The following is a 121352-nucleotide window of genomic DNA, read 5'->3' as shown; positions in this document are numbered from 1 at the left end:
ATAAAACGTGGTAGATACAGTTAACACAGTGTACCACATTTCCACTGATTTGACTGGAAATGTGATTGTTTTACTCACATCTTTAAATTGCACCAGTCCTAGATGCTCAAATTCATTGATGCAGTTGTGAGCTGACTCAGTTTGGGAAAACAGCCCCGCAAGGCACATGTCACTCAGAAAAAAAGGAATCCATATTTTAGTCAAACTAGTCCTGATTTATATTCGGTGATCTCTTCGGTGATCCTGAAACCTCAGGTGTCTGGCAAAGGCTTGACTGTGATTTGCATTGTTATATGTGGTAATACTCATCAATGTGTCTTTTGAACAGCAGCCCAAACATGAAATGGAAAGAGTGGTTGTGTTATCAGGATCAATAATGCCACTGATGTTGTGGTCCCCAACACCACATGGCATGCTGCGCCACTGCAGTGCAAGGACTGAGAGAACCATAGAGACGCAATATGAGCCATGTAATAAGTCATGTAAAATGTAAGCCATGTAATCAACAAAATGTATTGTACCGAATATTTTACCGTGAAATGCTTGCTTGCAAACCCTTCCCAACATGTATAAGCGTGTAACATGGTTATGTAATAAGCCTCTAGTTAGGCTACTCATGAGGTCAACTGCTACTGACAGTGCCAGAACAATCAGTTTGAGTGTTTTGAACATAATTATTATTTAGAAATGGTATGATTCACAATTTGTGAAATTGTAATTTATACTAGTTGGTAAGTAACCTGGGAATAATCAATTTAACATGGATTGGTAAACTGTCAATCTGTATTTCTATCTGCCAGATAGGCCTATTCCTCTTATTTTTATATATATGTGAAAGAGCACATATGGCTTGCATTTTTATATTTGAATGAATGTAATTGTCTTACTCCTTGATTACGAAAAAAAGTTAGTAGGCTTAGGCTGTAGCCTTTGTACAGTTTTAGCAAATGTCGCTTTATAACGTATCCTACTAGGCTACAACCGGAATCCCCTCCCCACACATTTATGGTGTGATCTTGCCGCTCCACCGCAAAGCGTGCTTCAATGATTGGGGGTGGTCTCGCGTCATGTGATACCCAAGCGTCACCGAAGTCCTTTGTTGATGGTGATTCACAAAATCTCACACAAGACATTGTCTGGGTAAATTGCTGCAACAAAATCATTTCTTTTCGCCTTTGTGGGATTGTGTTGTGGAAGGATGCAGAGATATTCTCGGAGGGACATTTTAAACCGGCTGTTTGCCGCTGGGATAAAATAGAGGCAGACGCGTCAAAGGTAAATGCGACAGTCAAAACAGCTCATTATCGCACACCCTATCCCATACAACGGCCAGTCGAGCGATCAATAGAGTAAAGCCAACATTTCGTTTGTGCAATTTGTGAGCTAAAGTCCGATATAATGCCGTTTTTTTATATGGCTATGCTGGGAGATAATCCCATTTCTGCAATGGAGATTAAACCTTTTTTTTAGCCGTGGGTGAAACAGTTTGCCAACAACAACGCGTTTTGTTCTCCGTCTACCAATTCACATCTGGTGGATACGTTGATGTATTTCTGCCATTTGAATGAAAAAAGGCATATGTTGTGATTTGGAGAAAAGACGGTGTCCACTCTACACAGCATTGTAAGCATCATGTCCATAGGATATCCCCTCTCATCTCACGGACCCTCAGCAGGCCGTTTTTTATCTCTCCTCTGCCTTTTGGCCGTCTCTACACTGCCTAGAGCACAAGCCTCTTACCCCGAGAGCAGCGAATGTATCTTAGGAAAAGGCAAGGACTGCTTGGGTGAGTATCAATACATTTTCTTGATCAATTAACTTTTCCAAATGCAAGCACTTCTATGGGAATCATTTGTGTTTATCAGACACACATCCTGTGTTCTTGCAACACAGGCGCTCCTGAGGTGTTTATCGTTCTTGCTGAATGAACGCTGGTCGGTAATTGGGCAATCTCCTTGACCAGCAGACAAAGCACATCATGCTCAATTGGTCTGGATTAGACATACATAAGGCTGACAGTGTCACTGCTTCATAAGAGGAATCATTTTGAGTCTATGCATGTTTAAAAATAAAAATATATGTATACATTTGGGAAATGTGATTTCATAGGCTTATGTTTATTGGGGGGTGGCTCGATCTGTCCCCTCTTGTTGGTGAGGTGCATGCAGGGAAAAATGTCCATATTTGAACCCCACCCTGGATTGTCCTGCTGTTGTTTGGGTTTCATTATCATTATTTATTTATTATCATTTTTGTTTGGGTTTCATTATTTTAAATGGAAACAGTCATTTATCAGTTTCCTGGTGAGGAGTAATGCCTTTTGTTTATATACACCAGTTGTAGAAAAAGTACCCAATTGTCCTAATTGAGTAAAAGTAAAGATACCTTAATAGAAAATGACTCAAGTAAAAGTGAAAGTCACCTAGTAAAATACTACTTGAATTAACGTCTAAAAGTATTTGGTATTAAATATCCTTAAGTATCAAAATTAAATGTAATTGCTAAAATATACTTAATTAAGTATCAAAAGTAAAAGTATAAATTATTTCAAATTCCTTATGTTACCCGGATGGCACCACCTAGTTTTTTTAATTTACGGAAAGCCAGGGGCAAACTTCAACATCATTTACGGAAAGCCAGGGGCAACCTTCAACATCATTTACGGAAAGCCAGGGGCAACCTTCAACATCATTTACGGAAAGCCAGGGGCAACCTTCAACATCAGTTACGGAATGCCAGGGGCAATCTTCAACATCATTTACGGATAGCCAGGGGCAACCTTCAACATCATTTACAGATAGCCAGGGGCAATTTTCAACATCATTTACGGATAGCCAGGGGCAACCTTCAACATCATTTACGGATAGCCAGGGGCAACCTTCAACATCATTTACGGATAGCCAGGGGCAACCTTCAACATCATTTACGGAAAGCCAGGGGCAATTTTCAACATCATTTACGGAATGCCAGGGGCGACCTTCAACATCATTTACGGATAGCCAGGGGCAACCTTCAACATAATTTACGGAAAGCCAGGGGCAACCTTCAACATAATTTACGGAAAGCCAGGGGCAACCTTCAACAACATTTACAGATAGCCAGGGGCAACGTTCAACTTCATTTACGGAAAGCCAGGGGCAATCTTCAACATCATTTACGGAAAGCCAGGGGCAACCTTCAACATCATTTACGGATAGCCAGGGGCAATCTTCAACATCATTTATGGATAGCCAGGGGCAACCTTCAACATCATTTACGGATAGCCAGGGGCAACCTTCAACATCATTTATGGAAAGCCAGGGGCAACCTTCAGCATCATTTACGGAAAGCCAGGGGCAACCTTCAACATCATTTACGGAAAGCCAGGGGCAACCTTCAACATCATTTACAAACGAAGCATGTGTGTTTAGTGAGTCCGCCAGATCAGAGGCAGTAGGGATGACCGGGGAAGTTCTCTGCATAAGTGCGTGAAATGGAACATTTTCCTGTCCTGCTTAGCATTCAAAATTGAACGAGTACTTTTGGTTGTCAGGGAAAATGTATGGAGTAAAAAGTACATTATTTTCTTTAGGAATATAGTGAAGTAAAACTTATCAAAAATATAAATACCCCTCCAACCCCAAATGACTTAAGTATTACTTTAGTGTTACTCAAGTACTTTACAACACTGGTATACAGTGTCATCGTGGGTTAAATTGAGGGTAAATTCATTTGACTCTTTATATCCGGAATATATAATATGCTTGCTGAAAGTTCACATCTGCTATGTGGTTTCCTAAGGGGTTCCACCCAAAGCCAACATTCAGTGTGTCTTTGACAGATTGGCCTATGTTTGATGGTATTTAAGATGAATGGAAACGTAAACCCGTTGTGGATGTAGTTCCACCCTCTCCATAATCCCATAAACCATGAGTGATGTCCTCTCGTTTCCATAATAACTGTTTGTTATGAAGGTCTATGTATTGTGTTCATTCAGTAATCTTTTCTTTTTTCTTTTATTTAAAAGCAGTCCGATTTATAACGAAGAGTGAGCTGTCCTGATAAAGCCAATTGTTTTCCTCTTGTCAAGCTATTTGTTTACATTTGCTGCTTGCCTGATTAACTTCCGTCAATAAGCAGGCTATTCCTTTTCTCCATGGTCCTGGTTGCTCTTCAATGCTCCTAAAAACAACCTAGAATTGGGTGCTGATCACAAACCTCTTAGGAAACCTCATAGCAGATGTGACCTTAGCAACCATAATTATTCTGGATATAAAGATTCATTTCAGAAATGAATGGAAAATATAATCACTGTATCATTTCTTGCCTTTATTCGGCTTTTCTTTTCCATGGTTTTCAGGTTGAGGCATGTTGCTGGATCTACGATACCCAAATGATAATGTGGGATGTGGATTCAGCTTGACCTGACATTAGACTACTTCTGAAAATATCGGACAACATTTTAATTTGAGAGTGAACTGTCTCTTTAAATGCAGTGAAGTGTGGTGTTTCCCCACTGTTACTGAGAAATGCAGATTGTATTTCTCAAGGCATGCAGTGATTGGGTTGAATCAGTGGAAGCGTGGTTGTTACCCTGCACTGCTGTAAAGTACAAACATTGGTAAAACAGCCAGAATTATCATACTTATATTACTGCACCTATGCGCCTATTTTGCAGGTCAGGATCAATGCTATTTCATTAGGGTTTTATTTAATTAAAGCCCTGGTCCCACTATGACTTCTACTGCAGTGTTTTAAAGACTAGTGTTCCTATACAGTGGTGGTATTGATTGATTACAGAGGAGTTTTAGGTCATGGCCTGTATTTAATGGGCTAGCTTCGGGACACCCGGGGGACAGTGACTGTAATGAGGAAATGAACAGTTTGGTCAATAGTCCTTTAAGTACAGGGTGCCTAGGATCGGAGCTAGCCCCTTTATATCGAGACTGTGACCATTGGTTGAGTAACACACAGATCTATTTAGGAGAGGAGGGGATTGTTAGCAGAGGCTGATTATAATCTTTGGCCTGGAACTACTTTGCCTCCCATTTGTTGAAAGGTTGGGTTATTATTAGTCCCTGTGGTATGCTTACCTGTCTCAAGACAATGGATTAGTTGTATAGTGGTTTCCTCTTCTGAAACCTTCTCTAACAGTGGGGATAAGACAACATAAAGCTCCTACTGCATGTTGAGATATGTCTTCCCTCGTGCGGACTGGCGATGAGAGCAGGAGGGAACTTCAGTTCAAGCCTCAGTGGGGTAGGATTCTTCCATTCCCCTCACCTCTCCTATTCTCTATTTTTCTCTCTCTCTCTCCTTCGCTCCCTCTTTTAACTCTTCCTCTCCTTTTATGTCTTCATTTCTCTCTCATTCCCTCTCCTTCTCTCCCTCCCCCTGCCTGTAAATCTCACAGACCAGGGGTTTTCCAATGTTCTGCTAGTTGATAGGAGTGCTTGGTGGTAATGCTGTTGACCCCAGGAGGATGTAAATGGCTGCTGTCAAACCTGCCTGGAAGGCTGGGATGTTCTTCTCATTCCTCCATTAGAGCTCCGTGAGATTCAAACACTCCCTCAGGGTGTCCATGAACCTAGAGTTGTTCTAGCACAGTAGCACAACAGTCATTTTGCACACCTACTGTAGTTATCAAAGCTAGTGAAAAACAGATTATACTACAACTGATTGTCAGCAGGGGAAATAAAATCCTCTGTAAGTTCACTTCATCCGTAATGTTTTTGACAGTTTGGTTAAAGTTAATATTGAAGACTTGCAGCATGGAGGAGTTGTTTTGACCAAATTCATTGATCCTGATGATGTAATCCAATCGAATGATGTTATCCCTACATATGACCAGGCTAATGATGAACTTTTTCAAACAATATTGTGGTGGCATACTTTACTATAAGTGCCTTGTAAGCCCACTTTGACAACCTGAAATCCTATCATTACTATCAGGAATGCCTCTCACGCATAATGTGCTTGAGCTCCTGATCAACGGTTATCAGATCGGACTTGACCCTCTTCTCCAATCTTTTCAAGTCAGCTTTCTGGGTCCCTGTTGATGGTTCTTGGCTTTGCTTCCCCATGATCATGCAATGACAAGGCATTACTGTGTAAATGAGGACCAACTTGTCCGAATGACCAGTAGTGACTACATTTCTCAGTCCAGTTATGCTGGGCAGTGACTGTTGTACATTGCACATTCCACTGACTCTCAATAAAATTGTACAAATGATGCGTAGCTAAGCTCTCTCTGTACCGGATCTCTCATTAGTCCAACCATTGAAGAAATGAGGCGATGACTATTGATGTCTTGTGGCAAAGGAGTTGGATGGCTACTAATGACCCGGGTCTTCGCTACATTGACTCCTCTCTTCCATTGATTTGTCCTTCTCCTTCCTCTGATAAATTCCACCCAGTGTGAGAGAGTGAGAGATATTCAAGTCTATTTCTGGCTAAAGGGGAAGCTATGGGCTTTTGCATGTCCGATGGATGAAAGTCATTACTGGAAGATGTATTCAAGTGGCCGCGAACTCTTAAGTTGTCACGGCTTTGGTTCATCGTGCATTTTAGCCTGGAATTCAGTGTGATTTACTCTGTCTTGTGATGAAACAGAGCATATCATTTTGCATTCAAGGCTAACTGTATTTTAGGTAAAGAAGAGTGTTTCCAGCCAGGCTATACCAGAGGAGTTTTTTTCTCAAAGACTGTAGTTTGGGAAAGAATTGTGTTTCGAGTTGAACGTTTTCACACACCATTTGCTCCAATCTTCATGTTAGAAAGTTTTTCCCAGATAGAAAAGCAATGTCACGTAAATACTAGTACACAACATAGACTATACTAGATATTCACGTGGTTTTACAAATGGAGCACTAAAATAATGGTATTTCACACCTTGTTTTTACCCAGATTTGTCTGAGAAGAAAAGTGACCTGAGAGTGTGTGACACTGCAACTTGTCGTTACGGGGGGACATGTCAAGAGAATGGGGCTGACCTGAAATGTGTCTGCCAGTTCCATGTAAGTAACACAGTGGAATAAAGGCTATCATGTTCTCTGTTGTCAAGTAAGACTGTCATTACCATTGCCATGAGCAAGAAAGCAAGCAGGAAGGGCTTTGCCAAAGCAAATCAGCTCCAACTGATCTTAATCTCGGAACTTTGTTCCATAGTATTCCCACACATAATATAGAGATATACTGCATGTGATCATATACAAATGTAAACAAGGTGTTAGTCAAATGTTATATCTGTTTGGGCTTCTTGCTGTAAATTTGCAGTCTACAATTGATTTGTCATTTTGTTCTGGCCACCTGACTATCTGCTGGAGAAAACAAATGGTCCCGTGGCTGAATCTACTTGATGATCCCTGGTCTAGGCTGTGATGGTTCAGTACCATCCTTTCATTGCCCGTTGTGTCTGGTCTAGGCTGTGATGGTTCAGTACCATCCTTTCATTGCCCGTTGTGTCTGGTCTAGGCTGTGATGGTTCAGTACCATCCTTTCATTGCCCGTTGTGTCTGGTCTAGGCTGTGATGGTTCAGTACCATCCTTTCATTGCCCGTTGTGTCTGGTCTAGGCTGTGATGGTTCAGTACCATCCTTTCATTGCCCGTTGTGTCTGGTCTAGGCTGTGATGGTTCAGTACCATCCTTTCATTGCCCGTTGTGTCTGGTCTAGGCTGTGATGGTTCAGTACCATCCTTTCATTGCCCGTTGTCTGGTCTAGGCTGTGATGGTTCAGTAACATCCTTTCATTGCCCGTTGTGTCTTAGTGCTCTAAGAAGTACATCCCTGTTTGTGGTTCCAACGGAGACACCTATCAGAATGAGTGCTTCTTGAGGAGAGCAGCATGCAAGCAGCAGAAGTCCATATCACAGGTCTCTGACGTGGCCTGCCAAACAGGTGAGTCTTAGTCGCAGGCTGCACACTTTCACCTGAGAGTACAGAATCCCCTTTATGGAGTGCATTTTTCATCACTCGGGTTCATCACCTAGTCATTTTGTTATAAGTCATTTTAGACCAAGCTGAAGCTAACTCATTTTCTATGCTGTAACACACAGATGGCAGTTCTGGATCTGGCGACAGAGGTACAGTGTAGTAACTTGCTCTTGCTTCACTTTAATACGTTTGACTTGACAACCCATGTTACAATGTTACAATGAAAGCTGGTTAAACATAGCCTGCTTAAACAAAAGCTTTGCTGATCCAACCACTAATAGAACAATATTAACTCTGTTTGACAGCTAACATTTTTGAAAATCTCTCCTTTTCTACAGATGATGAAGGATCAGGCACAGGCAGAGGAAAAAAGCCCACAAAATGCGTCAACTGCAAGTTTGGAGCAGAATGCGATGTGGACTCTGAGGATATATTGTGAGTATTTTCCACTGCAGCTATTGTGCTCTCAGTAGTCTCTAAGGACTCGTCTTCATCAGCTATTGTGCTCTCAGTAGTCTCCGAGGACTCGTCTTCATCAGCTATTGTGCTCTCAGTAGTCTCCGAGGACTCGTCTTCATCAGCTATTGTGCTCTCAGTAGTCTCTAAGGACTCGTCTTCATCAGCTATTGTGCTCTCAGTAGTCTCTGAGGACTCGTCTTCATCAGCTATTGTGCTCTCAGTAGTCTCCGAGGACTCGTCTTCCTCAGCTATTGTGCTCTCAGTAGTCTCCGAGGACTCGTCTTCATCAGCTATTGTGCTCTCAGTAGTCTCCAAGGACTCGTCTTCATCAGCTATTGTGCTCTCAGTAGTCTCTAAGGACTCGTCTTCATCAGCTATTGTGCTCTCAGTAGTCTCTAAGGACTCGTCTTCATCAGCTGTTGTGCTCTCAGTAGTCTCTAAGGACTCGTCTTCATCAGCTATTGTGCTCTCAGTAGTCTCTAAGGACTCGTCTTCATCAGCTATTGTGCTCTCAGTAGTCTCTAAGGACTCGTCTTCATCAGCTATTGTGCTCTCAGTAGTCTCTAAGGACTCATCTTCATCAGCTATTGTGCTCTCAGTAGTCTCTAAGGACTCGTCTTCATCAGCTATTGTGCTCTCAGTAGTCTCTAAGGACTCGTCTTCATCAGCTATTGTGCTCTCAGTAGTCTCTAAGGACTCGTCTTCATCAGCTATTGTGCTCTCAGTAGTCTCTAAGGACTCGTCTTCATCAGCTATTGTGCTCTCAGTAGTCTCTAAGGACTCGTCTTCATCAGCTATTGTGCTCTCAGTAGTCTCTAAGGACTCATCTTCATCAGCTATTGTGCTCTCAGTAGTCTCTAAGGACTCGTCTTCATCAGCTGTTGTGCTCTCAGTAGTCTCTAAGGACTCGTCTTCATCAGCTATTGTGCTCTCAGTAGTCTCCGAGGACTCGTCTTCATCAGCTATTGTGCTCTCAGTAGTCTCCGAGGACTCGTCTTCATCAGCTATTGTGCTCTCAGTAGTCTCTAAGGACTCGTCTTCATCAGCTAGTCTCTGAGGTGCTTCATCAGTATTGTGCTCTCAGTAGGACTCGTCTTCCTCAGCTTCAGTCTCAGTCTTCTCAGCTATTGTGCTCTCAGTAGTCTCCAAGGACTCGTCTTCATCAGCTATTGTGCTCTCAGTAGTCTCTAAGGACTCGTCTTCATCAGCTATTGTGCTCTCAGTAGTCTCTAAGGACTCGTCTTCATCAGCTGTTGTGCTCTCAGTAGTCTCTAAGGACTCGTCTTCATCAGCTATTGTGCTCTCAGTAGTCTCTAAGGACTCGTCTTCATCAGCTATTGTGCTCTCAGTAGTCTCTAAGGACTCGTCTTCATCAGCTATTGTGCTCTCAGTAGTCTCTAAGGACTCATCTTCATCAGCTATTGTGCTCTCAGTAGTCTCTAAGGACTCGTCTTCATCAGCTGTTGTGCTCTCAGTAGTCTCTGAGGATTCTTCTTCATCAGCTATCGTGCTCTCAGTAGTCTCTGAGGACTCGTCTTCATCAGCTGTTGTGCTCTCAGTAGTCTCTGAAAAGAGGACTCGTCTTCATCAGATATTGTGCTCTCAGTAGTTTCTGAAAGGAGGACTCGTCTTCATGAGCTGTTGTGCTCCTAGTAGTCTCTGAGGATTCTTCTTCATCAGCTATTGTGCTCTCAGTAGTCTCTGAGGACTCGTCTTCATCAGCTATTGTTTTCTCAGTAGTTTCTGAAAGGAGGACTCGTCTTCATCAGCTGTTGTGCTCTCAGTAGTCGTCTTCATCAGCTATTGTGCTCTCAGTAATTCCTGAAAGAAGCACTCTTCATCAGCTGTTGTGCTCTCCGTAGTTTCTGAAAGGAGGTCTCGTCTTCATCAGCTGTTGTGCTCTCAGTAGTCTCTGAGGACTTGTCTTCATCAGCTATTGTGCTCTTAGTAGTTTCTGAAAGAAGCACTCGTCTTCATCAGCTATTGTGCTCTCAGTAGTTTCTGAAAGAAGCACTCGTCTTCATCAGCTATTGTGCTCTCAGTAGTCTCCGAGGACTCGTCTTCATCAGCTTTTGTGCTCTCAGTCTCTGAAAGGAGAACTCGTCTTCATCAGCTGTTGTGCTCTCAGTCACTGAAAGGAGGTCTCATCTTCATCTGGAAGACGACTAGTGACCACTAGCACCTCATAGATATCTTTGCTTATTTTCACCATATACTGGGGTCCTGGGTTGTCACATTAGATTCAAATTGGTTGATGATGTATGTTTATTTTTATTTTTTATATTTGACCTTTATTTAACCAGGCAAGTCAGTTAAGAACACATTCTTATTTTCAATGACGGCCTGGGAACAGTGGGTTAACTGCCTGTTCAGGGGCAGAACGACAGATTTGTACCTTGTCAGCTCTGGGTTTGAGCTCGCAACCTTCCGGTTTCTAGTCCAACGCTCTAACCACTAGGCTACCCTGCCGCCCCAGTGACCTATATGATGGCTAGTTTAGCTCTTTTAGTGAACGCAGTGTTAATACAGTGTTCATTAAACATATTTTTATATAAATGTTTTCTTCAACACCCAGGTGTATGTGCAACATTGACTGTAGTGGCCATAATGACAACCCGGTGTGTGGAACAAACGGAAAATCTTACATTACCCCCTGTCACGTAAGAGAGGCTTCGTGCTTGAAGCAGGTGAAGATTGATGTGAAGCATCTCGGGAGTTGTCCAGGTAATGCCATATTCTAACATTAAAACGTCATTTCGAAACATGTCATTTTATGCCCCATGTACTGTATTTACACTGCATTGTGGGGAAAAAACAATGGATTGTGGTTTTCGAATGATTTGATTTGATTTCAAGGAGAAGGAAAATAAATCACAATTTAATATTTGACTGAGATTTTTGGTGTAGAGGTGAGGGGATCCTGCTGTAATGAGACATCCTACTTAATAGTTGAATACAATGTCCTAGATATTCTCCCGTGCATGGTTCCTGGTGCCAGTCCTGATATTCCTGATATGTGCTGTGTTTATATAAGCGTCCCACCCACCAGTCTTGACGTTCCTCTAAATCTTTATCACTTCATACTGCCAGTGACCTATATGATGGCTAGTTCCTGTCAAACTCTGATGTTTATGATGCCCACCCCAATTGGTTGATTGATCCTCACTATGACAATGCCGTGTGCTGTGTGGTGATGACTGAGACTATTAGGTTTGTCCCGACATACGTCTTTCTACAGCGCATCAAAAGACTGAAGATTCTTCTTTCAAATGCAGACATGACCTCAATCTGGATGCACACAATTTGGATGTGGGCCACATTATTACGACCAAGGGGCATCGGGCAACCAGCTGTTCAGATAACTACAAAGATGTTTCTTACCAGAACATCTGTTTAAAGCCGTTTAAAAAATGTCATTCTCCATTTGAGGGCGAAGATTTACTACCCAAATATGGTCCTGTTTTTAAAAACGTCTCACAATCTAGTTCTAAAGTGTAGGGCTAAAATATCTATTTACATAAATAATCTATATATTTTTTGTTTCACAGAGCATACATTTGTGGCGGCAGTTTAGCCTAGTGGTTAGAGCGTTGGACTAGTAACCGAAAGGTTGCAAGTTCAAATCCCCGAGCTGACGAAGGTATAAATCTGTCATTCTGCCCCTGAACAGGCAGTTAACCCACTGTTCCTAGGCCATCATTGAAAATAAGAATTTGTTCTTAACTGACTTGCCTAGTTAAATAAAGGTAAAAAATTTTTTTAAATACATTGACCCTAAATATTACATGAACTTGCATACCTTATACAAAATGCAATAGAATACATCCCAACCTGGAAATCTAAGAACTAGTTATGGATGTTCCAATATTCCTACAATGGGATTCCTATCATTTCACATTACTAATGTCAGTCGCTCTGGATAAGAGCGTCTGCTAAATCACCATGGTGATATTATTTGTTACCATAGTGATATTACATTTGTTCTCAGAGAGTAATCTCCTGAGATGTTTCTTAACAACATTTGTCATGTGGCCCTATGTATGTGTCTATCTCTTAAATCAGTTTGGAGGCATTTCTGCTGATGGTGCAGTTGGCCAATTCTTGCAGGAGGGCCATTAACTGTAGTGAAGCATGCCTGTGTGTCACCCTACATCTCAACAGGCCAAATTGCCCTCAAGTTAAACCCAGTCACTCGCCACTTATCTGTCATTTATTTCATTTTGTAATGCAAATGAGCATTGCAAAGGCTTGCATGCATTACAGTAACTGTCTGTCAGAGTAATGTTACCAACAGCCTCATGCTTCGACTGGCCCAAATAGAAACCCGCCATACCTCTCACATTGTATATATGGTCATCTTATTGTTATATATCAGAAATGTGCATCCTAAACAGCACCATCGGTTATTAGTTTGTAATTAAAAAAATGGTAGGTATCTTGTACAAAATCTACATCATATATCTAACATTCAACTGGTTTGTTGATTAACCAAATGTATTTCAATGAGGCCATGTCAGAATGCTAGTTAACTGCTATTTTTAATTGGGATATTAACTATATTACGGCATACTTAGTATTTATAGTCCGTCCTTAATCAAGCCATGGTGCGCTCTCTGACTGACTATCAAGCCATGGTCCCCTCTCTGATAATCAAGTCACGGTGCGCTCTCTGATAATCAAGTCATGGTGCGCTCTCTGATAATCAAGCCATGCTGCGCTCTCTGATAATCAAGTCATGGTGCGCTCTCTGACTGACTATCAAGCCATGGTGCGCTCTCTGTTAATCAAGCCAAGCTGCGCTCTCTGATAATCAAGCCATGTTGCGCTCTCTGATAATCAAGTCACGGTGCGCTCTCTGATAATCAAGCCACGGTGCGCTCTCTGATAATCAAGCCATGTTGCGCTCTCTGTTAATCAAGCCAAGCTGCGCTCTCTGATAATCAAGCCATGTTGCGCTCTCTGTTAATCAAGCCAAGCTGCGCTCTCTGATAATCAAGTCATGGTGCGCTCTCTGATAATCAAGCCATGGTGCGCTCTCTGATAATCAAGCCAAGCTGCGCTCTCTGATAATCAAGCCATGGTGCACTCTCTGATACTCAAGCCAAGCTGCGCCGACAGAGATGGCCGCCTCGCTTCGCGTTCCTAGGAAACTATGCAGTTTTTTTGTTTTTTTACGTGTTATTTCTTACATTAGTACCCCAGGTCATCTTAGGTTTCATTACATACAGTCGAGAAGAACTACTGAATATAAGATCAGCGTCAACTCACCATCAGTACGACCAAGAATATGTTTTCCGCGACGCGGATCCTGTGTTCTGCCTTACAAACAGGACAACGGAATGGATCGCATGCAGCGACCCAAAAAAAACGACTCCGAAAAAGAGGGAAACGTAGCGGTCTTCTGGTCAGACTCCGGACAAGGGCACATCGCGCACCACTCCCCAGCATTCTTCTTGCCAATGTCCAGTCTCTTGACAACAAGGTTGATGAAATCCGAGCAAGGGTAGCATTCCAGAGGGACATTAGAGACTGCAACGTTCTCTGCTTCACGGAAACATGGCTTACTGGGAAGACGCTTTCCGATGCGGTGCAGCCAACGGGTTTCTCCACGCATCGCGCCGACAGAAACAAACATCTTTCTGGTAAGAAGAGTGGCGGGGGCGTATGCCTCATGACTAACGAGACATGGTGTGATGAAAGAAACATACAGGAACTCAAATCCTTCTGTTCACCTGATTTATATATGCCATTTAGCAGACACTTTTATCCAAAGCGACTTACAGTCATGTGTGCATACATTCTACGTATGGGTGGTCCCGGGAATCGAACCCACTACCCTGGCGTTACTAGCGCCATGCTCTACCAACTGAGCTACAGAGGACCACAATCAAATGTAGACCGCATTATCTTCCAAGAGAATTCTCTTCGATTATAATCACAGCCGTATATCTCCCCCAAGCAGACACATCGATGGCTCTGAACAAACTTTATTTAACTCTTTGCAAACTGGAAACCATTTATCCGGAGGCTGCATTCATTGTAGCTGGGGATTTTAACAAAGCTAATCTGAAAACAAGACTCCCTAAATTTTATCAGCATATCGATTGCGCAACCAGGTGTGGTAAAAACCTTGGATCATTGTTACTCTAACTTCCGTGACGCATATAAGGCCCTGCCCCGCCCCCCTTTCGGAAAAGCTGACCACGACTCCATTTTGTTGATCCCTGCCTACAGGCAGCAACTAAAACAAGAGGCTCCCACGCTGAGGTCTGTCCAACGCTGGTCCGACCAAGCGGACTCCACACTCCAAGACTGCTTCCATCACGTGGACTGGGACATGTTTCGTATTGCGTCAGATAAAAATATTGACGAATACGCTGATTCGGTGTGCGAGTTCATTAGAACGTGCGTTGAAGATGTCGTTCCCATAGCAACGATAAAAACATTCCCTAACCAGAAACCGTGGATTGATGGCAGCATTCGCGTGAAACTGAAAGCGCGAACCACTGCTTTTAATCAGGGCAAGGTGTCTGGCAACATGACCGAATACAAACAGTGCAGCTATTCCCTCCGCAAGGCTATTAAACAAGCTAAGCGTCAGTACAGAGACAAAGTAGAATCTCAATTCAACGGCTCAGACACAAGAGGCATGTGGCAGGGTCTACAGTCAATCACGGACTACAAGAAGAAACCCAGCCCAGTCACGGACCAGGATGTCTTGCTCCCAGGCAGACTAAATAACTTTTTTGCCCGCTTTGAGGACAATACAGTGCCACTGACAGGGCCTGCAATGAAAACATGCGGTCTCTCCTTCACTGCAGCTGAGGTGAGTAAGACATTTAAACGTGTTAACCCTCGCAAGGCTGCAGGCCCAGACGGCATCCCCAGCCGCGCCCTCAGAGCATGCGCAGACCAGCTGGCCAGTGTGTTTACGGACATATTCAATCAATCCCTATACCAGTCTGCTGTTCCCACATGCTTCAAGAGGGCCACCATTGTTCCTGTTCCCAAGAAAGCTAAGGTAACTGAGCTAAACGACTACTGCCCCGTAGCACTCACTTCCGTCATCATGAAGTGCTTTGAGAGACTAGTCAAGGACCATATCACCTCCACCCTACCTGACACCCTAGACCCACTCCAATTTGCTTACCGCCCAAATAGGTCCACAGACGATGCAATCTCAACCACACTGCACACTGCCCTAACCCACCTGGACAAGAGGAATACCTATGTGAGAATGCTGTTCATTGACTACAGCTCGGCATTTAACACCATAGTACCCTCCAAGCTCGTCATCAAGCTCGAGACCCTGGGTCTCGACCCCGCCCTGTGCAACTGGGTACTGGACTTCCTGACGGGCCGCCCCCAGGTGGTGAGGGCAGGCAACAACATCTCCTCCCCGCTGATCCTCAACACGGGGGCCCCACAAGGCTGCGTTCTGAGCCCTCTCCTGTACTCCCTGTTCACCCATGACTGCGTGGCCACGCACGCCTCCAACTCAATCATCAAGTTTGCGGACGACACAACAGTGGTAGGCTTGATTACCAACAACGACGAGACGGCCTACAGGGAGGAGGTGAGGGCCCTCGGATTGTGGTGTCAGGAAAATAACCTCACACTCAACGTCAACAAAACTAAGGAGATGATTGTGGACTTCAGGAAACAGCAGAGGGAACACCCCCTATCCACATCGATGGAACAGTAGTGGAGAGGGTAGCAAGTTTTAAGTTCCTCGGCATACACATCACAGACAAACTGAATTGGTCCACTCACACTGACAGCGTCGTGAAGAAGGCGCAGCAGCGCCTCTTCAACCTCAGGAGGCTGAAGAAATTTGGCTTGTCACCAAAAGCACTCACAAACTTCTACAGATGCACAATCGAGAGCATCTTGGCGGGCTGTATCACCGCCTGGTACGGCAACTGCTCCGCCCTCAACCGTAAGGCTCTCCAGAGGGTAGTGAGGTCTGCACAACGCATCACCGGGGGCAAACTACCTGCCCTCCAGGACACCTACACCACCCGATGTTACAGGAAGGCCATAAAGATCATCAAGGACATCAACCACCCGAGCCAGTGCCTGTTCACCCCGCTATCATCCAGAAGGCGAGGTCAGTACAGGTGCATCAAAGCTGGGACCGAGAGACTGAAAAACAGCTTCTATCTCAAGGCCATCAGACTGTTAAACAGCCACCACTAACATTGAGTGGCTGCTGCCAACACACTGTCATTGACACTGACCCAACTCCAGCCACTCTAATAATGGGAATTCATGGGAAATTATGTAAATATATCACTAGCCACTTTAAACAATGCTACCTTATATAATGTTACTTATCCTACATTATTCATCTCATATGCATACGTATATACTGTACTCTACATCATCGACTGCATCCTTATGTAATACATGTATCACTATCCACTTTAACTATGCCACATTGTTTACTTTGTCTACATACTCATCTCATATGTATATACTGTACTCGATACCATCTACTGTATGCTGCTCTGTACCATCACTCATTCATATATCCTTTTGTACATATTCTTTATCCCCTTACACTGTGTATAAGACAGTCGTTTTGGAATTGTTAGTTAGATTACTTGTTGGTTATCACTGCATTGTCGGAACTAGAAGCACAAGCATTTCGCTACACTCGCATTAACATCTGCTAACCATGTGTGACAAATTAACATCTGCACACCATGTGTGACAAATAAAATAGGATTTGACTTGATAATCAAGCCAAGCTGCGCTCCCTGATAATCAAGTCATGGTGCGCTCTCTGATAATCAAGCCATGGTGCGCTCTCTGATAATCAAGCCATGGTGCGCTCTCTGATAATCAAGTCATGGTGCACTCTCTGATAATCAAGTCATGGTGCGCTCTCTGATAATCAAGCCATGGTGCGCTCTCTGATAATCAAGCCATGGTGCGCTCTCTGATAATCAAGCCAAGCTGCGCTCCCTGATAATCAAGTCATGGTGCACTCTCTGATAATCAAGTCATGGTGCGCTCTCTGATAATCAAGCCATGGTGCGCTCTCTGATAATCAAGCCATGGTGCGCTCTCTGATAATCAAGCCAAGCTGCGCTCCCTGATAATCAAGTCATGGTGCACTCTCTGATACTCAAGCCATGTTGCGCTCTCTGATAATCAAGCGATGCTGCGCTCTCTGATAATCAAGCGATGGTGCACTCTCTGATAATCAAGCCATGTTGCGCTCTCTGATAATCAAGCCATGTTGCGCTCTCTGATAATCAAGCCATGGTGCACTTTCAGATAATCAAGCCATGGTGCGCTCTCTGATAATCAAGCCATGGTGCACTCTCTGATAATCAAGCCAAGCTGCACTCTCTGATAATCAAGCCATGGTGCGCTCTCTGACTGACTATCAAGCCATGGTGCGCTCTCTGGCTGACTATCAAGCCATGGTGCGCTCTCTGACTGACTATCAAGCCATGTTGCGCTCTCTGATAATCAAGCCATGGTGCGCTCTCTGATAATCAAGCCATGGTGCGCTCTCTGACTGACTATCAAGCCATGGTGCGCTCTCTGACTGACTATCAAGCCATGTTGCGCTCTCTGGTAATCAAGCCATGGTGCGCTCTCTGAAAATCAAGTCATGTTGCGCTCTCTGATAATCAAGTCATGCTGCGCTCTCTGATAATCAAGCCATGGTGCGCTCTCTGACTGACTATCAAGCCATGTTGCGCTCTCTGATAATCAAGCCATGTTGCGCTCTCTGATAATCAAGTCATGTTGCGCTCTCTGACTGACTATCAAGCCATGTTGCGCTCTCTGATAATCAAGCCATGGTGCGCTCTCTGACTGACTATCAAGCCATGTTGCGCTCTCTGATAATCAAGCCATGGTGCGCTCTCTGACTGACTATCAAGCCATGTTGCGCTCTCTGATAATCAAGCCATGTTGCGCTCTCTGATAATCAAGTCATGTTGCGCTCTCTGATAATCAAGTCATGCTGCGCTCTCTGATAATCAAGCCATGGTGCGCTCTCTGATAATCAAGCCATGGTGCGCTCTCTGATAATCAAGTCATGTTGCGCTCTCTGATAATCAAGCCATGTTGCGCTCTCTGATAATCAAGCCATGTTGCGCTCTCTGATAATCAAGCCATGGTGCGCTCTCTGATAATCAAGTCATGTTGCGCTCTCTGATAATCAAGCCATGGTGCGCTCTCTGATAATCAAGCCATGTTGCGCTCTCTGATAATCAAGTCATGGTGCGCTCTCTGACTGACTATCAAGCCATGGTGCGCTCTCTGACTGACTATCAAGCCATGGTGCGCTCTCTGACTGACTATCAAGCCATGGTGCGCTCTCTGATAATCAAGCCATGTTGCGCTCTCTGATAATCAAGTCATGTAGCGCTTTCTGATAATCAAGCCATGGTGCGCTCTCTGATAATCAAGCCATGTTGCGCTCTCTGATAATCAAGTCATGGTGCGCTCTCTGATAATCAAGCCATGGTGCGCTCTCTGACTGACTATCAAGCCATGGTGCGCTCTCTGACTGACTATCAAGCCATGTTGCGCTCTCTGGTAATCAAGCCATGGTGCGCTCTCTGATAATTGTATAATCCTTGTGATTAGGGCTCTCTGATAATCAAGCCATGGTGCGCTCTCTGATAATCAAGCCATGGTGCGCTCTCTGATAATCAAGCCATGTTGCGCTCTCAGATAATTGTATAATCCTTGTGATTAGGGCTCTCTTAGAACATGGAGCTTGAACACTATTTCCCTGAGTCCCTCCAATATGATTTATTTTCAACTTCTTACAGTTGGAAAAACTATTTTTAAGCAACCTCTAGTCTTATGAATTCTTTCACATTTAAAATGCTTCTGTCTATAGCTTTGAAAGGAAGGCTCGCTCAGAAATGTTTTTTTGATCCGATTTTCAACATTGGGACATTTCTGTCATGCACTCCAAAATATTTGTTTTGTTTTTTCAGAAAAAGGGAAGAAGAAAAACGAAGACGATGGTAGCAACAGCAAGACGGATCTTTTTGGTATGGCTGCTCCCTTTTACCACACTCTGTTATGATGTTGTTATGGTCGTCGATTTACCTCAGACCATGGTTCATGTTGTCTATATGGAAATAATACTGTTGTACTGCAACTGAGGACCAGGCCTAGCTCGCTCTTTAATATTTATATCATCCATATTAATATTAGTGATTTTCTGTATACCTTTAAAGACACGGCAGACATAGGGGAGGACAGAGCTTATGGAGGGATCCCCACCCTCTGCACAAAGGACTACGCCAACTTCTGTGAACACGGCCAATGTGAAATTAAGTATAGCATCCCCACCTGCCGGTAAGATAACATGGTGTCCTTTTGTCTTACATACCTGCGTATGCTATGTTACATCTCTTTATGACCTAATTCATAGATAATTATTGTGTCATTAAATGAAGTGTTAGTGGTTTGGTTGTCTCCCCAGGTGTGACTCGGGCTACACTGGCCAGCAGTGTGATGAAATCCAAGACTTCAACATCCTGTACGTGGTGCCCAGTGGACAGAAACTCCACTATGTTCTCATAGCAGCCGTCATCGGAGCCGTACAGATCGCCATCATTGTCGCTGTTGTCATGTGTTTCACAAGGTGGGTGTGCTCTCCAAAGTGACCTATCTGATCTTTATAGCACATTTCTGATTTTAATATTAATAATAATATTAAGCCATTTAGCAGACGCTTTTATCCAAAGCGACTTACAGTCATGTGTGCATACATTCTACGTATGGGTGGTCCCGGGAATCGAACCCACTACCCTGGCGTTACAAGCGCCATGCTCTACCAACTGAGCCGTGTTTTTTAAACAACATACAGTAGCATAAATGAGCAAGTCTTATGGAAGATTCTATTCCAAATGTGACAATGTGTGTCATTTGACAAAAGATTGTTACTCTGTAAAAGGTGTATACTTAGCAATACACATTTTTACAATCGTAATTGATTTAATATTTTTCAAACTCGTTTCTAAAGTGCTGAGTCTTTTGTGAGGCAGTCAAAAATGAGAGTTTGATGTTATTCCATTGTCTTTTGTTGAATAGGAGGTGTCCCAAAACCCAGAGGGGACGAAGACAACAGCAACACCTTGGACACTTTCCCTCTGGGACTTCATCCAGGATGATGTAGCAGTTTTTTGTGTGCATTTTTGCACCATATGGATCAATTTTTTTGATATCTGTTGTTTTGTCTCCTTTATTTTGAATGGATGTTTATTTATTTATTTTCTCTAATGGGGCCTTAGTTTTCTCTCCCTTCTGGACATATGCAGTTCTTGCTGCTTTTTTTTCAGACTGCTGCATTATTTATTTTTTCCTACGGGCAGAAAACGGACAGCCATTCTCCTCTGATCGTCCATTGTTTGCAAGGTGGAATTGGTATCTTTAGGCACACAAACCTTGGATACCTAGGGTCTGGACTCATGCTATTTATCAGCGTCTCTGACTTTCTCTCAGTACCTTTTTTTTAATGAAATACAACTATATACCAAATGCAGTTTTCTATAAAGGAGGTAAAAGCTGATGTGTACAGTTTGTTTTGGTTACTTTTCAAAATACCATTCCGGGGATGGAACAATTTTTTTGACTAGGTACTAATTTAAATGTTTTTATATATCATTTTTATTTTATTTTTTATGTTCTAATGTTATTTGTATTATTGCTAATGAAATAGTTGCATATAGCATGAGCTGTGAATGTGTTTAGTGATGTAGTTTTAGTAATATTAAATGATCTGTGTTTCAAACACTCGTGTTGCCTTCATATTATTATGACTAGATCAATGACGGAGCCGAAATCATTTTCAGAAAATAGTTTATCACAATGTTAAAATTGTTATGGAAGAGAAGGCGTATTGTAAAAATAAATGCACTGATTTTAATGCAGTTCTTGATTTACTTTGTTAAATCAAAAAATCTATAACATTTGGAATGTGGACAAATCACATGGTTGGGAAAGACTCTGAGCCCTAGTTATAAAACTGCATGTACAATGCCTATCAGAAAGTATTCACATCCCTTGACTTGTTGCACATTTTGTTGTGTTACATCCTGAATTTAAAATTGATTCAAATTGAGATTATTTGTCATGGGCCGACACACAATATCCCAGTAATGTCAAAGTGGGATTATGTTTTTAGACATTTTTACAAATTCATTAAAAATTAAAAACTGAAATGTCTTGAGTCAATAAGTATTCAACCCCTTTGTTATGGCAAGCCTAAATAAATTCAGGAGTAATGTGTTTAACATGTCAAATAATAAGTTTCATGGACTGATTCTTTGTGCAATAATAGTGTTTAACATGATTTTTGAATGACTACCTCATCTCTGTACGCCACACATACAATTATCTGTGAGGTCCCTCAGTTGAGTTGTACATGTCATACATAAATGCAACCACAAAGACCAGGGAGGTTTTCTAATGCCTCACAAAGAAGGGCACCTATTGGTAGATGGGTAAAAAAAGAAAAAGGCAGACATTGAATATCCCTTTGAGCATGATGGAGTTATTAATTTCACTTTGGATGGTGTATCAATTCACCCAGTCACTACAAAGATACAGACGTCCTTCCTAACTCAGTTTCCGAAGAGGAAGGAAACCGCTCAGGGATTTCACCATTAAACAGTTAGAGTTTAATGGCTGTGATTGGAGAAAACTGAAGATGGGTCAACAACATTGTAGTTACTCCACAATATTAACCTAAATGACAGAGTGAAAAGAAGGAAGCCTGTACATACTAAATATATTCTAAAACCTGTTTGCAAAAAGGCACAAATGTAATACCGCAAAAAAATGTTGCAAAGCAATTTACTTTCTTGTCCTCCATATTTTCAAGCATAGTGGTGGATAAATCATGTTATGGCAGTGGAGGCTCCTCAGAAAAAGGGGAGGACAATCTTAGCGAATTTCATAAAAATAGTGAAACATTTTGAAGTTATCCTTTTTAGATAAAACTATACTAAATATATTCACGTCACCAAATAATTTATTAAAACAGGGAGTGCAGGAGGGGACTGAGCATACACCCCTGAGGGTCCCCCGTGTTGAGGATCGGTGTGGCAGATGTGTTGTTACCACCCTTACCACCTGGTGGCAGCCCGTCAGGTAGTCCATGATCTAGTTGCAGAGGGAGGTGTTTCATCCCAAGGTCCTTAGCTTTGAGGGCACTATGGTGTTGAATGCTGAGTTATAGTCAATGAATAGCAATCTCACGTAGGTGTTTATTTTGTCCAGGTGGGAAAGGGCAGTGTGGAGTGAAATAGAGATTGCATCATCTGTGGATCTGTTGGGGCGGTATGCAAATTGGAGTGGGTCTAGGGTTTCTGGGATAATGATGTTGATGTGAGCCATGACCAGGCTTTCAAAGCACTTCATGGCTATAGACGTGAGTGCTACAGGTCAGTAGTCATTTAGGCAGGTTACTTTGGTGTTCTTCGGCACAGGGACTATGGTGGTCTGCTTGAAACATGTACTGTAGGTATTACATTATTATTGAAATTGTCAGTGAAGACACTTGCCAGTTGGTCAGCGCACGTTTGGAGTACACGTCCTGGTCATCCGTCTGGCCCTGCTGCCTTGTGAATGTTGACCTGTTTAAAGGTCTTACTCACATCGGCTACGGAGAGCGTGATCACGCATCTCTGTGTGTGGAGTAAAGGCCCTCAAATTTTTAAAAGCATGCAGACCTGATGGCATCCCAAATTATATGCTCAAAAAAAATTCTCTAGTGGAAAATTTAAATTGGTTATATTAAAACCGTTTAATTTCATCCTGAGTGTAGGTTATTTCCCTGACATCTGGAATCAAGGACTCATAACCCCAATCTTTAAGAACGGAAACAAATTTGAAAAAGCGGGAAGACTGAGGGACAAAGGGAGAAGTTGTGCTATCGTAAATACAGTATCTAATGCATTCTAAATTACCGCCTATTTGGAAAAGGAAAATGCAATAAATATTTACTCTGAGCTGCGCTTCAGTAGGTTGGTGGTAGATGGAAGGCCGTGTTGCCAAACCGAGTCCTTTGTCCTTTGAAGAATGTCTCTGGTGGTCAATTGGATACGTTGTAGTAACGTCTTTGTGTGGTAGACGGGATACTTTGTCTGTTCTTTCCTTGCCCGCGTTTGCAGCTGCTGTGGCTAACTCAACGGCTAGGAGGTATCACTTCTGTAGTGAATAAGTTCATACCTTTTGCAACCAAAGCTCACGCTGAGGTTGGCTTAGTTCTGGAGGTGACATGTTAGCCCTTTTAACGCAGAGGCTGCAGACCTCACGTACTTGGAACAGGAATTTTATTGTCGTCAAGGCTTTATATAGGAAGGGAGAGGAGGGCGTATTTGAAAAGTTTTCTAACCCATGTCCCTTCACAGGGGCGGGCCACTGATTGAGCAGAGCCCTAACCTTATGAAAACCCAAATCTCTCATTTGGAAGCTAAAATTACATTTAATCTCTTCACCAATAATTTTATATTCAAACATTTAAATTGAACAACAATTCCATGTGAATCCGATAACTCTGATGTGTAGACTTTCCACTGTAGAGTTTATGTCATCCTATCATTGAGGAGAATGTCTCAGATGACAACCGAACTGACATCATATTCATTAAGTACCACCGCTTATGTTCAATTGGTCGGATTACCAGAATATAGTTCATTTCCCCCCCACCTTCTGATGTTCCCAGAATCTCTATGTTAACCAAAGGATTTTCAAATGTCAGATCAGTAGGGTAGAGAGAGGACAATGGGGGGAAGAGGTATTTATGACTGTCATAAACCTAACCCCAGGCCAACGTCATGACACTTCCTTAATAAGTACAATGTCCTGTGTAAATGCCAAATTGGATTTATACCAAAACATCGCACGACCGATCATATTTACACCCATACACATCCTGATATACTGTATAAACATCTCCACCAAAATAATACCAAAATGTACGCTTGCTTTATCAACTTCCAAAAAGCATTTGATTCTATTTGGCATACAGGACTGTTCACAGTTCAAAGGTTAAATGCCTGCTCTTCGCAGATTACCTGTGCTTGCTGTCACCCACAGCACATGGCCTACAGCAGAGCCTTGGGCCCTGGCAGTGAACCTCAAAAACACAAAAATAATGATTTTCTGAAGAATATCCAAATTTCAGCAAACTAGACCAAAGTTCTCAAAACGTCCTAAATATATAGAGTACTGCACACACGAATATGACTTAGGTTTAAAAAACAAGCTCAACTGGACACCTAAATGAGACAGTGAATGAACTGACAGATAAATACATTTAGCCAAAACTAATTGAAAATGTAATTTAACCAATTGTACTTTATGGCAGCGAGGTGTGGGGTCCACTTGCAAAACACCATTCCCCAATGGGGAAAACACCCCATTCACACCCTGCATACAGAGTTCTGTAAGATTCTCGTACATGTCCAGAGGAAAACTACAAACAATGCATGTTGGGGGAAGACGCAGAGAGCTGTGTGTTGAATTTGAATGTGAGAGACATTATGTAGAACCTACCTAAAAGCAAGACATCACTATGTGCACAGGTAAGATCATGGATATTTCCTCTGCGTATTGAAACAGGTCGGTATTGAGGTGAAATGGAAGAGGAACAACTATGTAACTATTGTGAGCTCAAAGAAATAGAGAATGAAACTCCTTTTATCCTCCATTGCCCTTTCTACCACATGGAATAATTCTTGCTCTTATTCCAGAAAGCACACCAGATATACCCTGGCATTATGTGGCTGAGTGATGAGGAGAAACTGAAATGTTTTTTTTTGTCCATTGTGAATTTCCGTTTGCAGAATACTTATAAAGCCTGTAATGAATCAAAAAGGGCTACCTATAATTAAATTGTAAAAATATTTGTCTTCTCTTTCGTAAATGGCACGTGTATATATAGATTGTGTATAGGCTTGTCTGCCATATGTGTCTTCTCTTTCGTAAATGGCACGTGTATATATAGATTGTGTATAGGCTTGTCTGCCATATGTGTCTTCTCTTTCGTAAATGGCACGTGTATATATAGATTGTGTATAGGCTTGTCTGCCATATGTGTCTTCTCTTTCGTAAATGGCACGTGTATATATAGATTGTGTATAGGCTTGTCTGCCATATGTGTCTTCTCTTTCGTAAATGGCACGTGTATATATAGATTGTGTATAGGCTTGTCTGCCATATGTGTCTTCTCTTTTTGCAGACTGGGTTCAAATGCCTTCTGTTTCTTTTTTCCCTATTTATTTATCTGAATATGTATGTATGTATGTTAAGTTATGTTATGTATGTATGTATATGTATATTATTTTACTGCTCTAGGGATATAATTATTATTTGCATAACCTTATTTACAATTATGTATAGATTTTTACCTTACATTTGTTATCACTCTTTATGTGATGTGCAATGCAGAGAACCGCGGAAGAAGAATTATCATTTAATTACCACAGTGAATTATGGTATTGTTTGTTTATGTGTCAATTAATCCCATAAGGGATGGGTTGCCAATTGATAAGGGATGGGTTGCCAATTGATAAGGGATGGGTTGCCAATTGATAAGGGATCGGTTGCCAATTGATAAGGGATCGGTTGCCAATTGATAAGGGATCGGTTGCCAATTGATAAGGGATCGGTTGCCAATTGATAAGGGATCGGTTGCCAATTGATAAGGGATCGGTTGCCAATTGATAAGGGATCGGTTGCCAATTGATAAGGGATCGGTTGCCAATTGATAAGGGATCGGTTGCCAATTGACGATTTCATTCATTTCATTCATTCATTCATTCATTCATTCATTCATTCAGTAGGAGTCTGTCTGGACAACATTTACATTTTACATTTAAGTCATTTAGCAGACGCTCTTATCCAGAGCGACTTACAAATTGGTGCATTCACCTTATGACATCCAGTGGGACAGTCACTTAACAATAGAGCATCTAAAACTTAGGGGGGGTGGGGTGAGAGGGATTACTTAACCTATCCTAGGTATTCCTTAAAGAGGTGGGGTTTCAGGTGTCTCCGGAAGGTGGTGATTGACTCCGCTGTCCTGGCGTCGTGAGGGAGTTTGTTCCACCATTGTGACAAAGGGAGAACATCGCTGTCTCTAAAATGAGTCTGAATGGGAATGACTCCCACTAGGAAGCCGAGACTGTCTCCCCCTATGAAGCTCAGACTGACTCTCACTATGAAGCTGAGACTGACTCTCACTATGAAGCTGAGACTGACTCCCACTATGAAGCTGAGACTGACTCCCACTTTGAAGCTGAGACTGACTCTCACTATGAAGCTGAGACTGACTCCCACTATGAAGCTGAGACTGACTCCCACTTTGAAGCTGAGACTGACTCTCACTATGAAGCTGAGACTGACTCCCACTTTGAAGCTGAGACTGACTCTCACTATGAAGCTGAGACTGACTCCCACTATGAAGCTGAGACTGACTCCCACTTTGAAGCTGAGACTGACTCTCACTTTGAAGCTGAGACTGACTCCCACTATGAAGCTATGGGGTGAGAAGAGAGACTATACTATATAGGGACACATTAACCAAATAGTTTTATTATGATACATTTGTGTCACCCTCAATCATTGTATTTATGCATTTCTCTTGTGCATGTTTTTAAATGGTAAAATCCTGAAATCGAAATAAGAACAGACAAAATCTCTTGGTGAAGATGTAGGAACGCTGGTGTCTGTGTTTGACAGGGTTGAGCAAGAGAAATCAGACTCATCTGCACCCAGCTGTTTGTCCATAAAGAGTGGCATCAGAATTCAAGGGTGGAGACTTTACCTTCACTTCAACAATGAACAAAGGTAAGAAAGTCTTGTTTGTCTTCAAATCACCTTTGAAATAACAACGCCCTGGCAAAAATACAATTGAAGTACTTGAAATTAAACTTTATTCTGCAAGGACCAATCAGGAGAAACCAGACTCACCAGCACCCAGCTGTCTGTCTATGAAGAGTGACAGCGCCATGATAGCGCCAATAGAATTCAAGCAGACCCTTATCTGAACAAGAGTAACAACATACGTCCTTGCGGTCATGGGAGAACTGGGCCCTGTTAAGATATTTTTGGCAGTGCAATGAATTGATCCAAATGAATGCACATTTGTGTTATTACATTGAGACCAACAGGAGAGATCAGATTTCTAGCGGTCAATCTGCCCAGAGTCATCAAACGGACCTGGACTCCACATTCAGTGTAAGCTACAAAATATGTCAGCAAACAGACATTTAGTAAACATCTTTCTGTTTGTCTTGATTGTATAATAAACAACTGACATAATTTGGACTGACATATTTGTTCATGCTTGATACAGTTATGACTTCATTTTATGCCTTTAATGTAAACACAGAGCCTCAAACTAAATTTCCCCACAAAGTCATTACCTTATCTTCTCTGTTTCATTTATTTTTAATTGTTTGTTTCAATTGGTTGAGGGAAATGTCATATTTGTTTTGTAAGGAACGACCTGAAGAGGTTCAAGGGGATTCTTCGTAAAGCTTACCAAGAGCTTTACGCTTACCAAGAGTGGACAGACAGGAAGTGATGGACACTGAACATCAGAAGTTTCCGAGCAGTGCCAGAGAGGGTGCTCTGAACATCACACTACATGTTTTGAGAAACATGAATCAAATGGAGCTCGCTGACATGCTGGAGAAAAGTAAGAGATACAATACTTTGTATTTTCACATAGAAGTAGCATGACTGGAGGCAAATCAGTTGGAAGTGGTAAAACCAAACAGCCAAACAAATGTTCTATAAAAATGTAGATTTTGTGCGTCATACAAACAAGTTTATTGACTGAGGGCCAAGATAAACTAAAATCAAATCTGAAGAAGTTTTAAAGTGTATTTGAAGGAACTGCAGTATGAGGAAACCCAACACTTGTCAATATAAGATACACACAGAGGTCTACAAAACTGATAGAGACATACCCCAAGCGACTTACAGCTGTAATCGCAGCAAAAGGTGGCGCTACAAAGTATTAACTTAAGGGGGCTGAATAATTTTGCACGCCCAATTTTTCAGTTTTTGATTTGTTAAAAAAGTTTGAAATATCCAATAAATGTCGTTCCACTTCATGATTGTGTCCCACTTGTTGTTGATTCTTCACAAAAAAATACAGTTTTATATCTTTATGTTTGAAGCCTGAAATGTGGCAAAAGGTCGCAAAGTTCAAGGGGGCCGAATACTTTCGCAAGGCACTGTACCTGTCTTCTACGGGATTGATTACTTCAATTATTCTAACAGGTAGTGTTAGGTGAAGCGGAGAGTGGAGTGATCCCCAACACTCTTACTCAAATGTACATATATTTCCTGATATTTCAAACCAAACAGAGGAATCAGAAGTATGTCGGAGACCATGACGGGGACCTTGTCTGGTGTAAAAAGAGCATTCTGGCACTGGGAAAGCTGGCCTTCAAACAGCTGGAGAAAGGCAATATGATTTTCTACGCGGGAGACCTGAGAGAGTGCGGCCTTGATGTCAGAGATGCATCATTGTGCTCAGGAGTGTGTACACAGATCATCAGAGAGGATTATGGGCTGCACCATGGAAAGGTCTACTGCTTTGTGCATCTGAACATCCAGGAGTTTCTGTCTGCTTTATATGTGTTTCTCACCTTCAATGATAGCAATACGAATCCACTAGTCAGCTAGAGATGAGTTTCCAAATGTCCAACATTGTTGAAATGTCAACTATCAATCAGCATACAGTATACAAGAATGCAGTGGATGAGTCCATACAGAGTATGTATGGACACCTGGACCTGCTCCTCTGTTTCCTTCTCGGCCTCTTACTAGTGTCCATTCAGACTATTATAGGCCTCCGAACAAAAACTAAAAAGAGCTCTCAGACTAATGAAGATACAAGAGAGTAAATCAAGCAGAGGATCAGGGAGAATCCCTCCCCAGGAAAATGCATTAACCTGTTGAATAACCATTCTCTGGAGGAGGAGGTCCAAAGCTACTTGAAGTATCTTCGAAGCTGAACTCTCACCTGCACAGTGGTCAGCAATGGTCTTTGTATTGCTGACTTCAGAAGAGGTGCTGGAAGTCTTTGACCTGAAGAAATACTACAGATCTGAGAAGGGTCTTCTAAGGCTTTTGTCTGTAGTCAAAGCCTCCAGAACTGCACTGTGAGTATTTGAACAAACCAATTCACAGAACAATTCTGTCTACCAGTCAGATTATGACTGACTTTAGATAGGCTATTACAATGCTATAGTTCTGTATCAAATGTACATTTTGTTTCAGTTCGAAGAATTCACACTCATCCCTAACATACCTCTGAGTGGTCTAATATTTCCATCTAGATTGAGTAACCCAGTAATATTATTTTCTTATTTAGTGTGAATTAATGCCACATCACAGAGAGGCTGTGAATGATTGGCTTTAGCAATCAGCTCACTCTTCACACCTGACAGAGTTTAACCTGATCTGCAGGATTCAATGATCTGCAGGATTCAGGGGTGAAGCTGCTCTCCGTTGGACTGGGGAATCCACACTGTAGGCTGGTGACACTGAGGGGACAAATGCTGTTCATAATCAAAACCTTTTCAGTTGTCTGTAGATTGTACATGGCCCAAATTGTATAACTCTTATTAATTTCTCTTGTCCAGATTGAATCAATGTCAATTCAAAGAGAAAGGCTGTGAGGTGTTGGCATCAGTTCTCAGGTCACATCTTTTATTTATCTAGGCAAGTCAGTTAAGAAAAAATTCTTATTTACAATGACAGCCTAGGAACAATGGGATAACTGCCTTGTTCAGGGGCAAAACAGGTTTTTAGCTTGTCAGCTGTGTGATTCGATCTAGCAAACTTTCGGTTACTGGCCCAACACCCTAACCACTAGGCTACCTGCCACCACATCTGAGAGAGTTTGACCTGAGTTACAACAACCTACAGGATTCAGGAGTGAAACAGCTCTCTACTGGACTGAGAAATCCCTGGTGTAAATTGGAGACACTGAGGTCAGTACTTTTAGTGTGTACGGGATATACAATATTCTGTTGTATTTACTTATCCATATTTTCTAGAAATGTGGATATAATAAAGAAAGGTTGATAGTTTGAGACCTCTGTAGTACCATCTACTTTATCGTCATACTGTATGTGTTTTTGTAAGATCTAGATTTGACAGATCCCGTTTCTTTTGAAGGTTGCAGAAGAAGGCTTTGTCTTCTCTGTCTTCGGCTCTGAGATCTAACCCCTCACACCTGAGAGAGCTACACCAATCATCCAGGACAGGGTGCAATTAATAAAAATGTACGCATAATAGACAATATAATTGTAACGATATTCGTCTTCCTCTGACGAGGAGTATGAAGGATCGGACCAATATGCAGCGTGGTACGTGTTCATGTTGATCATTTATAAACATTGAACACCAAAAACAAAATAACAAGGAGAACGATTGAAAAGGAAACAGTTCTGTCTGGTGAAGACACAGAGACAGAAAACAATCACCCACAACTAAAATGGGGAAAACAGGCTGCCTAAGTATGATCCTCAATCAGAGACAACGAATGACACCTGCCTCTGATTGAGAACCATACCAGGCCAAACACATAAAAACTACATAGAAAAAAGAACATAGACTACCCACCCCAACTCACGCCCTGACCAAACAAACACAACGACATAATAAAGGAACTAAGTTCAGAACGTGACAATAATACTCAGAGACACAATTACACTGGGTTTAACTAAAAAGTCCCTGTGCCCAAGAACACTAAGGTAACTTGCCTAAATGACTACCGACCCGTAGGACTCACATCTGTAGTCATGAAGTGCTTTGAAAGGCTGGTCATGGCTCACATCAACACCATTTTCCCACATACCCTAGACCCACCCCATTTTGCATACCGCCCCAACAGATCCACAGATGATGCAATCTCTATTGCACTTCACACTGCCCTTTCCCACCTGGACAAAAGGAACATCTATGTGAGAATGATATTCATTGGCTACAGCTCAGCATTCAACACCATAGTGCCCTCAAAGCTCATCACTAAGCTCAGGACCCTGGGACTAAACACCTTCCTCTGCAACTGGATTTCAGGCACCCAAGTTATGAACTGTTCTCTCTGCTACCGCACGGCAAGCAGTCCCGGAGCGCCAAGTCTATATCCAAGAGGCTTCTAAGCAGCTTCGTCCCCCTAGCCATAAGACTACTGAACATCTAATCACATGGCTAACCAGACTATTTGCATTGCCCCCTGCACACCCTCTTCACTCTTTTACACTGCTGCTACTCTCTGTTATTACCTATGCACAAGTCGCTTAAATAACTCTACCTTCATGCATACTGTATATTACCTCAATTACCTCGACTAACCGGTGCCCCCGCACATTGACTCTGTACCGTTACCCCCTGTATATGGCCTCATCATTGTTATTTTACTGCTGCTCTTAATTACTTGTTACTTTTATTATTATTATATATATATTTTATATTATATTACATTATATATTTTTAAGGTATTTTTCTTAACTGCATTGTTGGTTAAGGGCTCGTAAGTAAGCATTTCACTGTTGTATTCAGCGCATGTGACAAATCAATTTGATTTGATAAAAATAAATAAAACTATGTTTTTGGTTTACTTGGGTAGGGGTAAAAAGCCATAACATTGGTGTCCTCATTAGAACTACAGTAGACACAAGGCTACAGCAGAGGGAGATAAAGCCACATACAGTGTCTGTTATACCTCTGACCATTACTGTCAAAATGTCTCTGAAGATTCCATGTCAGTGAATAGGATCAGAGTGAATGACTACTCAAAGGTGATGTGCTGAAATCTTAGAGCTTTTTAGCTTTTCAAAATTAGGACTTTGAGTTGAATTGAAATGACAAAATGTCATTATTTTTATTTTATTTTTTTATTACAAAGACACAACTAAACTTGCTGCAATGAGCCCAAGTGAAACTTCAAGCTATCAACTGACAGGGGCCAATTACCTAAAGGGAGACAGCTTACTCATCAAATATGCAGTAAATTCACACTTGGCACATCAGGTCAGTGTTTTTATAATGATAAATAAGACAGCCTAAAGGGTGGGTCAGAGGAGGAGAGTTTAAAGAGCAAAGAGGCACCACTGAATAATAGAGGTTTTTTTTAACCTTTATTTAGGCAAGTCAGTCAAGAACAAATTCTTATTTACAATGACAGCATGTTAACTGCCTTGTTCAGGGATAGATCTACAGATTTTTACCTTGTCAGCTCAGAGATTTGATCCAGCTGACTTTCGGCTACTGGCCCAACGCTCTAACCACTAGGCTACCTGCCGCCCCTATTTATGTTATACACAGTATTAAATTAAGTGTAACACCCCTTTCACACGATAAACATGTCGTTTTCTGGAGAGGACCCTGATGTGTACGATGCTGACGGGTAGAAAAGTGTCTTGCAGCCGACCCTTTCACTTCTCAACATTCATTCCACTTACAGTCACGTTGTAGCTCAGTTGGTAGAGCATACTGCTGCTAACACCAGGGTACTGGGTTTAATTCCCACGACCACCCATATGTAAATTGAATTCACGCATGACTATCACTTTGGGTAAGTGTCTGCTAAATGGCGTATATTATTAGGACTTGACCGGTTCAGCCAATTCTCTCTAGGATTGCCCTGTGATTGTAAGGAGTTCAATTCTGTCAGCATAAAACAGGGGTGAGAAATAGTTTAGGAGTTCAATTCTGTCAGCATAAAACAGGGGTGAGAAATAGTTTAGGAGTTCTCTGGGAGGGACACATGTGGATATGAGGCAGAGATGGGTGATGGTATTTGGGGATATTATCTACATTGGGTTATGTTAGTGAGTGAGGGGTAACTTCAATATGGATGAAGAGTTCATTTGTATGAAGTAAGCCTGCCCTCTGCTATGACAGGACAAGGATAATTATAGATATGGCAAGAGTTTAATTATAGACAACAGCTGGTGGCATCATTTTAGGAGTTTGAGAGTCCCCTTTTCCCTGCCTAGTTCCCACTGGAGGTGCCTAGCACCCTCCCTGTCAGGAAGGATCGCCTTGCACAGATTGCTAAGTGATGGAGGGCTACTCATCCAGCCCGACCTTTTGGTATTTAGACAAAGATGTGCTCGTTGTTGTAAATGGGAATTTGTTCTCAATCAACGTACCCGTTGAAATGAAAGTAAAACCATTCAACACACGCCCTTTGTTTTCTTCCAACGAAGTTGCGCCTGGGTCGCTCCGTGTGTCACTCTGAACAACCTGCTTGCAACTCAATTGTAACTTATCACATGAAATATAATTTTATTTTATCAGTGGCAAGAGAAAAAGTCAATCTACAGCAGGGATCCACAACTCGCAAGGGCTTCTGATTCTACTGATAATGTATAATGGTTTCCATGCACCTTTTAGAATGTAATGGACCAATCAGTAACTGATTAGTTTACTTTATTTCACACTGAGGATACTGAGTACTGACACACTGAATTGAGTCAAATTCTTTGTCCAATAATAATCTTCTTATGATTAACAGAGATTACATTACCCATGCTATACTGAGATACCCAATAATGGAAGTTCCCTTGGACTAGCCTAAATGGGTAGAAGACAAGCTTGGGTAGAAGACAAGCTTAGCATTCATATCATAAAAGGCACAACACTACACAAGGGAATACACAATTATTGAACTCTTAGGCCTGTAATCCTGTTGGACCCATGTTTTAAGTCTGTATGCAGTATCACAAGGTCACAAGTGTGATGTCACTCCCAGAGTATGCAGGAGGCTTGGGCTGTTCCAACCTCCATACTAGCATATATTTCATGGAACACATGCCCAACCTCTGTTCCGAGGGGTCTGCCAGGGGATAGCATAGACCTCTCAGGGGACAGCATAGACCTCTCAGGGGACAGCGTAGACCTCTGAATATCAAGGTATGCTCTTGATTGTGCTATTGTCACGCCTTGGCCTTAGTTATCTGTGTTTTCTTTATTATTTTTGGTTAGGTCAGGGTGTGACATGAGGGATTTATGTGTTTAGTCTTGTCTAGGGTTTTTTGTAAGTTTATGGGGCTGTTTCCTATCTAGGTAATTGTCTGTCTATGGTTGCCTAGATTGGTTCTCAATTAGAGGAATCTGTCTATCGTTGTCTCTGATTGGGAACCATATTTAGGCAGCCATATTCTTTGGGTATTTTGTGGGTGATTGTTTCCTGTCTTTGTGTTTTCTGCACCAGATAGGGCTGTTTCGGTTTTGCCACGTTTATTGCTTTGTATTTTGTTCATGTTTAGTTTCTCTTATTAAAGAACCATAAACTCTAACCACGCTGCATTTTGGTGCTTCTCTCCTTGCCAGGAAGAAAGCCGTTACAGCTATAGGCACTCAAAGCAATATATACTGTTGAAGTTGGAAGTTTACATACACCTTAGCCAAATACATTTAAACTCAGTTTTTCACAATTCCTGACATTTAATCCTAGTAAAAATTCCCTGTCTTAGGTCAGTTAGGATCACCACTTTATTTTACGAATGTGAAATGTCAGAATAGTAGAGAGAATTATTTCTTTCAGCTTTTAATTCTTTCATCACATTCCCAGTGGGTCAGAAGTTTACATACACTCAATTAGTATTTGGTAGCATTGCCTTTACGTTGTTAAACTTGGGTCAAACGTTTCAGGTAGCCTTCCACAAGCTTCCCACAAGAAGTTGAGTGAATTTTGGCCCATTCCTCCTGACAGAGCTGATGTAACTGAGTCAGATTTGTAGGCCTCTGTAACGACTTCGGCTGAGGTCGGCTCCTCTCCTTGTTCGGGCGGCGTTCGGCGGTCGACGTCATCACCGATCCATGTTTCCTTTTTCCTTTTTGTTTTGTCTTGATTAAGCACACCTGATTTCTATTCCCTTATTATGTTCCGTATTTAACCTCTCGTCTACCTTTCTGTTCTGTCCGTGAATGTTTTGTGTTACCGTGTGTGTTGGAGGGTTTTCTCTATACGTCATGTTTCCTTGTTGTTTCCGTTTTTTTAAATTAATATTTTGAGTAAAGACTTTTGTGTTTTTTCCTCAAACCTGTGTCCTGCGCCTGACTCAGGCAACGAACCCAGCACATTGTTACAGCCTCCTTACACGCACATGCTTTTTCAGTTCTGCCCACAAATTTTCTTTAGGATTGAGGTCAGGGCTTTGTGATGGCCACTCCAATACCTTGACTTTGGTCTCCTTAAGTCATTTTGCCACAACTTTGGAAGTATGCTTGGGGTCATTGTCCGTTTGGAAGACTCATTTGTGACCAAGCTTTAACTTCCTGACTGATGTCTTGAGATGTTGCTTCATTATATCCACACAATTTTCTTTCCTTATGATGCCATCCCTCCTGCTGCAAAGCACCCCCACAGCATGATGCTCCGACCTCCTTGAATCATGTTTGGGATGATGTTCATCAGCTTGCAAGCCTCCTCCTTTTTCCTCCAAACATAACAATGGTCATTATGGCCAAACAGTTCTATTTTTGTTTGATTAGATCAGAGGACATTTGTCCAAACAGTACGATCTTTGTTCCCATGTGCAGTTGCAAACCGTAGTCTGGCTTTTTTATGGTGGTTTTTGGAGCAGTGGCTTCTTCCTTGCTAAGTGGCCTTTCAGGTTATGTCGATATAGGACGTTTTACTGTGGATATAGATATGTTTTTACCTGTTTCCTTCAGCATCTTCACAAGGTCCTTTGCTGTTGTTCTGGGATTGTTTTGCACTTTTCGCACCAAAGTACGTTCATCTCTAGGAGACAGAACACATCTCCTTCCTGAGCGGTATGACAGCTGAGTGGTCCCATGGTGTTTATACTTGTATACTATTGTTTGTACAGATGAATGTGGATGTTATGCAGGTGAATGAGGACCCAAAAGCGACTTGGCGAAAACAGAGTCTTTATTCCAGTAAAGGAAATATGCAATACTCCTAGACAAATCGGAGCGGTAAACAAAGCATAAAAAACTAATTCCACTCGTGGTGACGAGGACAGACTGGAGACTCGACCATAAACTGTAGGTTGCCTCGGGAAGGCACCGACCGTAGCAGACTCAGACACCTGCTCACACGCAGCATCTGAGGGAAACACGACACGACAGGGCGAGACAAAGACACAGCACGGTGAACAATATACAAGGATCCGACAGGACAGAAACGGAAGACAAGGGGAGAAATAGGGACTCTAATCAGAGGGCAAGATACGGAACAGGTGTGAAAAGATAGATGATTGATTAGGGGAATAGGAACAGCTGGGAGCGGGAACGGAACGATAGAGAGAAGAGAGAGAGGGAGGGAGAGAGAAAAAAGGGAACGAACCTAAAAAGACCAGCAGGGGGAAAACGAACAGAAGGGAAAGCAAAATGACAAGACCATATAAGACAAAACATGACAGTACCCCCCCACTCACCGAGCGCCTCCTGGCGCACTCGAGGAGGAATCCTGGCGGCAACGGAGGAAATCATCAATCAGCGAACGGTCCAGCACGTCCCGAGACGGAACCCAACTCCTCTCCTCAGGACCGTAACCCTCCCAATCCACTAAGTATTGGTGACCCCGTCCCGAGAACGCATGTCCATGATCCTACGTACCTTGTAAATAGGTGCGCTCTCGACAAGGACGGGAGGGGGGAGGGAAGACGAACGGGGTGCGAAGAAAGGGCTTGACACAGGAGACATGGAAGACAGGATGGACGCGACGAAGATGTCGCGGAAGAAGCAGTCGCACAGCGACAGGATTGACGACCTGGGAGACACGGAACGGACCAATGAACCGCGGAGTCAACTTACGAGAAGCTGTCGTAAGAGGAAGGTTGCGAGTGGAAAGCCACACTCTCTGGCCGCAACAATACCTTGGACTCTTAATCCTGCGTTTATTGGCGGCTCTCACAGTCTGTGCCCTGTAACGGCAAAGTGCAGACCTCACCCTCCTCCAGGTGCGCTCACAACGTTGGACAAACGCTTGAGCGGAGGGAACGCTGGACTCGGCAAGCTGGGATGAGAACAGAGGAGGCTGGTAACCCAGACTACTCTGAAACGGAGATAACCCGGTAGCAGACGAAGGAAGCGAGTTGTGAGCGTATTCTGCCCAGGGGAGCTGTTCTGCCCAAGACGCAGGGTTTCTAAAAGAAAGGCTGCGTAGTATGCGACCAATCGTCTGATTGGCCCTTTCTGCTTGACCGTTAGACTGGGGATGAAACCCGGAAGAGAGACTGACGGACGCACCAATCAAACGACAGAACTCCCTCCAAAACTGTGACGTGAATTGCGGGCCTCTGTCTGAAACGGCGTCTAACGGGAGGCCATGAATTCTGAACACATTCTCGATGATGATTTGTGCCGTCTCCTTAGCGGAAGGAAGTTTAGCGAGGGGAATGAAATGTGCCGCCTTAGAGAACCTATCGACAACCGTAAGAATCACAGTCTTCCCCGCAGACAAAGGCAGACCGGTAATGAAGTCTAAGGCGATGTGAGACCATGGTCGAGAAGGAATGGGAAGCGGTCTGAGACGACCGGCAGGAGGAGAGTTACCTGACTTAGTCTGCGCGCAGTCCGAACAAGCAGCCACGAAACGGCGCGTGTCACGCTCCTGAGTAGGCCACCAAAAGCGCTGGCGAATAGAAGCAAGAGTACCTCGAACGCCGGGATGACCAGCTAACTTGGCAGAGTGAGCCCACTGAAGAACAGCCAGACGAGTAGAAACAGGAACGAAAAGAAGGTTACTAGGACAAGCGCGCGGCGATGCAGTGTGCGTGAGTGCTTGCTTAACCTGTCTTTCAATTCCCCAGACTGTCAACCCGACAACACGCCCATAAGGAAGAATCCCCTCGGGATCAGTAGAAGCCACAGAAGAACTAAAGAGACGGGATAAGGCATCAGGCTTGGTGTTCTTACTACCCGGACGGTAAGAAATCACAAACTCGAAACGAGCGAAAAACAACGCCCAACGAGCTTGACGTGCATTAAGTCGTTTGGCAGAACGGATGTACTCAAGGTTCTTATGGTCTGTCCAAACGACAAAAGGAACGGTCGCCCCCTCCAACCACTGTCGCCATTCGCCTAGGGCTAAGCGGATGGCGAGCAGTTCGCGGTTACCCACATCATAGTTGCGTTCCGATGGCGACAGGCGATGAGAAAAATAAGCGCAAGGATGAACCTTATCGTCAGACTGGAAGCGCTGGGATAGAATGGCTCCCACGCCTACCTCTGAAGCGTCAACCTCAACAATGAATTGTCTAGTGACGTCAGGAGTAACGAGGATAGGAGCGGACGTAAAACGTTCTTTGAGAAGATCAAAAGCTCCCTGGGCGGAACCGGACCACTTAAAACACGTCTTGACAGAAGTAAGAGCTGTGAGAGGGGCAGCAACTTGACCGAAATTACGAATGAAACGCCGATAGAAATTAGCGAAACCTAGAAAGCGCTGCAACTCGACACGTGACCTTGGAACGGGCCACTCACTGACAGCTTGGACCTTAGCGGGATCCATCTGAATGCCTTCAGCGGAAATAACGGAACCGAGAAAAGTAACGGAGGAGACATGAAAAGAGCACTTCTCAGCCTTCACGTAGAGACAAGTCTCTAAAAGGCGCTGGAGTACACGTCGAACGTGCTGAACATGAATCTCGAGTGACGGTGAAAAAATCAGGATATCGTCAAGGTAGACAAAAACAAAGATGTTCAGCATGTCTCTCAGAACATCATTAACTAATGCCTGAAAAACAGCTGGCGCATTGGCGAGACCAAACGGCAGAACCCGGTACTCAAAATGCCCTAACGGAGTGTTAAACGCCGTTTTCCACTCGTCCCCCTCTCTGATGCGCACGAGATGGTAAGCGTTACGAAGGTCCAACTTAGTAAAGCACCTGGCTCCCTGCAGAATCTCGAAGGCTGATGACATAAGGGGAAGCGGATAACGATTCTTAACCGTTATGTCCTTCAGCCCTCGATAATCCACGCAGGGGCGCAGAGTACCGTCCTTCTTCTTAACTAAAAAAAACCCCGCCCTGGCCGGAGTGGAAGAAGGCACTACGGTACCGGCGTCAAGAGACACAGACAAATAATCCTCGAGAGCCTTACGTTCGGGAGCCGACAGAGAGTATAGTCTACCCCGAGGAGGAGTGGTCCCCGGAAGGAGATCAATACTACAATCATACGACCGGTGAGGAGGAAGGGAGTTGGCTCGGGACCGACTGAAGACCGTGCGCAGATCATGATATTCCTCCGGCACTCCTGTCAAATCACCAGGTTCCTCCTGAGAAGTGGGGACAGAAGAAACGGGAGGGATAGCAGACATTAAACACTTCACATGACAAGAAACGTTCCAGGATAGGATAGAATTACTAGACCAATTAATAGAAGGATTATGACATACTAGCCAGGGATGACCCAAAACAACAGGTGTAAAAGGTGAACGAAAAATCAAAAAGGAAATAGTCTCACTGTGGTTACCAGATACTGTGAGGGTTAAAGGTAGTGTCTCATATCTGATACTGGGGAGATGACTACCATCTAAGGCGAACATGGGCGTAGGCTTCTCTAACTGTCTGAAAGGAATGTCATGTTTCCGAGCCCATGCTTCGTCCATAAAACAACCCTCAGCCCCAGAGTCTATCAAGGCACTGCATGTAGCACCCGAACCGGTCCAGCGTAGATGGACCGACATAGTAGTACAGGATCTTGATGGAGAGACCTGAGTAGTAGCGCTCACCAGTAGCCCTCCGCTTACTGATGAGCTCTGGCTTTTACTGGACATGAATTGACAAAATGTCCAGCAAGTCCGCAATAGAGGCACAGGCGGTTGGTGATCCTCCGTTCCCTCTCCTTAGTCGAGATGCGAATACCTCCCAGCTGCATGGGCTCAGTCTCTGAGCCAGAGGAGGGAGATGGTTGCGATGCGGAGCAGGGAAACACCGTTAACGCGAGCTCTCTTCCACGAGCTTGGTGACGAAGATCTACCCGTCGTTCTATGCGGATGGCGAGAGCAATCAAAGAGTCCACACTGGAAGGAACCTCCCGGGAGAGAATCTCATCTTTAACCACTGCGTGGAGTCCCTCCAGAAAACGAGCGAGCAGCGCCGGCTCGTTCCAGTCACTAGAGGCAGCAAGAGTGCGAAACTCTATAGAGTAATCCGTTATGGATCGATCACCTTGACATAGGGAAGCCAGGGCCCTAGAAGCCTCCCTACCAAAAACTGAACGGTCAAAAACCCGAATCATCTCCTCTTTAAAGTTCTGGTAATTGTTAGAACAATCAGCCCTTGCCTCCCAGATAGCTGTGCCCCACTCTCGAGCCCGGCCAGTAAGGAGTGAAATGACGTAAGCAACCCGAGCTCTCTCTCTAGAGTATGTGTTGGGTTGGAGAGAGAACACAATATCACACTGGGTGAGAAAGGAGCGGCACTCCGTGGGCTGCCCGGAGTAACAAGGTGGGTTATTAACCCTAGGTTCCGGAGACTCGGCAGACCAGGAAGTAACAGGTGGCACGAGACGAAGACTCTGGAACTGTCCAGAGAGGTCGGAAACCTGAGCGGCCAGGTTCTCCACGGCATGACGAGCAGCAGACAATTCCTGCTCGTGTCTGCCGAGCATGGCTCCTTGGATCTCGACGGCAGTGTTACGAGCGTCTGTAGTCGCTGGGTCCATTCTTTGGTCGGATCCTTCTGTTATGCAGGTGAATGAGGACCCAAAAGCGACTTGGCGAAAACAGAGTCTTTATTCCAGTAAAGGAAATATGCAATACTCCTAGACAAATCGGAGCGGTAAACAAAGCATAAAAAACTAATTCCACTCGTGGTGACGAGGACAGACTGGAGACTCGACCATAAACTGTAGGTTGCCTCGGGAAGGCACCGACCGTAGCAGACTCAGACACCTGCTCACACGCAGCATCTGAGGGAAACACGACACGACAGGGCGAGACAAAGACACAGCACGGTGAACAATATACAAGGATCCGACAGGACAGAAACGGAAGACAAGGGGAGAAATAGGGACTCTAATCAGAGGGCAAGATACGGAACAGGTGTGAAAAGATAGATGATTGATTAGGGGAATAGGAACAGCTGGGAGCGGGAACGGAACGATAGAGAGAAGAGAGAGAGGGAGGGAGAGAGAAAAAAGGGAACGAACCTAAAAAGACCAGCAGGGGGAAAACGAACAGAAGGGAAAGCAAAATGACAAGACAATATAAGACAAAACATGACAGTGGAACCTTCAGGTGTTTGGAAATTGCTCCCAAGGATGAACCAGACTTGTGGAGGTTTACAATTTTTTCTGAGGTCTTGGCTGATTTCTTTTGATTTTCACATGATATCAAGCAAAGAGGCACTGAGTTTGAAGGTAGGCCTTGAAATACATCCACAGGTACACCTCCAATTGACTCAAATGATGTCAATTGGCCTATCAGAAGCTTCTAAAGCCATGACATCATTTTCTGGAATTTTCCAAGCTGTTTAAAAGCACAGTCAACTTGGTGTATGTAAACTTCTGACCCACTGGAATTGTGATACAGTGAATTCTAAGTGAAATCATCTGTTTGTAAACAATTGTTGGAAAAATCACTTGTGTCATAGGTGATTTAACCGACTTGCCAAAACTATAGTTTGTTAACAAGAAATTTGTGGAGTGGTTGAAAAACTAGTTTTAATAACTCCAACCTAAGTGTATGTAAACTTCCAACTTCAACTGTAGCCAGTTGTCCAATGGTGCAATGGAAAAAAAATAACTTGCTTATAGAAGATGACTGTAGAATGGGGGGGGGGGGGGATTCCATTATCCCAGCCACACATCTTCCAAAAATGTAGAGGAGTCACTTAACGCTCAGTATTTTTAGCTAGGGCGAACGCATGTCAAGTCTGGCCCCCATGTCTCTCTCTTTGTCTCTCTCTCTGAGCCCTGACTGGCGGCATCTGCCCTCTCATATCCCCCTGAGCTGCCCACACCCTAGAGAGGTGGAGCCTCCATGTCCTTTTGCATTTGACCTGGGTGAGGGACCAGTAGCACGGTGAGTCTCTTTGGCCCGAGGTGTCTGCTGCCCTCCATGGCCCAATGATCCAGCAACCAAACCCTTCCTAACACCTGCTGGTCTGACAAGTATCAGGTCGAAGCTATCTAGAGGCCTGGTTACCCTTTCTGCGGTTTCTACTGACCACTAAGAAAAACAAATATTTCTATCCTCAACCCTTTCCCTTTGGATCCGAGACGAGGCGGTTGACGACACCAACCATGGCTAATAAACTGGGTCTGGCTGTGGGGGACGACACGACGTCCATCATGGCGCTATTGGAGCGTGTGGCGGGCATCATTGACAACGTACAGACGTGTCAGACACGTATGGAGGAGAGGCAGCTAGAATTGGAGAACAGCGTCAAGACCATCCAGGAGGACGTGGTGAAGCTGACGGTAAACCACGCCGCCACCAGCAGCACAGTGGACAAGCTGCTGGAGAAGACACGGAAGGTCAGCTGCCACATCAAGGACGTTCGGGTACGGGTGGAGAATCAGAACATCCGCGTCAAGAAGGTGGAAATAACCCAGGAGGAACTGTTGGCCAAGAACAAGTTCCGGGTTGTTATCTACCAGGTAAGCCCATTCAGCCAATGTCATTGCTGTCAGAAGCAAGGGGTACTCACCATTGTCATCTTCATCCTCTAACTGGTTATTTAAGGATCATACTCTCAAGAGCTGTAGAAGGATGTGGTAAATTGTTCAAACTCATAGACTTTAGTTGAGATTTTGCTTGCAGAAACAACATGGAGACAGGGGGCCCGAAATAATCTGTTAAAATTGAGCGTGTTAAAAGTGAAATCAAAGCATGGACTCTTTCAGATGGTTGAATGGTGCAGGTTTAATTTGACTTTGGCCTGAGCTAACAGCTGCAGGCCTGCCATTGACTTGATTATTTCAGGGCCTGAGTTGCCTTGACAGGACGTAAGATATTAGTGCAGTCTATTAAAAGGTTAGATGCTGCACTCAAGAATACGAATCTATGTGGCAGATTGCCAGTGACGATACGATTTGGATTAAGCAGCCACGGATGGGGCGGAGTGGATCTTGGCTGCCATTTTATTTCAGACTAGGAAAGAAAGGGGGAGGTCAAATAACAAAGAACAACATGCTTTTTCTATAAACAAATTGGATTCACTGGCAGCCGCATAATCAATGAACAATATGCAGTTTGGCATGCAAGTGTGTACAGTACTAATGTTGAATAAGAAACTATTACTTTGAAGGCATGCAATGAGTTGATTTAATTCATACTCTCCCTGCTATGAAATGGATGCTGAAATTAAAGATGACTCTAAAACCGGATCAATTTTCAAACATTTTAACATCAGTTTTTACTCAAATGCATTACAGATAATGTTTTATTTTATATTAATATTACCACTGGTGTTTATAATAAAATTTATTGTGAAATTACTACAAACAGTAATTTTTAGAAATTATTTCAAATATTTTTATAACGGTACGTACTTATCCTGTTTCCCAACAGTCTTGAAGTAAATACCAGGTAATAAGGGGGCTGTAAAAGTAAAGTGATACCAACTTAATTCTACTAATTGCTCAGTTTGCCTGGTCCAGAATGGGTCATACGGGTTAAGACCGCTCCATTCTATTTTTACTCTAAAGGGGGAAGTGAAAATGAAACACGATAGGGAGGTTTAGGAATCAAACAAGGAGTGGGGACATCTGTGGCATGGTTACAGTAATGTTGGTTGATTCTCTTGGTATACCGGGATTGACTAATTCACCACACTGTCTGCCATTCTGCGATTGTGCCATTTAGTGACCACTAGGTGCTCTTTTTATGTCATCGTTTAAAATGAAAATTGGTAAATGCAAATTAGAATTCAAATTTAGCAATTTTTTGGGATAAGCTGCACAGACCCAACATGTACATGGTTAGTGATGATTCCCTTATATTTAGATCAGTATAAGGGGATCGAAAGAAAAAGATAATGGATGGAACTAATCTTCCTAGATTTCCCTTGTAGCCTAAACCTGCAGTGGCACAGATTTATCAAATAACATCTTATTTGTCACCCGCGCCAAATACAACATGTGTAGACTTTACTGTAAAATGCTGACTCACGAGCCCTTTCCCAACAATGCAGAGCCGAAAAGTATGAACATGTGTAAAAAATAATGAAAAAATAAATGTTTTTTAAAGATGAAGGACATACAGTGATAACATACAATAACAATGACAAGTGTACCGATACCGAATCAATGTGCTGGGGGTACGAGGTAGCTGAGGTGATTGAGGTAATATAATTGACAATGTTTGGTCTCAGCAAAAGAGATGGCTCTAATGTTGACAACACATTAAAGTATCTCCCAATTTCTTTAGAGAGATAAACTGTAAAACAAGTTACTCTCTTGACAGAAATCAGCTCGTCGTACTGTAAGGCAGTTCATGAATATTAATTAAGAACACCCTCTTTGTTTTTCCAGGTAATGTTGGGCAAGAGAACATTGAAATGGCAAAAAAAAAGACTTATTTGGAATTTAAGTCAGAATATTCCACGAATAGAACAGTCTCGCTCTCTCTCTAATAATGAAGAGCACCTCCAGTCTTTGTAAAGGGGTTTTCTGTTATTTGCTGGGTCTAAATAACAGCTGACAACATTATTATACAAGTTAAGTTATTATACAACGTTATTCTGAGAGCCTGCTGTGCACAGGGTCCTCTTTCTGTTTTTATGCTGAGAGCCTTTTCCTGTCAAGGCCCTCACCTCCTAATAAAGTATTAGGTATGAGGCCGTGATGGTCAATAAACCTCTCTTAGAATTATATGAACGCAAGGGAATAAGTAAGACATGTTATTAAGTAAGACTAATTAGTAAGTAAGACAATTTAGTAATTAAGTAAGACAAATTAGTAATTAAGTAAGACAAATTAGTATGTAAGACAAATTAGTAAGTAAGATTAATGAGTAAGTAAGTATGTAGGTAAGACAAATTAGTAAGTAAGTAGTTTAGTAAGTAAGGCACATTAGTAATTAAATAAGTAAGACCAATTAGTAAGTAAGTAGGTAAGTCAGTCAGTCCGTATGTAAATAAGCAAGTAAATATATAACTGTGTACAAAATGACATAGTTTATACAGAAAATGAGGGAGGACATTCTCAGAATGATGTCCTCGTGATAGGGCTAAGTTATATATTGAAATTGTATTGAATAGACTTCAAAAGTCATAATTTCTTTGGCATCATCTGGCAGAGTTTTATTGGGCTTGGCCTATCATAAAGGTTGTTATAATCCTTTATGATTAATCCTTTAATCCATGTTAATCCTACGTGTGTGAGGCTGTAGTTTTATAAAGTCAAAGGCTTGAACCTTTAGTGTAAGTGTTTAGATCAGGTGTTCTATAATACGTAAGAGGCATATTAATGATACAGTACATTAATAGTAGTAATATTTCATGTAGCAAATGGTACATGCCTCGTTAGAGTATATTGGAACAGCACTGCAACTCTGAATTCAGCATTGGAAGCAAACTTCCTCACCCATAAATGGAACCTGAATACGTGTAAGGCTTTGGCACGATACTTTGAAATTCTAAAGTTTTCAAACCACATGACTTTTTCCACATTTTGTTATGTTACAGCCTTATTCTAAAATTGATTAAATTACTTTTTTTCCCTCTTCAATCTACACACTATCTATACCCCATAATGACAAAGTGAAAACAGGTTTATATACATTTTTGCAAATTTATATATTTTTAAAAAGTAAGTTAATGCTTAGAGCTGACCGCCCGGCCAAACTGAGCAATCGGGGGAGAAGGGCCTTGGTCAGGGCGGTGACTAAGAACCCAATGGTGACTCTGATAGAGTTCCTCTGTGGAGATGGGAGAACCTTCCAGAAGGACAACCATCTCTGCAGCACTCCACCAATCAGGCCTTCATGGTAGTGGCCAGACGAAAGCCACTCCTCAGTAAAAGGCACATGACAGCCCTCTTGGAGTTTGCCAAAAGGCACCCAAAGGACTCTCAAACCATGAGAAACAAGATTCTCTGGTCTGATTAAACTTTTTGATCGGAATGCCAAGCGTCACGTCTGGAGGAAACCTAGCACCATCCCTATTGTTAATGGTGGTGGCAGCATCATGCTGTGGGGATGTTTTTCAGTACCAGGGACTGGGAGGCTAGGATCGAGGGAAAGATGCACAGATCAAAGTACAGAGAGATCCTTGATGAAAACCTGCTCCATAGCGCTCAGTATCTCAGACTGGGGCGAAGGTTCACCTTCCAACAGGACAACGACCCTGAAAATAGCAGCGCAGCAACGCTCCCCAACCAACCTGACAGAGCTTGAGAGGATCTGCAGAGAAGAAAGGGAGAAACTCCCCAAATACAGGTGTGCCAAGCTTGTAGCGTCATATCCAGAAAGACTCAAGGCTGTAATCGCTGCCTAAGGTGCTTCAACAAAGTACTGAGTAAAGGGTCTGAATCCTTGTGTAAATGGGATATTTCCGTTTTTTATTTTTAATACACTTGCAAACATTTCTAAAAACCTGTTTTTGCTTTGTCATTATGGGGTAGATTGATGAGGGGAAAAAACTACTTAATCCAGTTTAGAATTGAGGGGTTATGTAACAAAATGTAGAAAAAGGGAAGGGGTCTGAATACTTTCCGAATGCACTGTATGTAACTGCAATTCAAACACATGAAACAGTTGATGCATAATGTTAAGATATGATGTTAAGACATGGTTTTTCTCTTGTGAACATTTCTTGAAAGGATGAATGAGCTGGAGGCCCATGGAAAACGTACTGAAGCATCTCCAATTCCCAAATAACTTCAAGCAGGAGAGGGAAACGAGAGACCCAAGTGAACCAGTAGACATCTGATATATGCCAAAGACTATCAAACCAGTTCTCATTAAAAGCGTTATTTAATGAACACATATCTAAATGAATGGTGCTGAACTCTCAGGTGACACAATGTTGTATCAAAACCTTAGTCTTTCTACCCAACTTTGACATGTTGTGAAATACTGTAGGCCTTTATGGCATATTCTATAAAGTTCATACATTTCGAATTATGTAATAAATTATTCTTTTTGAAATATCATTAAAGTCTTGTGTTTTCATAGAATATTAGAGGCTAATAACTTAATTCTGAGATGCACGTAGAACATAGTTAATTTACATTTTATAATGGAGGGTGTTTTTTTGTAATACTGAAATCATACTGTTATTAAGTGATTGTAGGTGGGGAAAAAACAGCCAATTAGGGTCAAATCTGTGAAATTTTGTTGACCTGTCTTATTAACCCTATTCGTCCCGAGACCCCATCAAAAATCTCCTTTTCATTGACTTTCATTTATCTGCATGTCCAGCCTTTATATTTAGCCTCACAGTTAAGTGTTTTACCATTTCCTTTTCAGGACAACCAGGGCTACAAGTACAACTCAAAACAATTTGACATAAACGGTTACATTCATAAGTTTTATTGACCAATGTCAATAAGAAAAGGTCAGCCAAAGCAAAAACATGATCAATTTGTATTCATTTTTTGCTAATGATGAATATCCAACTAGTCAGAGGCAACTGTGCAGAGTTTGGTGTTTAAGACAGCAACTACGTGAGCTTATTACAGTATTATATACGCCATGTCCTAGGATTTACTATGATCTTCTATGTAGAAGAACCCCTCACCTTCGAATGACCTTGTGTAGCTTGTGAGCATCACAGAGCAGAACATGGTACATGTGCATGTTTGTGAGAGACTTTCAATGATAGCTTTAAATAGTTTGTAGTCATTCAAAAGTCTGTAGCTCACACACCACGTTTAAAAGTGGTTAGAATTCCAATTTGCGCCGTCATCACGGTGGGACTCATTGGATTAACAGATTTACAGATATACAAATAATGGTTTGAACCAAATTCACTGCTTAACTGAAACTCACAGTGTGGGCTGGATACAGTGTTGGGTTGCAGATACCAGTTTAGCTGCCATCTATGGTAATTCATACAATTATTTATGGTTTTTGGCAATGTCTTCATGAGTGGCTGCTCTCATTTCAAACATTGACTTTAATGAGTGAAGTACTGTATGAAACATGAACCCGTTAAATAACTGAGTTATGGGACACGCAGCATTAAGCGAGAGCAGTTGGTCTATGCTTCTCAGGATCGTCAAGATGTCAGATTCTTCATTCAACAACTAAGGCAAAAACGTCAATATCATGGTGGTCATTCTCCTCCCAACATCAAGACTTTTAATTTTGGTCTTTATTTTCTATGTATTAAACCTCAATACTATTGCAATCCTTCTGCCAGAGCTCAGATATCATTAAACCTGAAACAAAGTGCTACCACTTTATATTACCGATGTATACTAGCAGGCAGACAAAATTATGTTTTACTGTCACATACACTTGAGAGGTGCAGTGAAATGTGTGGTTTTACAGGTTACAGATGTATACTAGCAAGCAGACACACAAGCGCTTTTGTGTGTCCCTTTGGTTGTTTTGAGGTGGTTCTGAGACACTCAACCTGGTTTCTGATCTCATTATAGGGTGACAGTGAGGTGCCAGCTGTGGCAGCCGAAAAGGAACCCAAAGGACCCAGTCAACCCAAGGCATCCAAAGCCTCGGCGGCCGAAGTGGAGCCAGACCACTTTGAGCTCCCCCCTGAGTCTGATGAGGAGTACATGGTGGTGGAGGAAGCCTCGTCCACGGCCGCCACGATTAAGAAATCAGGCCTGAGCCGCATCGAGAGCTTCAAATCTACCTTCTCCCGTGCGAACATGACCAAGACGAAAGAGAACATGAACAGCAAGGTTGGGCAGATGGGTGAGCGCATCGTATCAACTGAGCGTCGGGAGAAGATCCGCCAGTCCGGCGAGAGGCTCAAGCAGTCCGGCTCGCGGCTCAAGGAATCTATTGCCAGCCATGTGCCAGCCAAACTGAAGAAGGAGAGGACTGTGGCGGAAGGCCAGGAGGGGGCCGAGGGGGTCACTGAGGGTGCCGCACCCATCCCACCTCCCAAGGGACGCAAATCTGCAAGCCCTGACCTCGCCTACACGGAGGTGACCAAGGAGGCTGAGGATGGAGAGGATGAGGTACCGATAAATGATATCAAGCAGCTCTCCTAAAACAGCGGTCAAGGAAACTGAAAAACAACAACATACATGTTATTTTTCCTTCTTTTTTTTCGGATTGGCCTGTGACCCATAGTCCCAGTAGTCCCGGTCCCAGAAACAGGCCAGTTAGGGTGTCAACACGATGAGTTTATATAATCCACACACTCCTGTAACATTTGAAAGTCATCTTTGTTTAGGGAATTCAAGGATTTACATAGAACAAGTAAATATATATATTTTTTTCATTTTTTCCTGTTTACATTAGACATGGACTTTCAAGTGTGCAAAACAAATTAACTGAAAAGAATTACAGCAAGTTTGTGGGATTGGACATTTTCTACAGACTTTCAACATCTTCATAATCAACATACTTACAACATAACGGATATTCAATTGTCGTTAATTTGCATGTTGAAAGGCTGAATATGGGATGTTAAGGCTAAACTACTGAAATGATGGAAGTTGAAATTGAGTTTTGGTATGAATGGTTTAATTAAGGTTAATGTTACATATGCAAAACAATAACTTGACAGAGAAATGTCTTGTGTGAAGGTATGTGAAGAGTGATGAGCTTTAGGACTGAATGATGTCAATTCATGCCCGCCGAACCAGAATTCAGTGAATAGTTTTTTTTGCAGAGAAAAACTGAAATCAGCTGTCGTCTGCGGAGTAATGCACATATAAACATATATAACAAGTATATATCATTTCATAGGAAAATGGGTTCATTTCTAAATTGGTCCTTTGTAGCTCAGTTGGTAGAGTATGGCCTTCTAACACCAGGGTAGTCGGTTCGATTCCCGGAACCAGACATACGTACAGTGTATGCACGGATGACTAAGATAAAAGCTGGCATATAGCATATAGTATTATATGAAACGGTGGGTGAGGAAACTACTGTGCCTTATGTCAAATATCTATGGATATGACATTTCAAAATAAATCATAATTAGCTATACAAATGGCCAGTAGGAACAGACATTGCAAGTACAACATTTAACTCCCTATGGACATAAGCAGATTCCTGAATATTTGCATCTTCTGCTCATTTAGTATTGTTAAATATATGAAGCCATTTCTAGATATTTTTTTCTGTTATAGTGTGAGTGATTTGGCATGACTATAGATATTATTTCATGAAGTTGAGAGGAATTCTCTTGAGTTTATGCCACGTTACATATATAGGATGGATTTTAAGCCTCTCTGCTGCTAAGGAGAGGTAACACATTGTGCATGTCATTATCGTATTCAATTGTCCAATACTCTTGTTAACTGTAGATTGTGTTTATATTCAATGAACACAGTTGAAAAAGGTCTAAACTCAGTGCAGTACTACACTAACTGTTGCTATGGTAATTATTTGCCCAACATATGTTAAGATAGTAGACAAGATAGTAATCGAAAGCTTTTGTTTTTTCCCATGAAATGTGTCGTAACAGCTTATGACAACCACACTCGTATTACAACACGCACAACCCAGTCAAGAGGTATAGAACTGTGAAAAAATGTTACTGGCGTCCTTGTTTGCTATGCTCTGATTTATTACATAATTATTACAATTTTATAAAAGTGTTATTACTATGATGCTACATGATGCTATTCAAATGCTTTTTGACAGGGTGAAGTGTTAGAGGGGTTGATTTTAGTGGATAAATTGGAATAGGGGAAACATGTCATAACAACTATCTTTTCTACAGCACTTCAACAAATAAAATACCAGGATATGATGAGTTATTCAAAAACAACCATTTCTACATGACTTGTGCATTGTTTACATCTACTGTTATTCTTTGAAAATATGTTTAATAAAAATTCCAAATATAGTAATTTGGCTGCACAAAATACTAGCATTATTGATTAATCAAATAATTTGCACTACGTAGAGAAATAGTAATTCTGAGAAATCACTTGGAATAAGATAAACACACACATTGTCGTCATTGTCATATTCAGAATGTGGTTGAGACACACAGTCACTCATTCACACACTCACACACGCACTTCCTCCGCCAACACAAACATGTTTTGCAAAACTAAAATGGCTACCACTTGAAATTAAATTTCCACTCATTTGCAGTCACAGAGCAGAGCCACTCCCCTCAGAGTCCAGTGGTCAGGGGACTGGAAGGTGCGCAGCAGCAGGGAGAAGATGAAGGTGAGGTCTGTGCGTCTGGGTTTCTTATACACGGGACAGGGGTACAGGCTTATCCCTTGCTGACGCTTGGCATCGGAAGCCAACGTGCTGATAGCATAGACGTGGACCACAGGGAGGACTGTGAAAAGGACCTGGAAGTGAAAGACAGGGGTGAGACTCAAAAGGCTGGTTTCTAACAACTTCAGACTCAAAAGAAATTCATTACAGACCTGGGTCAAATACATTATGTCAAATACAATTAATCAAGGTGCAATTGAATTTAGAGTTTTCACTTTTGGGACTATTTCATTGGTATGATCATATACATGTAGTTGTTGTTGACAGAACCCAGGTCTGGTTCATTCAATGTTTTTACCATCGATCTTAGAGAAGCAAATAATAATGAGCATAAATATTGATAATGCTATATGCTAACCTTTGGAGGTGACTCTGTGAGTTTGGCGTTTCTCTTGTCCCACCCTGCGCCATCCAGGAAGAGTCCATAGATGTAGACTCCGCCCATGTCGTCTGGCGGCGGCGCTGTGACATCCTCCCTCATCATCCGGGTGACATCGTTGTGCAGGACGACAGTGTCCAGAGCCCAGCCTTTGGCCAGGTTCATCCTCGTGGTCTCCTGCCTCATGGCAGTCAGAAAGCCCTATGACAAACCACACAGTTTATCATGACATGAATTTGAAAACATTTTTGCTGGGTGCTTTAAAAGAACATTATTTAAAATCCTAACATTTATATCATAACGTAATATACATTATTCCCAGGTAATACATAAAGAGTACAAGTTCCACACGAAGTACTGTAACCAGATATTCATTGGTGCGACTGCCTTGTCTGCTCCACCTCTGAGCTTGTACATTTGCAGTATGTGACTCGTGTCAGGAAACTAGGCATATGTCGCGAATCACTACTTCACAGGAGAGCCATTTGAACGTAAAGTAGTTTTCATTTTAAGTTAAAAAGTGTACTGTTAGCTAGCTAGCTAACGTTAGCTGGCTGGCTCGCTAGCTAACATTACGTGTATGATCTTATTATTTGTATCTCAGAGCCATTTGCTTTGCTAGTTATAGCCTAATGTTAGCTAGCTAATATTGAACCTGGGCGGTTAGCTACCTGCAGATTCATGCAGGGTAGTAACGTCATGAGTTGTGATTATGGTTAATTGTTTACCCAGCTAGCTAGCTACATGTCTTAACAAAGGACTCCATGCAAGTAACCATTTCAATAGAATGTCACAGCGACAACTGTTGATAGATGTAGCTGGTAAATTCACTCTGGCTAACTACTCCGATTTCAGAGCACTCTCGTCTGAGTATGCCAGAGTGCAGAATAACTGACAAATTTACGAACGCTCAACACCAGTTGAATATGTCCGGTGTCAGTAAATGTTGGCAAAAAAACATAAACTGTTGCCAGCAGCACAGTTGCAGTCACCAATGCTCTGGATAACATATAAACAGCCTAACCAGCTATGCTATGGCGAGTAAAATAGTCAGTGAGCTGTTCTCTCATTTGAGTCTTGAAGTAGCTAGCCAACGTTTGCCAGTTAGCTTGGATGCTTGACTGTCGTTGTTAGGATAGAACACTCAGATCAACCCTTAAAGAGTTGGGTGGGGCTAAAACTTAAGAGGGTGTGAACGATGCTGAAGGGGTGTAGACAAAGAAGAGCTCTCCAGTAGGTACCAAAACATTCAAAGGCCATTTTCTCAAAGTTGATCAACTTTCAAAGCAGAATGACTTTCCCATTGTTCATTTGAATGCAGTGTATGATATACCATGTTGTAGCTCTGTGTCTCTGCTTTTAACCAATGTAAAAAAAACATAATTTCAAATTCTGCTACATAAGACTGAATCAAAGCAGTTGGTCACGTATATCCTACCTGTGGGTTGAAGAAGCCAGTGAGCCAGAACTGGTGGGGCCGTCCACTGGAGATCCAGGTATAAAACTGCTGGTTCCTCTCCAGTAGCTCCGTGAACCAGAAGCCCAGCGTCGCAGAGTCCCAGCTGATCTTCTGCCACAGCTTGGGGATGCGTGCGTCGTACATGCTGTCCAGGGCATCCCTCAAATCCTCTGACATGATAATGGTCCCTAATGGTAGATAGTTTAGTTCAGGGACTCGAAACCTATAACCAGACTCAAAGGTCTGACTTCGATTTTGGAGTAGAGAAAAATGTTGTCTAATTTCTTATCAAAAGTTGCTAACTAGCTATGTATTGTATTTCCATGCTATTTACACTGTACAGTGTGAAAGTTGTTTTTATTACATATGATCTTTTCATAGTACCTCTGTATGCATTTACAGTATGTGTTTTTTAGAGACTTACCATCAATGGCCAGTTTCAGATCGGTGAGGGTACTCCGTACACAGCCTATGATTCGCTGCATGCGGTCAAGCTCCTGCCGCAGAAAGATGTTCATGGGCTGGAAAAGGCCCATTTTCTGAAGATGAGCTCTCACCTGAAGCACAAAGTAGAGGGGACCTTAATTATTGATGTAGTTGTTCAGCTGATCTGTGGTACATATGGTATCTTTACAGAACCAAGATATAACAATTATTGACCCCAACCCATGATTGACACAATCAACCTCGTCCATGTCTGGTTGGTTACCTCATGTGGAACGTAGTCTGGTGGCAGCTTGTCCAGCATCTCGTTGGCCAGTTTCTGGACAGTGGCCTCTCTTGTCTCCCCACCCCCTCCTCCACTGTCCTTGGGTTGGATATTGATGATGGTGCTTAGGATCTTGTTGGCCATGTTTGTCTGGTACGTAATGTCAGCATTAGGATGAAGACCGAACACCTGTTGGTCACACAACTGTGATTAGTATATGTGTTGTATGTTTGAGTAGTAGAAATTATGTTTGTTGCTCCAGTGTGATATTAGCCTATTCAAAAATAACCAAAACCTGTCTAACATTAACAGTCTGCTAACTGCAAGCAGAAAATAATGATGTAGCACTAATGTCACACCAATAACATCTCTCCCCCCTCTTACCTCTGGCGAGTCGACCAGTGGCAGGGTCTCAATGTGGAGCAGGTGATCCGGCACATTCTTGGCTTTGGGTATAGTATAACCCTTGTAGAAACAGAACTTGTCGGCGAATGTGCTCTCGCTGAACCACACGCGGGTGAAGGTGTTGAGAAGGTGTTTGTCCAGGTCGTCTGTTACGCGGCCGCCATATTGGACCTCGCCCAGCATATAGCGCAGGCAGCTCCAGTTGACGCCACGCTTCACGTCCAACTCGTCCAGGTGGTTCTGGACAAACTGCATGCTGGAGGTGAAGTCTGCCTGGTTGAACTCGTACGGGATGTTCCAGCCCAGGGGGCCAAACTTACGCCTCTCCTGGATGGAGAAAAACCAACACACATGAGATTGATAGAGAGATTGATGGACATCATTGGTTCATCCATTCATTCATTTATTTTCACTGGATAAAATATCATTATAAGTAATAACTGTAGAGTTAAAGCATAGATTGTAATGTAAAGAATGTGAGTGTTTCACAGTAGACCTACTGATTTTCAAAGGGTTCCCTGTCCTGCAGGGGGGAAAGAGAGAGGTACAGAGGGAGAATACTAGTAAGACCCAGTGAAATACAGAGGCAGAGTACTAGTAAGACCCAGTGAAATACAGAGGCAGAGTACTAGTAAGACCCAGTGAAATACAGAGGCAGAGTACTAGTAAGACCCAGTGAAATACAGAGGCAGAGTACTAGTAAGACCCAGTGAAATACAGAGGCAGAGTACTAGTAAGACCCAGTGAAATACAGAGGCAGAGTACTAGTAAGACCCAGTGAAATACAGAGGCAGAGTACTAGTAAGACCCAGTGAAATACAGAGGCAGAGTACTAGTAAGACCCAGAGAAATACTGAGGCAGAGCACTAGTAAGACCCAGTGAAATACAGAGGCAGAGTACTAGTAAGACCCAGTGAAATACAGAGGCAGAGTACTAGTAAGACCCAGTGAAATACAGAGGCAGATTACTAGTAAGACCTAGTGAAATACAGAGGCAGAGTACTAGTAAGACCCAGTGAAATACAGAGGCAGAGTACTAGTAAGACCCAGTGAAATACAGAGGCAGAGGACTAGTAAGACCCAGTGAAATACAGAGGCAGAGTACTAGTAGGAACCAGAGAAAAACTGAGGCAGAGTACTAGTAAGACCCAGTGAAATACAGAGGCAGAGTACTAGTAAGAACCAGAGAAATACTGAGGCAGAGCACTAGCAAGAACCAGAGAAATACTGAGGCAGAGTACTAGTAAGACCCAGTGAAATACAGAGGCAGAGCACTAGCAAGAACCAGAGAAATACTGAGGCAGAGTACTAGTAAGACCCAGTGAAATACTGAGGCAGAGTACTAGTAAGACCCAGAGAAATACTGAGGCAGAGCACTAGTAAGACCCAGTGAAATACAGAGGCAGAGCACTAGTAAGACCCAGTGAAATACAGAGGCAGAGTACTAGTAAGACCCAGTGAAATACAGAGGCAGAGTACTAGTAAGACCCAGTGAAATACAGAGGCAGAGTACTAGTAAGACCCAGTGAAATACAGAGGCAGAGTACTAGTAAGACCCAGTGAAATACAGAGGCAGAGTACTAGTAAGACCCAGTGAAATACAGAGGCAGAGTACTAGTAAGACCCAGTGAAATACAGAGGCAGAGTACTAGTAAGAACCAGAGAAATACTGAGGCAGAGCACTAGCAAGAACCAGAGAAATACTGAGGCAGAGTACTAGTAAGACCCAGTGAAATACAGAGGCAGAGTACTAGTAAGACCCAGTGAAATACAGAGGCAGAGCACTAGCAAGAACCAGATAAATACTGAAGCAGAGCACTAGCAAGAACCAGAGAAATACAGAGGCAGAGCACTAGCAAGAACCAGAGAAATACTGAGGCAGAGCACTAGGAGGAACCAGAGAAATACTGAGGCAGAGCACTAGCAAGAACCAGAGAAACACTGAGGCAGAGCACTAGCAAGAACCAGAGAAATACAGAGGCAGAGTACTAGCAAGAACCAGAGAAATACTGAGGCAGAGTACTAGCAAGAACCAGAGAAAAACTGAGGCAGAGCACTAGCAAGAACCAGAGAAATACTGAGGCGGAGCACTAGCAAGAACCAGAGAAATACTGAGGCAGAGCACTAGCAAGAACCAGAGAAATACTGAGGCAGAGCACTAGCAAGAACCAGAGAAGTACAGAGGCAGAGCACTAGCAAGAACCAGAGAAATACTGAGGCAGAGCACTAGCAAGAACCAGAGAAATACTGAGGCAGAGTACTAGCAAGAACCAGAGAAATACTGAGGCAGAGCACTAGCAAGAACCAGAGAAGTACAGAGGCAGAGTACTAGTAAGACCCAGTGAAATACTGAGGCAGAGTACTAGTAAGACCCAGAGAAATACTGAGGCAGAGTACTAGTAAGACCCAGAGAAATACTGAGGCAGAGCACTAGTAAGACCCAGTGAAATACAGAGGCAGAGCACTAGTAAGACCCAGTGAAATACAGAGGCAGAGTACTAGTAAGACCCAGTGAAATACAGAGGCAGAGTACTAGTAAGACCCAGTGAAATACAGAGGCAGAGTACTAGTAAGACCCAGTGAAATACAGAGGCAGAGTACTAGTAAGACCCAGTGAAATACAGAGGCAGAGTACTAGTAAGACCCAGTGAAATACAGAGGCAGAGTACTAGTAAGACCCAGTGAAATACAGAGGCAGAGTACTAGTAAGACCCAGTGAAATACAGAGGCAGAGTACTAGTAAGACCCAGTGAAATACAGAGGCAGAGTACTAGTAAGACCCAGTGAAATACAGAGGCAGAGTACTAGTAAGAACCAGAGAAATACTGAGGCAGAGCACTAGCAAGAACCAGAGAAATACCGAGGCAGAGTACTAGTAAGACCCAGTGAAATACAGAGGCAGAGCACTAGCAAGAACCAGATAAATACTGAAGCAGAGCACTAGCAAGAACCAGAGAAATACAGAGGCAGAGCACTAGCAAGAACCAGAGAAATACTGAGGCAGAGCACTAGCAAGAACCAGAGAAATACTGAGGCAGAGCACTAGCAAGAACCAGAGAAGTACAGAGGCAGAGCACTAGCAAGAACCAGAGAAATACTGAGGCAGAGTACTAGTAAGACCCAGTGAAATACTGAGGCAGAGTACTAGTAAGACCCAGAGAAATACTGAGGCAGAGTACTAGTAAGACCCAGAGAAATACTGAGGCAGAGCACTAGTAAGACCCAGTGAAATACAGAGGCAGAGCACTAGTAAGACCCAGTGAAATACAGAGGCAGAGTACTAGTAAGACCCAGTGAAATACAGAGGCAGAGTACTAGTAAGACCCAGTGAAATACAGAGGCAGAGTACTAGTAAGACCCAGTGAAATACAGAGGCAGAGTACTAGTAAGACCCAGTGAAATACAGAGGCAGAGTACTAGTAAGACCCAGTGAAATACAGAGGCAGAGTACTAGTAAGACCCAGTGAAATACAGAGGCAGAGTACTAGTAAGACCCAGTGAAATACAGAGGCAGAGTACTAGTAAGAACCAGAGAAATACTGAGGCAGAGCACTAGCAAGAACCAGAGAAATACTGAGGCAGAGTACTAGTAAGACCCAGTGAAATACAGAGGCAGAGCACTAGCAAGAACCAGATAAATACTGAAGCAGAGCACTAGCAAGAACCAGAGAAATACAGAGGCAGAGCACTAGCAAGAACCAGAGAAATACTGAGGCAGAGCACTAGTAGGAACCAGAGAAATACTGAGGCAGAGCACTAGCAAGAACCAGAGAAATACTGAGGCAGAGCACTAGCAAGAACCAGAGAAATACAGAGGCAGAGTACTAGCAAGAACCAGAGAAAAACTGAGGCAGAGCACTAGCAAGAACCAGAGAAATACTGAGGCGGAGCACTAGCAAGAACCAGAGAAATACTGAGGCAGAGCACTAGCAAGAACCAGAGAAATACTGAGACAGAGCACTAGCAAGAACCAGAGAAGTACAGAGGCAGAGTACTAGCAAGAACCAGAGAAATACTGAGGCAGAGCACTAGCAAGAACCAGAGAAATACTGAGGCAGAGTACTAGCAAGAACCAGAGAAATACTGAGGCAGAGCACTAGCAAGAACCAGAGAAGTACAGAGGCAGAGCACTAGCAAGAACCAGATAAATACTGAGGTAGAGCACTAGCAAGAACCAGAGAAATACTGAGGCAGAGCACTAGCAAGAACCAGAGAAATACTGAGACAGAGCACTAGCAAGAACCAGAGAAATACTGAGGCAGAGCACTAGTAGGAACCAGAGAAATACTGAGGCAGAGCACTAGCAAGAACCAGAGAAATACTGAGGCAGAGCACTAGCAAGAACCAGAGAAATACTGAGGCAGAGCACTAGCAAGAACCAGAGAAGTACAGAGGCAGAGCACTAGCAAGAACCAGAGAAATACTGAGGCAGAGCACTAGCAAGAACCATAGAAATACTGAGGCAGAGTATTAGCAAGAACCAGAGAAATACTGAGGCAGAGCACTAGCAAGAACCAGAGAAGTACAGAGGCAGAGCACTAGCAAGAACCAGAGAAATACTGAGGCAGAGCACTAGCAAGAACCAGAGAAATACTGAGGCAGAGCACTAGTAAGAACCAAAGAAATACTGAGGCAGAGCACTAGCAAGAACCAGAGAAGTACAGAGGCAGAGTACTAGTAAGACCCAGTGAAATACAGAGGCAGAGTACTAGTAAGACCCAGTGAAATACAGAGGCAGAGTACTAGTAAGACCCAGTGAAATACAGAGGCAGAGTACTAGTAAGAACCAGATAAATACTGAGGCAGAGCACTAGCAAGAACCAGAGAAATACTGAGGCAGAGTACTAGTAAGACCCAGTGAAATACAGAGGCAGAGCACTAGCAAGAACCAGATAAATACTGAGGCAGAGCACTAGCAAGAACCAGAGAAATACAGAGGCAGAGCACTAGCAAGAACCAGAGAAATACTGAGGCAGAGCACTAGTAGGAACCAGAGAAATACTGAGGCAGAGCACTAGCAAGAACCAGAGAAATACTGAGGCAGAGCACTAGCAAGAACCAGAGAAATACAGAGGCAGAGTACTAGCAAGAACCAGAGAAATACTGAGGCAGAGTACTAGTAAGACCCAGTGAAATACAGAGGCAGAGTACTAGTAAGACCCAGTGAAATACAGAGGCAGAGTACTAGTAAGACCCAGTGAAATACAGAGGCAGAGTACTAGTAAGAACCAGAGAAATACTGAGGCAGAGCACTAGCAAGAACCAGAGAAATACTGAGGCAGAGCACTAGTAAGACCCAGTGAAATACAGAGGCAGAGCACTAGCAAGAACCAGATAAATACTGAGGCAGAGCACTAGCAAGAACCAGAGAAATACAGAGGCAGAGCACTAGCAAGAACCAGAGAAATACTGAGGCAGAGCACTAGTAGGAACCAGAGAAATACTGAGGCAGAGCACTAGCAAGAACCAGAGAAATACTGAGGCAGAGCACTAGCAAGAACCAGAGAAATACAGAGGCAGAGTACTAGCAAGAACCAGAGAAAAACTGAGGCAGAGCACTAGCAAGAACCAGAGAAATACTGAGGCAGAGCACTAGCAAGAACCAGAGAAATACTGAGGCAGAGTACTAGCAAGAACCAGAGAAATACTAAGGCAGAGCACTAGCAAGAACCAGAGAAGTACAGAGGCAGAGCACTAGCAAGAACCAGATAAATACTGAGGCAGAGCACTAGCAAGAACCAGAGAAATACAGAGGCAGAGCACTAGCAAGAACCAGAGAAATACTGAGGCAGAGCACTAGTAGGAACCAGAGAAATACTGAGGCAGAGCACTAGCAAGAACCAGAGAAATACTGAGGCAGAGCACTAGCAAGAACCAGAGAAATACTGAGGCAGAGCACTAGCAAGAACCAGAGAAGTACAGAGGCAGAGCACTAGCAAGAACCAGAGAAATACTGAGGCAGAGCACTAGCAAGAACCAGAGAAATACTGAGGCAGAGTACTAGCAAGAACCAGAGAAATACTGAGGCAGAGCACTAGCAAGAACCAGAGAAGTACAGAGGCAGAGCACTAGCAAGAACCAGAGAAATACTGAGGCAGAGCACTAGCAAGAACCAGAGAAATACTGAGGCAGAGCACTAGTAAGAACCAGAGAAATACTGAGGCAGAGCACTAGCAAGAACCAGAGAAATACTGAGGCAGAGCACTAGCAAGAACCAGAGAAGTACAGAGGCAGAGCACTAGCAAGAACCAGAGAAATACTGAGGCAGAGCACTAGTAAGAACCAGAGAAGTACAGAGGCAGAGTACTAGCAAGAACCAGAGAAATACTGAGGCAGAGCACTAGCAAGAACCAGAGAAATACTGAGGCAGTGCACTAGCAAGAACCAGATAAATACTGAGGCAGAGCACTAGCAAGAACCAGAGAAATACTGAGGCAGAGTACTAGTAATAACCAGAGAACGCTGAAAATGTTAGAAAATCAACAGTAATTGGGGATATGGGTATTTAATATGATGGTATGATATGGGGATATGGGATTATGATACAGGGTATGATACGGGAGTGAATCAGGTTCGAAATGATGTTGTTCAGTCAGACCTGAACAGTAGTGTGGAGGAAGGCCACAGCGTATAACAGAGGTCTCCACTGGGGCAGGTTAGTAATCTCCAGCATCTCCTGAGTCACACCGTTGTAGGTCCTTTTCAACCCTGCTTTCATACCTGGACACAACATAAGAGCACAAATCTGGTATGACACAAATGAATAATATGAAGATACTGTATATGCCATGTTCATCAATCCAGATTATGAAAATGAACACAGAAGAAGTGGTTTACATGTACCTTGAGGAGGCTCATTGGTGAACTTAATGGACGACTGCAGGAAGTTGATGGGGAACTTAGGGTGGACTTCGGTGGTCAGCCACACCCTACAACCACTGTGGATGTTTTCGGTGTTGGTGACCGACTCCAGCAGCTCGTCCAGGAAGTCCAGGCCCAGGTGGCAGTTCTGGAGGAGGAGCCAACCTCCATCAGCCATGCTGTTGGCCAATAACCTGCGAGCATGCACTTCCTGGCCCTGCCCCATGGAGATGGGTCTGCATGGTGCTCCCTACAGGTACACGGCGGACACAACATCAGCAAAACAGTCAAATACATACAGTAGAAAACAGATGCATCATGCTTTTTAGTCTAGGACTAGGCTTAATCTAGGTCTGACAAACTTGCCACTAAAGTTACCTTTGCTTTTGCAAGCCTCTCTATGTTCTCTGTGGGGTCGGAGCCCATAGACAGGAAGCACACCATGGGAGTCCTCTTGTCACTCTCCGCCCACATAGACTCCATGTCCAGAATGACCCCCTCGGCGTACTTAGGCCCCAGCGACTCAGCGATGTAATGCCGTGCCTGGAACAAAAACCAAAGGGATTCACCAGCTAATGTGGAGAACACAGGCTATACCACAGCCGCTGAGGATTTTCAACACGGTTCATTAGCTTTGGATAAATCTATGGCTTTATTAGAGGTTTTCATTTTGTCATTATTGAAGAGGCAACATTTGGTGGATCAACCTGGGTTCGAAGATGACTGAGAACTATGAAATAAAAACCTACATGTTTGAATCCACCTATTATTATTTGTGAAACGTTTATATTGCAGGGTGATAATTATATGGCCAATGGGGTAATGGTTTTATTCGGATCACATAGCAATAACGTAAAGCAGAATCATTGACACGTTGCACAGAGGATCTGCAGCCTAGGAGTATAGAGAGCAGTACTGTACAGTGGTTCTTCCTTTAAAAGTGAGTCGCATTCTATTAAGAGAGATGATTAGAAATGCGTTGGCTGAAGAGACATAGACAGGTAGTATTCAACACCACACTGCCCAAAGGAGAAGAAACATGTCTGGAGAACAAAACACACTTGTTTTCAATTGAGTGTGGAAAATGTTTGTTTACAGCACAATGTACTGTATAGTACATTGAGTGCATACATTTGTGTTCAGTGTATGTGATCCATTCAACCCACAACCTTGCCATTACTATCACCACAGTCACGTTCTTACCAACTGTCACTCCACTTCCAGGAGCATGTAGGGTGATTCCACACCAGCGTAGGTCAAAAATATATATGGTATCTGAAGAGGGCATTTTAGGTCTAAAAAGGCCTAAAATGGCCACTTTCATCATGATTTTCTCAAAAATGGTTTGTGATACAAATGTAAAAAGCAAACATCCTTCCACCCTATGAAGTTTCTATGTAAGAATTGCCAGAACAATCTGAGATACAAACACTATTTTGGGGCTACGCTGACATGGAATCACCCTGTAGGTTTGTGGAATAGTCTTAGCCAGTTGTCATACTTGAGTAAAAGTAAAGATATGTTAATACAAAATGACTCAAGTTAATGTGAAAGTCACCCAGTAAAATACTACTTAAGTAAAAGTCTAAAAGTATTTGGTTTTAAATATACTTAAGTATCAAAGGTAAATGTAACTGTTAAAATGTACGTAAGTATAAAAAGTAAATATAATTTCAAATCCTTATATTAAGTAAACCAGATAGTATCATTTTCTTGTTTTCTAAATTACAGATAGTCAGGGGCACACTCCAACACTTTAGTGAGTCCACCAGATCAGAGGCAGTAGATGAACAGGAATGTTCTCTTGATAAGTGCTGGAATTGGACCATTTTCCTGTCCTGCTAAACATTCAAAATTGTTTTCTTTAGGAATGTAGTGAAGCTGTAACGGCTCTCGTTGGTGGTAGAAAGAGTAGACCAAAGTGTTCATGATTTTAATTTAAAAAACACTCAAACAAAATCGAACACGCAGTTCTGTTAGGCAACAGTAACTAAACAGAAAACAAGATCCCACAAACTCAGGTGGAAAACAGGCTGCCTAAGTATGATTCCCAATCAGAGACAACGATAGACAGCTGCCTCTGATAGGGAACCACACTGGCCAAAAACAAAAGAAACAGAAAACATAGAATTTCCCACCCGAGTCACACCCTGATCTAACCAAACATAGAGAATAATAAGGATCTCTAAGGTCAGGGAGTGACAGAAGCAAAAGTTGTCCAAAATAAAAATAGTAAAGTAAAGTACAGATCCCCCAAAAAACTATTTACGTAGTACTTGAAAGTATTTTTACTTAAGTACTTTACACCACTGGTCCAAGCTTAGTAGACATTTGGCAAAGGGCCTGAAACTCAGTTTCCACCTGTCATGCGTGTCAAAATGTAATAGCTGCCTCCCCTTAGTACGTACATGTGGGTAGCATTTCCAAAGTGGAGACCTCAGATCAGATTTGAAGGGAATTCAGTGCCTTAGCTCCTCCGGCTGTCCAAAAGTGGGAAAGTACCACACCCTAACCCTACTTCTATGCCTATTTTAATAGAGTTCCTGCATACTTAGTGCCAAATTAATTTGGAACTTGTTGAAATATTTTCGAAGCCATTATATTTCGCTGATATTAAATTAGGATAAAATTTATTTACTTTGGTTAACTGATGTAAAACTTAGGCATCATATCATCAACAGTTCTTTGTCTTGTTTCTTGAGACAAACATAACATTTACTCAGTGTTTGAAGGATTTGGACCCACCCTACACAGTCTGGTTTGTGTAACTTGGCAATGGTTTGGTCGAGAAGGAGAGATGGTGGATTTGAATGGGTAATTACTGGCTATGCGGACTGTCAGCTGTTCGCTCATTTCAGAGAGGCTTTTTATAGATCCCTCCCAAGTCAGAACTGAAAGGGGAGACGCTTGTCTGTAACGTACGCATTTGTAAATGATTACAGTACACCTGTGCCTTTCTCTCTCTCTCACCGTCTTCCCCAGAGTTTCCACGGTTACTAAGTAAATGAACTTGTCAAATTACATCACTCAGCAAGTCTTAATTTAGATTTGATAAAAAGGTCATTTGCTCTTGAATGGTATGAGCGCAGCACGTTGATTTTACATTTTAGTCTTTTAGCAGATGCTCTTATCCAGAGCAACTTACAGAAGCAATTAGGATGAAGTGTCTTGCTCAAGGGAACATCGACAGGTTTTTCACAGAGTCGGCTCTGGGATTTGAACCAGTGACCTTCCTGTCACTGGCTCAAAGCTCTTCACTGCTAGGCTACCTGCCACTTTTATTTCTAGAGCACTGTGCCTGCATAAAAATATTAAAGGTACCATCCAGACTCAAGGAAAGATTAATAACGTTTGGGTTGTTCTGGGTCAAAAGCTTTTGCTGTATGTGGGAAATTACATTTTATTCAAGGGGTAAATACAAACTAGTATCTTGAAAATACACTGATGTGCATTTTTTCTGTTGAAACAAAAATATATTGTTGCTGATAGCACAGGAAATGTTGACTGAGCAGACACTGACCCAATTCGTACGTGAGGTCTAAATAACAACAGATAGGCCCACCCACCTGCGCAATGGTCCGGTCGGGGCACCAGCTCCTGATCAACAATAACTTCCTGAATGTGTCCAGCATGCTGTCGTATCCGTCAGGCACCGGGGCCTCCTCGGGGGCAGGCTCGTCGAACCAGGCCCTCCAGGAGCGGTCGTTGTGGGTGACCTGGGTCAGCAGCTGGGTGAAGGGGTGCACGTTGGACAGCTGAACCAGGTTCAGCCACGTTATGTCCAGGATCCAGCGCCGCGGCTTGGGCTCCACAGAGTTCAGGTCCAGGGCTGCACCTCCTAGGAGAGGAGGAGATATATTCCATATGTGTATAACTATACAATCATTTGAAGTCCTAAATATGTGTAGGATCTTCTGTAATGCATGGTGCACAGTCAATATCCTTACTACTCATGGTTCAATAATGATTGAATTGAATAACGGCAACAAATGTAAGAGAGAGAAAGTGAGAATTATTAAGCTTCCCATATGACGACGCACTGCCGATTTGTAACAAATCTCACATCTCAATTTACACAAATCTAAGTGGGGTTGAGGGTTAAGAAGCGCATTAAACTCAGAGGGTTTGCTTAGGGAATACTGGCTTCATTTTAAGATGGAAGCTTGACAGATAACAATTCTCTTTACTGTAAAGGTTGAAAACTAGTCAATATTGGACATAAGAGGACCTGTATGCAAATACAATAAGAGAAAACAAAGAGTTCTTCCAAATACATAGCTTGATGTACATTATAGCAGTCAAAGAAGGTCCTAATACCATTGGTGTGTGAGAGGGGGAATTTAGGGGGCTAAAATAGATCTGGATGCATACAGTCAGCAGTGTGATGTAAGCTGAACTAGGGCTGGGGTATTCAGTTACCCCCCCTTGTGGGTGGACCAAGTTGCATGTGAGACACACTATGAGATACCCTACATGGGTGATAAGAGCAAAGTGATGGGTGTCACTCTTTTCGTTGTGAAAAGACACATTGATATAGGTATGTGTGATTGGTATTGACTGATATTAATTGAAGGGGTACATTGAAATGTTTTTTTTTTAAATCGCAGATAGGTGACCAGGAAAATATAGGCTCTAGGCTACAGTTAGGCCTCACAGTTTATCCTGGCCAGGTCATGTCTTCAGTCTTATCATAACCTAATCAAAACATCAGCCACATTCATAACAAATCAGGAGGTACTGAAACAATCCAATGTTAATGTGATAAAGGTCTGAATGTTGCAATGGAAAATATGAATGTAACTGGCCGAACCTTTGATGAAGGTTTGAAAGTCGCTGTGGGAGATGTTCCTGGCCTGCAGGTCGACCTTCAGGGCCAGCAGGAGGGTGAAGAGGAACTTGTGATCCTCATACAGGCCTCTAGCTGTATATCGAAACGCCTGGTAGGTCAGAAACTCAATGATGTTGAGGATCCTTTTAGAGGTGATTTGGGACTTGGTGGATTTCTCCATGGACGAGTCGAAGATGCCCAGGAACTGGCGGAGGGAGGTCTGGTACATGATGTTGACCAGGCTCATCTCCACTATGAGGAAGTAGAGGATGCTGCCCCGTGTGGCCACCGGACGGTACTCCTCCCTGGCCAGATTGATCTTCACCTCTGTATCGGCTGCCACCTTCAGCTTCTCACTCACCTGTTGGGAACATTTCAAGTACAATGTTGGACTACTGTGTCACAAATCTGAGAACATTTAAATCAATACATATAGGGGAAATACATATAGGTATGTCTAAAAATGTATGAAAAGATGATGCTCTTGCATGCATGAATCTCTTTCATACATCGTCATTGGAAAGAAATCATGCACGCAGTCCAAACACACAGATACCTCCTCTGCTGTGGTCTTGGTGACTCTCAGGACCTCTATAAGGGACTCGTCCTCCACCAGAGAGCCCTCAGTGCTGGTCAGTCTGTACAGGAGGTTATCCTCCAGCTCCTGCATCTTCCTCTTGTTAGAAGTCACTTCTTCTAAGAGCTTCACACGCTCCGACTCCAGCTCCTGAGAGAGAGAGAGAGAGAGAGAGAGAGAGAGAGAGAGAGAGAGAGAGAGAGAGAGAGAGAGAGAGAGAGAGAGAGAGAGAGAGAGAGAGAGACACACAGACAGAGAGAAATAAGCATGTCTTGTAAGAGCAAGGAGGTACTTGTATTTCTTTAAACTCTGTATAAACTCTGTGTGACTGACAGCTGTATTTGACTAGCTTTACCCAAACAATATGAATGGCATCCCCAGTTATGTACTCTATAGGTATACTGCATAAATGGGATCCCTGTACCTGTTTCTCTATTTGGATGACCCGGCCAAGCAGCTGGTCCTCCAGGCCTTTGAGAGTGACAGTGAAGTCCACCACAGCAGTCTTAGCACTGATCTCAGGGGTGTAGGCCGGGTTAGCCAGCTTAGTGGTGATATAGAGGGTGAACTCTTTCATCACATCCACCTCTTTGTCTCCTACCTTCACCTGGGGACAGGACAGGCAACAGAGGGCTGGAAGAGATACTCTATGAAATGGCGACAGAGAGCCGGAGGCTTCTTGTCATAGCACAGGCATCTTGGAGCCAATATTAAAAACGATTACGTTCATATCCCCCATAGAGCTTAATAAAACAAAAGGGGGTCGAAACTAGAGAAAAAATACAGTTTTCCAGGCACTATTATAATTGTTTATCAAATAGTATTTGCAAATTATCAGCTGTGCAAGCACAAACATGACTCCAAGACGTTTAACTCCAAGACAGCACAAACACCATACATCTACATTGATGACAAAAAGCAATATATTACTTTATACGTGGAGCCAGACTTGATGAAGTTCTTCTCCAGAATGTTGTCCAGGGCAGGGTCTAGCTCCTCTCCTACGTCCTCGATCAGTAGGGGGCGGCCCAGAGACATGCTGTCCTCCAGGTGGGAGCGGAAGTACTTGTGGTTCAAACATGTCACCTGAAACAGTCAGTAACAGAGATGGTAATAAAAACCTATGTTCACTTCATGGTTTATTTGTATTGTTTTATACAAAACAGGTAGGGTCAAGTTAATTTGGATGAAAGAAATGTGTTTCTCCAGACATTTATCTCATACAGATCGACTTTTTATGGGTAAGATAACTGTAGCTACTCGGCCCTCGTTACCTCTAGCTCCCTATCCTTCTCACGGTTCTTGATCCAGATCTTTCCCTGGCCTTGTGGGTCGATGAGGAGGGGGTAGCGTGAGGCCTTGGTGACGATAATGCCGTTCTGGATGGACAGGTCGTCATTGGGTAGGCCCTGAAGGTTCCACTCCCCCACAGTGGCATTGTCCACCAGCATACTGATCACATTCAGCTCCTACAGCAGTTATGGTCAATTCAAGGTCAATTCCAGTATGGTCTCAAACAGCACAACTAATCAGTTCAATGTGATCATTTAATATCAAATGTAGTGACTATGTACTAACATCATTGTTACAAAGTTAAGACCTTGTATCTATATGGACAAATGGGACAAGAACAGTGAAGAGTGTAGCTGAGTCTTACATCACTGTAGGGGATGTGGTGGCTGCTCATCTCCTTTCTCCAGAGCTGTAGCAGTAGGTTGCGATATTCCTGGTTAAAGGGACCAGCGTAGGACAGGAAGCCAGTAGCCAGCAACACGTCCCCAACCAGGTGTCTGATCTGAGTCTGGAACAGGGCGCTGCTCTCGGTCCAGCGGATCTGACAGACAAACACAACAAGATAGACGCATGGAGATGTCAACAACAATATGGCATGACAGTTTGAGGAGTTGGCTAAAGCTCCTCACCTTCTCACCACCAAGCCCGTCGATTAGTGCGGTGGCGTTGGCCATCTTGCGTCGGCAGACCGTGGCGTCGTCCATTAGGGTCTGCTTCTCCCTCATGGCGGCGTCATAGAGCGCCTGCACCTCATCCAGCTCCCGCTGCTTAGCGTCTAGCTGCTCCTGGGCCCGGGACAACTCCCCCTGGGCCACACCAAGTCGGGCCTCCTGCAGGGTCAGGTTGGCCTGGGGACATATTTAAAATACTTGGTTTGGTGAGTAACCTTGTTTGAGAACTGAGAACTTGCGTTAGCTCCCTGAGCTAATGACTAGGCTGTATGTAACTTAGTGGGCTAACACAGACTTTCACAGTAGTGTGCAGAAGACCTGGGTTTTTACCCAGCCAGTCAAGGGGGGGTGAAGTGTAATGTGAGGTCACTTAGAAAAAAAATCCCCATACAAATAACATCAAATTGATCAGAAATACAGTAAATAAATCATTGTTAATGTCGTAAATGACTATTGTTGCTGGAAACAGCTGATTTTTAATGGAATATCTAGATAGGCGTACAGAGGCCCATTATCAGCAACCATCACTCCTGTGTTTCAATGTCACGTAGTGTTAGCTAATCCAGGTTTATCATTTTTAAAGGCTAATTGATCATTGGAAAAACATTTTTCAAAAATGTTAGCACAGATCAAAACTGTTGTTCTGATTAAAGAAGCAGTAAAACTGCTTTAGACTAATTGAGTATATGGAGCATCAGCATTTGTGGGTTCGATAACAGACTCAAAACGGCCAGAAACAAAGAACTTTCTTCTGAAACTCGTCGGTCTATTTGTCATGTTTTGTCTTATATTGTCTTGTCATTTTGCTTTTCCTTCTGTTCGTTTTCCCCCTGCTGGTCTTTTTAGGTTCGTTCCCTTTTTTCTCTCTCCCTCTCTCTCTCTCTTCTCTCTATCGTTCCGTTCCTGCTCCCAGCTGTTCCTATTCCCCTAATCAATCATTTAGTCTTCCCACACCTGTTCCCTATCTTTTCCCCTGATTAGAGTCCCTATTTCTCCCCTTGTTTTCCGTTTCTGTCCTGTCGGATCCTTGTATACTGTTCACCGTGCTGTGTCTTTGTATCGCCCTGTCGTGTCGTGTTTCCCTCAGATGCTGCGTGGTGAGCGGGTGTCTGAGTCTGCTACGGTCAAGTGCCTTCCCGAGGCAACCTGCAGTTCATTATCGAGTCTCCAGTCAGTTCTCGTGATTACGAGTGAAATTGTTTCTTATGCTTTATTTACCGCTCCGATTTGTCTAGGAGTATTGCTATTTCCTTTACTGGATTAAAGACTCTGTTTTCGCTAAGTCGCTTTTGGGTCCTCATTCACCTGCATAACACTATTCTTGTTCTGAGAAATGAAGGTGATTCCTTGCGAGAAATTGCCTAGAAACTGAAGATCTCGTTCAATGCTGTGTACTACTCCCTTCACAGAACAGCGCAAACTGGCCCTAACCAGAATATAAAGAGGAGTGGGAGGCCCCGGTGCACAACTGTACGCCTATGTAGATATTCCATTTTTTATTTATTTATCTGCCATTTACAGCTACAATAGTCATTTACAACATTAACATTTCTACACTGTATTTCTGATCAATTTTATGTTATTTTAATGGGGTGGCAGGGTAGCCTAGTGGTTAAAGCGTTGGACTGGTTGCAAGTTCAAATCCCAGAGCTGACAAGGTCATCTGTCGTCCTGCCCCTGAACAGGCAGTTAACCCACTGTTCCTAGGCTGTCATTGAAAATAAGAATTTGTTCTTAACTGACTTGCCTAGTTAAATAAAGGTAAAATACAAAACGGACACATTTTTTTGCTTTTCTTTCAAAAACAAGGACATTTCTAGTTGACCCCAAACTTCAGAACGGTATTGTACATAATTGTGTTAACTCCCTGAACTAATGCCGAGGCGTTGGGTCAGTGGGCCAACACAATGTTAAAGACCAGGGTCAAATCTTTCTCAACCTACTTTTGGTACCTAAGTATACAGTATATTCCCTTCAAAGAAGGGTCCATGGTTGTTGAGTAGTGTACCTTCAAAGGGAGGACCTCTTTGTTAATGGAAAAGAAGTCCTTCATAGCTTCAGTCCAGGAGCAGAGGCCAGCCACGTTACCACAGATCCTCTTGGCTGCCTCCAGGTTGTAGTCCTCCATGTCCAGGTATGGTGCCAACAGCTCCACTACCTCCTCAGTGATAGAATCCTGGTGACGTGAGAGTGCAAGAGGAAACAAATTCATTGGAAGTGATGTGGGGGCATAAGTCGTAATGGAAAGTACAGAAAACTGGAATCTGACATTCGTTATGTTGTAATTACATGTAATTACATGTTCTATTATAGGGATATTCAACTTCAGGGAAGGAAGACTGGAAAACTGTAATTCTGATGTTCAGTCTCTCTTTTAAATCAGGGGCACCAGGTAAGTGGGCTATCTGGCCAATTAGTTCATTTGATGAACATCTATTAAAAGGCTCATGACAGATTGGACAGAAGAAGGTCAGTCAGTCATTTCAGATGGCATGCTGTTTCACAACTCCAAAAACACCATGTTTCTCTCAGTGTTTATGGGACAAAGTGCTGTGATATCAGGTTCCTTGTCTTCACTGGTACCTCTGTTTCTATTTCACACTGCCACACAGTCACTATGCGGGGGCTATCCCTTGGTGTCCATATTTCACTGCCTGGACAGCTTTCCTAATCCCCTCCTAAGTAAGTGTGTGTGTGTGTGTGTGTGTGTGTGTGTGTGTGTGTGTGTGTGTGTGTGTGTGTGTGTGTGTGTGTGTGTGTGTGTGTGTGTGTGTGTGTGTGTGTGTGTGTGTGTGTGTGTGTGTGTGTGTGTGTGTGTGTGTGTGTGTGTGTGTGTGTGTGTGTGTGTGTCAGTCAGATGAGTGCAGACAGTTGGGGGAAAAAAACATCTAGAGCTGCTATAGACAGTGAATGAAAGTGCTGTATTGAAGCCACAAATACTGATAGACGGTGAATGACAGAGTTGTATTTATAACCTAGGCTAGTAATGATCTGAGAAGGGGCTTTACTTTGAAACCTGTTAGCTATACTGTAGGTGAGACATTTTAGACAGAGTCCCCATAGGGTTAACACGTCTCAGACGGACAGCTTTAATCAAGCTGCCCACTCAAGAAAAAGCTTCAAACTGTAACCAGTGCCTGCAACCTGGTTCAGGTTGTCAGCCAACCTACTAGGGTAGCTACAAACAGCCCAGGAATGAAATCATCAACATGTATTGATCATATATTTTCTAATGCTGCAGAAATTTGCTTGGAAGCAGTATCCAGATCCATCGGATGTAGTGATCACAATATAGTAGCCATATCTAGGAAAACCAAAGTTACAAAGGCTGGGCCTATTATAGTGTATAAGAGGTCATGCAAGAAGTTTTGTAGTGATTCCTATGTTGTTGATGTAAGAATATCTATTGGTCCGTGGTGTGCAATGACGAGCAAACAGAGACTGCACTTGACACATTTATGAAACTGCTTATTCCAGTTTCTAATAAGCATGCACCCACTAAGAAAATGACTGTAAAAACAGTTAAATCCCCATGTGTAGATGAGGAATTGAAAAATTCAAATGCCTGAAGATTGGTTGAGAGAAATTGATAATAAAAAGATTGTGGGGGATGTTTTGTTAGACTTCAGTCTGGCCTTTGACATTATCAATCATAGTCTGCTGCTGGCAAAACTTGAATTTCTGCATGAAGCAGATGCGGTGCGACTCAAGTTTGGCCATCAGGTGGAAGACGGTGTCCCCTATCTCAGGTCAGTCTCACCGGAGGAAAGGAAGGAGAGAGCAGAGAGAGAGATGGTTGGGGAAAATCGTTTTGAACGGTCATCCAACTGAATTCTGGAATCTTTCTAGAGCTCCGACTTTTCGACCTGAAGATAATTGATGTTTTGATTTTACCTTGTTGACCATCAGATGTAGTTACCATCAGTCCAGTAAAATAAAAAAGCAAATGATTTCAATTCATTCTCCACATTGCCTCAACAGTGCTAAACCAACTGATCTATTTTGTTATCAAACCTCGAGTTTTGAAATATAATATGGTCCGATTAACAATATTGGCAGAACAATCATATAGCCAATATGCTGTGATAATGTATTAGGCCTACTGTCCAAACCTCATTCCTACAAAACTGTTTGTGTGAGGCTAACATTAAAAAACATATGAGCTGCCTCCCGGGTGGCGCAGTGGTTAAGGGCGCTGTACTGCAGCGCCAGCTGTGCCATCAGAGTCCCTAGGTTCGCGCCCAGGCTCTGTCGTAACCGGCCGCGACCGGGAGGTCCGTGGGGCGACGCACAATGGTGGCCAGGTGCACGGTGTTTCCTCCGGCGCATTGGTGCGGCTGGCTTCCGGGTTGGATGCGCACTGTGTTAAGAAGCAGTGTGGCTTGGTTGGGTTGTGTATCGGAAGACGCATGACTTTCAACCTTCGTCTCTCCCGAGCCCGTACAGGAGTTATAGCGATGAGACAAGATAGTAGCTACTACAACAATTGGATACCACGAAATTGGGAAGAAAAAGGGATAATTTTTTTTTTTTTAAACCATATTAGCTGTAGATCTTGACTGCGAAAGTGATCTTGAGGTTGGTGACCACTGGTGTAAGTCTATGTGTCTTAAGACTTATAACCACTCGAGAATGCACTTGGATAAGGTGAATTTGATAATTTAAGACTGATTAAATATGCCCATACATCTTGGAACCTCTTCACCCATTAATATGGCTTACCTTACTAAAGTTGACCAGCATGCTGACGAAGCCAGACTGCTGCATTAGTTTGAGGGCCTCGCTCCACGAGGGCCGGGGGCAGGGTCTCTCTGGGTCCTGGGTGACAGGGTCCACCCTGCGCTGGAACAGCAGCAGCACAGCGTCCATGATGCGCATGATCAGGTGTGGGGGCTTGCCCAGTTTCCTCACTGTGGCGATGTCCGCAGGCTTGATGGTCTGGGGAAAACAGGACACTGAAAAAATAATTCTGATTTCCTTTTCAAATGGTTTTCATTTTCGTCACTTTCTGAAACACTCAATTAGCTTGGGGTTGGTGGCCACATAATGATGCGGGATTTATACTGTACAAATGGTGAGGGATCACTACTGTACTAATGGTGCAGGATCATTACTGTACTGATGGTGCGGGATCACTACTGTACTAATGGTGCGGGATCATTACTGTACTAATGGTGCGGGATCACTACTGTACTAATGGTGCGGGATCATTACTGTACTAATGGTGCAGAATCACTACTATACTAATGTTGCAAGATCATTACTGCAATAATGGTGTGGGATCATTACTGTACTAATGGTGCGGGATCATTACTGCACTAATGGTGCGGGATCATTACTGTACTTCGACTGATACGATGGACAGAAAAAGCAAACTCAACAATGTAGCAAATCCTATTCTCACCTGCAATGCGGTCTCCGCGGCTGCTAATGCAGGCTTGGCTGCCTCTAGCTTCCTCTCGGCCACTTTCTTATCGGCTTCAATCTCGTCCACGATGGCCTGAGCCTTGTCCTTCACTTTCTGAACTTGCATCTTGACCTTCTCGGCCGCCTGGGCCTTGGCTGTTACCTCCTGCAAGACGCCATCAGCCTTCTTGGAGGCCACCTCCAGCTCCTGTTCCTTAACAGCGAGCTCCTTGGACAGCTGGCTCACAGATTGCTCTGCCTCCATCAGCTTGGCCAGGCCTGGGGAGAGTGAGATTGTGTCAGGTGGTGAAAAAGAGCTTTAATCGGTGTTCCTCAAGTTTCTGTTTTAGGACCACAATTGTTTTCACTACATTTACCTCTTGGGGATGTCATTCGAAAACATAATGTTAATTTTCATTGCTATGCAGATGACACACAGCTGTACATTTCCATGAAACATGGTGAAGCCCCAAAATTGCCCTCGCTGGAAGCCTGTGTTTCAGACATAAGGAAGTGGATGGCTGCAAACTTTCTACTTTTAAACTCGGACAAAACAGAGATGCTTGCTCTAGGTACCAAGAAACAAAGAGATCTTCTGTTGAATCTGACAATTAATCTTGATGATTGTACAGTCGTCTCAAATATAACTGTGAAGGACCTCGGTATTTACGTAACATTGCAAAAATCTGATATTTTCTGCCCAAAAATGATGCAGAAAAATTAATCCATGCTTTTGTTACTTCTAGGTCAGACTACTGCAATGCTCTCCTTTCCGGCTACCCAGATAAAGCACAAAATAAACTTCAGTTAATGTTAAATACGGCTGCTAGAATCCTGACTAGAACCAACATTTTTTATCATATTACTCTGGTGCTAGCCTCCCTAAACTGGTTTCATGTTAAGGCAAGGGCTGATTTCAAGGTTTTACTGCTAACCTACAAAGCATTACAATGGCTTGCTCCTACCTATCTTTCTGATTTGGTCCTGCCGTACATACCTACACGTACGCTACGGTCACAAGACGCAGGCCTCCTAATTGTCCATAGAATTTCTAAGCAAACAGCTGGAGGCAGGGCTTTCTCCTATAGAGATCCATTTTTATAGAATGGTCTGTCTACCCATGTGAGAGATGCAGACTCGGTCTCAACCTTTAAGTCTTCATTGAAGACTCATCTCTTCAGTAGGTCCTATGATTGAGTGTAGTCTGGCCCAGGAGTGTGAAGGTGAACGGAAAGGCACTGGAGCAACGAACCGCCCTTGCTGCCTCTGTCTGGCCGGTTCCCCTCTCTCCACTGGGATTATCTGCCTCTAACCTGATTACAGGGCCTGAGTCACTGCTTACTGATGCTCTTCCATGCCGTCCCTAGGAGGGGTGCGTCACATGAGTGGGTTGAGTCACTGACGTGGTCTTCCTGTCTGGGTTGGTGCCCCCCCCTTGGGTTGTGCCGTGGCGGTGATCTTTGTGGGCTATATTCTGCCTTGTCTCAGGATGGTAAGTTGGTGGTTGAAGATATCCCTCTAGTGTTTTGGGGGCTGTGCTTTGGCAAAGTGGGTGGGGTTATATCCTGCCTGTTTGGCCCTGTCCGGGGGTATCATTGGATGGGGCCACAGTGTCTCCTGACCCCTCCTGTCTCAGCCTCTAGTATTTATGCTGCAGTAGTTTATGTGTCAGGGTGCTAGGGTCAGTCTGTTATATCTGGAGTATTTCTCCTGTCTTATCCGGTGTCCTGTGTGAATTTAAGTATGCTCTCATTAATTCTCTCTCTCTCTCTCTCTCTCTCTCTCTCTCTCTCTCTCTCTCTCTCTCTCTCTCTCTCTCTCTCTCTCTCTCTCTCTCTCTCTCTCTCTCTCTCTCTCTCTCTCTCTCTCTCTCTCTCTCTTATTCTTTCTTTCTTTCTTTCTTTCTTTCTTTCTGTCTCTCAGAGGACCGGAACCCTAAGACCATGCCTCAGGACTACCTTGTATGATGACTCCTTGTTGTCCCCAGTCAACCCGGTCATGCTGCTGCTCCAGTTTCAACTGTTCTGCCTGTGGCTATGGAACCCTGACCTGTTCACTGCGATTACTATTATTTGACCATGCTGGTCATTTATGAACATTTGAACATCTTGGCCATGTTCTGTTATAATCTCCACCCGGCACAGCCAGAAGAGGACTGGCCACCACTCTTGGCTGGTTCCTCTCTAGGTCTCTTCCTAGGTTATGGCCTTTCTAGGGAGTTTTTCCTAGCCACCGTGCCTCTACACCTGCATTGCTTGCTGTTTGGGGTTTTAGGCTGGGTTTCTGTACAGCACATTGACATATCAGCTGATGAATACTGTCTGTCAGTGCAACAATGCACTTGTTACAATGTCTCCAGCTTTGCTCCAGTGGTGCCGTAGTACTATGGATGACCCTGTAAAGCAACACACTTCCCTGCACCTATCCGGTGTGTGAGACAATAAAACATAACACATATATTTGTTTTTGAATAGTTTTACCTTACCTGTTTTCATGCGCTCAGCAAGCATGCCCACTTGAGCGATCTTCTCTGAGTAGATGATCTTATAGCCGTCGATGAAGGACAGGTAGGACCTGGGAGTGACGTAGGTCTGACGGCGGAACCGTTCAAAGTACTCTGTGCACTTCTCAGCCACCAGGTCCTGAAAGGTCCCCATGGTGTGGACTACACTCTGCTTAACTTCCTCAGAGCATTGGAACGTATACTGGGACAGAAAGTGATGTGCGACTGCCACTAGTGCGTCCCGTGGCCAACGCTGGAACCAGTCAATAGTACAGCCCGATATCAGACCTGGGAACTTGAGGGCTCTTGTTCGGAACTTCTCCCCCACCGGCGAGAAGCACAACACCACGTGCAGGTTGCTCCTCACACGCGACAGGAAGTAGTCGTAGAGGTTTTCGGCGGTAGGTGGGTGGCGAGGGTGCTCGCGTTTCATGGCTGGGATGAGGTCCTGGGTGATTTCATCGACTTCGTCACGGGCGAACAGGTTGGAGACTTCGCCCGAGGCCAGCACATTGTTCATGTACTCCAGGAAGGACTCCTCCTTGATGTCGTTGTCGGTGAAGATGAAGGTGACTCCTTTGCCCTGTTGTCCGGCGATGCGGTACAACGACTTCAGGTCCTCCATGAGGTTGTTGGTGTTGTACGTCCTGTCGAATGAATGAGATAAACAGAATTTTCTTCACACCAACTCCAGTTAACAAGATTCAATCAAACGATAATCCACTATTTCATCTTCTAAAATCTACTATGCTACTGTCATTAGCCTATCAAAAAGGTATATGGTTTGCAGCATGCTCCACTGATCTATTTAGATCTGTGATTATCAATTAATTTGCCTGTGATTATCCATGAATTAGATCTGTGATGATCAATTATGTGATTATTAACCCAATCTCTCTGTAACTGAATACAGAGTACAGACCACAGGATCCAGGCCAGGGTTGGGAACCAGTGGTTAGGATGTCTTTATGATGATGATTAGGGTTTGGGTGTCTTTATGATGATGATTAGGCTAGTATCTAGAAGGCCGACCTGGTCAGGATGATTTGAAAGCTCTGGTATCCAGCGATGAAAGAGGCCAGGCGGGTGAGGCTCTGCTTCCCTGAGCCACCCACCCCCACCAAGAGGGCATTCCCTTGAGGGGTGCGGACGATACGACTGATCTTCATCAGGTGGATCATGGCATCCTGCCCGGCGATAAAGAGAAGGAGCATCAGCCAATAGGAATACAGAGCTACAGCAGGATACTACTACATGTTGTTGAGTGAAAACATAGTAGTGTATTTGTGTGTACTAACGTGTCAGTCAATAATGACAATGGCTACCAGAAGCTACCAGAAGATAGGGGAGTATGCCAACTGGTAAATCCCACGATATGGAATATTTAAGCAATAAGGCACCTCGGGGGTTTGTGGTAGATGGCCAATATACCACGGCAAAGGGCTTGTTTTATGTACAACTCAAAGCGGAGTGCCTGGATACAGCCCTTAGCTGTGGAATATTGGCCATATACCACAAACCCCAGTGGTGCCTTATTGCTGTTATAAACTGGTTACCAATGCAATTATAGCAGTAAAATACATATTTTGTCATACCCGTGGTATACAGTCTGATACACCACAGCTGTCAGCCAATCAGCATTCAGTGCTCGAACCACCCAGTTTATAATTTAGAATAGAATGCTCAATTCACTGTTATCCTTTTCACACTGTCAAGCCAACCAGAACCGTGCTGTACAGTGTAACCAGGTCACTGATGTATTGCTTGGCTCGTTTCGGTAGTGTGAAAGGGCTAATACTGTAGTTTGCTTTTACCTCGAAGAAGACCAGGTCCATGGCACTGCCTCTGACTGCCTCGTTGTACTGCAGTTGGAATGTGGCGAGGCGCTCCGACAGGGCCTGGAAGGACGGGATGGGCTCATACACCTTGGGGGCCTCCAGCTCCATGTCCTCCGGCTCCTCCCCTGTGGTCTCGGGGGCATCCTTCAGGAAGTCCACAAAGTAGGCCTCCCACTGGGGCTGCTCTATCATGGCTGTTCCATGGTCCTCCACTGTAACCTAAGGGAGACAGCTCTCTGTGGTTGGTAACCAGTTTGATAATGTGTTTAACTATGCTTTCTTTATAAATATGCTTTCAGAAATATAGTGAGAAAGATGTAGTGTTATTAAAAGTAAAATATGAAATCAAAACACTTGTTATTCTATAACGAAACTAAGCCAATTTAAAAAAATATATAATTATAAAATGTGATATTCAAATGCATAGCTATGTGTCCATCTTTTATAAAGTTACACCTGTTGAGAACAGGACACCAATTCAAACCGCATAACAGAGGATATATGAACAGAATCCACACTCCATACCCACCTTCTCCAGCATGCTGTCAAAGCTCTGTCTGTCCTTGTGGTCAACGAAACGGTCAGCAATGACCCGGGTACACTCGTGGTGGAAGAGTGAAGCCAGCACCTCTGGCCCCTGGCACACCTCGGTCCTCACCGTTAGAATACCCTGCCAGATACGACTGAGGTCTCGTAGGTTGAAGATGTAGTGGAACTTGGCTGGGGAGGGCAGCATCTGAGGAAGTCACATAAATGGATGGATTAATTAATCATTCATTTTCTTGCAACACGGCCTACACACCCTAAAGCACAAGCAGCAGCACAATGGCAAGGAAAAACTCATCTCAAGAAGAACCAGACTCCCTCCATCCTCCTCTGGCTGTGTTAGGTATGTCACAGTACTGTACCTTGGCTTTGACAGCTTGCCACACCCTCCTAGTGGTGGGCACCAGGGCGCTGGCCAGGGTGCACACCTCCTCAGGGAAGCCCCTCTCAGGGCAGAAGTAGCCCTGTGCCACAGTACGAAAGATCTTGTCGATGGAGGAATTGGAGGGCAGAGTGCAGTTGAAGGTGCTGAACTGCCTCTTGAGGCGCTGAGGCACGTCGTTGCGCCCACCTCCGGGGTGGATCATGGCCGCTACTAGCTGGACATCTACCACACTGGTGAACTCCCCTGGTCTCTCCAGGCTGTAGAAACCACCCTGCTCCATCAGCTGACGCACTATCTCATTGGTTATCTGTTGGATGGACACACAATCTCATTGGTTATCTGTTGGATGGACGCACAATCTCATTGGTCATCTGTTGGATGGATGCACAATCTCATTGGTCATCTGTTGGATGGATGCACAATCTCATTGGTCATCTGTTGGATGGATGCACAATCTCATTGATTATCTGTTGGACAGATGCACAATCTCATTGGTTTTCTGTGTGCAAGAGACAGGGAGATTACAATTTATTAAGAGAAATAATACAATATTTTGGTAAAGTGTAAATAAAGCCAGGTTCATGTTGATAGTTACGATCAAAATGAACGACTGGATTCATGTTACAAAACGGCACTAACCTGGTCACCCCACTCGTTGATAACGGGCATGTTGATGTCATCCACAAACACAGTCATCTTCTTGCCTGCCGGCGGCCCGTAGGTGGAGCCCATCCTCTTGTCAATGTAGCTCTCTATGGTCCTCTGGAACATACTGGGCAGGGTGGCCGAGGAGAAGTTTAAGCTCTTGCTCAGCTGAGTTTCAGGATCAAACTTACTGGTATAGCCCTGCAATGGAATGACTAGGATTGAGATCCTATAAAGAGGTATTATGATCATAGATAGTCATAAAACTCACATCTACATTCACAAATCTATATCTCAGACCTTGATCATGACAGTCTTAGCAGTCCCCTGTTCCCCGATGAGCAACACGGCTTTGCCTTGTTTCATGATGGTCTGCATCAGGAAGTCTGTCCTCACGTTGTCCACGTTGGGCACCAGGATAGACGAGTAGTCCGGGACAGAGTCTGTGGGATACTTGTACTCTGGCACCTGGAGGTGACCACATCATGCAGAGAGAAAGTAAGGATTAGTGGAGTGATTGATTGATCAATTAACAGCAACAGCACAAGCCATACCTTCTTGGACCAGTGCTCCCACTGGCCACGTTCATTGACCATGAACTCAAAGATGGTCTGGTCTCCTTGGGTCTGGGGCAGGTCCAGAGTGGCAGGGTGTGCCTCTAAGAAGGCCTCCATCTTGGATCTGTCCTCCAGCTCCAGCAGAGCCCCCACTGACCACATGACAGCAAACACAAAGAGCCTTGATACATCCCCCTGAGACTGCTTTTCCTCCACTGCAGGAAGTAGACCCTGGAAAAAGGTTCCACATTGAGCTTTGCCTTTTAAATAAGTTTGATATGTTCAACACTTCAGCCATTGGCGGTGGACATGTCTATTGAATTCAATGTTATTGTCATAATAGAATGTGGGAGGTATTATGACTAGTTGAGTTTGATTCACATGACATATATTTCTAAGAATGAATAGTTAAAATATTTGAATTTCAAGTGTGTCTTTTACAGGATTTTAGTGTTGCTATTCTGCTTACCTGCAGAAGGTCAATGGTCTGCTTGATGTACATACACTCCAGGATGGGCATTTTGGGAGACACAGCAGTGAAGACAAAGTTGATCAGATCCTGCACAGGGAATAAGGTAGAGACTCAGCAGATTCAGGAAGACCACAGAGGATTATTCTCATGGGAACACATGTCAGCAAAGTGTGTGTATGCCTCCATACTGCATGTGTTTGTGTCTCTTTCTGGGTTTGACCTTACATTAGGGAAAGATAATGGAATTACAGTATGATATTCAGACAGACCTGGAAAACACTATGGAAGCAGCCCAGGAGAACCTCTGCCTGCTGTGGTGGCACCCTCTGGAGCCAGGCCTGAAGGATAGGCTTCCAGTCCAGCACAGAGGAGCTCATGAACACCATGCCGTTGCGGGACACTGTGGCCGGGGAGGCGTTGTCGATGTTGTGGGGCTCAAACACCACCTTACAGTTAGGCGCCATAGGGATGCGGTCGCCATTAGCCAGGGTCAGGGTCTTGTTGTCGTCCAGGACTGAGTTGAGGTTTTCAATCCAGATGGCGTCCACAGGGCCGTCCAGCACGATCCAGATGTGCTCCCCCTTGGGAAGAGAAACAGTTAAATAGAATAAAAATGAGAACTAGTACGACAACCATCTGGCTTAGATAGTGATAAATCATAAATAATTGTGAGGGGCCTAATTGGAGGAGCCTAATGGGAGGGATATGTAACCTGAATAGCTGTTATTGGCAGAGGAGGGCGATCCAATTTGTTTTTGGACTGCACTGCCCCTTTAACTTCCCAGTACACCTAACTACAGTGAGCGCCAAAGGTATTTGGACAGTGACACTTTTGTGTGTCTAACTTTCTCACTCATCATAATCATGGTTTAGAAACATATTATTTTTTACAATAAAAGTGCCTCTTAAATGAGACAACACATTATGTCCCATCCATTTCTATTGGCACAAAATAATCTGAAACACAACCAAAACAAAAAACAGTAAATGCATCCAACAATTTTGTAGAGTCACAAGCTTGATGTAGTCATTGCGTGCTATAAATATGGGATCAAATACTTCATTTTTGACTACTTTGATACACATAAGTGAATTTGTCCCAATACTATTGGTCCCCTAAAATGGGGGGACTATGTGGGGGGACTAAATGGGGGGACTAAACGTTCTGTAATTTCTAAATGGTTAATCTGATATGGATGAAAATACCCTCAAATTAAAGCTGACAGTGTGCACTTTAACCTCGTAGTCCTCACTGTATCATTTCAAATCCAAAGTGCTGGAGTACAGAGTCAAAACGACAAACAATGTGTCACTGTCCCAATACTTTTGGAGCACACTGTAACTAGAACAGCATACTGAATGCACTACCCTTCCATCCCAACTCTATGGACCTTGCTGACCTTCTTGGCTTTAAGCGTTTTCCTCCACAGGGTTGAGAAGACCCCATCAGTCCAGTCGTTGGTGGCTACATCCAGGGTACCAAACATCTGGGAGGCAGTAATGGCCTTTGGGTTCATCCTCATCTCTCGGTGAGGGGTGCCACAATCCAACATGGCCCTCATCAGTGTGTGGATGCAGGTGGTTTTTCCAGCTCCACTGGGGCCTAGTGTCATCATACCTACAGGCAAGAGAATGAGATGAACATAGAATGAGAGGAAGAGAAGGGGCTGTGGTCTGCAGAGGAATATCAGTGTGTAGAGCAAACGGTTCACACTAGTTTGCACTATCTGTTACAACTGCTTATGGCACATGTTATGACATGCATTAGTCTACTGCATGCTTTACAATATAGGGCTGTGGTAAAGCAGGGATAGCCAGCTCCAAGACCATAAAATGGCAGGTTTTTATTATTTCCTCCTAATCAGAGATGGATTTAGACCTGGGACACCAGGTGAGTGCAATTAACTAACTGGTAGAAGAAAAAAAACAGAATGGTTTCGGCCCTCCAGGACAGGAGTTGCCAAACCCTGTAGTGAAGAATCACTGACCATGGCGAACACCAAACCATCTCCACTACAGCTTTAAAACAGAAGGTTCGAGTGCACGTTGACTGACCGTGGCGAACCCGCTGGGTCTCGTAGAGCTGCACCAGTTTGAGGACCCAGGGCTGGTGAGGTATGAGGCCAGCCTGCTGGGTCTGGGCGTGGATGGCAGCCTCCAGGTCGGGGTAGCCTGCTTTGTCCAGAATGATCCCAGGGAACAGGTCGTTGATCAGACTCATGAACAGAGGCTCGTCCTCATCCACCTGGTCAGAGACCCAGGGATTTTGTTTATTTTTTTTAACAATAAAAAATGTAAATCATCCATGTCAATTCATAAAATCATTGAGGATGACACAAATTCAGATACTTCTAGTTTCAGTGTGAAGGATAGAGGTGAAGTACCACTTGGATTGTAGGGTAGAAGAAAACTTGACTGTACCAGTTTGGAGAGGTTCATGTCGCGCAGCACTCGCATCACTACCGTTTTCTCTGGCTCAGTGGGGTTGGACCTCTTCACTGAACCCAGTGTCCTCAACACTGACAAGATGTTCCTTAGCCCAAAGTCATAGTGGACCTTGAAGAGCATGTGAGAGGAGACGATTATAATCAATCTGGCTGGTGACCAAAGTTCTTGATGAGGATGGATTACAAGTGTGTACCGTCTATGGTGCTACTGTGACCTTTTGACCTTAATTTAATCTTTATTTCACCTTTATTTAACCAGGTAGGCTAGTTGAGAACAAGTTCTCATTTACAACTGCGACCTGGCCAAGATAAAGTAAAACAGTGCGACACAAACAACACAATTTTTCACATGGAATAAACAAACATACAGTCAATAATACAATAGAAGAAGTCTATATACAGTGTGTGCAAATGAGGTAGGATAAGGGAGGTAAGGCAATAAATAGGCCATAATAGGCCATAGTGGCAAAATAATTACAATATAGCAATTAAACACTGGAGTAATAGATGTGCAGAAGATGAATGTGCAAGTAGAGATACTGGGGTGCAAAGGAGAAAAAAATAATAATAACAACATGGGGATGAGATAGTTGGATGGGCTATTTACAGATGGGCTATGTACAGGTGCAGTGATCTGTGAGCTGTTCTGACCGCTAGTGCTTAAAGTTAATGAGGGAGATATGAATCTCCAGCTTCAGTGATTTTTGCAGTTCGTTCCAGTCATTGGCAGCAGAGAACTGTAAGGAAAGGCGGCCAAAGTAGGAATTGGCTTTTGGGGTGACCAGTAAAATATACCTGCTGGAGTGCGTCATACGGGTGGGTGCTGCTATGGTGACCAGCGAGCTGAGATAAGGCGGGGCTTTACCTAGCAAAGACTTGTAGATGACCTGGAGCCAGTGGGTTTAGCGACGAATATGAAGGGAGGGCCAGCCAACGAGCGCATACAGGTCACAGTGGTGGGTAGTATATGGGGCTTTGGTGACAAAACGGATGGCACTGTGATAGACTGCATCCAATTTGCTGAGTAGAGTGTTGGAGGCTATTTTGTAAATGACATCGCGGATCGGTAGGATAGTCAGTTTTACAAAGGTATGTTGACAGCATGAGTGAAGGATGTTTTTGTAGCGAAATAGGATGCAGATTCTAGATTTAATTTTGGATTGGAGATGCTTAATGTGAGTCTGGAAGGAGAGTTTACAGTCTAACCAGACACCTAGGTATTTGTAGTTGTCCACATATTCTAAGTCAGAACCGTCCAGTGTAGTGATGCTGGACGGGCGGGCAGATGCGGGCAGTGATCGGTTGAAGAACATGCATTTAGTTTTACTAGCATTTAAGAGCAGTTGGAGGCCACGGAAGGAGAGTTGTATGGCTTTGAAGCTCGTCTGGAGGTTAGTTAACACAGTGTCCAAAGAAGGGCCAGAAGTATACAGAATGGTGTCGTCTGCGTAGAGGTGGATCAGAGAATCACCAGCTGCAAGAGCGACATCATTGATGTGTACAGAGAAGAGAGTCGGCTGAGAATTGAACCCTGTGGCACGCACATAGAGACTGCCAGAGGTCCAGACAACATGCCTTCCGATTTGACACACTGAACTCTGTCTGAGAAGTAGTTGGTGAACCAGGCGAGGCAGTCATTTGAGAAACCAACCACCTTGATGTTACCTGCTTGGAGAGCTGCTCTTCACACAGCTTGTACAGGGTGTAGAACTTGCGGCTGAGGACTTGGTTGTCACGGAAACCAGCACTGGCTAGCTTCACCCTCATGATGATGGCTCTGTCTGGAACCATCATGGCCACCGTACGGAACTGGATCTTCAGGTTCTCCGGAAGCTCCTGGCGGCCAGCATATCCAGGGTTCTGTCGTTTGAGGAGACCAGTAAACAGATATAATAGGAGACATAACATTGACAATTGACTCAAGAAGGGATTAAGTAAACCAAGGGGCCTCCCGAGTGGTGCAGCAGTCTAAGGCACTGTCTAAGGCAGTGCGAGAGACATCACTACAAACCCCGGTTCAATCCCTGGCTGTATCACAACCGGTCGTGAACGGAAGTCCCATAAGTCGCCTCACAATTGGCCCAGCGTTGCCCGGGTTAGGGGAGGGTTTGGCAGGGGGGGCCTTTACTTGGCTCATCGCGCTCTAGCAACTCCTTGTGGCGGGCCGGGGGCCTGCAGACTGACCTCGGTCGTCAGGTGAACAATGTTTTCTCCTACACATTGGTGCGGCTGGCTTCCGGGTTAAGCGGGCGGGTATTAATAAGTGGGGTTTGGCGGGTCATGTTTCGGACGATGCATGACTCGACCTTCACCTCCCGAGCATGTTGGGAAGTTGCAGCGATGAGACAAGATCGAAATTGGGATGATTTATCTTTTTTACAAATAAAAGAGTGTGCAAACCACATTAAATAATGTCTAGTAAATCTTCCTTTCACAGTTGGTATTTGAACCTTACATGCAATGTAGCACAATGTTAGTGAAAATGTGAAATGTGATATTCTCTCACCATGGTTAGGAAGATGCCAAACTCTCTGTCCATTTCCACCAAGTCGCCATCCGTGAAGATAAACTGTGTCTTCTTGTTCTTTTTGCACTGCAACACTATATAGATCTGCTGGGCTGCTACTGACAGGACAGGGAGCTCGATGCGGTTGAACTCATCAAAGCAGCCCCATGCACCTGACTGAGCCAAACCTGCAGATAATGTTTGCTCTCCGTTTATACCCTTTATGTACTCTGTATAATTCCATATGCTATGGTGGTTATTTTTTAGGAAATGCTTCATTTAAAGGGGCCGTACTGTACATATGTCTTTGTGACACATTTAGTAAAACCCTCATAACCTCTTTGTGTGTCAGAGCAACATTCATAGCAATGTTTTATGAGTATTGACAGATCATATTTAGCTTTGATTAATTGTCAAGTCAGAGACCTTTCCATGTTATCTCCCCATGGACAAGCTTTAGTACCTTTATAGATTCGTCCTAGCCCTCTATAGTCCATCTGGTCAGAGCAGTTGAAGACGACAACGTACTTCCCCAGGCAACGGCCCATGTCTTTGGTGGTCTCGGTCTTACCTGTACCAGCCGGCCCTGCCGGGGCTCCGCCCATACTCATACCCAGGGCCTGGGACAGGGTGATGTAACACCTAGTGGAGTCCGAACATGTCAGTCATCATTGTGCTGATGATCAAATCAAACTTCATTCGTCACATGCGCAGAATACTACAAGTGTAGACTTTACTGTGAAATGCTTACTTATAAGTCCTTAACCCAACAGTGCTTTTCAAGAAGAGTTACGAAAATATTTACTAGGTAGACTAAAATAAAAAGTAATAATAAAAAGTAACACAATAAGAATAACGAGGCTATATACAGGGGGCACCGGTACCGAGTCAGTGTGTGAGGGAACAGGTTAGTTGAGGTAATTTGTACATGTAGGTGGGAGTGAAGTGACTATGCATAGATAATAAACAGCGAGTTTCAGCAATGTACAAAAGGGAGGGGGGAGGGAGGGTCAATGTAAATTGTCCGGTGGCGATTCAGCAGTCTAATGGCTTGGGGGTAGAAGCTGTTGAGGAGCCTTTTGGTCTTAGACTTGGTGCTCCGGTACCGCTTGCCGTGTGGTAGCAGAGAAAACAGTCTGTAACTTGGGTGACTGGAGTCTCTGACAATTTTATGGGCTTTCCTCTGACACTGCCTATTGTATAGGTCCTGGATGGCAGGAAGCTTGGCCACAGTGATGTAGTGGGCCGTACGCACTACCCTCTGTAGCGCCTTACGGTCAGATGCCGAGCAGTTGCCATACCAGGCAGTGATGTAACCGGTCAGGATGCACTCGATGGTGCAGCCGAACTTCTCCCTATAGGGAAAAGGTCAACAAACTGGCAATGTGGTGCCAGGACAACAACCTCTCCCTCAATATGAGTAAGACAAAGGAGCTGATCGTGGACTACAGGAAAAGGCGGGCCGAACTGGCCCCCATTAACATCAACGGGGACGTAGTGAGGATCTGGGGACCCATTCCAAATATTTTCAGTCTCCTGAGGGGGACCATGATTGTTTGGACCATGATTGATTGTTGGTGATGTGGACACCAAGGAACTTGAAACTCTCGACCCGCTCCACTACAGCCCAATTGATGTTACTGGGGGCCTGTTCGGCCAGCCTTTTCCTGTAGTCCACGGTCAGCTCCTTTGTCTTGCTCACATTGAGGGAGAGGTTGTTGTCCTGGCACTACACTGCCAGTTCTCTGACCTTCTCCCTATAGGCCATCTCATCATTGTCGGTGATCAGGCCTACCACTGTTGTGTCGTCAGCAAACTTAATGATGGTGTTGGAGTCGTGTCTGGCTACGCAGTCATGGGTGAAGGGGGAATACAGGAGGGGACAAAGTACAGTGTTAAGGATCAACGTGGCAGACGTGTTGTTGCCTACTCTTACCACATGGGGGCGGCCCTTTAGGAAGTCCAGGATCCAGTTGCAGAGGGAGGTGTTTAGTTCCAGAGTCCTTAGCTTAGTGATGAGCTTCGTAGGCACTATGGTGTTGAACGCTCAGCTGTAGTCATTGAACAGCTTTCTCACATATGTGTTCCTTTTGTCCAGGTGAGAAAAGGCAGTGTGGAGTGCGATTTAGATTGCGTCATCTGTGAATCTGTTGGGGTGGTATGCGAATTGGAGTGGGTCTAGTGTGTCCGGGAGGATGCTGTTGATGTGAGCCATGACCAGCTTTTCAAAGCACTTCATGGCGACCGACTTGAGTGTCACGAGGCGGTAATCATTTAGGCATGTTACCTTCGCTTCCTTGGGCACAGGGACTATGGTGGTCAGCTTGAAACATGTAGGTATTACAGACTCGGTGAGGGAGAGGTTGAAAATGTCAGTAAAGACACTTGACAGTTGGTCTGCGCATGCTTTGAGTACACATCCAGGTTATCTGTCTTGCCCAGCGGCTTTGTGAATGTTGACCAAAGGTTTTGTTCACATCGGCTACCGATAGCGTTATCACACAGTCATCCAGAACAGCTGGTGCTCTCATGTATGCTTCAGAGTTGCTTGCCTCGAAGCGAGCATAAAAGGCATTTAGCTAATCTGGTAGGCTTGCGTCACTTGGCAGCTCGTGTCTGGGTTTCACTTTGTAATCCACAATAGTTTTCAAGCCCTGCCACATCCGTTGAGCATCAGAGCCGGTGTATTAGGATTCAATCTTAATCCCGTATTGACGCTTTGCTTGTTTGATAGTTTGTCTGAGGGCATAGCGGGATTTCTTATAAGCGTCCATATCAGTCTCCCACTCCTTTGAAAGTGGCTGCTCTAGCCTTTAGCTCAAGGTGGATGTTGCCTGTAATCCATGGCTTCTGGTTGGGATATGTACGTACAGTCACTGTGGGGACGACGTCATCGATGCACTTATTGATGAACCTGAAGACTGAAGTGGTGTCCTCCTCAATGCCATTGGATGAATCCTGGAACATTTTTCAGTCTGTGCTAGCAAAACAGTCCTGTAGTGGAGCAACCGCGTCATCTGACCACTTCCCTATTGAGCGAGTCACTGGTACTTCCTGCTTTAGTTTTTGCTTGTAAGCAGGAATCAGGAGAATAGAATTATGGTCAGATTTGCTAAATGGAGGGCGAGGGAGAGCTTTGTATGCATCTCTGTGTGTGGCATAAAGATGGTCCAGGATTTTTTTCCCTCTGGTTACACGTGACATGCCGGTAAAAATGTGGTAACATTTGCTTAAAAGTTTGCTTAATTGTTGCAACAAACTCATTCTTGCAATTGGATAAGATCTTTTCAGTCAGGCGTATTCTCTGCGCCGGTATGCATTATAGTAGATATCACAGACCTGGTTTCCCAGAGATTTATCCTGAATCATCACTGAATATGCTTTTTTTTGACCAGCACTAGGCTTAATCTGTGCTTGGGAAATCTGCCCATAATATGTCCCAGTAAGACAATAACACTATAATACAAGCAGGAGTTTCAAAGTAGATAGAATACCATTAGTGTAATTATTAAAGACCTGTCAGTGAGAGGGGTGATGACCAGTCTGTCGGTACAGCCCAGATACTCATTGCAGTAGCTAAACTCCACGTCAGTGATCTGGATTATACATCTGTCCTTGTCCTCGATGAAGTAGAAGCGGGATTGCTTCTGCCACTCAAAGTCTAATGTCGATCGGATGTTCATTCGCACCTGAGTGATATTGGGATGTGGATTTAGTCATGGATTACGTTTATATAGTACAACCTGATGGAGACTCATGCAAAGATTTATCAGATACCTTATGAAATGCCCAATGAATATGCTAGAGGTTATTCATGAAAAATGTGCCCCCTTTCTTACTGAAAAATAGGTTTTATAAATGTTGCATTGAAAAAAAAGATGGCATTCCAATATCTTACTATTGCCGTACTTTTGCTAAAAATACTATAAGGCTTCTAAGAAAGTTAATACATCAACTTGTATGTGGTTAGGGAAAAGTCTTTGAAACAATGCAAAGGGTATGCTCACCAGGTCGTCGAATATGTCTTTCTGATGCACATGGATGGTTATCAGAGTCTCATACTTGGTGCGTTCATTCCTGGTCAAGTCTCGAGTGGTCATATCAATCAGCTCATTCAGGATATCCCCAAACTTCTGATTGGTAGTTTGCATGACCTGTGCAATCAAGTCAAGAAGTAAGAAGAAAACACAAAATCATTTATTCAACAATGTATCCACAAAATCAAATTTTAGAAATAAAGCTACTTCTTGTCCAGAGGTGAAGATTCCGGCTCCCGAGTGGTGCAGAGTTCTAAGGCACTGTATCTCAGTGCTAGAGGCGTCACTACAGACCCTGGTTTGATTCCAGGCTGTATTACAACCGGCCGTGATTGGGAGTCCCATAGGGCGGTGCACAATTGGCCCAGCGTCATTTGGGTTCATTGTAAATAAGAATTAGTTCTTAACTGACTTTCCCAGTTAAATAAAGGTTAAAAAAAAATTAAAAATACAATTCCCTTTCAGGTACAGTATAACCACATTCTACAATATATACTTTACCCAGTATAATCGCACCAATGGAATGGTCCCAAAAGTGGAAGCTCCAAGCAAAATCAAGCACACCTCAACTACTTGCAAGTATCTTACATGTATAGTATTTGAATGCCCAGACTGTTACCTTTTTGTCTCCCTTGCTGAACCCTAGTGCTTCCTCTGCATCCCTGGTCCAGATCATCTGGATGCCCAGCAGACCCACCTGGGCTGGGAACACAGACTGGAACTCCACCAGCTTTAGTCCTGCGTCACTGATGGACATGTGAGCCTGCCGGATAATGCCATGGATGGTCTTCCTCACTCTGTCCAACAAGAGCCCCAGCCAGGCTTCTACATTTCCCTATCGGACACCATCAGAGGACAATGTTCAGTAATGGATCTGCGCCTCATGATTAGTCTACCACTGAACATATAAAATAGATGGATGATCAGGAATCAAAGCAGAATGGCTTTTTATCATGGGAATAAGAAACTTCCATTTTGTATTGAAACGTATCAGAACACCAATGCCAAATGTGAGTCATGCATTGAGGAGCATTGCCTTCAACTCAGCAGTGTGTACAGTAGGTTAAGTGTACCTGAGCCAAAACAGGTTCAGACAAGTCTACTGTCTCTCCTTCCTGGGACTGGAAGCTTAGGATCTGGTCATAGTTCTTATCATGGAAAACCACACAGTTCACATTGTCGAAAAGACTCAGCAGATGAGCCTGTACCCAAAGGAGATGACAAGTTACAGTTTGAGAGAGGTTTAATTTGTGATAACCACAAATGATAGAACTAGAACCTCACTACATTTCATTGATTTTGATTGATTTCATTTTATGCAGTCAAAAAACATAATGTGGACTGCACAGTTACACATTGAGCTGCCTTACTCAACATCCACGTCATCAGCGCCTGTGGAACAGTGGGTTAACTGCTTTGCTCAGGGGCAGAACGAAGGATTTTTACCATGTCAGCTCAGGGATTCGATCCAGCTACCTTTCGGTTATTGGCCCAACGCTCCTTACGGCCAGGCTACCTGCTGCCCCTCAGTGACATTCAACGTGGCACCGTCAAAGGATGCCACCTTTTCAACAAGTCAGTTAGTTACATTTCTGCCCTGCTAGAGCTGCCCCGATCTACTGTAAGTGATGTTATTGTGAAGAGAAAATGTCTAGGAGCAACAACAGCTCAGCCGCGAAGTGGTATGGGACCACTGAGTGCTGAAGCGTGTACAAATCATCTGTCCTCTGTTGCAACACTCATTACCGAGTTCCAAATTGCCTCCAGATGCAACGTCAACACAATAACTGTTTGTCGAAAGCATCATGAAATGGGTTTCCATGTCCGAGCATCTTATAACCTGAAAACTTGCCATACTGAGCAATTGTGTCTAAAATGGGAGGGAGGGATTTGCCACCATTGGACTCTGGAGCAGTGGAAACACATTCTCTGGAGTGATTATTCACGCTTCACCATCTGGCAGCCCGACGGACAAATCTGGGTTTGGCAGATGCCAGGAGAACGCTACCTGCCCCAATGCATAGTGCCAACTGTAAAGTTTGATGGAGGAGGAATAATGGTCTGGGGCTGTTTTTCATGAATCGGGCTATGCCCCTTAGCTCCAGTGAAGTGAAATCATAACGCTACATGTAACACTGCATACAATGACATTCTAGACGATTCTGTGCTTCTAACTTTGCGGCAACAGTTTGGGGAAGGCCCTTTCCTGTTTCAGCATGATAATGCCCCCGTGCACAAAGTGAGGTCCATACAGAAATGGTTTGTCAAGATCGGTGTGGAAGAAATTGTCTGGCCTGCACAGAGCCTTGACCTCAACTCCATCAAACATCTTTGAGACTAATTGGAACGCCGACTGCGAGCAAGGCCTAATCACCCAAAATCAGTGCCCGACCACACTAATGCTATTGTGGATTAATGGTAGCAAGTCCCTGCAGCAATGTTCCAACATCTAGTGGAAAGCCTTCCCAGAAGAGTGGAGGCTGTTATAGCAGCAAAGGGGAGACCAGCTCCATATTAATGGCCATGATTTTATAATAATAATATAATAATAATATATGCCATTTAGCAGACGCTTTTATCCAAAGCGACTTACAGTCATGTGTGCATACATTCTACGTATGGGTGGTCCCGGGAATCGAACCCACTACCCTGGCGTTACAAGCGCCATGCTCTACCAACTGAGCTACAGAAGGATTGAGTTGTTCAATGAGCAGTTGTCCTTCTGTAGCTCAGTTGGTAGAGCATGGCGCTTCTAACGCCAGGGTAGTGGGTTCAATCCCCGGGACCACCCATACGTAGAATGTATGCACACATGACTGTAAGTCGCTTTGGATAAAAGCGTCTGCTAAATGGCATATATTTATATTATATTTATATTACATACTTTTGGCATGGCCGTGTATCAATGGTATCTATGGCCATACCAGACATGGAGAAACAGTACAGTAGAAGAAAATGTTGCCCTAACGTAACCCAACCATAGAATGTTTTTAGTTTGTCCAGTCCAGTCCAGTACCTGTATGGTGTGGGAGTCTGAGGCCTGTCCCAGGATCTCCAGTAGAGCAGGGTCAGAGACAAAGAAGAACCGAGGGAACACAAGCCTCTTCTTCTCCAGGTACCCGCTCAGGGACTTCTGACACACCTCCAGCTGCTCCAGAAGATGGGGCAACAGCTGGCTGAGGGTCTCGTCCCCCACACAGCACTGCACCACACCTGTCACCTCGTGGGCACGCTGCATGATCTTCTGCCAGGACTTGTCGATGTTCTGGAACCTCTTGGCTTCCTATATGGGACAGATTTAGTGGCCATATCCTTACTTGAATAGCCTGGAATCCACACTAAGTTCCAATTGAATCTACATTCAAGTGAAACAATAGTGAATCAACAGGTAAACCGAGCATGGTTCAGCTTGTTCTGACCTGGGGCAGCTGCTTAGCGATATCCCCTCCGACAAATACGGCCTCCAGGTAGATCCACAGGTTCTGAACCGTCAACCATTTCTCTATGACCTCAGTGGTGTTAGACAGCTTCAGCACCCACTGCTGGATGGAAGGCTTGAATGGGGCATTATACCTGGAAAAGTATAATTTCACACATGTACAGTGGGTATTAATACACATGTGAATTGGAAATGTGTTTTTTTGTTGCATATCCCACTCTCCCCGAGACACCCTTGGAGAGTGGGGTCACAGCCAGAGTCTGCCATTATCAACAGTGACCTTGACACAATTAGGGTTAAATGCCTTGCTCAAGGGCACAGATAGATGTTTCAACTTGTCGGGTCAGGGATTCAAAATAGCGACCTTTCGGTTACTGGCCCAATTCTCAAACCGCTACGCTACCTGCATCTCAACTTCTAGGCTACCTGCCGCCATCGACAACTGCCTGTACGGTCACCTAGAAGAGATACAGTAAACATTGAATTCAATTCTGAATTCATGTCTGATTACTAATATTGTGGTACCTGGGTTCGAAATCCAGTCGATCAAATCAGACATGAGGATGTGGTGGTACCTACCGGTTGCTCATGAGCGAGGCCAGCACCATCAGACTGTCCTCCATGAGGGCCACCTTCTCTGCAGTGTCAGTACCCTTCAGTAGCAGTTCCCCCCGGTTCCTGAAGGGGGCAAAGGTGAGCGTGTGGCTGCTCCACTCTGCCACTACGTCTTTCAGTTTGGCCTCAATGTCCCTCTCCTTCACGGCGCTGATGCACACATCCTGTCCAGAAAAACACAGCACACCTAATTTTATTTGACAAGTATATTGTTTGCCCATTTTGGTGAGCGGATTTGGTGACACAGTACCTCAATATCCTCTTTGTATTTGAGCAGTGGTGCCTCCATGATGCTTCTGAGGGCAAAGCTCTCCGACTCCACCTCGAAGATGTGTCCCGTGAGGTCACTCAGGCGGCTCCAATGCCTGGACATCATCGCCTGAAAGGGAGAGGGGATTGAAAGGGACAAACGTCAGGAAAAGCAATATGAGTTGTGGATGATTAAATGAAAGGTATTGTTTCACCTTGTTAGCCATCATGTAAAGTAGGGGGCACGTCTCGTTGAAGTCATCGATTGTCTTCTTCAGGTCACTAAAAGCTTGCCACTCCTTCAACGCCTTGGGAAGTTTCCGGATTCTTATGGAAAGTGGAAAAATAGAGTAATCACAATGTTCACAAGGATTAGTCAGCAACTCAATTTGAACTTATCTATCGTTTAGATTATTTTCCAATACAGCATATTGACATGTATATATCACAGTCCATGGGATTCTACCTGTTCTGGAAATCCTGCAGTTCATTGTTGATCTTGTCTATGTTTAGGTCAGCCCATTGGATATCATAGTAACTAGTGACACTTTCAGTGACAGAGTTGTAGAGCGTGTAAAGTTTTGACAAAAGACCCAGCTCTCTTTTAATTCTCTGAAGATCGGGATATTCTGTTAATGAGAGATATTAGCCATATTAGCCTAGTCCTGAATCTCCATTGAAAGTGTTTTGAAGTCCAAGGATATGCAAAATATGGGTCCAGGAAACAGTGTATTTCAATGTGGATATAAATGTGAGAATAGTCACCGTTAACTGAGAGGCCGAATAGCTCCTCCCCTCCAGAGTAGGTAACATATTTTCTCCACAGCTCATTGAACTGGGCCTGGAAGCTCTGCAGTCTGTCGCTGGCTTCATCTGGGGTCAACCCCTCCACTCCAGGGCCACTTGATGAACATAAAGCATGTGGATTACAGGAATCTATCAACTATTGAGCAAAATGTCTGAATGAAAAATATAACTTTATTCTACCTTTTGTCATAATCTGAGTAGTAGGTCTGGACAGAGTTCTGGAAGGTCTCTACCCCTGACAGTAGGTCTGCCTTCATGGCAGGTTGAATCTTCACCAGGGTGTTTTGGGTTTCCATCACCTTTTGATGGACATTGTTTTGGTTTCAGATACAGAGCACAGCTCAAACAGAGATGGAAGAGGAAGTGAGACATCTCACTTGCTCCTTTTTTCGGATTAATTTACAGTTAATGAACTAAGCCGACCAGATCAAGCTGCTAAAGCATTGGTGCCTATGGGAGAGCCAGCCCTTAAAGGTCCAATGCAGCTGTTTATATCTCAATATCAAATCATTTCTGGGTAACAATGAAATACCTTACTGTGATTTTTTTCAATGAAAATGGTCAAGCTGGCAGAGAGGTTTGGAACTCTTTATTTTTACTAATTTATTGACTGGTCACCAGACAGGCCAAAAATCCATCCCACTAAAAGAGGTGGGCATTTCAGGCGATCTTTTCAAACAGCTCTCGCACTAAAACGGCATTATCATATTTCTCACAATTCCACAGTATTATTCCAACCGCATGTTGTGTAAATATATATATAAAACACAGGAAAATCGTGTTTTTGAATGCACTGGGCCTTAAAGCAGACAGGAACCGTGACATAAATATAAATGGTAAACGGTCTTCATTTATCCACCATCCTTGACTCACACTTGAGAGAGAGCAAGAAGGGCATGTTGGTCACATACTTAGTGGTTTGCTGCCCTCTACTGCCACATGTACAGAATATATGTCTTGGTTGGCTGCAACAACCACCACAGTCGATGTGACGTGAGTCTTAAACTTAATCAAATTCCAAATTCCTTTTCTTCTATTTTGCCTCAGTGGGTTACAAGGTGATTGACAAGTCATGCAGAGCTCAAGAGAATGTTTGGCATCAGAAACTCCACACAGGACAAGTGAATAGAGGAACAATAAAATGTCAGGTGAGAAAATGTGACTTGAAATACATGACATTTTCCACCCACCATTGCATTGAGGTTCCTCCAGGCGTACGTCAGCCCGTCCACCTTCTCTGCGTTCCTGTCGCTGAAGATCAACTCGTGGCGGTTGAGCAAGGCAAACGACTCCTCCACGGGGCCGATGGTGGCGTCTATCCGGATCTCTGCCTCTCTGACCTCTCGGAGAGAGGCCATGGCTCCCCTAACGTCCTCCAGGTCTTCGACAGGCCTCTGGAGCCTCTTGGTCAGGCCGTCCACAAAGGAGTAGATGTCGGCCATGTCGGCTGAGGCCTGGCTGTTCAGCGCAGCTCCAAAGGCCCGTTTCCAGGCACGGCACTCCTGGGTCAGGGAGAGCTTAAGGTGTTCTGTGTGGAACAGGACTGAGCCCACAGTGCAGGAGGCTGGCAAACTGTCAATCTGAGCTTCCATTTTCTGCATGAGGTGAGCAAGTAACACATCAAACAGATCAAAATCTAATGACAATCATCCAATATGTAAAACAATGAGTGAATGTCACTAACAGAGTAGGAGGAAATCTGAGTGCTGAACGCTGGGAGGGATGGACTGGTCTCCAGGAAGGTTTTCACTTCTTCCTCTGGGTCCTGGGGAGAACAATACGAGTCATGTTATATAGATCCGAACAGTCAAATATGATCAAATCACATCAAATCATTGTATACAGTACATCAATTCATCGACAGTGTCTTTCTCTCTTTCATTCTTGGCTTAGTACATCCTGGCTCTGGTAAAACTTGAATACTAATGGATCATTCAAAGATGATGCCACCAGCATTCTTTTATGTATCGCTAACATTTCCAGCCAAGCAGACCTGATTCCACAGGGTGGAGAAGTGATGGAACTCCTGCAGTACATCCCCGGCCTCGGTCCTGAGGGAGGACACGATGGAACCCAGCTGGATGACGGCCTTGGTGACGTCCTTGTGCTCGGCCAGCTGCCGGTCCAGGGGCTTGAGGACCAGCTGTTTGGTCAGGGGGCCGTCGTCCCCAGCGTCCCTGACTGCAGCCTGCTCTGCCTGGGGAGGGGCACAGGGAAAGACCCCAATTTGGATCACTTCTTACATTCAATTTCTAAACAATATTTAAAGTAGGAATAATTATAAGAAAAAAAACATGATAGTAATACCATTCAGGAATCTTTAGTTTATTTATTTGATTTATTTATTCCACCTTTATTTAACCAGATAAGTCAATTGAGAACCAATTCTCATTTACAATACGACCTGGCCAACAGTGAACAGGACAACACACAATACCACTAAAAATAAATAAAACACACTATATGGAGAAAAGGTACAAATTCATCAAATATAGAACAATAAGAAATATTCACAGTGGATTAGAGCAGAAAAGTCCAAGGCAACATAGCAGACGTAATAAGCAGCAGCTACATCGACCAGATAGAAAGCCTACCTGAAGCTGCTTGTGATGTAGATGGGAAAATGTCCATAGTGGGATGTCTGTAGCCATAGACAGCACAATGCTCACAACTTTGTTGACAGTACTCTGTGAGACACAAGCAAGGGACAAAGACAGAGGACAATGCCACCATACTATGTGATTTATCAGTGGAAAATAATTGAATATTGAAGAGATCGCAATAAACACACTAATGTGTATATTCATAACATAAAATAGACTTAAATATATATATTTTCCATTAATCTTTTCTTTCCAATTTGCCAATAAACTTTGACTTTGGACTCTTTCTTTAAATGTGTCAAGGAGTACCTGGATGTCCTCTAGACTGGGCTTGAGGACGATGTTGGGAATGGCCAGCTGAATAGAGGCCTCGAAGAGAGGAACCTGGACCTGTGGTCGACTCAGGTACGAGGACGACTGGTACTTGGAACTCGCCACATGAAGCCTTCGCCTCAGAGAATCAAGGGATGACCTTGTAGCTATGAAAATGTAAATGATTATAAGAAAACATACGTCAGTTTAGGGCAGTTTTGGTACTCAGTCAAAAGCAACTAACTATTATTGCCAATGTGTATTGTTTTCATTGAATTATTGCATTTGAATTAATGTCTTGGTTTGATTAAAACAGAGTTGATCCCAACCCCGATGACCTCACATAGGTAAAAGAACAATTGGAAATCTCACCTTTGACCAGGGCCTCTGTGTTCCTCTGGCACAGCTGAGCCATCAAGTTGTAAAAGCAACAGGCTAGACACAACTGGCAGCGTGTCTTCTGTTTAGCATCCGGGTGTAGACACTGGAGAGACCCCTGAATCAAAGAACATTGAGGCGTTACACAAAGGCTCTATCATTGTTGACAGGTGTGGTTGTGCGTTTACTGCTAATGTAACTTTGTCCTGAGTCAGTCACACTAACCCACCTTTAGGTTGACTACTTCTGCTGGCGTCATCCTCTTTTTCAGCTCGTCAGTCATCTCGTACATAGACATTTCCACTTGTTTACTTTGGCTGCAGTGAAATCAAGATAAACAGCTGAAGTGAAACTGAGCAAACGTTTCAAACAATGATACCCTGATGATTTGATCAATGATGTGGTTCTTGGAAATGGTAATAGAGAGACGATTACTCTGAAAACACCAATCCTTTATTTTCCTTTGTCTGTTGGTCACTTTTTGCAAGTTCATATCAAACCATGTAATGACACTAAGATTTCACATATTGGACTAACCAAACATAGGCATAATTGACCGTTCTGTATAATTTGTAGAGCTCAGTCAACACTCACATGCTCAGTGCCTTCCCAGCAGACCTCACAGTGTCCTCAGCTTGGCTATGAAAGTTTTGGGATGAAACAGGCATATCCTCGGGCAGCACCAGCAGGGCAGTGGATGACATGGCCTGTAGGATTCTCTCGATGCGACACTCCAGTGTATCCATGGCAACCTTTGCAACTTGCTCCAGTTCTTGCAGTACTCCATATACATTCTCTATGACTACAAGAAAAGGACAGTCTGTTTGGTTAAGTCTGAATATTACTGAAAGAACACAATCCCAGATTCAATGCTTAAATCCAGCCCCCTGCAGTAACACACCTGATTCAGATATTTAACCCAAACATAATCCTCCTTATGGGTTATGATTAGCTGAATCAGGTGTATTACCACAGGGTTGGAACTAACGCCTGCACACATACTGTACAACCATCTCCAGGACTGGAATAGGAGAACCCTGTCGAATTTTACCAGTAAACAACAGTAAACTACTCTCACATCTGTCGGTGTTGAGTGATGTCCAGGAGAGTCAGATTAGTGCCGCAGCCCGTCTGGTGTTCAACCTTCCCAAGTTCTCTCACGTCAACCCCGCTCCTCCGTTCTCTCCACTGGCTTCCAGTTGCCCAAGACCATGTGTGCCTGGGAGAGAGAGTTCTCCACATGTCTGATGAAGGGCTGCATCAGGGGGAGGAGGATGGGAGGGATCCTGGATAAGACTGCTTCAAAGTCCTGCAGCATTTCCTGTAGCCTGGGACAAAGGGATTTCACTATTAAAACATCCTCTATGATACCATGTGCATTTTTGCTTCAACTGTTGTAAAAAATAGACATGTATTGTACATTAGACCCATAGTCAACACCTGGTCACCAAACCTGGTCCTGGGAGATACAGGGTGTTTTGGTTTAGTTCAACACTTTACTGATTACTGAAACACTTGATTCAATCAATAATATCTCACCTGTTTTGCTGGGCCTTCAGCTCGACTTCTTTGGCACACATATTCAGGATCACAGTTGGGACTGCGATGCCAAGCTTATGCATGCACTTAGCCTCATGCAGAACCTCCAGGACCAAGGAGTCAAGATTAACATATATCTTCTGGGCAAGCAAGAATCACAATATTGAAGGTTGAGTTAACAGAGTGAAATCGGAGAGTGTAGGCCTAGCGGTTAAGAGCGTTGGGCCAATAACGGAAAGGTTGCAGGTTCGAATCCACGAGCCAACTATGTGAAAATCTGCCGATGTGTCCTTGAGCAAGGCACTTAACCCTAATTGCTCCTGTAAGTCGCTAAGAATAAGAGCGTCTGCTAAATGACAAAAATGTTAATGTAAATCTCAAATTTGCACAACACACACTGATAGAATGTTAACATTATGAAAAATAATGCAAGGTGTTGCTTAGTTCTATAGCTTTGGCCTCTAAGGAAAAGGCCATTATCTGAATATAATGTCGACATTAGCGGCACTTTGGAATGGGCATAACCTTTGTTTCTGGGTCTCTGATGAGCAGCGATGCATTCAGGCCGTGACGGCCCATCTCCACGGCTTGGCACCAGCCTCTGTGGTACAGGAGCTCGAACTCAAGGAGAACGGCGGCCATCTTGTTATAGCTTCTGATCACCTTCCTCATCTCAGGGGTCTGCCAGACAAAAAGAAAAGCATGAGTCTCTGTAACAATATCTACACTAGCATACTGCTCAGAATGAAGCAAGGTACTGGGCATGCATTCTAAATATAATGAGAGTATAAATGAAACCATATTTTTCTTTGGGGACCATACAAATTAGGTACTGTAGATATCACATTTCACATTTCATATCACATCTACCTCATTTAGGGTTACATATCAAACAAAACAATTGAGGAAATGTAGTTGAAATTGTAAAAGACTACCTTTAGAATGTCCATTTTGTTTTTCAGGATAGACATAGGTAACTCAATCTTTCGGAATAGTTGCCGCGACCACATAATCTTCCCTGCAACCTGCCAGAGAGAGAAGCGTTTTAAAACCTATGAAGACCAAAATGGTTCTTGACATTCTGTATGTGCTGTCCATGTTCTTCACACTGTATGTTTAGTATGCCTTAAATTTCTGAAAAGGGATAAATGCATTATATCAGGGCTCTCCAACTTTGTTCCTGAAGAGCTACCCTCCTGTAGGTTTTAACTCCAACCCTGTTCCTGAAGAGCTACCCTCCTGTAGGTTTTCACTCCAACCCTGTTCCTGAAGAACTACCCCCTGTAGGTTTTCACTCCAACCCTGTTCCTGAAGAGCTACCCTCCTGTAGGTTTTCACTCCAACCCTGTTCCTGAAGAACTACCCCCCTGTAGGTTTTAACTCCAACCCTGTTCCTGAAGAACTACCCTCCTGTAGGTTTTCACTCCAACCCTGTTCCTGAAGAACTACCCTCCTGTAGGTTTTAACTCCAACCCTGTTCCTGAAGAACTACCCCCCTGTAGGTTTTAACTCCAACCCTGTTCCTGAAGAACTACCCCCCTGTAGGTTTTCACTCCAACCCTGTTCCTGAAGAGCTACCCTCCTGTAGGTTTTCACTCCAACCCTGTTCCTGAAGAACTACCCCCCTGTAGGTTTTCACTCCAACCCTGTTCCTGAAAAGCTACCCTCCTGTAGGTTTTCTCTCCAACCCTGTTCCTGAAGAGCTACCCTCCTGTAGGTTTTAACTCCAACCCTGTTCCTGAAGAACTACCCTCCTGTAGGGTTTCACTCCAACCCTGTTCCTGAAGAACTACCCCCCTGTAGGTTTTCACTCCAACCCTGTTCCTGAAGAGCTACCCTCCTGTAGGTTTTCACTCCAACCCTGTTCCTGAAGAACTACCCCCTGTAGGTTTTCAATCCAACCCTGTTCCTGAAGAGCTACCATCCTGTAGGTTTTCATTCCAACCCTGTTCCTGAAGAGCTACCCTCCTGTAGGTTTTCACTCCAACCCTGTTCCTGAAGAGCTACCCTCCTATAGGTTTTAACTCCAACCCTGTTCCTGAAGAACTACCCTCCTGTAGGTTTTCACTCCAACCCTGTTCCTGAAGAGCTACCCTCCTGTAGGTTTTCACTCCAACCCTGTTCCTGAAGAACTACCCTCCTGTAGGTTTTCACTCCAACCCTGTTCCTGAAGAACTACCCTCCTGTAGGTTTTCACTCCAACCCTGTTCCTGAAGAACTACCCCCTGTAGGTTTTAACTCCAACCCTGTTTGAAGAGCTAACTCCAACCCTGTTCCTGAAGAGCTACCCTCCTGTAGGTTTTCTGAAGAACTCCAACCCTGTTCCTGAAGAACTACCCTCCTGTAGGTTTTCACTCCAACCCTGTTCCTGAAGAACTACCCCCTGTAGGTTTTCACTCCAACCCTGTTCCTGAAGAACTACCCTCCTGTAGGTTTTCACTCCAACCCTGTTCCTGAAGAACTACCCTCCTGTAGGTTTTCACTCCAACCCTGTTCCTGAAGAACTACCCTCCTGTAGGTTTTCACTCCAACCCTGTTCCTGAAGAACTACCCTCCTGTAGGTTTTAACTCCAACCCTGTTCCTGAAGAACTACCCTCCTGTAGGTTTTAACTCCAACCCTGTTCCTGAAGAACTACCCCCCTGTAGGTTTTCACTCCAACCCTGTTCCTGAAGAACTACCCTCCTGTAGGTTTTCACTCCAACCCTGTTCCTGAAGAACTACCCCCCTGTAGGTTTTCAATCCAACCCTGTTCCTGAAGAGCTACCCTCCTGTAGGTTTTCACTCCAACCCTGTTCCTGAAGAACTACCCCCCTGTAGGTTTTCACTCCAACCCTGTTCCTGAAGAGCTACCCTCCTGTAGGTTTTCACTCCAACCCTGTTCCTGAAGAACTAACTCCAACCCTGTTCCTGAAGAGCTACCCTCCTGTAGGTTTTAACTCCAACCCTGTTCCTGAAGAACTACCCCCCTCCTGTTCCTGAAGGTTTTAACTCCAACCCTGTTCCTGAAGAACTACCCCCTGTAGGTTTTCACTCCAACCCTGTTCCTGAAGAGCTACCCTCCTGTAGGTTTTCACTCCAACCCTGTTCCTGAAGAACTACCCCCCTTTAGGTTTTCACTCCAACCCTGTTCCTGAAGAGCTACCCTCCTGTAGGTTTTCACTCCAACCCTGTTCCTGAAGAACTACCCCCCTGTAGGTTTTCACTCCAACCCTGTTCCTGAAGAGCTACCCTCCTGTAGGTTTTCTCTCCAACCCTGTTCCTGAAGAGCTACCCTCCTGTAGGTTTTCACTCCAACCCTGTTCCTGGAGAGCAACCGTCCAGTATATTTTTCACATCTGATTATAATAATTAGCTGGTTGATGAGATGAATCCGGTTAGAAACAACCCGGGTTGGATGAAAACCTACAGTAGGGTAGCTCTTCAGGAACAGGGTTGGAGAGAAAACCTACAGTAGGGTAGCTCTTCAGGAACAGGGTTGGAATGAAAACCTACAGGAGGGTTAGATCCTCTTTCATACAGGCTTTGACATTAACACCATAGTCACCCCACATCAAATTTAACTGAGGAAGTGCTGCATAGGTCTGTGGCCAGCCAGCAAATGTGTGAAATGTGACTGAGTACATTATACTATAACAAAACAGTGAATGTGTAAGTTGAATGCTGGAACAAAAACACATAATTCATCATGCTTTTATCATGAAATGCTACCAATTTGCTATGTGCAGCACATTTACGAAAAGTTGGACTACATGGACTCACAGGAGGCATGTTTCGCGGAATGGGAGGGTTGTCCTTCTGCTTTTGATAGAGCTTCCTGACAAGCTCCAAGTCTCGGCTATAGCGCTGCAGTACTGCCATGTATTTGTCTGTGAGGTCCAGCTGCTTACCGACGCCATTCTCAAACTTGGAGAGGAGGTCAAGCATTCGCTCAGTCTAATGGTAGAGAAAGAATTCAGCGAGGTGAAAGGCGACGAATCATCATAGAAACATGCTTTACAATTCGAGATTAGTTGGTACCCTTAGATGTCATAGAGACTTTTGGATCAGTGAGAACTCACGGTTAGTGACTGCTCAAACCAGGCCACTAGCAATGACTGGAGAGACTGGAAGAGTCCTTGGATCTGGAACTTGAACTCTGTGTAGTCACTGTCAAACTGAGCAAAGAGCAGGATCTGTAGCACTCATACAATTCAGAGGCAATTCAATACAACGCTTTTGATCAACTTAAAACCCTCACAGAAACCATTATATTACAATTCCATGGAGTTATGGCAGTTGTAATAGCCAGATTATCGTCTGTTTTCACAACCAGCACTTCATCATACATTTGATATTAAGGACTCAATCATGGACACTCTCACTCTGTTTTCTGACTGGCTGCTTGCGCTGCTATTATTTGTTGCCTCTATCTGTCCATTTGGCTATTCAGTAGTGCTATGCTACTTGTATTGTGGTCTGACACTTTGTTGTTTTCTCTTGTTCTGTTGTCTGCCCTTAACATTGTTTGTGCCATGGTGCTTGTTGCCACAGGACTCTCTTCATGTCGTGCGGCGATGCCTTTCTTGTCGTGATGTGCTTTGCTTCCACTGTCTGTCTGGTGATGTACAGTATCTGTACTGTTGCCAAGTGTCTTCCGTCTGTGTTTTAATTGTATCCCCACCCCCTGCCCCACAGGAGGCTTTATGTCTCTTGCCAGGCAATCATTGTAAATGCAATGTTTTTCTTAATTGACCTGCCTTGTAAAATATAGGTCAAATATATAAATAAAATAGCACCTCCAACTTGCGGTGGTCAAGCACATTGTAGGTCTTGGACTTGGTGGTGGTCACAATGGTCTGATAGCGAACAAAGATCTTCTCGATCCCCTCCACTTTCATGTGTTGCAGAGATGCGAGGTCCTCCAAAATGGAGGCCATGTCTGCAATCTTCTCCAGTCGCTTGCAGAATGTGTCGAATTTGCCGAAGATGTAATTCTCACTGCAGTGACACAGATGAAGTGTTTATTTGAGGTGCACTCAATTCGTTTTTGAACTATTTTATTGGTTAAAAAAATGTAACTGAGAATAGGAAAAGAAAAGCATAGGTAATTGACCCGGGTCTAATTTCTCCAGCTCGTCTACTTTTTTGTTTTGTTTACCTGAACTCAAACTGCTTGTCGTTGGGGTTGTCCCGAAGCTTCTCTCGCACCCTCTGGAAGCACAGCTGATACTCCTGGTTGAGCTGTGTGCATTCTCTGATCCTCCTCAACATCTCATTTCTGGGAGGAGACATGACATAGACCTCCTTCAGTAACACGGTTCCATATGCTAACAAATAAGGCATAGAAATCCTTCCAGAGTGTGAATAATATAATTATACTATAATATTTATTTCGTTTTATAGCTGCAGTTTGTTAGATTGCAAAATAAATCAATGTTTTTTATTCAGGGTTTAATTTGTCACACATGGAGATTGATTAATATGAGGTATATTTATGTGTATAATGTTGTATAATTATGGCATACAGTATATATACAGTGGCAAGAAAAAGTATGTGAACCCTTTGGAATTTCCTGGATTTCTACATAAATTGGTCATCAAATTTGATCTGATCTTCATCTAAGTCACAACAATAGACAAACACTGTGTGCTTAAACTAATAATACACCAATTATTGTATTTTTCTTGTCTATATTGAATACATAATTTAAACTTGCACAGTGTAGGTTGGAAAAATATGTGAACCCCTAGGCTAATGACTTCTCCAAAAGCTAATTGGAGTCAGGAGTCAGCTAACCTCGAGTCCAATCAATGAGACGAGATTGGAGATGTTGGTTAGAGCTGCCTTGCCCTAGAAAAAACACTGACAAAATGTGAGTTTGCTATTCACAAGGAGCATTGCCTGATGTGAACCATCCCTGGAAGAAAAGAGATCTCAAAATACCTAAGATTAAGAATTGTTGACTTGCATAAAGCAGGAAATGGTTACAAAAGTATCTCTAAAAGCCTTGATGTTGATTAGTCTATGGTAAGGCAAATTGTCTATAAATGGTTCAGTCCTGTTGCTACTCTCCCTAGGAGTGGCTGTCTTGCAAAGATGACTGCAAGAACACAGCGCAGAATACTCAATGAGGATAAGAAGAATCCTATAGTTTCAGCTAAAGAGTTACAGAAATCTCTGGGACATGCTAACGTCTTTGTTGACGAGTCTACGATATTTAAAACAGGAAACAAGAATGGTGTTCATGGGAGGACACCACGGAAGAAGCCACTGCTGTCCAAAAAACCCCATTGCTGCACATCTGAGGTTTGCAAAAGAGCACCTGGATGTTCCACAGCGCTACTGGCAAAATATTCTGTGGACCGATGAAACTACAGTTGAGTTGTTTGGAAGGAACATACAACACTATGTGTGGAGAAAAAAAAGGCACAACACACCAACATCAAAACTTCATCCCCACTGTAAAGTATAGTGGAGTGCTTTGCAGCCTCAGGGCCTAGACGGCTTGCTATCATCAACGGAAACATGAATTCCCAACTTAATCAAGACATTTTGCAGGAGTGATGAAACAGGACAACGACAAAAAACACAGAAGTAAATCAACAACAGAATGGCTTTAACAGAAAAAAATATGCATTTTGGAGTGGCCCAGTCAGAGTCCTGACCTCAGCCGATTGAGATTCTGTGGCATGACCTCAAAAGAGCGGTTCACAGCAGACATCCCAAGAATATTTCTGAACTGACATGGTTTTGTAAAGACGGATGGCCCAAAATTCCCCTGACCGTTGTGTAGGTCTGATCTGCTCCGACAGAAAATGTTCGGTTGAGGTTATTGCTGCAAAAGGGAGGGTCAACCAGTTATTAAATCCAAGGGTTCACATACATTTTCCACCCTGCACTGTGAATGTTTACACAGTGTGTTCAATAAAGACATAAAACGTATAATTGTTTGTGTGTTATTAGTTTAAGCAGACTGTGTTTGTCTATTGTTGTGACTTAGATGAAGATCAGATCAACTTTTATGACAAATCTATGCAGAAATCCAGGTAATTCCAAAGGTTTCACATACAGTTTTCTTGCCACTGTGTGTGTCTATATATATATATACAGTTGAAGTCGGAAGTTTACATACACCTTGGCCAAATACATTTAAACTCAGTTTTTCACAATTCCTGACATTTAATCCTAGTAAAGATTCCCTGTCTTAGGTCAGTTAAGATCACCACTTTATTGTAAGAATGTGAAATGTTAGAATAATAGTAGAGAGAATGATTTATTTCAGATTTAATTTGTTTCATCACATTCCCAGTGGGTCAGCTGTTTACATGCACTCAATTAGTATTTGTTAGCATTGCCTTTACATTGATTAACTTGGGTCAAACGTTTTGGGTAGCCTTCTACAAGCTTCCCACAATAAGTTGGGTGAATTTTGGCGCATTCCTCCTGACAGGGCTGGTGTAACTGAATCAGGTTTGTAGGCCTCCTTGCTCGCACACACTTTTTCAGTTCTGCCCACAAATGTCCTATAGGATTGAGGTCAGGGCTTTGTGATGGCCACTCCAATACCTTGACTTTGTTGTCCTTAAGCCATTTTCCCACAACTTTGGAAGCATGCTTGGGGTCATTGTCCATTTGGAAGACCCATTTGCGACCAAGCTTTAACTTTCTAACTGATGTCTTGAGATGTTGCTTCAATATATCCACATATTTTTCTTTCCTCGTGATGCCATCTATTTTGTGAAGTGCACCAGTCCCTCCAGCAGCAAAGCACCCCCACAACATGATGCTGCCACCCCCATGCTTCACAGTTGGGATGGTGTTCTTCGGCTTGCAAGGCTATGTCGATATAGGACTCATTTTACTGTGGATATAGACATTTGTGTACCTGTTTCCTCCAGCATCTTCACAAGGTCCTTCGCTGTTGTTCTGGGATTGATTTGCACTTTCGCACCAAAGTACGTTCATCTCTAGAACACAGAAATCGTCTCCTTCCTGAGCAGTGTGATGGCTGCGTGGTCCCATGGTGTTCATACTTGCGTACTATTGTTTGTACAGATGAAAGTGGTAACTTCAGGCATTTGTAAATTGCTCCCAAGGATGAACCAGACTTGTGGGGTCTTGGATGATTTCTTTGATTTTCCCATGATGTCAAGCAAAGAGGCACTGAGTTTGAAGGTAGGCCTTGAAATACATCCACAGATACACCTCCAAATGAAAAATCATGTCAATTAGCCTATCAGAAGCTTCTAAAGCCATGACATCATTTTCTGGAATTTTCCAAGCTGTTTAAAGGCACAGTCAACTTGGTAAACTTCTGACCCACTGGAATTGTGATACAGTGAATTATAAGTGAAATAATCTGTCTGTAAACAATTGTTGGGAAAATGATTTATGTCATGCACAAAGTAGATGTCCTAACCGACTTGCCCAAACTATAGTTTGTTAACAAGAGATTTCTGGACTCCAACCTAAGTGTATGTGAACTTCTGACTTTATATTATACACACACACACACACACACACACACACACACACACACACACACACACACACACACACACACACACACACACACACACACACACACACACACACACACACACACACACACACACACACACACACACACACACACACACACACACACACACACACACAGTACCAGTCAAGGGTTTGGACACACCTACTTATTCAGGGGTTTTTCTTTATTTATACTATTTTCTATAACACGTGACCTGTTTCACGGGTCACTACTAATGTAAACTTTTTAAAAATAAAAATGTGTTTTTTTTTTGGCAGAAATGCCATCTCAAACCAAAAAAAAGTGAGCAACCTTCCCGCTAGCCATGATTGGTTAAGATAATGAGTGGGCTGGACATGCCGAGAGATGAGTTTGGATTGGTCTGCCATATAGCACGCTTCTGTCAATTTCAGCTGGTCAGTATGTCTAGGTAATCCTGTCTAACACTGCTTTTTTAAATGCATCGCTTTCTGGAGGACTGAGTTTTGAAATCAGTGGAATTCGAGTATGATAGCTAAGGAGATGGAGAAAACACCTGTCTCTGGATTATGTCTTCAAACTAAGGGCAATCATCGCATCCAACAGGAGACGCGTCCAACAATGAATGATGTATAAGATAGTCTAGCTAGATACATTTTCAGATATTACACGTTTCTAATTTTGACAGAAAGAGTTATTTGCTTGGTTAGCTATAGTTTATCACGTTTATCAACTTCCAAAGCCACATTTCTTCCCCATTGTTCCTCAACTGTAGTGTATGATATACCATTTTGTAGCGTTGCGTCTCTACTTTTATCCAATGTAAAAAACACATTTTCATATTTTGCTACATAAGACTGATTTGAAACCGTCAGTCAAACACATATGGGATCATGTCGTAATCAAAAAGAGTTAAACAAATCAGAGTAGATTTTAGATTTTAGATTCTTCAAATTCGCCACCCTTTGCCTTGATGACAGCCTTGCACACTCTTGGCATTCTCTCAGCCAGATTCATGAGGAATGCTTTTCCGACAGTCTTGAAGGAGTTTCCACATATGCTGAGCACTTGTTGGCTGATTTTCCTTCCCTCTGCAGTCCAACTCATCCCAAACCATCTCAATTGGGTTGAGGTCGGGTGATTGTGGAGGCCAGGTCATCTGGTGCAGCACTCAAATAGCCCTCAAAAAGACCTTGGTCAAATAGCCCTAACACAGCCTGGAGGTGTGTTGGGTCATTGTCCTGTTGAAAAACAAATTATAGTCCCACTAAGCGTAAACCACATGGGATGGTATATCACTGCAGAATGCTGTGGTAGCCATGCTGGTTACGTGTGCCTTGAATTCTAAATAAATCACTCACTGTGTCACCAGCAAAGCACTCCCACACCATCACACATCCACCTCCAGGCTGTGTACGGGCTATTTGAACATGAAGGAGAGTGATGGAGTGCTGCATCAGATGACCTGGTCTCCACAATGGCCTCTAAGTGACCCCAATATATATATACAATATATATACATACACACACAGTATATTTCAGACACCTTCACTTTTTCCACATTTTGTTACGTTACAGCCTTATCTAAAATGCATTAAATTACATTTTTTCCTAATTTATCTACACACAATACTGCACAATGACAAAACGAGAACAGGTTTTTAGAAATGTCTGCAAATGTATAAAAAAAAAAACAGAAATACTGTAACGGCGTTCTTCGTTTGTCAAAAGAGAGTCGGACCGAAATGCAGCGTAGTGGTTACTCATGTCTTTAATGAAGAGATCGCGATACATGAAATAACTTATACATATACAAAAACAACAAACGGAACGTGAAACCTATTACAGCCTATCTGGTGAAACTACACAGAGACAGGAACAATCACCCACGAAATACAAAGCGAAAGTCAGGCTACCTAAATATGGTTCCCAATCAGAGACAACGAGAATCACCTGACTCTGATTGAGAACCGCCTCAGGCAGCCAAGCCTATACAACACCCCTAATCAGCCGCGATCCCAAATACTACAAACCCCAATACAAAAATACAATAACATAAACCCATGTCACACCCTGGCCTGACCAAATAATATAACGAAAACACAAAATACAATGACCAAGGCGTGACAAATACCTTATTTACATACTGTAAGTGTTCAGACCCTTTGCTATGAGACTCGAAATTGAGCTCAGGTGCATCCTGTTTCCATTAAGGCACACACCTGTCCATATAAGGTTCCACAGTTGACAATGCATGTCAGAACATAAACCAAGCCATAAGGTCGAAGGAATTGTCCGTAGAGCTCAGAGACAGGATTGTGTCGAGGCACAGATCTGGGGAAGTGTACCAAAAAATGTCTGCAGCATTGAAGGTCCACAAGAACACAGTGGCCTTCAGCGGTTTTAAATGGAAGTCTGGAACCACCAAGACTCTTCCTAGAGCTGACCGCCCAGCCAAACTGAGCAAGCGGGGGAGAAGGGCCTTGGTCAGAGAGGTGACCAAGAACCCGATGGTCACTCTGACAGAGCTCCAGAGTTCCTCTGTGGAGATGGGAGAACCTTCCAGAATGACAACCATCTCTGCAGAACTCCACCAATCAGGCCTTTATGGTAGAGTGGCCAGACGGAAGCCACTCCTCAGTAAAAGGTAAATGACAGCCTGCTTGGAGTTTGCCAAAAGGCACCAAAAGGATTCCAGATTCTCTGGTCTGATGAAACCAGGTTTGAACTATTTTGCCTGAACGCCAAACGTCACGTCTGGAGGAAACCTGACACCATCCCTATGGTAAATCATGGTGGTGGCAGCATCATGCTGTGGGGATGTTTTTCAGCGGTAGGGACTGGGAGACCAGTCGGGATTGAGGGAAAGATGAACAGAGAAAAGAACAGAGAGATCCTTGATGAAACCTGCTCCAGAGCTCTCAGGACCTCAGACTGGGGTGACGGTTCACCTTCCAACAGGACAAGGACCCTAAGCACACAGCTAAGACAATGCAGTAGTGGCTTTGGGACAGTCTCTGAATGTCCTTGAGTGACCCAGCCAGAGCCCGGACTTATCCCGATCTTACATCTCTGGAGAGACCTGAAAATAGCTGTGCAGCAACGCTCCCCATCCAACCTGACAGAGCTTGAGAGGATCTGCAGAGAAGAAACTCACCAAATACAAAGGAGGAGATCTGCATGGAGGAATGGGCCAAAATACCAGCAACAGTGTGTGAAAACCTTGTGAAGACTTACAGAAAACGTTTGACCTCTGTCATTGCCAGCAAAGGGTATATAACAAAGTATTGATATACACTTTTGTTATTGACCAAATACTTATTTTCCACCATAATTTGCAAATAAATTCATAAAAAATCCTAGAATGTGATTTTCTAGATTTTTTTTCTCATTTTGTCTGTCATAGTTGAAGTGTACCTATGATGAAAATTACAGGCCTCTCTCATCTTTTTAAGTGGGAGAACTTGCACAATTGGTGGCTGACTAAATACTCCCCCCCCACCCCACTGTAGATATATATAAATTGTATAACAAGGGGAACTGTTTTATGTTAAGAATGCAACATGTCATAAATATAACAATACAGGTTTAAAACATTAATAATGTCCACTCGTGTTTCTGTAGCAACCAGGCAGGAACACTACTAAGGACATGTAATACATGTTAACTTCAGCAGACCAGAAAAATTGCAGAGCATCATTGATTTTGTACCAGGGAGGATGAAAGCCAGCTGTTTGGCTCATTTGCTAAGAGTGTACTGCTAGCAATGCCTAGGCTGTGGGTTCAATTCCTTCAGTGATCACATATATGATTATATCCGGATAAATACCTGTCATGATCCCAGACCTTGGCCACATCCTGGCATAGGTAGGCCTTGCAGGTTGTAATCATCTGGTTGGTGACTTTGACAAAGAGAGAGGTCATTCTCTCTGAGGTATTGTAGTACTGGGAGATGCTGTGGATCATACGGATGCTGTTCATCAGTCTGGGAATGTGTTCCAACATGGTCGTCTAGAAGAGGTAATAAACAGTGACAGGTCTTGTCTAATTGGTCGTACACATACAGGTGCAGCGTTTTAGTATTGTCGTCTTCTATCTTATGTTTGTTTGTGGTATGCACAGTTCCAAGGATCTGCATATAAACATACATGAGCTAAGGCTGTGAGGACTGTTTGCACTTTGCAAAAGCATTCATCTGAATGGTTAAAGTCATAAGCATTAGAATTTCTAGCCTTAGAAGCTCTCAGAATATATAGTCTTATTGCATATTTCCACCCACACTGATATCACTGAAAAACAGATTTGATCCCAAAGCCATTAGATTGTTAAATAGCTATCACTAGCCAGCCTCCATACGGTACCCTGCCCTGAACTTAGTCACTGTCACTAGCCAGCCTCCACACGGTACCCTGCCCTGAACTTAGTCACCGTCACTAGCCAGCCTCCACACGGTACCCTACCCTGAACTTAGTCACTGTCACTAGCCAGCCTCCACACGGTACCCTGCCCTGAACTTAGTCACCGTCACTAGCCAGCCTCCACATGGTACCCTGCCCTGAACTTAGTCACTGTCACTAGCCAGCCTCCACACGGTACCCTGCCCTGAACTTAGTCACCGTCACTAGCCAGCCTCCACACAGTACCCTGCCCTGAACTTAGTCATTATTACTAGCCAGCCTCCACACGGTACCCTGCCCTGAACTTAGTCACTGTCACTAGCCAGCCTCCACACAGTACCCTGCCCTGAACTTAGTCACTGTCACTAGTCAGCCTCCACACAGTACCCTACCCTGAACTTAGTCACTGTCACTAGACAGCCTCCACACGGTACCCTGCCCTGAACTTAGTCACTGTCACTAGTCAGCCTCCACACGGTACCCTACCCTGAACTTAGTCACTGTCACTAGTCAGCCTCCACACGGTACCCTGCCCTGAACTTAGTCACTGTCACTAGTAAGCCTCCACACGGTACCCTACCCTGAACTTAGTCACTGTCACTAGTCAGCCTCCACACGGTGCCCTACCCTACCCTGAACTTAGTCACTGTCACTAGTCAGCCTCCACACGGTACCCTACCCTGAACTTAGTCACTGTCACTAGTCAGCCTCCACACGGTACCCTACCCTGAACTTAGTCACTGTCACTAGTCAGCCTCCACACGGTACCCTACCCTGAACTTAGTCACTGTCACTAGTCAGCCTCCACACGGTACCCTACCCTGAACTTAGTCACTGTCACTAGTCAGCCTCCACACGGTACCCTACCCTGAACTTAGTCACTGTCACTAGTCAGCCTCCACACGGTACCCTACCCTGAACTTAGTCACTGTCACTAGTCAGCCTCCACACGGTACCCTACCCTGAACTTAGTCACTGTCACTAGTCAGCCTCCACACGGTACCCTACCCTGAACTTAGTCACTGTCACTAGTCAGCCTCCACACGGTACCCTACCCTGAACTTAGTCACTGTCACTAGTCAGCCTCCACACGGTGCCCTACCCTGAACTTAGTCACTGTCACTAGTCAGCCTCCACACGGTACCCTACCCTGAACTTAGTCACTGTCACTAGTCAGCCTCCACACGGTACCCTACCCTGAACTTAGTCACTGTCACTAGTCAGCCTCCACACGGTACCCTACCCTGAACTTAGTCACTGTCACTAGTCAGCCTCCACACAGTACCCTACCCTGAACTTAGTCACTGTCACTAGCCGGCTACCACCCGGTTACTCTACCATGCACTTTAGAGGCTGCTGCCCTATGTACATAGACATGAAACACACTTTAATAATGTTTACATACTGTTTTACCTATTTCACATGTAAAAACTGTATTCTAGTCAAGGTCACCCTATTTAACTATTGCTGTACATATACTATTCCTCAGACATACTACACATTCTATCCACATACTGTCCATAATGTCTGTACATTCCATCACATACTGTATGTACATCCTATCACATACTGTCCATAATGTCTGTACATTCCATCACATACTGTATGTACATCCCATCACTACTGTCCATAATGTCTGTACATTCCATCACATACTGTATGTACATCCCACCACATACTGTCCATAATGTCTGTACATCCCACCACATACTGTCCATAATGTCTGTACATCCCACCACATACTGTCCATAATGTCTGTACATCCCACCACATACTGTATGTACATCCCACCATATACTGTCCATAATGTATGTACATCCCACCACATACTGTCCATAATGTCTGTTCATCCCACCACATACTGTATGTACATCCCACCATATACTGTACATAATGTATGTACATCCCACCACATACTATCCATAATGTCTGTACATCCCACCACATACTGTCCATAATGTCTGTACATCCCACCACATACTGTATGTACATCCCACCATATACTGTCCATAATGTCTGTACATCCCACCACATACTGTCCATACTGTCTGTTCATCCCACCACATACTGTATGTACATCCCACCATATACTGTCAATAATATGTCTGTACATCCCACCACATACTGTATGTACATCCCACCATATACTGTCCATAATGTCTGTACATCCCACCACATACTGTCCATAATGTCTGTTCATCCCACCACATACTGTCTGTACATCCCACCACATACTGTCCATAATGTCTGTTCATCCCACCACATACTGTATGTACATCCCACCATATACTGTCCATAATGTATGTACATCCCACCACATACTGTCCATAATGTATGTACATCCCACCATATACTGTCCATAATGTATGTACATCCCACCACATACTGTCCATAATGTCTGTACATCCCACCACATACTGTATGTACATCCCACCATATACTGTCCATAACGTATGTACATCCCACCATATACTGTCCATAATGTATGTACATCCCACCACATACTGTCCATAATGTCTGTACATGCCACCACATACTGTCCATAATGTCTGTTCATCCCACCACATACTGTATGTACATCCCACCATATACTGTCCATAATGTGGTCTTCTGTAGCTCAGTTGGTAGAGCATGGCGCTTGTAACGCCAGGGTAGTGGGTTCGATCCCCGGGACCACCCATACGTAGAATGTATGCACACATGACTGTAAGTCGCTTTGGATAAAAGCGTCTGCTAAATGGCATATATTATTATTATTATTATTATATGTATGTACATCCCACCACATACTGTCCATAATGTCTGTACATCCCACCACATACTGTCCATAATGTCTGTTCATCCCACCACATACTGTCCATAATGTATGTACATCCCACCACATACTGTCCATAATGTCTGTTCATCCCACCATATACTGTCCATAATGTCTGTTCATCCCACCACATACTGTCCATAATGTCTGTTCATCCCACCACATACTGTCCATAATGTCTGTTCATCCCACCATATACTGTCCATAATGTCTGTTCATCCCACCACATACTGTCCATAATGTCTGTTCATCCCACCACATACTGTCCATAATGTCTGTTCATCCCACCACATACTGTCCATAATGTCTGTTCATCCCACCATATACTGTCCATAATGTCTGTTCATCCCACCACATACTGTCCATAATGTCTGTTCATCCCACCACATACTGTCCATAATGTCTGTTCATCCCACCACATACTGTCCATAATGTCTGTACATCCCACCATATACTGTCCATAATGTCTGTTCATCCCACCACATACTGTCCATAATGTCTGTACATTCCATCACATACTGTCCATAATGTATGTACATCCCACCACATACTGTCCATAATGTACATGCCACATCCCACATACTGTCCATAATGTCTGTTCATCCCACCACATACTGTATGTACATCCCACCATATACTGTCCATAATGTATGTACATCCCACCATATACTGTCCATAATGTATGTACATCCCACCATATACTGTCCATAATGTCTGTTCATCCCACCACATACTGTCCATAATGTCTGTACATTCCATCACATACTGTCCATAATGTCTGTACATTCCATCACATACTGTCCATAATGTATGTACATCCCACCACATACTGTCCATAATGTCTGTACATGCCACCACATACTGTCCATAATGTCTGTTCATCCCACCACATACTGTATGTACATCCCACCATATACTGTCCATAATGTATGTACATCCCACCATATACTGTCCATAATGTATGTACATCCCACCATATACTGTCCATAATGTATGTACATCCCACCATATACTGTCCATAATGTATGTACATCCCACCACATACTGTCCATAATGTCTGTACATGCCACCACATACTGTCCATAATGTCTGTTCATCCCACCACATACTGTATGTACATCCCACCATATACTGTCCATAATGTATGTACATCCCACCACATACTGTCCATAATGTATGTACATCCCACCATATCACATACTGTCCATAATGTCTGTACATCCCACCACATACTGTCCATAATGTCTGTACATCCACCACATACTGTCCATAATGTCTGTTCCATCCCACCACATACTGTATGTACATCCCACCATATACTGTCCATAATGTATGTACATCCCACCATATACTGTCCATAATGTATGTACATCCCACCATATACTGTCCATAATGTATGTACATCCCACCACATACTGTCCATAATGTCTGTACATCCCACCACATACTGTCCATAATGTCTGTTCATCCCATCACATACTGTCCATAATGTCTGTACATCCCATCACATACTGTCCATAATGTCTGTTCATCCCACCACATACTGTCCATAATGTCTGTACATTCCATCACATACTGTCCATAATGTCTGTACATCCCATCACATACTGTCCATAATGTCTGTACATCCATCACATACTGTCCATAATGTCTGTTCATCCCATCACATACTGTCCATAATGTCTGTTCATCCCATCACATACTGTCCATAATGTCTGTTCATCCCATCACATACTGTCCATAATGTCTGTTCATCCCATCACATACTGTCCATAATGTCTGTTCATCCCACCACATACTGTCCATAATGTCTGTTCATCCCACCACATACTGTCCATAATGTCTGTTCATCCCACCACATACTGTCCATAATGTACTGTCCATAATGTCTGTTCATCCCATCACATACTGTCCATAATGTCTGTTCATCCCACCACATACTGTCCATAATGTCTGTTCATCCCATCACATACTGTCCATAATGTCTGTTCATCCCATCACATACTGTCCATAATGTCTGTTCATCCCATCACATATACTGTCCATAATGTCTGTTCATCCCACCACATACTGTCCATAATATCTGTACATCCCATCACATACTGTCCATAATGTCTGTTCATCCCATCACATACTGTCCATAATGTCTGTACATCCCATCACATCACATGTCCATGTACATCCCATCACATACTGTCCATAATGTCTGTACATCCCATCACATACTGTCCATAATGTCTGTACATCCCATCACATACTGTCCATAATGTCTGTACATCCCATCACATACTGTATGTACATCCCATCACATACTGTCCATAATGTCTGTACATCCCATCACATACTGTCCATAATGTATGTACATCCCACCACATACTGTCCATAATGTCTGTACATCCCACCACATACTGTCCATAATGTCTGTTCATCCCACCACATACTGTATGTACATCCCACCATACTGTCCATAATGTATGTACATCCCACCATATACTGTCCATAATGTATGTTCATCCCACCATATACTGTCCATAATGTATGTACATCCCACCCACTGTACATCCCACCACATACTGTCCATAATGTATGTACATCCCACCACATACTGTCCATAATGTCTGTACATGCCACCACATACTGTCCATAATGTCTGTTCATCCCACCACATACTGTATGTACATCCCACCATATACTGTCCATAATGTATGTACATCCCACCATATACTGTCCATAATGTATGTACATCCCACCATATACTGTCCATAATGTATGTACATCCCACCACATACTGTCCATAATGTCTGTACATGCCACCACATACTGTCCATAATGTCTGTTCATCCCACCACATACTGTATGTACATCCCACCATATACTGTCCATAATGTATGTACATCCCACCATATACTGTCCATAATGTATGTACATCCCACCATATACTGTCCATAATGTATGTACATCCCACCACATACTGTCCATAATGTCTGTACATCCCACCACATACTGTCCATAATGTCTGTTCATCCCATCACATACTGTCCATAATGTCTGTACATCCCATCACATACTGTCCATAATGTCTGTTCATCCCACCACATACTGTCCATAATGTCTGTACATTCCATCACATACTGTCCATAATGTCTGTACATCCCACCACATACTGTCCATAATGTCTGTACATTCCATCACATACTGTCCATAATGTCTGTTCATCCCACCACATACTGTCCATAATGTCTGTTCATCCCATCACATACTGTCCATAATGTCTGTTCATCCCATCACATACTGTCCATAATGTCTGTTCATCCCATCACATACTGTCCATAATGTCTGTTCATCCCACCACATACATGTCCATAATGTCTGTCATCATCCCACCACATACTGTCCATAATGTCTGTTCATCCCACCACATACTGTCCATAATGTCTGTTCATCCCATCACATACTGTCCATAATGTCTGTTCATCCCACCACATACTGTCCATAATGTCTGTTCATCCCATCACATACTGTCCATAATGTCTGTTCATCCCATCACATACTGTCCATAATGTCTGTTCATCCCATCACATACTGTCCATAATGTCTGTTCATCCCACCACATACTGTCCATAATATCTGTACATTCCATCACATACTGTCCATAATGTCTGTTCATCCCATCACATACTGTCCATAATGTCTGTACATCCCATCACATACTGTATGTACATCCCATCACATACTGTCCATAATGTCTGTACATCCCATCACATACTGTATGTACATCCCATCACATACTGTCCATAATGTCTGTACATCCCATCACATACTGTATGTACATCCCATCACATACTGTCCATAATGTCTGTACATCCCATCACATACTGTCCATAATGTCTGTACATCCCACCACATACTGTCCATAATGTCTGTACATCCCATCACATACTGTATGTACATCCCATCACATACTGTCCATAATGTCTGTACATCCCATCACATACTGTATGTACATCCCATCACATACTGTCCATAATGTCTGTACATCCCATCACATACTGTCCATAATGTCTGTACATCCCATCACATACTGTATGTACATCCCATCACATACTGTCCATAATGTCTGTACATCCCATCACATACTGTCCATAATGTCTGTACATCCCATCACATACTGTCCATAATGTCTGTACATCCCATCACATACTGTCCATAATGTCTGTACATCCCATCACATACTGTCCATGATGTCTGTACATCCCACCATATACTGTCCATAATGTATGTACATCCCACCACATACTGTCCATAATGTCTGTACATGCCACCACATACTGTCCATAATGTCTGTTCATCCCACCACATACTGTATGTACATCCCACCATATACTGTCCATAATGTATGTACATCCCACCATATACTGTCCATAATGTATGTACATCCCACCATATACTGTCCATAATGTATGTACATCCCATCACATACTGTCTGTACATCCCATCACATACTGTCCATAATGTCTGTACATCCCGTCACATACTGTCCATAATGTCTGTACATCCCATCACATACTGTATGTACATCCCATCACATACTGTCCATAATGTCTGTACATCCCATCACATACTGTATGTACATCCCATCACATACTGTCCATAATGTCTGTACATCCCATCACATACTGTATGTACATCCCATCACATACTGTCCATAATGTCTGTACATCCCATCACATACTGTATGTACATCCCATCACATACTGTCCATAATGTCTGTACATCCCATCACATACTGTATGTACATCCCATCACATACTGTCCATAATGTCTGTACATCCCATCACATACTGTATGTACATCCCATCACATACTGTCCATAATGTCTGTACATCCCATCACATACTGTCCATAATGTCTGTACATCCCATCACATACTGTATGTACATCCCATCACATACTGTCCATAATGTCTGTACATCCCATCACATACTGTCCATAATGTCTGTACATCCCATCACATACTGTCCATAATGTCTGTACATCCCATCACATACTGTCCATAATGTCTGTACATCCCATCACATACTGTCCATAATGTCTGTACATCCCACCACATACTGTCCATACTGTATGTACGTCCCACCACATACTGTCCATAATGTATGTACGTCCCACCACATACTGTCCATAATGTATGTACGTCCCACCACATACTGTCCATAATGTATGTACATCCCACCATATACTGTCCATAATGTATGTACATCCCACCATATACTGTCCATAATGTATGTACATCCCACCATATACTGTCCATAATGTATGTACATCCCACCATATACTGTCCATAATGTATGTACATCCCACCATATACTGTCCATAATGTATGTACATCCCACCATATACTGTCCATAATGTCTGTACATTCCATCACATACTGTCCATAATGTCTGTACATTCCATCACATACTGTCCATAATGTATGTACATCCCACCA

At 43.6% G+C, this 121352-nt stretch overlaps 3 protein-coding genes across 3 annotated transcripts; 2 read left to right on the top strand and 1 right to left on the bottom strand.

Moving 5' to 3' along the window:
* Nucleotides 1-1048: 1048 nt before the first annotated feature.
* Nucleotides 1049-21284, top strand: LOC124039145 (tomoregulin-1-like). Its single transcript, XM_046355028.1, has 10 exons — nt 1049-1786; nt 6886-6995; nt 7747-7876; nt 8035-8061; nt 8251-8347; nt 10947-11095; nt 19345-19401; nt 19591-19711; nt 19839-20000; nt 20450-21284. Exons 1-10 carry the CDS (start codon nt 1633-1635, stop codon nt 20532-20534), a joined length of 1092 nt encoding a protein of 363 aa, XP_046210984.1. The 5' UTR covers nt 1049-1632; the 3' UTR covers nt 20535-21284.
* A 21017-nt stretch (nt 21285-42301) lies between these two features.
* LOC124039605 (caveolae-associated protein 4a-like) lies at nt 42302-51331 on the top strand. Its single transcript, XM_046355753.1, has 2 exons — nt 42302-42976; nt 48923-51331. Exons 1-2 carry the CDS (start codon nt 42620-42622, stop codon nt 49499-49501), a joined length of 936 nt encoding a protein of 311 aa, XP_046211709.1. The 5' UTR covers nt 42302-42619; the 3' UTR covers nt 49502-51331.
* dnah5l (dynein, axonemal, heavy chain 5 like) lies at nt 49149-99747 on the bottom strand. The gene is made up of 57 exons (XM_046355752.1): nt 99707-99747; nt 99223-99430; nt 98858-98945; nt 98623-98746; nt 98248-98417; nt 97930-98022; nt 97329-97532; nt 97020-97100; nt 96526-96930; nt 95516-95634; nt 95294-95430; nt 94995-95157; nt 94744-94855; nt 94530-94658; nt 94244-94443; nt 93645-93798; nt 93242-93508; nt 91299-91427; nt 90845-91060; nt 90196-90342; nt 89705-89877; nt 86652-86830; nt 86189-86376; nt 85348-85542; nt 83657-83791; nt 83291-83480; nt 82636-82853; nt 81505-81816; nt 81233-81322; nt 80761-80994; nt 80507-80674; nt 80201-80407; nt 79539-79868; nt 79160-79366; nt 78607-78849; nt 77825-77979; nt 76775-77439; nt 74288-74568; nt 73606-73821; nt 70892-71059; nt 68842-69060; nt 68577-68753; nt 68194-68388; nt 67850-68005; nt 67344-67526; nt 66899-67069; nt 66325-66703; nt 65081-65352; nt 61893-62057; nt 61497-61764; nt 61252-61373; nt 54633-54980; nt 54249-54437; nt 53964-54096; nt 53519-53727; nt 52060-52281; nt 49149-51775 (listed from the first exon to the last, which is right to left on the bottom strand). Exons 2-57 carry the CDS (start codon nt 99372-99374, stop codon nt 51557-51559), a joined length of 11271 nt encoding a protein of 3756 aa, XP_046211708.1. The 5' UTR covers nt 99375-99430; nt 99707-99747; the 3' UTR covers nt 49149-51556.
* Between the last annotated feature and the right edge of the window lie 21605 nt (nt 99748-121352).

The sequence above is a fragment of the Oncorhynchus gorbuscha genome, linkage group LG07 (genome assembly GCF_021184085.1).
Source record: "Oncorhynchus gorbuscha isolate QuinsamMale2020 ecotype Even-year linkage group LG07, OgorEven_v1.0, whole genome shotgun sequence".
Lineage (NCBI taxonomy): Eukaryota > Metazoa > Chordata > Actinopteri > Salmoniformes > Salmonidae > Oncorhynchus > Oncorhynchus gorbuscha.
This window is presented reverse-complemented; position numbering and strand designations above follow the sequence as displayed.

Coding starts and splice junctions, on each gene's coding strand:
- LOC124039145 (XM_046355028.1), top strand. CDS start 1,633: ATGTCCATAGGATATCCCCTCTCATCTCACGGACCCTCAGCAGGCCGT. Junction 7,877..8,034: donor TGACGTGGCCTGCCAAACAG/GTGAGTCTTAGT, acceptor TGTAACACACAG/ATGGCAGTTCTGGATCTGGC. Junction 20,001..20,449: donor GTTGTCATGTGTTTCACAAG/GTGGGTGTGCTC, acceptor TTTGTTGAATAG/GAGGTGTCCCAAAACCCAGA.
- LOC124039605 (XM_046355753.1), top strand. CDS start 42,620: ATGGCTAATAAACTGGGTCTGGCTGTGGGGGACGACACGACGTCCATC. Junction 42,977..48,922: donor TCCGGGTTGTTATCTACCAG/GTAAGCCCATTC, acceptor ATCTCATTATAG/GGTGACAGTGAGGTGCCAGC.
- dnah5l (XM_046355752.1), bottom strand. CDS start 99,374: ATGGATACACTGGAGTGTCGCATCGAGAGAATCCTACAGGCCATGTCA. Junction 95,635..96,525: donor GGAGGAACCTCAATGCAATG/GTGGGTGGAAAA, acceptor GTCCATCAAAAG/GTGATGGAAACCCAAAACAC. Junction 52,282..53,518: donor CTGGCTTCTTCAACCCACAG/GTAGGATATACG, acceptor GGTTTGTCATAG/GGCTTTCTGACTGCCATGAG.